The following is a 144,179-nucleotide window of genomic DNA, read 5'->3' as shown; positions in this document are numbered from 1 at the left end:
GATTCATTGGAATTGATTACATCTATTGGGTTAGGGGATAATAATAAGATTGTTGAGATTCATTCGAGAGAGGTTTATACCATGCTTGAATCTTTTCAAGCACCAGAAGTCACAGTAGAGACGAGATATAAAATGGCAGATAAGAAGGTAAAGCCTGTTGCCGGACCATTACCAGAGGATTCTAAAGAACAAATGGGAGAAGCATCAAAAGAAGCAAGTTTAAGAGATCCAATGAGTATTGGACATCAATTTACTGAAGAGACTTTTGAAGAATTGAAGATTGGTTTTGATTGTTCTTTATTACCGAAGGAAATTACTTGCTTCAAAAAGATGTTGGCTAGACAAGGTTGATCGTTTGCCTTCGAATCTCATGAAATTAGGTGTGTGGATCCAAATATTATAACACCTATGGTTATCTTCACTGTACCGCATGTACCTTGGAATGTAAGATCGATTCCAGTATCGAGGGTACATTCACCTAAATTGATGGAACTATTGAAAGAAAAGATAAAGATGAAAATATTAGAACCTTCATTTGCGCTGTATTCTAGTCGATGGTTTACGGTACCTAAGAAGAATGGGTCACTACGGTTTATTCAAGATATGCAGCCGGTGAATGCTGTAACTGTCAGGAATGCAGGAATTGGACCTATTGTGGATGAATTTGCTGAGGCGTTTGCTGGAAGGGCGATCTATTCAATGGGTGATTTGTATTCAGGTTATGATCAATTTCAACTTGCCGAAGGAAGTAGAGATATGACAACGATGAGGACACCGCTTGGATTGGTTAGAATGTGTACTCTTCCTCAAGGCACGACCAACTCAGTTGCGCATATGATGAATGGGATGAATAAGGTATTGAGAGATTTTATTCCGGAAAAGACTATGCCTTTTCTGGATGATGTTCCTATAAAAGGGTGCAGAGAAGGAGACAAGGATGAAACTTTAGATATGAGGGAGTGTCGCAGATATGTTGTTGATCATATACAAGATTGTGAAAAGATTTTAACTCGGCTTGGAGAAGTTCATCTTACATTATCGGGTATGAAGTCCGTATTTGGAGTGCGAGAGGTTGTAATTGTTGGACATTTAGGCGGATCTTACGGAAGAAAACCAGATCCGACTAAAGTTGATGCAATTGGAAGGATGAAAGAGGATTGTGGTTCTTTAACAGAGGTTCGCAGGTTTTTGGGTGCATGTGTATTTTATCGAATCTGGATCCCTCATTTTGCTCACATAGCGGATCCATTATATGAACTGTTACGCAAGGGTTACCGATTTAAATGGGAAGAAAGGCATATTCAGACAATGCAAAGATTGAAGAAATTATTGATGTCACCTCCAATATTGAGGAAGGTTGATTATAAGTGCAATAGACCAGTGATTCTTACTGTGGACACTAGTCCAATTGCCATTGGATGGGCTGTGGGTCAAGATGATTCAAGTGAGAATAGATTTGCAGTTCGATTTGGAGCTAAAGTTTTAAGTATTCGTCAGCGTGCATACTTGCAAGTCAAAAGAGAACTTTGGGGAGTTGTTTCGGCTATGAAAGCTGAAAAGGACTATTTGATTGAGGCAGTAGTAGTAATTGAAACAGATTGCTTGCCATTGCTTGGAATGATTATTAACTGTTCAACGCCAGATATTGCAATGTTGAGATGGATTGCTTATATTAAGTCGCTAAATCCAGAATTTAAGCATATCACTGGAAAGGACAATTTAGTAGCAGACATGCTATCTCGAGCAAGATACGAGAGGGAGGACGAAATGGTTGAAGACATTGATGATGTCGGATTGAAATTCTATTCAATATCAAATCTCAACAGAGAAGACAAGCTATTTCTTGAAGAATCTTATGAAGGAGAATTATTGGATATTGGTCATTATTTGAATACCTTGTCTAAGCAGGGGAATTGGTCTACAGAAAAATTCAAACAAATAACAAAAAAAGCATATGGATTTTTACTTCGAGATGGATTCTTATGGAAGGGACCGAAGAAAGGAATTGGGATGCCACAACGAGTGATAGGAAAAAGGGAAGAAAAACCAAAATTATTAAAGGAGTTTCATGATAGTTTATGGGCAGGGCATAGAGGAATCTGGGCTACTTTTGCTAAACTCAAGGAACGATATTGGTGGAAAAATATGTATCGAGATGTGCTCTCATTTGTAGAGTCATGTGAAATCTGTCAATCGTATTCTAATATCCAACATCGAGATGGTCTTCATCCTACATATCCTCTGGCTATTCATTTTAAATGGGTTGTTGATTTGGTTATTATGTCGGTTGGATTATGGCAGATGAGATATTTGATTTTAGCTCGTGAAGATTTATCAAATCTAGTAGAAGGAAGAGCATTGAGGACAAAATCTACAGAGGAGATTTGTAGGTTTTTGCTTGAAGATGTCATTTGCCGTTATGGGTGCGTAGGAAAAATCACTGCAGATCGTGGAGAATTAAATGCTCAAGAAGCTCGTAAGTTCTTTGAAAAATGTGGAGTTAAACTATCACTGACTACTGCTTATAATCCGGAAGGGAATGCGAAAAGCGAACGCGGTCACCCGCCGATTGTGAAAGCATTAGTTAAAGCTTGTAATGGGAAGGTTAAAGAGTGGCCACGGCTTTTGTCATTTGCATTATGGGCTGATCGAACAACAGATAGTTTGGTGACAGGATATATGCCAGTAGAACTTATGACAGGTCAAAAACTAATTATGCTGATTGAAGAAAAGGTACTTACTTGGAGTATGCTACCATGGGAAGATGGATTGACAAGAGAAGAACTTCTGGCTATTAGGATTCGACAATTGGAACAAAGAACGGAAGATGTCCAGATAGCATTGGAAAGGTTAAAAAGAGCAAGGTTACAAAACAAGGCGCGATTCGATAAGCAACATCGATTGAGACCAAAAGCAATGGAGGAAGGTGACTGGGTACTTGTTTATGACAATAGTCTGGATAATCAACATAGTACTTTGCGGAAATTTTCAAAACGTTGATTTGGACCATATGTTGTAACAACTGTTCATGATAATGCGACTTACTCATTACGGGAGTTAGATGGTACAAAATTGAAAATACCAATTGCAGGGAAGCGAGTAAAAATATTTAAACGAAGACATGCAGAGATGAATATGAAAGACCTTAATGAAGGTATAGAGATTCCGCAGCAAGAAGATGAAAGTGATATGGATAATGAAGGTGATGAAGACGAACTGGACAAAGACGTAGGGGATATATTCTGAATCAAACATCAATTGGATAAATTGGTGCATACCGGAGGATGCACAGGTTCAGAGGGGGTGGATGTCGTATTGTAACACGAGTATACAGTGAAAATAAAAAGAAAGGGGAATTTTATTAATATTCGGTTACCTCGAATATTGGGAGCATCAACCAACTCCAGTACAAATACTGAGTGGTCAGGTTGAGTCACTCCGTTACAGTCAGCCGGGGCATACTGAAATGCTCCATTTGATTCCAATAACAGGAGTCAGCAAGAAGAGAAGGACCAATTCACACGACGGATTCGAGGAGCCAATTGGATCCAATTTCGATAATCCAATCCGGGTCCTCTTATCCAATATGAGACCTGAATTGGCCGGTCAACCCAATGCAGTCTAATTATGGGAAATCCAGGTCTTACTACGGGTCTTAGCTAATCTGACGCAAGGACCAATTTGACCTAATTACGGGAACATCCAAGTTACTATGGGCATCTTTCCCAATATAGGACCTGAATTGGTCGAGCGACTCAATGTGGTCCCGATTACGGGGTTCGATTCTGTTTCAGGCTGTCTTGTTCTCTAAGCCGTTTCAGGGAACGTTGTTTTCGGTAAATGGATTTCTTAAAGGTAAAAATGGAGGAGAAAGCTTGACGGCGAGAGCCAATTTCGGATCCAAGCTTGAGGTGGGAGCCAATTCCGGATCTAAGACGGAAGATTGAAGAAATTCAGAGGATAAGGTTAGGGGGAGATCGGGGGAGGGGGAGTTTTTTTTTTTTTTTTTTTTTTTTCAAGCTTTTGCAAGGTTACCAGTTCGGTTTCATTGGAGGGTTTTGAAGATCAAGGGAATTAGAGAGAGGAGCTTCATGCTTCGGGTCGGGGAAGGAAAGACATAGAATTTGGATTTTTCTTCTTCGTAGAGTTTTGGGAAGACTGAGGCAATCGCTGCCGAAGTCAGTGTTGTAATGGTGAATCGGGATTTTTAAATGAAGTGGGTTTGAATACTCTTGACTGTTTTGTAAAATCGAGTTACGTTTGTGATTGAAGGATTAAAGGGGTGTCTATAGGATTGAGTATGCGGAGTGAATGAAATTTATTGGATTAATCTAACAAGACAGTCAGTGGATACAAGATCGTAAGTACAAAGGGGTATTGAAGATTAATAGTTTGGGTTGTTCGGGGTTCTCTGTAACGTCTAGAGACCTATCAGCTGGGGCAAAAAAAAAAAAAAAAAAAAAAAAAAAAAAAAAAAAAAAAAAAAAAAGACTTCGACAAGCAGTTGAAGAGCATCCGTATAGATTTACGATACATTGTTGCAGTCGTTTATATTCCAGCAGTCAAAAACTGATAGACTGCTTGACTATCGGCGAATCTCCATACTACCTTCTACAGCCAGACGCCCGGCGCGTTCTCGAGCAGGAAAGCACGTAATACGACAACTGGGGAGCTAGCTGAAAATCTTGCCAATGTGCGACAAAAGGTACAAGAGTTTCATCAACAATATCTTCATAAATCTAAGTTGGTTTGATGATAGCTTCCTTCTGAAGCTTGCTCACCCAAGAATATAAGAAAGGAGGAGAGCACCACTAAAATTTATAGTTGATGTAGTTATTTTCTCTAAGATAAAATAGAATTTTTTTAGTAGCCATAGTTTGGTCTTCTGATATGAATAGCTAAGAAATAGATACTATGTCAGTCAGGTTGTCTCAACTGACTAGCTCACGAAGATGACTCCGACATGAAGAACCGCCTACACCACGATGACGACGGAGGATACCGAGTAACCAATCACTGGTGATTGTATTTGAGTCTGAGCCTGCTTACAACGGTCAACCAGAAGGCATGTTTGTAGGACAATTTCACAATGAGGATACGAAAGTTCATGCTTGGTCAAAAGTTGATTGAGTGGGCCACGACCATTGGCTTCAAGGGCCAATGAACGACTTGCCTTGTGAACAACAGTTGGAGTTCATAGCAGACGTTATGTGACAGATCTTCATTTTCTTGCGTTGGTACTGATTAACAGTAACATTGCTTCTTAGAGACCTTGAAGCTAAAAGAGGGGGTGATGTTAGGAACATAATCTTTAGAACCTTCTAGAGACAAGTTTCTAGAACATTCTAGAAACAAGTCTCTGGAACCTTCTAGAAGCTTCTTAGTTGGTAGAAGATGTTAGGGACATAGTCCTTAGAACCTTCTAGAGATAAGTTTCTAGAATCTTCTAGAAGCAAGTCTCTGGAACCTTCTAGAAGCTTTTTAGTTGGTAGAAGTTATTTGAGAAGCTTCCTAAATAGGAGTATATATTGGGATCAAGGCTGAAGAATTCTTCAGTCTCAACAACACATCTCTTGGAGCTCTAACTCACCTCTCTAGTGTTGTTCTCATCTGATTAATCTAGTTCTTGCCAATTCTTCTTGAACTTCTTGTTAGATCTCGAGTCTGTATTTTTGTGTCTGTGATAACCAATTGCACGAACTAGCCAAAATTACTAGCCCTAATTATATTATATAAAATCCAAATAAATACAAATCTTGTCTTTGAACAACAATCGCTAAGTCCTCAAAAACCTTCCAAAAAAAATCCTTATTCCTTTGGAAAGAACTTCAAGCTAGCTCTCAAATCCTATCCTTCGATCTTTGAATAAAATCCCTACTTTTTCCTAGGCCGTCATTTTAGTGGCTAGAGGTCTTATTTTGACCCTGTCTCACAAACGGTCAACCCCAGGGTATCGTTTTAATCTATCCTAAGGATTTTTTAGGCAAACCTTACTCTCAACTTAATCCTAGTACCAATTATATTAATTATTTACGTCTTCTAATTTGATTTTATCTATTTATGGTCTTTCTAAGGTAGTAGAAGAGTCTCTACAATCTAGAAGGTAAAATAACTAACTAACCTTCAACCTGCTAACTATCAAGATAAGAAAATAACCTAAGAGGCTTTTATAAAAGCCATGTTTAGATACTTCAAATTATAATTGAATTAATATAATTAGATATTAATTAGAAATTTAATTTTGATTATAATTTCACTATATAGTCGTATTACATCATGACAATGGACATACAACTGAAGAAGGTTCTAGAAGACTCTAAAAGATTGTGAAAAGATTCTTATAGATCTTTAAGGATTTTAGGAGGTTCTAAGAAGGTTTTTGTAGATCCTAAAAGATTTTGGAAGGTTTCGAAAGATTTTAGAAGGTTCCTAAAGGTTCTAGTAGGTTTTAAGAAGGTTCCAAAAGATTCTAGTAGACTCTAAGAAAGTTCTAGAAAATCATAAAAGATCCTTGAAGGTTCAAAGTGACTTTCGATGATTTAGGAAGTTACTAAAGAAGGATCTTAGACTTGCTTTGTTCCCAAGCCTCATGAAAAACTTCTTAAGAAGCTTTTTAGGACCTAATATATATAAGAGTCAAGACTAAAGGGATCCTTAGTCTCAAGAATTTACTTTTTATGGTTTACTCAAGACCTTCTTGCCTTCTATCCAGTTACTGTTTTAATGTCTAGCTAACTCTATTTCTTGGTCTTGAATCCTTATCTTATATACGGTCTCTAACAAAAAAAATCTATTAACTATCTTCAAAGAAATCAAAGATCAGAATTTGTTGCAAACACAATTTTTCACATCTTAAATTTTTTCATTATATGATGAGCATTCCTTTTTAAACTTGTCCCTAGAAGAAAAGATAATGTAACGGACATGCATATTTATTCTAATAATTACATATATGATTAGGTAGAAGTAGATAAAAATAAATTATTTTTATAATATCTTATAGAAAAGCTTCTTGGAAGCCTTATAGACGTGACTTTGACTTTACATGTATTTGTAAGGTTGAAACTTGGTCAATAAGTCAACCATATATTTCACTTATTGGTAGCTTGTTGAATAAGCTAACTATGTGATATACATATAGAAAACCTGCTTTAGAAGTTAAGACATGTGTCATATAAATTGGACAAATGTCAAAGGTCCTATAAAATATAATCATATATCTCCTAGATAGATAGTATATATAGAGGCAAGAGTGAAGCCTTTTTTACTCTTGTCAATTCTTTTTTTGTTTCTAATCTAATTTTAAGGGTCTTTAGATTTCTTATTTATTGGCAATAGCCATTTCAAATTGTTAATAATATATATTTATATACTTAGTTATTTCTATTTTCTCATCTTTTTTTTGAAAAAATCTCACTTGTCTATTTACACTCATTAAGTTCTTATCCTTCACAAAATTTGATTTGAAAACTTATAACATCAAAGATTTGCAAGATTGAGAAGAAAATAAAATTCATTCCAACTTTATTAATTTAATTTTTATATCTGATATAAAACATTATGTCACAATTAAAACAACAAAGTTAGAATCTCTTTCCTTTTTTACTATAGAAATAGCTTTTCAATGCTCTTTTGAAATCCACACTACTAGTACTAGTATAACTTGTTCTTCTAATGATATGTTATATAAATTATTGTTATTATAATCATGTGAATTACTTTGTAATAAAACAACAACTGCATTTTTGCTTTCACCATATATTGAAATAGTTGACATGACTTCAAGCATTCATACCAATCTTATGCAGAGTGAGGTTCTTTTAAATTCTTTTGTTTTTTCAGAAGTAATAAAGTTTTATTCATTTATTTAATAAAATCTAATCTACTTTGCTGCGGCCACTGCTGTCATTTCAATCGCAAAACACTAGAAACTACGTAGGAAAATAAAATTAAGAGACTGAGTAACGTTACCTTGATCTCGACAACAAACTCATCTGTCGCATTGACCTTGTGCAGGAAAAATTCACCTTAGCACTCAATAGCAGCACCCTAAACTTGGAACACAAGAAGAATGAATTTTAGTTCAAAAATAAACCTCAGTTCAAAAATACAGAATCAGAGTTCAAAACTTTCAATCACAGTTTGAAAACCAGTGTGTGTAGCAAACTAGTGTACGCTGCCTCGAAACTGTGTGTGGCCATGTTCGTAAACTGTGCCTGGCTTCCTCGTGAGCCGCTGCGATTGGTTTCTAAACTTGTCCATTGCCATGTCGCTCTGTGGCACACATGTCCTTCGTGGACCCACACCCTCCCAATGGCACACATGTCCTTCGTGGACCCACACCCTTCCAATGCCCTGCATCGTAGTGATCATCTCATGCTGGTTAGGTCTAAAGCATTTCCATGTTCCGACAGAGGCCAAATTCAATTAGTCTTTGCAGTTTATGAGACTTTACACTAATGCATATGTTAGGAAAATATCGAAACTACAGCATCGATGACCAACAAACCTCTTTTGTTGTTCAAGTTATTGTTATTAAGCTTGCAATAAATAACAAAAATTATTGAGTGTTGCCAACTAAGGGCAGCAGTCCAACTTACTGCTCTGTTTTAACAACCTGTACTCTAGTACAAGCTGTAATATCTTTAACTGCGGGAGCTGCAGATTCCATCCTCAAGGTATATCTATATATATATATATATGTAGACAGTTCAACGAAAAAAGTCCATTCGTAAGTGGTTGGAATGTATGCATCAGAAACAAACCAACCAACCAAATTCTTAGAATGAACATTTTATAGAGTTCCGAAAACACAGTTCTCAATATGATCACATGATTTGCTGAAAAAAAATCATCCAACATAATTCATGCAAGTCTGAACAAGCCAAGTCAATGCAAGACAATCACTCAAGTCGCAGTCTCGTGTCATGAGAAGTTTTACAACCCTGTTATTATTGCGGTAACCAAATAAGCAACCTTGAGAAGTAAAAGATAAGACTTCCCCCTCATTCCTGTGTTGTTTGAACAGTCTCCCTTCGACTACAGAAAGCTCCTGCCTGCTCAGCATCGCCTCATCAAATGAACCTCCCAATATCCAGAGCTGACTTTGTACAACTGCAAATTTGCTCCTATCCTTGATATTGATGGCTGGTCTTGTGATACTGTACGAGTTCAATGCCATTTTTACGAAAGTTTCAATCTGATTCGGCGGAAGAAAAACTTGGCGCAGTGGTTTGGAAGAACTGTCAACCGTAACGACACATCTCTGCTCTTGATTTTATTGTTTCAGCCTTGAGTTGAATCCATTCAAGCCTGCAGTAGTCAAAGGAACAGTTGAATCTTCCCGGGATGAGTCAACAGCAGCTGAATTATTGTGCGTCACACGCTGCTTTGAATCAGATAACACCCTCATCTTCAGCTGGTGCGTAGAATGCCCTTCGACTGAGTGACGAGCCAGCGACGTCCCAGCTTCAGAGTTTTATGCTTTCTATTGCAGTACCTTTTGGTAGGAATGAGGTCTACATTAAATTAAATGGTTGTGGGTGGGCCAAAAACATAGTCATCAACAGATACAAGAAACACGTGGTGTCAAGGGTGACTTGACAGAAATGGAAAGCATCGATGCGTGCAAAAATATTATACATGAATATAGATTGTGAGTTAAAAAAAATAAAATAGATACATTTATCAATCCTAAAGATGCATTAAATATTCTTGTAAAAATGATTCTTCATAGTACATATTTTATAATTAATTATCTCTAAGAAGGTTGTAAACACTCTTTAGATTAAATTCTATTAAATCATTAGTTTACATAATTATTTAAAAAAGTCCTAAATTCCAAAGTCATGATAATAATTCTTCACATCACCTTATTTAGTCTTTCATAATTAAGAAGTTGATAAATTGTCATAGTGAGATAATTTGCTATAAGAAAACACAAGGTTTATAGCTTGAACTAGATATAGTCAAATAATACCTTTCATTCAAATGAACTCCACAACTTTATATTCTTAATAGTATGTGGGAGTTGTCATCCCTTCTTCACTCAACTAGGTTCTATAGCTCCATACTTCATTAGATTTGAGTATGTGATGATTCTTTGAAGAGCTAATCAATCCATACATTTACATACCAAATTTAACTTCTTTAATTTCTCTACAACATATTTTATGAACAAACAAAGCCAATGATCATGTTAACATGAGGCACCTAATTTTGTTTTATCCAAAAATACATTCCATCTTCATACTTATTTCTCTTAGAACAAGTGAGAGGTTTCTAAAAAAACTAACAAAGAGATGAACCACTCCTTAAAATCTCAAAACAAAACACTTAGCACCGTCTTAAAAATATCCCAAAAAAAAACCTTGAAGAAAAATCTTAAAAAGATGCTAGCTCTTTTTTTATTCAAAAATACATTCCAACTTCATACTAACTCTTTTGGAGCTAAGAAGAGCTTTCTAAACAGTTAACAAAGACAAAAAAAACTCCTTAAAATCTTGAAACAAAATACTAAACAAACTATGCAAAAGCTTCCAAAGAAAAAATTTAAAGAAGATCTATGTAGAGCGGCTAATTTTCTTTTTATTTAAAATCACACTCCATCTTCATAATAATTCTTCTTAGAGTGAGTGAGAGTTTTTAAAAAAGCTAACAAAGAAATGAATCACTTTTCAAAATCTCAAAAACAAATATTAAACATTGTCTAAAAAAATTCCAAAGAAAAATCCTATAGAGTAGCTAATTATTTTTTTATTCAAAAATACACTCCATCTTCATATTAACTCTTCTTGGAGAAAATACAAGCTTTCTAAAAAGCTACCAAAGTAAGAAACAACTTTTCAAAATTTCAAAACCAAATAATAAACACCCTCCAAAAAATCCTTGAAAAAAAGCTTGAAGAAAATCATGAAGAGCGGCTAACTCTTTCTTTATTCATAAACATACTCCATCTTTATACTAATTCTTCTTAGAGCAAGTAAAAGCTTTTTTAAAAGTTAACAAAGAGAGGAACAACTTCTCAAAATCTCAAAACAAAATACTCACTATACTATGAAAAAATTCCAAAGAGTAGCTAACTATATTTGAGGAGAAAGAGCCAAAGCAAAGGAAAATAAGAGAGGGGTCCAAAAGTCAACTCAATCTATGTCACTCTACTTTATTTTATGTTTCTTTATCTTAGCACCATATTACTCCATCTCAAACTCATATCAACCTATCTTGATTTAATTTTAGAGATAAACTATCAATATCTATAATTAATTAATTATTATTATTATTTTCTTTTTTCTTTTCTTTTAATAAAACTTCTTGGTCTAAACTATTTAGAAAAAAAACTTATAAATTCAAAGGAATCTTGAAAAAAAAATAATAAAATTAAAGAATAAATTTCAATAAAATTTAAGATAAGAGAAGTAAAAGTTTCATGTATATAGCATTAGACATTAAGTTCATGTCACTTGAACTGGTCTAGTTTTAATTTTCGTTGGACTTGTTAATTGACATGATCTTAGAGTGACTTGGTATTGCTAATGTGAATAGCAAGTAAGAAAATGATCTAGTGAATTGGCCCTTTATTCTTTAAGCTGAGACAAGATGCAATCCACTTAAAATTTGTGGTTGTAATCACAATCATTTTTTTTAATCTTCTTCATCCTTTTTCTTAACTTTTTATTTTATTTTATTCTCTTTTTTTCATTTTTTTATTACAAATCAAATTCTTATAATATTTTATTTTATTTTTACATATTATACCACTATTCAAGATAATATCATGTGGCTAGAATCTTATGCAATTATTTGTAAAAGTCATACCTTTTCTTTAAATCCCTCATCTTACTTTATAATAGATATTTTTTTATGACCAAAAAATTATAAAATCTTTGATTTTTTGAATCCAAGAGCCTTAATTTTTTTTATAGACAAAGATTGTTTCAATAAATAAGAAATTTTCTTAAGAAAAAAAACTAAGATTATACATGTAAAAACCATAGATGGTTGTTTTTTGTCTTTTGGAGATGTTACTTTTAAAACTATTTCTATTGATGTAATCATTCCTTTTGATGTAATAACTAATAGTCATAATAGCTTAATGATATTTAAAATTATCAAGTCTTTGTCTAATCTAATTATTTTAGGTTTATTATGGCTAAAGAAGTATAATTCTTGAATGGAATAGATTTTTCATAGTATAATCCAAATTTTTGTTATCCAAATAAAAAGTCATTAATCTAAATCTTTAGTAGCAAATGCAAGAGCTTTCATATACGTTGGATAAAAAAGACTATTTTATTTTATTTTATGCTACACATATTTTTAATAGTGAAAAGACTTCAAATAGCATTCTAAATCAATATCAAGATAATTAAGATATTTTGGAAAAAAATAATGCAAAAATTCTTCCAAAATATTATATTTATGATTACTCAATTAATCTTAAAGAAGTAGCTCAAATGCTATTTAGATCAATCTACAGCTTATCATAAAACAAATTCGTTGCATTCAAAGAATTCATTGACAAGAATATGGCTAAGATCTTCATACATTATTCAAAATCTCAAATAAGAGCCATTATCTTATTTGCAAAAAAAAATGACATATTACTATGAATGTATGTGAATTATTAAATATTTAATAATATTACCATTAAAAATATGTATTATTTATCTTTGATATTAAGATATTTATATTAATTAAATCGAATAAAAATTTATACAAAAATAGATTAATAAGGAGCATACAATTTAGTATGCATAAAAAAAAGATGAATAAAAAGCTATTATCAATGACAAGAACTTAATGAAAGAAATTAATCAAATGAAGATTTTTTTAAAAAATATGACAAAATAAAAATAGAGAAGTATGTATATTAAAAAAATAAATAAAATGGCTATTGCCAAAAGACAAGGAAATTAGAGATTCTTAAAACTAAATTAAAAACAAAAATGAAGTTGACAAAAGTCAAAAAGGCTTCATTCTTGTCTCTATATATATTATCTACCTAGGATCTATGTGGTGATGTTCTATAAGACCTCCAAATACATATTGATTTTGCATGACACATATCTTCACTTGTAAGGCAAATTTTTTATATGGACACCACATTGTTACCTTGCTCTGCAAGCTATCAATACATGTGGCACGTGGTTAGTTTGTTGACCAATTTTCTAACCTACCAATCAACTACAAATATGTGTAAAGTCAAAACAACATCTTGGTAGCTTCTAAGAAGCTTTTCTAGAAGGTATTATGAAATTAATCTACTTTCATCTAATTCTACCTATTCATTTTACCTAAGTAATAATTACAATAGATATATCTATAATATTGTTCTTTTTTTTAGGAATGAGTTCCACAAGGAGCGGTGATTGCATGTTGACGAAGTCTAAGATGCAGCAAATTATATTTGTCACATATTTTAATCTTTATTTTCTTCAAAGGTAGTTGATAGGTCCTCTCAAATATTGATAATGTTCTATTTCAAGGCAAGAAGACGACCCTAAGATTTGATCATTTTTGAAACCTTTGTAACTTTGTTCAAACAAAACATTTATAATACCATGAGGAGTCATGCATACCTCCAAAAGAATTACCAAAAATTAAGAGTATTTTCTCAGGTAGTGATATCAAATGCATTGTATCTCACCATGTATTTGAAAAAGAATATGCCATTCTTGAAGGTCTTTATTTCTATTATGTCGTCTTGAAGGTTATAATAATCACAATGTTTCCTTTCATAAGTCAACAAATGATGGCTCTTGAGTTGAATCGCCAACAATTGATTCTCTATCTTTTTAATGCCACAATTATATACAAACTACAAATAATTATAGAAGAAAGAATGCAATCTTTCTTAAATTGTGTTTCATTTATAGCAAAAGTTTGCTATCTTTCATCTTGGTTATGGTGGATGTTATTGATGAAAAGCTTTGATCTTCTCTACTACATTTGTAAGATTTTTTATTGGCTCCCATGTATATTTACTAATATTTTATTTGTACCAATGAATAAGATATTCTAACCTATGTTGGTGCCACCTCGAGTCTAAAACTTCTTCTACCTTAAATTCTTGATTATTATCTATTTCTATAGGAGGTGGTATAATATAATAATATAATTATATGGTAAAAAATAAAAGTACGGATGTTATTATACAAGAGCCTAATAGGAAGATGTGGTAGAAAAACAAAGATAAATAATAGAAAAGTAATAAAAGATTGAATCTTAATGCTACTTTTTAGAGAAGAGGCTTCTATTTTCTTTATAAGAGCATAAATACCTCAAATTAAAATAAATGAGATAAGTAATTAATAAAGATATATTTAGAATAGAATTATCAATAGATTCAAGTAAAATTTACCTCAAATTACTAAATATTGATATCCAAAGAGGACCGGTTGTCAATGTGGATCTAAATCCAAATCAAATCTAAGGCACAAAACTAAGTATCTACGACAACTTCGAGGTTCTATGGTAGATTAATGAAAAAGATTTGAGAGCAGACTAGCAAAGAGATTTTTTAGCATTGGTTTTGAGTCAATTAAGTTAATATTCAGTTTTTGGGAGATTTTCAAAATTAGTGATGCTCTTGGTTGGATTAGATTTTGAAAAATAAAATTATGTTTACAAAATTGAAAATTTCTTGAGTTTTGTGGTGTATATACGAGTGAATTTTAGGTAGTATGTTGCTATTTTAGTTGTTGGTATGTGTGAAGATTTTGAGGCCAATGGAATGGTTAGATTGAAGTATACAAAGGATCTTGTAGGTTGAAGTCTCAAAAATTGGAATTTGAGGGTTAGTAAATATTTTTAAGATCTTTAGCAATTTATTGATTGGATTGAAGTGAATTTTTTTATGTAGAGACTAGACTTGATTTTCCATAGTTTAAGTATATTTTAGAGGCAATTCAATAATTCAAGAAGGAGATATTTGAACTAGAAGTTCAACATTTAGATTGGAATAAGAGGTCGGCCTACACTCGAGTGAAATTTAGGATTGATCTTATATTTGATAAGTTCATTCTTTTTCAAATTTTATTTGTTTATTGCAAACTTAGTTGTTGAAAGATGTGTTAAATCTTAAGGTATAAAAATATTATATTTAATAGATATTGAGATTTTAAACTGCACCAAGGTTAGATTAATTTGATTAGGATTTGATTTAGGATTTAAGAATTAGTTAGGATTCAGGATTTGTTTAGGATTTAGTTAGGATTTGGCTTGGAATTTAAATGAGGACTAATAAAATTTTAACTAGGATTAAAATAAGACTTAGTTGGAATTTATTTAAGAAATATTTTAGTTTTTATTTTAATACTTACTTTAAATTTCCTTAGAATTTTGTTGTGCTTCTTTTATAATTTCTTTGATATTTTTTTGGATTAAATGAGCCACAAATTATGCAAAAAAAATTTATTTAGTTAATTTTTGATATTTTGATAAGATATAATATTACTTATTTATTAATTGTGAAAAAATAGAGGTTGTTAGGAAAAATAGAATTAGTTATAGTTGAAATATAATAGAAGATTACTTTGCTCTTGAAGCCACAAGTGATGGTGAAGGAAGAAGATGGAGAGCTATTCTACTCTTCAACCATTACTTCCATGACAACAAATCAAGTTGTTTTGCATAATTTTTGACTAATTAAGTTATTAGGAATTAAAAATCTATGCATTGATTGATATCCATGGTGATTTTTCATCACCTTGTTACAAATGGATTTCAACTATAGGTCCTTTCTATAAAAGGTATTTATTAGAGATCATGGGAGGTGTAGGTTGACTTGTTAATGACAAGTTGTACTATTTGCATGGATTAGCTTGAAGGAAGGCTCTTAAATTAGTTTTTACTTGGAAGTTATTGGCAAAGGTAATTGCCGATAAATAGCTTGAGAGCTTGGGTATATAAGGTCCTTTCAAAGCCTTCTTCTTCCTCTCTCATCTTTGGTTTGAGCCTTAGGTAAGGGTGGCCCATTATAGCACCAAAGAATTGTAGTATTCTTGTTTGTTATAAACTTATGTTATAAGTTGTTTGTTTCATATTCTTTCTGGTCCTCTTAGAGCTCACTATTAGTGGGATTATTTTCTTATTTAGACATGTCTATTGAGTAGAAGAGAGAGAGTTAGAAAGGTTAGATGAAAGAATCATCAAATTTGGAGTTGAAATAAAAAAAGTTCTAAGGGTTTGAAGTTGGGAGGTTTTTGATGAAGTTGCTCCTACTATTGCTCTGCCCTGCAGCACTATTTTCATCCAACTATGCCTATTTTCATCCAACATTGTTATTTCCATCCATCTGTGCATATTTTCATCTAGTGGTGATTTTCTCATCCAAGTACTTATTCTATCCATCTTTTTTTTCATCTGGCTACTTCTATTTGGCTAGTTCTATCTAATTCTTTTCTTTTATTATTTTATTTTTTTATCACTTGTTATAAGTTCAAATAAATGATAACCATTTTTTAGAAGGTATTATTTAGAGAGTTGAATTTATAATCACTTGATTAATTAACCAATTATTAAAATAATCACACAATTAATGCCTACTACCTTTTGAACTTGTGTAGTTATTTTTCCTCTAAAAGTGGATAGAGAGGATTTTTAGCTTATAGATTGGCTAAAGCTTGATTAGCATTGATAAGATTTAATTGAAATTATTTAAGATTCTATTAGAATTAAAGTCTTGTTGTTGCAATATTCCTTCTATCTTCCATAGCCAGATACTCATTGCATTCTCAAGTAAGGCTTTATATAATATGACATAAGTGGTGAATCCAATGTGAAACCTTGAGGTGAGAGGTATTAAAGTTTAATTATTTTTTCTTTGTTTAATAGAGAACTAGACCAAGAATTTTGAAGGAGCTATGGCAGGAGCTTCAAGTCAAGATTTTGGCAGAGTTTCTTCTTAAAGATAAGGTATGTACATGGATCCAAAAATTGCAAGTGTGTTTTTTGCTTTTTCATTATCTATGCAATAATAGCAAAGCAACAATCACAAGAAAGCTTTGGCAACCAAAGCATTACAAGTGATGATCAATACAATTAATTAATTTAATGGAAGGAATATTTTTAAGTATTTAAGATGTTATGTACAAAAAATAGAATTAAATCGAGTTTTTGACAAGAAGATGATTGAGTTATTTGTATTTGCCACAATATTTGAGATAAAAAAAATATGTTACATTAATTATGAAGCATTATGGAAATTCATGGAAGAACTATTTATATACATTAAAAGACAAATATTTTTGTAAAGATATTGATTATGTTATTAAGAAATTATTTTTGGAATAGATCAAGGGGCCTAATAAGAATTTACAAGCAACAAAGCTATTGAGAGAGTTTGAAAGACAATATTTTCAATTATCAAAAGTAGAGAAGTTAACATTGGAGCCAAACAAGACTGAGATGTTTCTTCAAGTCGCTAATAGAGAATTACAAGAAAAACTAGAGTTTCTACTTAAAGACAAAGAATAAATTGAAGGATTGACAACAAAGTGAAAAAATATTGAAGATGTGGATTTACTTGCAAAAAGATAAAGAAAGAAGGACATGGTTAATATTTTGATAGTAGTACAAGCATCTAAAATTCAAGTATATACAACACAACCAACAATGTCTATTATTTAATTTGCAGCATTTACATCCAAAAAAGAAGATATGAGAGTTGAATAAATTATACATGGTATGCAAAAACTTCAAAACAAATTCACAAGACTTAAAATAAGTCTTCTATAATCAATTTGAAAGCTATTTCTAAACAAAGATATATATAAATATGCATTTAATGTGACAGTATTTCTCATATTAGGAATGATTGTAATGAATTGATAATATGATGCAATAAGGAGTTATTTTTTTTGAAAAGATGGAAAAGTAGCATTAAAGAATATAAGAGACTTTTTTGAAACTAATTTTGGTAATAAAAGTATAAAAATACTAATTTAAGACTATCTAATAGCACATGAAGTAGCAGCATAAGAAAATACAAGTTATGGTGCTAGAGTAGATGATGACTTTGATGGAAGTGTAGAGACAAGTGAATTTTGGACTTTGGCTATTTCTACAATGAAAAAAAAAAAAAAAAAAAAAAAAAAAAAAAAACACCTCAAAAAGCATGATTGAAAATTGCAACTACAATATGAAGTGCAACACGTTGAAATGATCCTGTAGAAGCTCTTTTAGTTCTTTCATATATTGCCAAGAATCAACATGAGGCCTTAATGGAAGAAAAGAGAAGAGAAAATTTTGATGATATGAAAGAAGAAAATTCTTCCAAGAAGTAGACTCAAGGAAATAAAGCTTGTGAAGCAACTTCACAAGAATTACCTACAAAAGATATTTCAAAAATATTGAAAGAAAAAGCAAAGAAAACAAAAGATAAAAATAAATTAATAGCTTATAAATTACTCTTTGATATTGGAGCTGCAATAGATTTGAAAAGATATTGAAAGAAAAAGATTTAAATGTTAAGGAGGAGTTCACATTGAAAGAGATTTTAGAAATTATAAAGAAATATTTTCATGATGTTATTATTGATAGTATTAAAAAAAAAAGATAATTAATGGGTGAAGTTGGAATGAATCATGCTATAGATGTAAGAATATATAAGAATGAAGAAGAGGTTGATAATGATTATAAACAATTAACAAATAAAAGAGATGGTTTTAATTAATAAGTATATTTTGAAGATTATAGTGATAAAGAAATAGAAGCTTTAAGCCATTGTACTCAAAAGAATTAGGTAAGAGTTACTACAAAGATATTGGTGAAGGTGGGAGATATAAAAGAACCGATTGTTGCTTTAATTGACCATGGTTTTGAAATAAATCTTATGTCCAAGGATCTTTATAAGAAGTAGAGATGGCCAATTGATATAGATTATGGATGGATAATACAAGCAGCTAATAATACAAAAGATGAATTATATGGAGTTTGGCCAAATATTAAAATCTGTATTGAAGCTGTTGCAACAAAATAATATTTTATTGTTCAAGATATGACATTGTATCAAATGATTTTAGAAAAATCTTATATTATAGCAACACGAATGGAAAAAAAAAGTTTTTAATGATAGTTTATCTTATGTACAAATATATAGCGAAGATAGAAAGAAAGCAGTAGAACTTCTAATCATACTTGCCAATCATGAATAAAATCAAGATTGATTGAGAGAGAAGCCATTGCTAAGAGTTATTGAAGGATTTTAGGATTTCGGACAAATACCATTGTAAAGCAAGATCATGGAGGTACAAAAAAAGAAGTACTCTCACAAGATGTAGATACCTTTGATACAAGTTTTATTGGAATTTTTAAAAATAAAAGTATTATATATAAAAAATTTAAAGATTTAAAAAAATATATTAAAAGTATATATAATATTGAAAAGAAATTATGTACATTAGGAACATTAGAAGATGATGAGAGGATTTTAGGTGTTTATGAAGAAAATAGATTAGAAGATTCTTTAGAATTAATTACATCTATTATATTAGGAGATGATGATAAGATTGATTCATTCAAGAGAGGTTTATACTATACTTGAATCTTTTTAAGGAATAAAAGTAATTATTGAGATAAAATATAAAATAATAAATAAAAAGATAAAACTTATTGCTAATTCTTGACCAAAAGATTCTATAGAACAAATAGAAGAAGTATCAAAGAAAAGAAGTTTAAGAGATCCAAGGAATATTAGACATCAATTTACAAAAGAGACTTTTGAAGAATTGAAGATAAGATGTAATAATTCTTTATTACTAGTAGAAATTGAATATTTTAAATAAATTCGTACAAAATGAAGTAAATCATTTGCCTTTGGACCTCAAAAAATAGGATGTGAAGATCCTAATATTGTTACTTCTATGATTATCTATACAATACCACATGTACTTTAGAACTTAAAGCTAATTTCCATGCCAAGAACACATTTACCTATATTGGTGGATTTATTGAAGAAAAAGATACAAATAAAGATTTTGGAGCCTTTTTTTGTTGTATATGCTAGTTGTTACTTTACAATATCCAAAGAAAATGGATCATTGCATTTTATCCAAGATATGTAGCTAATTAATGTAGTAACTATTAAAAATGTAGATATAGGATCTTTAGTAGATGAGTTTGCAGAAGTATTTGCAAAAAGCGTGATTTATTTAATAGATGATTTAAATTTAGGCTATAATAAATTTCAACTTACATATGGAAGTAGAGATTTAATAATAATGAGAAGGCCGTTTAGACTACTTAAAATATATACTTTTTCTCAAGGTGTTACTAATTCAATTGTACATACGATGAATGGGATGAACAAGGTATTGAAAGACTTCATTCTTGAAAAAACTATGCCTTTTTTAGATGAGTTTTTCATTAAAGGATGTAAAGAAGGAGAAAAAGATGAGTCTTTAGATAAAAAAAGGATGTCGCAATTATGAAGTTGACCATATATAAGATTGTGAAAAAAAATTTAATTTGATTTGAAGAAGTTTATCTTACACTTTTGAAAGTAAAATCTAAATTTGGAGTACAAGAAGTTATTATTGTTGGATATTTATATAGATTTTATAAAAAAAAATCAAATCCAAGTAAAGTTAATGCAATTGAAAGGATGAAGGATACTTGTGATTTGTTAATAGAAGTACATAGGATTTTAGAGGCTTGCGTATTTTATCATATATGGATTCCTCATTATAGTCATATAATACATCTATTCTATGAATTATTAAAAAAATATTATCAATTTAAATAGAAAAGAAAGCATACTGAAGTAATATAAAATCTAAAGATATTATTATTGACACCTCCAATTTTAAGAAGAATTGATTATGAATATAATAGGCAAGTAATACTTATTGTAGATACTAGTCCTATTATTATTAGGTGGATTGTGGATCAAGTTGATTTAAGTAGAAATAGGTTTGCAGTTTGATTTGGAGCTAAAGTTTTGAGTACTTATCAACGTGCATATTTTTAAGTCAAAAAAAAATTATGAGAAGTTGTTTTAGCTATGAAAGCTTAAAAAGATTATTTGATTGGAGTAATGGTAGTAATTGAAATAAATTATTTATCATTGCTTAGAATGATTACTAATTTTTCAACACTAAATATTATAATATTAAGGTAGATTGCTTATATCAAATAATTAAATCTAGAATTTAGGCATGTTACTAAAAAGAATAATTTGGTGGTGGACATGTTGTCTTAAGTAAGATATGAAAAAAAAAACAAGATGGTTGAAGACATTGATGATGTTGGATCAAAATTCTATTCAATATCAAATTTTAATAAAAAAGACAAGTTATTTTTTGAAGAGCTTTATAAAAGAAAATTATTAGATATTAGTTTTTATTTAAAAACCTTGACGAAAGAAAAAAAATTGATCTGTAGAAAAATTTAAATAAATAAAAAAAAATACATATGGATTTTTGTTTCAAAAAGAATTTTTATGGAAGATACCAAAGAAAGAGATTGGAATGCCACAACAAGTGATAGGCAACAAAAAAGAGCAAAAAATATTATTAAATTTTATATGCAAGGCATAGGAAAATTTGGACTACTTTTACTAAATTTAAAGAATGATATTGGTAGAAAAATATGTATTGGGATGTGCTTTTATTTGTAGAATCATGTAAAACTTATCAAACGTATTTTAATATATGACACCGAGATGGTCTCTATCCTACATATCTTTTAGTTATTTATTTTAATTAGGTTATTGATTTTATTATTATCTCAATAGGATTATGGAAAATAAAATATTTAGTCTTAGCTCTTGAAGATTTATCAAATCATGTAAAAGGTAGAATATTAAGAACAAATTCTATAAATGGATTTTATAAATTTTTGCTTGAAGAAGTTATTTGCTACTATCAATGTATGAAAAAAATCATTGCAAATTGTGGAGAATTAAATGTTCAAGAAGCTCATGAATTCTTTGAAAGATGAGGAATTAAACTATCATTGATTACTACTTATAATCTTGAAAGAAATGTAAAAAGTGAATGTGATCATCCATCAATTGTAAAAAGCATTAATTAAAGCTTGTAATAGAAAGATTAGAGAATGTCCACGACTTTTGCCATTTGTATTGTAGGTTGACACAACAACTCATAGTTCAATAATGGAATATATACCTATTGAGCTCATAATAGGTCAAAAACCTATTATGTTATTGAAGAGAAGGCATGTATTTGGAATGTAATGCCATGGAAAGATGAATTAATAAGAGAGGAACTTTTAGCTATTAGAATTCAACAACTGGAGCAAAGACCAAAAGATGTGTAAATAGCATTTAAAAGATTAAAAATGACAGGGTTGCAAAATAAGGCACAATTTGATAAGCAACATCACTTAAGATCTAAAGTAATTGAAGAAGGTGATTTTTAATTGATCTATAATAGTAGCTTGGATAATCAACACAGTTCTTTGAGAAAAAATTTTAAATGATGGTTTGGGCCATATGTGATAATAATTATACATGATAATGTAAGTTATTTATTACAAGAATTAGATGGAAGAAGATTAAAAATATCAGTTGTAGAGAAGCAAATAAAGATATTCAAACAAAGACAAATATATATATATATATATATATATAAAAGACCTTGTTGATGATATAAATCTTCTAAGACTAGAAGATGAATTTGACTTGGATAGCAAAAATGATGAAGAAGATTTGAATGAAGGCATAGAAAATATAATATAAATCAAACAAGATTTGGGCTATTTGATACATATCAGAGAATACATAGGTTCAGAGGAGATGGTCAATAATAACTCAATTCTATATCTTTCAATTTACCAAATATTGATATCTAAAGAGGACAAGTTGTCAACTTAGATTCAAATCAGATCTTGAGGCACAAAATAGTGTATCTACAGCAACTCTAGGATTCTTTGGCAAATCAAAGAGTGGAATTTGAGAGTAGACTAGCAAAGAGATTTTTTAGCATTGGTTTTATATCAATCAAGTTAATATTCAGTTTTTGGAAGGTTTTCAAAATTATTCATGTTTTTAGCTGGATTAGATTTTGAAAAATAAAATTATGTTTACAAAATTGAAAGTTTCTTGACTTTTGTAGTATGTATATGGGTGAATTTTGGGCAATATGTTGGTATTCGAGTTGTTAGTGTGTATGAAGATTTTGAGGCTAATTGAATGGTTAGATTGAAGTGTCTCAAGGTTCTTATGGATTGAAGTCTCAAAAATTAGAATTTGAGAGTCAATGAATATTTTTAAGATCCTTAACAATTTATTGATTGGATTGAAGTAAATTTTTTTTGTATGGAGACTAGACTTGATTTTCCATAGTTTAAGTATATTTTGGAGGCAATTCAATAATTTAAGAAGGAAATATTTGCACTAGAAGTTCAACATTGACATTGGAGTATGAAACCAACCAACACTTGAGTAGAATTTAGTTTTGATCTTTTATTTGGTAAGTTAGATCTTCTTCAAATTTTGTGTACATGTTGCCAACTTAGTTTTTTAAAGGTATGTAAAATCTTAAGCAAGATCAAGTATAACAAGGTATAGATTAGATATTTGTGTATGGATAGATTGTTAGAACCATGGAAGTTTCTAGAATTGGAATTAAGTTAGTAGACCAAGTAGGATCCATTGTGGAACATTTTAAAAGGTTGAGGGTAGTTATTTAGATAGAGCCTATTATAGAACCTTTTAGAAAAGACTTAGGGTAGTTATCTAGGTAGGTTCTACCATAGAACCTTCTAGAAGGAATTTAAGGTGATTATTTATGTGGTATTTATCACCTAAAAATATTCTAGAAAGTCTAAGGTGGTAGAACAAAATATAAATAAGATTAGCCAAGGCCTTTTGAAACATTTGGTCAGGTATGGCTTTAGACCTTTTATCTTAATATAATCAGATTTTTTATCTTCCTATTTTGTATTATTCTGTCTTAATTTCGGTTGCACTATTTTGTCTTCCATATCCTATTTTGTTTAATTCTGTTCAATTTTGTTCTTGTTCAGTTTTTCATATCTTGTGATGAGGTTTTATGTTACTGTGCATTAGAAGGATCTTGGATACTTAAAATATACCAATCCTATTTCATCAATAGTATAATTGATAGATATTGAGATTCTAAATTATCCCAAGGTTAGATTAATATGATTAGGATTTGATTTAGGATTTTTTTATGATTTAATTAAGATTTGATAAGAATTTAAATAAGAAATATTAGAATTTTAATTAGGATTAAAGTAAAACTAGGTTAGAATTTATTTAATATATACTTTGGATTTTTTTAATACTTCTTCTAAATTTCTTTAGGATTTTTCCATACTTCTTTCATAATTTTTTTGAGGTTTCTTTGAATTGATTAAAGCCTAATTAATATAATTAAGATTTGATTAGAATTATTTAATATTCAATTAGAATTCAAATCTTATTATTGCAATACTTCTTTTATCTTCTATAGCCAAATGTTTGGTGCATTCTCAAGCAAGGCTTCACATAATATGACAACAATCGTATTTGTCTTCTTTCCAAAATATTTACTATCATATATGGCTTTAAAAGAAATACATGAAATAAAGGATGGATTTTCATAGACTTTCATAGATGTAATCGATAAGTGATTAAATTGACTTGTTTACAAATAGAAAATGGTATAAGTTTATAATAATCCAACTTATTAAAAAGATGAATAGTTTTAATATTATGATGAAGTAACCATACTTTATCACCAACATTGTCGTATTATGTGAAGTCTTGCTCGAGAATGCATTAGGAACTTTATTGTGGAAGATAGAATAGAAATTATAACAACAAAATCTCAATTCTAACAAAATATTAAATAAATTCTAATTAAACCTTAACAACCCTAAATAAGCTTTAATCAAATTCAAAAAAAACCTTAAAGAAATTACAAAAGAAACAATAAGAAATCTTAAAGGAGTTGAAAGAAAATTCACAATAAAACTTAAAAGAATCCTTAAAAAATCCTAAAAAATATTAAAATAATCACAAATATATCTTAAATAGATCTCAACTAAGTTTTAATTTAATCCTAGTTGAAAATCTTAATGGAATTCAATCAAACCCTAGACAAATATTAAATCCTAAATCAAATCTTAGACAAATCGTAAACCATAAATCAAATCCTAAATCAAACCCTAGACAAACTCTAAATCCTAAATCAAATCCTAGATCAAACTCTAAACCTTAAATCAAACCCTACACAAATCTTAAATCCTAAATCCTAAATCAAATCCTAAATCAAATCATAATACTACTCAATCTAATTCTAATATTGTTTAGAATTTCAATATCTATCAATCGAACTGTTGATCATATTTAAAAATTTACACACCTTTCAACAACTAAGTTGACAATAAGTACACAAAATTTGAAGATAATTGCACATACCAAATGGAAGAGAAATCTTGAAATCTACTTAGGTGTTGGCTGGCCTCCTACTCCAATTTGAATATTAAACTTCTAGCACCAATATATCTTTATTAAACCATTCAATTGTTATCAAATTTCTTATGTATGTAGCAAATTAATTCTATTACTTTCAAATATAAATTTTACTCCAATCCAACTAGTAGGTTGTTAAAGATCTTAGAAATCCTAATTGACTCTCAAAGTCTAATTTTTGAGACCTCAATCTACTTGAAATTCAATAGCCTTCAATTCAACCATTTGATCAAGTTCAAACTTACAATATATATTTAAATAACTATTTTCATGAGCCCTCAAAATTTGAACTATAGATCTACTTTCAAACTCACAAAATTTTTGAAAACATAATAATTTTTTTATTCCACAAATTCCAGAGTCACCTAAAACAACTATGACTTTGCAAAGCTCTTACAAAGTCATTACACACTCAATTCTTCCAAAATTAATGCTTAAAGAAATCTTTTTTAAGTTTTCTCTCAAATTCCACTCTTTGATTTGTCAAAGAATCTCCGAGTTACTATTTTTATTTGGTTTTGTACCTCAAGATCTGATTTTGATCCATGTTGATAGCCGGTCTTCTTTGAATATCAAATTTTATCATTTTCAATTAATTTTTATTCAAATCAACTATTAACTGCTTTTTACATATTTTCATATTCATCTTACATTATGATAATGTCGAAATGAGATTGTTTCAATGATAAACATCCACATTGCTCTTTTGTTGTTCTTGAGCCTCTTTTAGTCGTGCCTTCATTATTATATATAGCTTAGATAAATGATTTGCCAAATTTCTACTACAAGATTATTAACTTTTGAAAAGTTAAAAATATCAAGTTATGGATGATATCCATAATTATCAAATAAAGATATTTGTTGCATAAAAGAATATACTATGTTATTATAAGCAAACTTTGTCAATGGCAAAAGAATTGTCCAATCATCTTATTGGTAGTTGATGGTATACCTCAAATATTGCTCCAAAATTTGATTTATATATTTTGTCTATCCATTAGTTTGTAGATGGAAAGCTAAAGATTATTTTATGTCAACTTTTAGAATCTTGAAAAGTATTCTCAAAAATCTTAATACAAACTAAGTTCTTCTATTCAATATAATATCCTTAGGCAATCCATGATGGCAATAGATATTATTAAGAAAGAGCTTGGCTATTTCTTTATCTATGATAGCTTTTGTATATGATACAAAATTTGCCATCTTAGTGAAATGATCTACTATCACAAATATAGAGTCAAAAGAACAAGAGATAAGAAGATCTATGATAAAATCCATAGAAATAGAAGATTGTAGTTGTTTTAGAATGGATAATGGTTGGAAAAGTCCTTAGGATCGATGACAAGGAATTTTTGACCTTGAACAAATGTCACTTAATAAAAAAAAGTCTTTCACTATCTTCTACATTTATAGCCACCCAATATCTTTAGATATAAGTTCTAAAGTCTTGTTGTATCTAAAATATCCTATGGTTGGAAAGCCATGACATGATTAAAGAATATGTAAATGTACTTCTTTTTTTGGAATGTATAGGCATCTTTTAAAATAGAATAGGTTATTTTTGAACTTAAACTTGGAAGTACCATGAAATTTAGAAGAAAGATTCTTGATATCATGAACAAGAGGATCAAAAGAAATACTTAATTGAATTTGATTAACAATAGTTGAATCAATAGTAAATGTTGATTTTATTAGTTAAAGATGAAAGTGCTTCATCTTTAAGAGAATTTTTCTTTATTAATTAAAAGATGTGTTTTTTTCTTTTGGTATAAGATAAAAATTTCTAAAAATGATGTTTAACAAACCTTATTATTTTTTGGATTGATAAGTGATCTTAAAATCAAATCTTCATAAAGATATGATTTAATAAGCTTGGCAATAATTCAAAATATGTATTGACATAAAATATTCAAGTTTCTTATGGTTGATATAAACAATGGTGGAATTAGAAGCGTCTTTTAGATAATTGCACCATTCTCAAAACAAGTCCACAATTACAAGTTCTTTATTATGAATCTTGTAGTTAATCTCAACTGCTAAAAATTTTTTTGAATAAAAAAGTATTGAATGAAGTTTATCATGTATTTCCATTTGTAATAATACAACATCCAAAGCAAAGTCCAATGTAATTATTTCCATAAAAAAGTTAATGTGATACAAAAATTAGTATAAAAATAAAAGTTATCTTCAAAGCTTCAAATATTGCTTCCGCTTCTTGATCCCATTAAAGTTTGTCTTTATAAGTCAAACATATAAGTAGAGCTGTAATGTGAAAGAAATTCTTAATGAAGATTTGGTAGAACTTGGCAAATTTCAAAAAATATTGGACATCTTGCACCATTTTTGGAAGCTTTTAATTAATAATAGTTTGAATTTTCTTAAAATTCTTTATAAGTAATTATTTTAAATAATATATTTTAAAAGTCAACTTGAGTAGTATAGAATATATACTTTTCTATCTTGGCATAGAGTCTCACATCTCTTAGTTTTTGTAATACATGACAAACATGAAGTTCATATTTTTTTTATGTTCTTAAGATAGATTAGGATGTCGTTTGGGTAACAAATAATAAAATCATCCAAAAACTTTAAAAAAAGATATCATTTATTAGATGTTAGAAAGCTCCTAAAGCATTTGTAAGTCCAAAAGGCATGATGTTGTATTCAAAATATCTATACCTTGTTCAAAATGTAGCCTTCCATTTATCTTCTTTTTTAATGTGTTTCAGATTATATGCTCCTTATAGATCTATTTTTATATAGATCTTACCTTGATTCAAGTGTTCAAAAAGTCTAGATATTAAAGGTAGAAAGTACCTATTTTTTATGGTGATTTTATTAAGTCGTCAATAATCGACACTTATCTGCAATGATCCATCATTTTTCTTTAAAAATAAAATAAGAGCTCTTGTTGGAGATTTGGAATGGAGTATAAAGTTTTTGGCCAAATTTTCTTCAATATAGTCCTTAAATTCAGCTAATTCATTTTGTGATAAACTATAAATTGATCCAAATGTTGTTGTAATACGTGAAGTCTTGCTTGAGAATGCTCCGAGCACCTGGCTGTGGAACAAAGAATGGAATTTGCAACAACAAAATCCTTATTCTAATATAATACTAACAATGCTCTAATAAGACCATAATAATGCTAAGCAAGCTTAATCGAATTAAAAAAAACTCAAAGAAATTTTAAACAAACAATAAGAATTCTTAAAGAAATATTAGAAGAATCACAAATATCACTCAAATACATCTCAATTCAATCTTTATTTAATTCTAGTCAAAATCCTATTGAACTTCATTCAAACTTTAGGCCGAAATTGATTTAGTCTTAAATCTTAAATCCTAAATCAAACCCTAATCAAATCCTAATCAAACCTTAATCAAACCATAAACTTTAAATCAATTCCTAATCCAAACCCTAAATCCTAAACTAAATCCTAAACCAAATCCTAATCAAATCTTAAATAAAATCCTAATCAAACCCTAAACCAAATCCTAAACAAATCCTAACCCTAAACCAATGCCTAACCAAACTTTAGTAATTCCTATAACAGATACAATCCTCAATAACTAATGAATAAACCGTTGATCTTAACTCAAATTTTGTATACTTCTTAAAAACTAAGTTGGAAACGAGCACAAAAAAATTGATAAGGATCGGAGTTACCAAATTGACGATAACCTCAAAAATATGCTCGGGAATTAGCCAACCTCCTTCTCCAATCTTGATGCTAATCTTCTAGAGCCAATATTTCTCCTTTGCACTATTCGATTGATCTCAAAATTCTCATACACATAGAAAAACAAGTCTAATATCCTCTCATATAAGTTTCACTCCAATCCAACTAGTAGATTGCAAGAAATCTTAACAACCCCTACTGGACCTAAAATTCTACTTTCTGAGACCTTGACCTTCTTAAACCTCAATATTCCTCAATTCGACCGTTAGATCAAGCTCAAATTTACGATACATATTAAACACAACTATAACCATAAATCCACAGAATTTCACTTGTAGATCTATTACCAAACTCTTGAAATCATCCAAAACGTAAATCCTATTTTATTTCATAAAATCTAAGTCATCCGAAACAAACCTTGACTTTGCAAAGCTCTTACAAAGTCATATCAACTCCAAATCACTCAAAGTCAATGCTCATAGAAAGCTTATTCAGTTTGCTATCAAATCTCATTCTCCAATCTCCAAAAGAACCCTAGAATCGTCATCGAGACTCGGTTTTGTGCCTCAGGATCTAATGTCGACCCTGGTTCATAACCGGCCCTCTTCGGGTATCAATATCTAGTTTTTCTAAGTAATCTTTTTTCTAGAATTTACTCTTAATTTCCTTCTCAAGATGCCTATATCATTTATTTTTCCAATCTACTTTGATTTGCCTTACTTATGGTGCCCTAAAGTAAGTAGAAGTCACCTTTCTAAAAAGCAGTATGAAAAACCTTTTAATTTTTCTACCCCTTTGACTATTAACTATATTTCTAAGATAATTTTTTCTAATACTTTGAACTAAGATCTCCTAAATTATAATAATCTCCACACTCTTTCACTTATTAATTGTGTTACATTATGACAACATTGATTGAGCTATTTCTTAAAGATCAATTGAACAATCATAGGGACAATGTTCTAGTAGAGTATCTATATTTTTCTTCTCAAATACATCTTAAAAATCTTGATATTGGCTTGAAATGCCACTTGAAGTCTTTCCACTATTAGAAATAGGTACAATATAAATGAAACAAGATAATCCTTCTTTTATAACATACAAGAAAGCTCTTGCAACCACAACTATAGCTTTGTACTAGACTTATGAATTTCTACTTGATCAATTATATTCTTACTTATATTTTCAAAAAAGTCAAGACTACGAGAAATCTAATTTATTTTTGGATTATTTTTTTTAGCTATGATAGATCTAAAATGATTGAATTAGAAAAAAAATTAATTATATTAAATATTACAAAGCTACTATGACTATTAGTTGTTACTTCTATAGGAAGGATTTTATGAATAATATTTCTTGAAAAAAATGGACGACCATCTATGACTTCTATATGAACAGGTTTAGTTTTCTTCACTGAAAGTATGCTATGTCTTTTAGAAAATTCTTTATCTAAAAAACATGTTGAGGCTCTTGAATCTAACAAGGCAGAGGTTTTGTGATGTTTAGGTTTTAAAATAATATTTATTGTAAAACAAGGAGAATATTTTGAAGAAAGAATAAGACCTTCATTAGGTATTGTATAAGATTCCACCTACATGGTTCTTATTGTAGTTGGACATACTATCATCATTGATAGTTATACTCCTTATTTTATAGTTGTGTTACTTTTTTGGATAATATTGAGTAGTATGCTTAAGTTCTCCACAATACAAGCATAATTCTTTCTAATAATGATGAGTCTTTTCTTCTTCAATAAGAAGTTTGAAACATACTACATCAATTTGTATATCCTCTACTTTCAAATGTATGTGTTGAGAAGACATTGGCATTTTCATTGAATAATAGTAGTATTGAGGTGCACTTATGGGACTCTCAAATTGAAATTTCAAAAGTTTATTGTCACACCTCATAGCAAAATTAATTACTTGACTTAATGTTTGAGGATCAGGTAAGTTGGGCATTAATTTTTTTATCTCATATTGTAATCTGTAGAAAAATCGGATAAAAAGTGCACTATCATCCCACTTAATATCAATTACAAGTTGTCAAAATTGTAAAGCACATAATATTATTGGTCGATTGTCTTATTGCAAGATACGGATCTTATTGATTGTAACACGAATTGCATCATGTTCTCCATGCATGGATCAAAATTTTGCCAAAAAAATCTCCAGATTATCTAATATTGGATCTTGTTATTGAAAAAAAGATGAAAACTATGATAATATTAAACTTAAAAGAAATATATCAATGAATCTAACTTATAATCTTGGAATTGGATAGCTTTGGGATTGAAGTTCAATCAGAAGTTGTACTTGATTGATAAATCTTTGAAATTTGGATCTTGTGCCATCAAACTTTTCAAGCAATACAATCCTTGATTCTTTAATACTAGAAGGATGTTCCACTATAGAAAAAGGGATATGATTTGGTATAGATGTTGAAGCAGATGTAATCATTTCTATATCTTTACTCTTTGCTATTCTTCTTGCTCCTTATGGTAGTAAATTGAGTTGATGCATCGCAAGCATTAAATCTCTTAATTGCTCTTGCATTTGTGCCATTGCACTCTTCATTTTGAGATGATTTACCATGATAACAGTTAAAGAAAGAAAGATGTATGATATTACTTAAGACATGTAAAAAAGATTACTTGAAAACAAAGAAAAAAAATGCTAAGTACAATATCAATTTAGAGGAAGAAAATCCACAAATCCTAATACGCTTAAGTCTTATTTTGAGAAAGAGGTAATTTTTTCTTAATAATAAAAAAAAAACAAAGTTTTGATATTATAATTGTACTCTTATCAATCTAATAAGAACAAGAATTCAATGAAAGCAAATAATCAAATGAGGCTCTCTCAAAGAAATATGACAAAATAAAAAAGTATGTATATTAAAAAAAAAACTAGAATGGCTATTGTCAAAAGACAAGGAAACTAGAGATTCTTGAAACTAGACTAGAAACAAAAATAGAATTGATAAGAATGAAGAAGACTTCATTCTTGTCTCTATATATACTATCTACCTAGGATCTATGTGGCGACGTTCTATAGGACCTCCAAAAACGTGTTGCCTTTGCATGACTTGTATCTTAATTTGTAAGGTAAGTTTTCTATATAGGTGCCACATAATTAGCTTGTTTTGTAAGCTACTAATACATATGGCATGTAGTTAGTTTGTTGACTAAGTTTCTAACCTATCAATCAACTACAAACATGTGTAAAGTCAAAACAACATCTTGGTAGCTTCTAAGAAGCTTTTCTAGAAGGTATTATGAAATTAATCTACTTTTATATAATTCTACCTATTCATATTATCTAGGTTATAATTATAGTAGATATATATCAATGACAGCTATATTTTGAATAAAATATGAATATTTTAAATATAATGTCATGCCTTTAGAACTCACAAATATACCACCTACTTTCAACATGTCATGAATGATGTTTTTTAAGAGTTTATAAATGATTTTTTTTACACAATATTTTGATCTATTCTAAGAATAGAAAAGAGCATAAACTTCTTATTTATTGTATATTATAAAAACTTAAAGAGACAAGAATATATGCTAAGATGTAAAAGTATGTATTTCACAAAACTCAAGTTGATTTCTTAGGATATATCATTTCAAAATATAGCCTTATAATTGATTTTAAAAAAATTCAAACTATCATAGATTAGAAGATTCTAAAAATAATAAAAAATATTTTAGAATTTTTAGAATTTTTTAATTATTATTTTTAAAAAAATTTAGCAAAAATTCACTTCTTTATTAATTTAGATTACATAACTTGAAAAGAAGTATTCTCAAATTTTAAGAAGAAAGTCTTATTAATATTAAATATTATCGAAGATAGATTCTTGAAAATTCTAGATCTATCAAATATCAAGAAACAAGGCTACAATGGTAATTTTTTAATGAAAGAAGATCCTTTAGTTAGTAAAATGATTGAAATAAGAATAAATTAATTCTTTTTGTTATATAATATTATTATTTTTATAAAAATATTTGATTGAAATTAATTTAATAATGATACTAAAATTATATTTATTTTAATTTTTATCAATAAATTACTTTGACATAAATTTATATAGTTTTTTATAGATTTGAATAAAAAATTATCTAACTAGTGTATCAGTGATGATAGACCCATCATCCTTGATAAAAAGCTTAGAAATCATTTTTTTATTGATAATATGGATATTAAAATCTATTACATTATAAGAATTTAATCTCCTGATATATTTTTGTAAAAATAAAAATAAAAAATCAATAAGAAAAGATAAAGTAAAATAGCACTTAAACAAATAATAGATAATAAAGTTTTTAATTTATTTTTAAAATATATTTCAATATATCTATTCTTTAAGATTATATATGTATGTATATATATATATATATATATATATATATATATATCTATTATATTAAAATCTTTAAAAAAAATTAACATAAAAATCTTTTAATTATTATATTATTATATATGAAACATGAAAATTACATAATTAACAAAGAATTCATAAAAAGATACATAAATCTAAAAGATATTTTTAAACTAGATTTTTTTATTTTAGAAAATTATGATATTAAAAAATACAAGTCTTTATTATTTATGCAAAAAAATTGTAATTAAAATCCATGCTATTAATATATTTTATCAAATATAATATAATTTTCTATCTAGAATTCTTATGGTTTTATAAAAAAAATTAACATATATGAATATTTCTTTTAATTCAACTAAATATTAGTAAAGTACTAAAACATCTTTTTTAATAACTTTTTTGGACAGTTCTTGTGCATTTGCACTAACATTATATCCATATTAATATGTAAAATATTCTAATTTCTCTTATAAATCTCAAAACTAAAATTTCTCTTATCTCAAAAATTTTATTATTATATATTTTAATGAATAATAGCAATGATTTCATCTTTTCTAAAATATTAATTATTTTTAAGGATTTTTTTTTATAATATTTTAAAATATATTAATTTATTTTAATAATTTAAACTAAAGAAATACATTTATCTACTTTTGACCAATAAAAAATTCAATTTTTTGTATATTAATTTATTCATTACATAAATTAAACTTAATACTATAATAGAACATCTATATCTTATTACCAACATTAAATATATGTAGTTTTTTTGTTAAGATATTTACATTGATATTTGGTTGTTATCAAGCTTCTTTTAGATATATAGCTATTGTTATTTGAAGGTTTATCAATGTAATTACTATAACTTTTGCTCAAAAATCATTAAAAAAAATCAAATTTTTAAAATATATATAGTTTTTTGAACTTGACATTGTCATGTGTTGTTGTAATTATTTTTTTTTAGTAGCCATTTAGTAATCTAAATGTCTTAATATTAATTGGAGATCAAAAAATTTTATTACTTTCATACTTGAATTCATATATTTTTTTTCTTATTGATTTGAAGAAAAAATAAATTAAATCTATTTGAAATATAATTTTAAAATTGAAAGAAATATATTTTATAAATTTAACACAAATATATTTGTTAAAAAATTTTAAAGGCACTAAGTATTAAAAAATTATATATTTTATAATTTATAGTATTTTAAATGTTTTTTTTTAATTGATTTATAGATTGTGATCTTAATAGATGTATTTTAAAAATCCTACTTTAGCTATTTTAAGTATATTTATAAATATATATAAATATTTTGTGGCATATAATCACATATTTTTAGATTTTTATATATATTAAATTTAAATTATAATCTTATTAAAGTAAATATTAGAGCAACCAAAATTTCTAATTTTGTTTTCTATAGATTACCTTAAATGCCTATTAAATAGACCATACATCATACAATACATGCATTGCTTCTACCTCCACCTTTCTTAGAATTTGAACAAAAATAATAAATAATTGCTTAAAAGTCTATTGTAAATCAAATATATTATAGAGATAAAATACAAGACATAACTATTGTAACATTTTTATACTTTATAGTAGTAAATTCTTACTTGTTAATGTGATTTGTAAAGAAATAAAAATTTAAGACCAAATTTAATTAATTTTTAGAGTTTCTATTCATTAATATATATAAACTTACTTAACATTGGTATTCTTATTGAATAGTATAATTGAAGAGTTGTATATATGTTTTTATAAACAACAATATTATAATTTAATGTAATGAATTATAAAACTTTATTTAAAAATAAAATTTTATTAAAGTCAGGATTTTGATGTAAAAAAGTAATTGATACTTGTAAAATGGATCTCAAGAATGTAACACTACTACAAGAAAAATTATATTAAATTCTCAAGATTTTAGAATTATGTTAAAAAAATTTACTACTACAAAATAAAATAAATCTATTTTCTTAAAATAAAATAATTATTTTTTTAATATTATTAGCTAAAAATTTTACATACTATTATGAATTTATTTTTAATAAATTTATAAATTTTTTAACTATTTTATTTCTACTTACAAGGAAGAAATAAAATTTTATATATAGTTACTAGTAAATACCTTCTCTTATAAGTTATTATTTTAAAAATCATGAATTTATATTACAAAAATTAAAAAATATATTTGAAAAGTAAAATTTCTAGATTAAGTTTTTTACTTTTTTATTTTAAGAAATAATAACATTCAGAGATAAAAATAAATTGATTATCAAAAATTAAATTTTTATTTTTTAATTTTATTTATTAAATTTATCCTATATAAAAAATTGAGATTCATGTATTTAGACGTGAATTTTTTTTTTATTAAATAAATTTAAATCTCTATAACATATTTTTTTATTAAAAATATATCTTTATAATTATTCTTATCAAAAGGTTTTTTTTGTATAAATACTAATGTTTTACAATTTGAGGGATTTTTGTGATTAAACTTCTATCATAAAATAATTTTAAAAATGGTGTTATAATTATTTTAAAATTATACATACTATTAAAAAAATTATAGATTCTTGAGACTATATTGTCTAAAATAATTTAAATTAATTTATTTTAAAAGCAATGTAAATCCAATTAATATTTTTTAATTTATGGAATTATTTAAAATAGAGTTTTAAATAATTTAAATCCAAAAATATTAATATTATTGATTTTATTTTATTATTTAAGTATTTAGTAGAATTTAGAAGGGTTTATTAGTTATAGTTGTGTTATTAAATGAAAATTATCAAAATAGAGTCTTAATAAGTCTTGAAGGCAATTGTTTTAGTTGGTTTAATATTTTCTTGTAATGGTGAGAATAAGTGTTTAATTATTGAGACTAATATCTACATTAGACCTCTATCTACATGTATTAATCATTCAAAACTTATAAATGTTAGCTAATAGATGGAAAAAGTATAAAAAAGAATCTCAATAATATATAGTTATTTACATATAAAATAAGATTTTAATTAATTTAAATTGATTCCATTATTATAAAATATCAAAATAATAAAATATAGTATCTTAAAATAAAATATAGTATCTTAAAATAAAATATTATTTATTAAAATAACATAGGAATTTTTAGATTTTATTTAGAATCTTTTAGGGATTTTTAAAGCATATTTTTAAAATTTTGGTAAAATTGATTTTACCACCTTGGGAAGCCATCATAAAGATTTAAAGGCCCTACTAAGCTCCAAGATTAATTGGATGTTTTTAAACACAATGGTGTATTTAAAAATAATAATAATAATAATAATAATAATAATGGTTTTACAAGTAAAAAAAATAGAAGGACCAATAGATAGTATAGTAGTTGTAGAAAAGGAGGTACACATGTCTCATATAGGTTGTAGGACCTTGGACCTATGTATAAGTATAAGAATAACATCTTGTGTTCTCTTCAAGACACCAAAATCTATTAATTGTGACCTTTGTGATGCTCAAAGCCTTAACCTCTTAAGCAAGTTGTTTTTGATGGAGTACATATTCACCTAAATTTTCTATATTTTACTTCTTAATTTTAAACCTTTATAACTTATTCACAGTAACTTAGATTTATATGTTTGTTACATCATTAGAAATACAAGAATATTTAATTAAAAATAAATCTTGATAGATATTGCATGCTATCACCTTATTTTGCATATCCACTTATATATAATATGAGAGAGTCTATCATTTATTTGTAAACCATTAATTTTAAACAATTAGTGTTTTTTTGTAGGATTTTTAAACATATTATAATTAAACAAGTAAGTGATAATTGAAGTCCATTAATAAAACAAAGAAATATGTGTAAGTGGAACATGTAGGTTGGTTTGATAGTAAAAATAGAAGGTTATATTGTTTTCATATTGTTTTGCATACTTGCAATATGGATGTAGTCATGGTTTAGCTTAGCACCTGATAAATGCTTGCCAACTCTTGCATTTCCTTTTTAGTTGATGATTCTTCAACAATTTATCCTGGAATAGTGGAGGTTGATTTGTTTGGTGCAAAGGGTGACCTGATTGCTCTAAATCTCAATAAGAATTTGAAAATCAACTTTTGCTTGGTATCAGACACTCAAACCAACTTTCATAGAATTCTACTCAGAGACAAAGTTGGTGATGTCCATGTTGTCAGAGCAGCTTTGAAACTGCCCAACTTAGAGATGTACACACATACATAAACAATAATTTACAAGGATAAAATACATTTTTCCATCTAGATAATCAACTATTTGTATTTTTATATATATATATATATGTATTTTTAAAAAACATGAGAGGGTTTTTTCCTTGGCTCATAATTATATAAACCCAATTACGAAAAGTGTGTGCCTTTTTTTTAGGGTCTTACAGGTTGTGTAGGTACTTTAAGAGGTGGTGTGTTGTTCTATTTTTACAGGTGTCTCCATCTTAACTTCTTTAATAAGATAGTATAGAAAACCCCAACTATTTTAATTGTACTCCAACTCCAAGCTACTTGAATAGTTGGGCATTTCTAAATTCTATGAAGAATTGTTTTTTTGGGGTGTATAGTGTATAGAAGGAGCATGCATCACTAATAGTGTTGTTTAATTTTTTTCCTGTGTGTATTAACTGTAGTTCTTCTTTGCCAGGCCAACCATATCAAAGTTGCTTCTCTTTTTTGTTCAAGTTTTGTGCTACAATATGGTCCACTTCATTTCCATGGTTGGTTGAAGTACCTGATGCCATCCTTTGATTTGAATTTGAATCATTAAAAGTCTTTGTCTCAATAGTTTTCTATCAATAGTCTTTGCCATGTTGCAACCCCACTTTAGTATACATAATTTGACATTGCCTCCTGGTTATCCATGTTGATTAGTGTTTAGAGTTCATCTATTGTGGTCACTCTCAGGTTTTTATCTTAAGATATAGCCAAACCAGCACATACATTTAGTCATTAGAAGATTATTTTTGTATTCATAAAAAAATTCTTTAAAATGAGAGAATATTAAATGGAGTTCACATGCATTTTGTAGATGAATCAAGAAGTGTCTGTAAAGTGGTTTATAAGGTCAAAACTTCATCCTTTTTATGATCTTATTACAATTAGGACAAGTTCGAAATAGGAAATAAACAATGAAGAATTAAACAAACACACACAAATAAATAAATAAAGGTCCTCCATTTTGGTCAATATCTTCTTTATCTCCAAGGTTCCTTCTTTTCTTGGGGTGAAAGAAATAAAATGGCACCTGGACTTCATTTTCTAACTGTAGTCTTCTTTGTGGCTTTACACACACTCTCTCTCCCTCTTGCCTTCATTGCAGCTGTGTCCTCCTACAAAGGCATGGAAGGGAGTGGAGTATGTGAGGGAGCTTCTCTTATTTAATTTTAACTGGTGAAATTGCCAAACACCATCATTGACTGAAACTTTGATGTGCTTAGATCTCCCCCTTTCCCCCTCTCGGCAATATTTTTGGAGTCGTTTTGCAATATATTTTATTTACTTCATTTCTTTGCATATAAATGTTGCAATAAACAAAGAGTATCCATTACTCAGATTAGGTCTAGCTCTTGGGTTTCAAATCTCTTTGGATAGTTGATTATGTTTGTGTACATCCAACCATCCATGTTGTAGAGAGAGCTTTAGGGTTTAGCATTAGACCTGGGCTCTCATGCCATCTTGCTGGCCAACAAAGTTCTCAGGGGTTTTGATGCACTGAGCCAAAGTTGACTTATATCTATAAGCCACCTCCAATAAGTTTTCAATGCATGGAGCTGGTCTACACTCAATGTATCCAAAGGAATCCAATACAACCAAAATCTTAAATCCAAATCTGGTGACCACTTTTATTTAATCTATTTTTGAAGGTGATTTTAGGACTTTACATTTTAGACAAGGCAAGGATGCTGGGAAGGTATGTTCCATGGGAATGAAGTGGGCTATTATTACCTCAAAAAAGCTGCTATACCAGCCCCCAATGCAGTAGGAGACTTGGAGAGAGGCTCAATTCCAATAAAAGAGAATGATTGGTTTCTCACTGGCAATCAACACAAGGAAGAGCTCTGTCAAGCTCAGACTGATTGCCTGCCATACATTGGCCCTTTACTTCTTTTGCCACATACTTTGGAGGCCAGCTTTATCTCCAAGTTAGGCAGTTCCAAAGCTGCTCTAACAACATGGACATCACCAACTTTTTCAACAAGCAGAGTTCTGTGAAAGTCGGTTTCAGTGTCTGATACCAAGCAAAAGTTGAAACTCAAACCCTTGTTGGGGTTTAGAGAAATCTTCTCTCCCTTGGCACCAAACAAGCCAACCTGCACTAGTTCAGGATAGATTGCTGAAGAGTCATCGATTGAAAAGAAAAAACGCAGGAGTTGGCAAGCATTTATCAGGTGCTAAATTGAACAATGACTACATCCACAATGCAAGTATGCAAAACGATGCTGAAAACCTCCAAAAGCTAAGTTGAGCTTCAAGAGAATCCATTTTGACAACGTGTTGCAACAGCCAACAATGATGGCTGTTAAGTCCACACACACACAGCATCATTGGATTTCTTAAGTAATTCATCCCCTGAGGAGTTCCTCAAATATTTATGACATGGACCAATCAACGAGTGTTCAAAGTCTATGATCTCCAATAAAAGGGGACAAGTTTCGAGTGGTTGGAGATACATCACTATGCGGAGTAGCTTCCAGCCATGGCCACGAGAGGATAATGACAAACAGCGTGTGTGTCTGCATTCGAAGCAGAATTTGGTCGAACCAAGTGATATAACTAAAACCTCTGATGACTAAAGTATGTCAATCCCAATTGTGACCGGGTTTTAGGGAATTCCTATCTGACCGTTAGCAAAAGTTCGATACTTAAAAGATTCAAGCTTTTGTAATATTGAGTGTACGAGAAATGGCATCCATTCTTTATCGTTTTGCAGCTGCAGCAATGTGTTTAGATAGACTCTCTTTAATCTTGTGACATCGAAACAGTCTTAGCGTTCTTTACGTTGCGATTTGGAGGAGGTTTTATATTTTTGTTACGATCACCCTGATACATCACTGAAAAGGATTTTGGAGTCATGGTGATGAGGACAGTATCACCTTCTAGAAGCTTACGTTGTCCATGCAATGATTTTGTACACCACCAAAAAAAACAGAAAAATATAAAGAAAAACAAACAAACAAACAAACAAACAAACAAACCAAAAAAATGCGGTATGCAAACAGCTCAAGACGTAGCTTTTTGCTACTCAAGCAGACTTGATCGAAAATCAGGCTGCACTAGGTGTGTAAATAACGCCAAACAGAAGTTCCAGACCATTTTCCCCAATGAGAGAGATGGATGTGAGTTTGCATCACCGAATACAATCAGATGATGAGCTTTTCTCATAAAATGGCACTAATGTTTTTCTGCTCCCTACCCCATCCGTTCAGGATTGTTCAAAAACACTTTTGAATCCGTCGATTGCAGTTTATGGAAATCACAAATTTGGTTGCAAAATATTGCGAATTGGCAATTCTACTGCAGTGTGATTGCTGACAAAAGATCCAGTGACAGCAAGCAAGAGTAGGAAGAGGAAGAGAGTGGTGAGAACTAACACCGAATCTGCAGGACAGCTGTAATTGATGAGATGACCTTCGGTGAGGCGAGACGAACCTCGTCAGTGTGGGGTGGGGGCCTGGCTATCAGTTGCTCAGTCGAACAAAAGCTGATCCATCACGATCGCCACGGAGTTTGGATCAGACCTCGCCTACATGGTCCTACCCAATGAACTCATCCTATGGTTGGTACTCGCGTTGGCTGGTGTGGCCTCATTATCATTCCCCTTGTCATCCACCGAACTACACCCATACTGCCAAACATTTCATATATGAGGCACGCGGTTGCATCTCAGATACATCACCAGGCTCCAATTTCCAGCTAAATCCAACGTCTTGTACTTAGAAGACAATTGGCAGGTCTGAACCTGAGAGATCGGACTGTGGGATAGGACGGGACAGAGGAAGTGCACGAGCAGAGGGGTAGAGATGGAGCAGGGTGACAAGTTGCTGCTCTGGGGGCTGCTCATCCTGGGGGCATGGTGCGGAGCCGTCTCGATGGTGGAAGCGCAAGGCTACTGGGAAACGGTGGTTAACAACGCCGGAATTGCAACCATGCACGCAGCTGTGACGCATTACGGCAACGTGGTTTTACTGGATCGGACCAATGTTGGCCCCTCCCAGCTGAACTTAGCTCCTGGTGTGTGCCGTGACAACCCCCAGGATCGGGTACATGACACTATCACATCTAAATTCAATTTAGATCATCACATTATTGGTTCAATAATCTTCATCTGGTGACGATGCAGCTAGATTCACTGTCAAGTCCCAAATCAAAAATTGAATGCAAATCGGAAGCTAATGGCGTGCACTCCGGGAAATGACCAAAGTGAGGATGAGAGAGAGGGAGAGAGAGAGAGAGAGAGAGAGAGAGAGAGATAGAAAGTTAGATTTCAGTGAATTTCATTGGTATTCGAAGCTAATTCTTCATGACAATTGCTTTATTTTGATTGTGATTTCAGGCTTCGACCCATGATTGTACCGCTCACTCTGCTCTCTTCACACCGGGCTCCAACGATATTCGGCCATTGTTCGTGTACACTGATACGTGGTGCTCGTCTGGCCAATTCGATGGCAGCGGAAAGCTAGTGCAAACAGGAGGGGATGCTGATGGATTGATGAAGGTAACCCTATCGTCCTGGATCATATCTTAACTATTTAATTTTAGGATTTTATAATCATTTCAGAATTTCAGAATGTGGTACTGCAAACCAATTCACAGAATCACACTACATGGAAAAAGTCGCGAATATGGTTGATAAGTTGGGTTCTGAGCTGGGCTCAGCATTAGCAAGACGGTAATTGGATAAAATCTGACTGATGCGAAATGAATGAGCAGATTCGTAACTTCTCGCCCTGCGGGGGCGGTGGTTGCGACTGGGTGGAGCTCGATGGAGGATTGCAGCAAGGGCGATGGTACGCGTCCAACCAGATTCTTCCTGACGGGACTCAAATCGTCGTGGGAGGTCGAGGTGTCGGCACTGTGGAGTATGTCCCTGCCAATGGCCGAGGTACCTACGACGTTCCACTCCTCTACAAGAGTAACGATGCTCAGATGGACAACCTCTACCCATTCGTGCACTTATTGCCGAACAACCAGCTCTACATCTTTGCAAACCGCGACTCCATCCTCTACGACTGGCAAACCAACAAGGTGGTGCGCGATTATCCCACCATTCCCGGAGAGCCCCGCAACTATCCGTCAGCTGGAAGCTCAGTGTTGCTTCCCTTGTCCGCGAACGCTGACTACGGCAATGTCGAAGTCCTCGTCTGTGGAGGAGCCGCATACGGTGCCTACATGAATCCCGCGGGACAAACCGCATCCCAGACATGCGGCCGCATAGCACCGCTCGCAGCCGGCGCCGGATGGGCCATGGAGAATATGCCCATGCCGAGGCTCATGGGCGACATGATCCTGCTTCCCACTCGGGATGTTCTGATCATTAACGGCGCGGGTGGCGGCGCTCAAGGATGGGGGAACGCCGTGGACCCCGTAAAGACCCCCGTCTTGTACAAGCCTTACAATGCCGCGGGCGCTCGCATGCAGACGTTGACTGGGTCCCCGATTCCACGTGTGTACCACTCCACTGCCAATTTGCTTCCAGATGGGCGCATCTTGGTTGCGGGCAGCAACACGCATCAGTTCTACACGTTGACAGGATATCTTCCCACCGAGCTCAGAATCGAAACGTTCTCCCCACCGTACATGGGGGCTAATCGTCCCACTTACGCCGCCGTCCCTGGAGGTTTGAAGTACGGGGGTGGATTCACCGCCACAGTGAAATCTGCCGGCGCTAAGAACATCGAATTAAACATGGTGAGTGCACCGTTTGTGACACATTCTTACGCTCAAGGACAACGGCTGCTGCAATTGGAAGTCAGCGCCCCTGCTGCAGCCGGGGCGGGCGCCTACGACGTGGCCTCGAAAGCGCCTCCCAACGCAGCAGTTGCACCTGGCGGGTATTACATGCTGTTCCCTGTGGCTGATGGCAACGTCGGGTATGCGTCTTGGGTGAAGATGGGTTGATTGGATTCGCACGGGCCGACTTTCAGATGACATAAACTCTGTTTCTAAGGGGGTCGATCTTTCGAATAGATGGAATAATTGCTTGCAAGCAGAGGTAAAAGTCGAAGAGGATGATTTATCCAGTCATTAAATTACCGAAGAATTTATTGTAGAAGTAATTGAAATGAATGTTCCTGCGTCAAGGCTGTTGATATGAAATTCGGTTTTGAAGCAATAAAAATGCGTGCTCATCGCTTTTTGCGTCCTTGCGTAAAAATTTGAGCGACTGTTCCCGTACATCACAGAAACCTGAATGTCCATTTGGGGATTTCTCTGAAATTTCTATAAGTATGGTAAAGTATGTCAAAATAAAAGTAAAAATAAATAAAAACTCTCACACGATTGGACTCATCCATCCATGACTATTCATCTTCTATCGGCAGTTATGCACCTGCAGTCAGTTTTGCAAGGTAGTTCAAAATGTGGATATACTCAACAATCATCCCGACATGGATTTTTCTCAACCAAAGCAACCACAACCAACCCCCTCTCTGTGTCGAACGCACGTGCAAGTGCTGCAGTGCAACTGAAACTCGTTGTAAATCGAGCACCTCCGCTTCTGGCATTCAGGATCATTTGGGGGCTTAATGCGCTAACATTTGCATTCCACATCAACCAGGCCACTCGCAGCAACACCATGGCTGCTACAGCAATAGCAATACGAACCTTCACAAACGCCGCTGCTCTTAGCAGGGGAGGGACAAACCTCTGGAGCACTTACTCCCGCTCTCTGGCAACGCTCGTTCCAAGCCACATTCGCGGCGTCGCTGCAGTGAGGACACTGCCCACATTCGGATCCCGAGCGGCGACCACCATCGCGGAGGGCAGCAAGCTCCCCGACGCCGAACTCTCGTATTTCGACAAGGAGGGTAACGTAAACATCGTCAAAGTCTCGGACCTCATGCGTGCCAAGAAGGTAGTCCTCTTCGCAGTCCCCGGCGCCTTCACCCCGACGTGCTCCACGCAGCACCTTCCCGGATTCGTGGCCAAGGCGGACAAACTGCGGAAAGCAGGCGCGGATTTGCTGGCGTGCGTGAGCGTGAACGACGCCTTCGTGATGCGAGCGTGGGGGGAGAATCAGAACGTGGGCGAGAGTGTGTTGTTGCTGTCGGACGGGCTGGGGAAGTTCACGCACGCGATGGGCGCGAGCGTGGACCTGAGCGACAAACCCGTGGGGTTGGGGGTGCGGTCGCGGCGGTATGCGATGCTGGTGGACGACGGCGTGGTGAAGACGCTGCATATGGAGGAGGGCGGCGCCTTCACCAGCAGCGGCGCCGACGACATCCTCAAGGCCTTGCTCAAGCGCAAGACCAGCGCCGCCACCGCGCCCGAGTGCGCCAACCAGAACACCACGGTGCGTCACTCTCTCTCCACTTCCTATGCATCCAGGCACAGTTACTTACTTTTATATATATATATATATATGCAAATATTTATACATGTAGAATCAATGAAAATCACTGTTTCATGGTCTGGAGTTTGAAGTTCATTCAAGATTGTTTATTTAAATATACATATGATGCATGCATCAGATGTTGTTTGAGAGTTGTTTGCAGATCCAATCATAGTAGGTATTCTAACATTTGATTTGAGTGATTGTGAACTGTTTCGATTTTGCAGTGATGATGCTGATAATGATTTTATGAGACACGTCCAAGCAAAAGTTTGTAAAACATTGAATTGAAATGGTTTGCAATTTGAAACCATCATTGACTGGTACGATAAGAACATGTGAATTAGAAAAATGAGAACTGAATTTCTCTTCTGTGAGACAAATCATCACAAGTTAAATGCCCAAGTAAGCACATTCATTGAAATTCTAATGAAAGAGTTCATTCTCATCTCAAATATCAATTTTCATTGTTTGTGATGTTTGAGCTGAATCAAAGCTCCCACAGTTCTGTTTCTCACACAGAGCAAAGCAAAAATGATGGTAATTGAAAATTTTACATTATACTGTACTTCTCTCATTTCAGATACACCTAACTTGTTCTGCTAAAGTACATGAACTTGATTTGGCATTAAATTAGTTCATAATTTGATACAACTTGATATCAACTATACACACATATTTAACAAAGTAAATGGGTTCATAAGTTTCATTTACTCTTCACATGATAGTTATATAGCAAACTTAAATTCAATTAGTATTGTTGAATTTTCACTTTATTTTTAAAAATCATATCTCATTCATTTTGTATAATAATTAGTTGGTAAATTGATCAGTTAGTTTTACATTTAAGATTTATGTAGCAAACAACCAATTTTACAAGTTTAAAAAATTTAACATTTTATTGAATGTGGTTTCTCGTAAAAAAAATAAATTATTTTAATAACTACATATATATAAATTTGTTCATTCAGATCAATGTTCATTTAATTTTATATTTATTTTATCTAATCAAACCTCCTCATGTATTGTTATATGTTTTTTGCTCTACAAATACAGTATTCATTTCATAGTTTCTTATATTGGACATTTCAGTTTTTTTATTTTTTAATTATACATTTTATCAAAAAAAAAATGAAAATTCTATGAATTGATCCTCATGGTAATTAAAAATCAATAATCGAAACACAATAATAAAATTTAAAACTTTATATAAGATAGGATTATGAACAAAATATTAATAAATTATATTAGATATATCTACTTGTCTTATAAAAAGAACACAACATTGGATAAAATAAAATACAAATGAACCCAGTTGCATATGATTATATTTGAAAAATATCCTTTTATTTTTGATTTTTAATAATACAGTCTTCTAATAGTCTTTTAAAATATAGGTCGTATTAAAGAGCTAAATAGTAAGTTATGAACTTATGGGAAAAGGTTAAACCGACATTAACCACCATGATTTATTACTTAATTGATACTTACACTCTTATATTTTCCTCCAAGAGCCATGCAATCAAAACCTCAAAATAAACTTTGTTAGAATCAATGGGTGTTTTGCAATTTTCATTAGCAGGATTTGAGGCTCATTCTTGATGCAATGCTCCTACAACCTCAGCTCAAAGAAACTGCTCATGAGTTTGTCTTCAAGTTTGGCACCACAACCATCACAATCATTGTAACCATACCCACACAACACACCAATACATGTGATAGGCTGAAAGGATCCACCCAATGGAGCAGGACTTGTTCTAGATGCAGATTAAAATAAGGAAAGAGTGCATGACCAGGAGGTGCCCAAATAGGCAATGTACACAGAATTCAGCAATTGTGTAAGGGTGGATTTATGAATAGTGAGTTAAATTGTTGATTCTACAATTTGCAACAATTGGACTCAATGTGGGCAATCTCAAAGATATGTTGTACACTTCTCAAGGTCAAAAGATAACTCAAAAGGCTCCAGCTACACACATGCCTCTAATTGATGAATGCACACCCATTATGTCCATGTGCACATCTATAGCCTCTAATTGGTTGCTTTGCTTATGTCTTACAAATAGATTTGGAGATGACTTCCTTCCTTTCTTGTTTTGGCACTGGTCCTAGTCCTAGCGCAAGTCCTAGACCTTCTCCCCCTCTTCCTTATCAATTGTTGGTTAAATTAGTGAACTAGCCAATAAAAGACCTCTATTTTCTTGGGTGTGAGTATAGCAATTTGGAGTGTGTGTAACAACTTGAAGTGTATGTGAAGCCTAAGCCTAACTCATATTAAAGTATGTAAAGCCATTTTTGCAAATAGATAAAAAAAAAGAAAAAGAAAAAAGGATTGTATTACAAAATATATTGCAGATTTTGAGCATAGAGAATTATTTGAATTTGATGAGGTACTTATGGTAGTTTGATGTAAATGAGGTTGATCTTAGAAATACAAGCAATGACTAAGTTTTAACCAAGACCTAACAACCAACTTATTGATAGATTATTGTTGACTTCATATTTAAATATCTCTAAAACCGTGAATGAAATGCATGTTAGAAGTTCAAGAGAAATTACTTGTCCACCTGGTCACTTTCGTGTAGTTCAAGGTGGATGAAGTCAGCAGATTCTGATCCTTGTTGTAAGCATCTCGTCACACTCTGCTAAAGCGGAGGTTTACCATGTCGGTGCCATTTATCGGTATTCTTACAAAATATGAAATATATTCTAGTCATGATCTATTATAAGTCGATATTTCTGTCAACGTTGCTAATTTCGTGGTGGATGGGGGAACTACAGACTCTAAAAATACTATGAAGTGAAACAAGCAAGGGAAAGAGCGGTTGAAATGAATGGTTCGATGGCAGCCTCTAAGATTTTTATCCTCGACGTGGAACAATGCCGTATGAATGTAGATAAATGAAGAATTCACAGAATGTGCTTTTGTATCTGTCAAGTGCAGGTTAATCGCAATGTGTGCTAGCACTCGAGAACGGCTTGCTTGATTCTGATTTAGTGTATTATTCAGTGATTTAGTGATTCCGATTTGAAAGCGTATTTGCTAATAGCATCAGCTATTGTAATTTCGAGCATAATCCCAGTTCAATGATAGTTAATTAGGGCAAGCGACTGGATCCTCAGCATTGTGATAGTTAGGATATTGTGAATTCACGCCAGTGGGACTTTTCTACAACTTCTCTAGTAAAAAACATAGAAGGAAGTCTTCCAGTGTGTAAGTTCTTTCACCAACATATCCCAGCTGAATTATCGACATTTTCTCCAAAAAAGAAAAAAGAAGAAAAGAAACACACACATACACAGAGGGCTTTCCAGCTTGCATCCGCCTGCACTGAGCCCTGGTGATGATCAGGATTTGGAGGTTATGTTTTTGTATTACTCTTTAGGGAGGAGTAAAGTCTGTAGGGGACATATCTTAAGAATTTAAGCATATTCCATCGCAATTGTAGAATTGAAGAGGAATTATTTTTCTTTCTGAGTGCTGTACAGCAACATCATGTAAACTACCAGGTGGAATTTTTTAGGGATGTGATAAACCCCACAACCGGGAATAAAAATCACAATCAGACCGATTCAATCTACCTGTTCCGCAGTAACTTGCGGTGTCAGATGTGTGAAAACGCGGATGCAACCTTAAAGGATCCCATGGCAAAGTGAATAACTTCACGGGATGTTCGAACTAGGATGCTGTGAGATTGATGGCCGGCTTACTCATAGCATTTGATAGAGTAGAGGGAAAGATCTAGTGATGGAACTAGGTCGATCCACCAACCACTGATTTGTCGTCGATTGTAAGTTCGCAAATGTCAGCTAGAGATTCAATCTTGCCGATATTTGCAAATCCAGTGAAAAGCCTCTCCTTCTACTTCTTCTCCGAATTCGTCATCTCACCGCTTCTTCACCCTTCGCCGCAGTCCACCACTCCAGCCACTTCAAGCTCAACATTCTGAAGCCCACATCTCCTGCTTCCCATCGCCTTCGAGCTCGAAATCTTTCTCCCTAGCTCTCGATTTCATCTCCAATGGCGTCAGCAATTGCAAGTAGGGTCTCATCTGTAGGGGTCGTCGCGAGGCGGGAGTTAGCTTCCAGCTTAACTTCTAAGGTGCCGGTCGCATCCCTCGCTGTTGTTGCTAGGAAGGCTTGCCTGGGTACAACCCAGCTGCTCTCGAGCACTTCATGGCTCGCATCCTGCGCAGGGCTGAAACCCGCCGCGAAACTTGCAACCTCGTCGTTGTCCCGCTCAGGGGTGACCCAAGTGATGGCCACGATTTCTGTTGGGGATAAACTTCCAGAGGCCAATCTATCCTATTTCGATACGGAGGGCAATGTGCAGAGCGTGAGCGTGTCAGAGCTCACCAGGGGGAAGAAGGTGGTGCTATTTGCTGTTCCTGGGGCCTTCACCCCCACTTGTTCCTCTAAGCATTTGCCCGGGTTTGTGGCCAACGCTGAGGAGCTTCGCAAGGCGGGCGTGGACACCTTGGCTTGCGTCTCTGTGAACGACGCCTTTGTGATGCAGGCATGGGCGAAGAGCGTCGGTGCCGGCGACAAAGTGCTCATGCTGTCAGACGGTTTGGCCAAGTTTACTCAGGCTTTAGGAACAACTGTGGACTTGACGGACAAGGTAGAGGGACTGGGCATTCGGTCGCGGCGGTATTCCATGCTCGTGGATGACGGCGTGGTGAAGGTTTTGAACTTGGAGGAAGGAGGCGCGTTCACTAGTAGCAGTGCTGAAGAAATTTTGAGCAGCTTGCAGAAGGCCAATGCATAAAGACCTGTACATCTCTTTTTCTCTGGATTTGTGTACAAGCTTTGTAAGTATCTCCCGAAGTTATAATTCAGAAACTCTACGGTTGTTCTGTGTGTACCATTTGTGTGTTTTTAACAATCTTTAAGTGGAGATTGCAACCTCAGAATTTCGGATTACGGAGGAATTGGTCTTTAAACTTGTCTGTTAAGGATCTTTCGGTGCTCGGCAAGGGTTCGTTCGACTCGTGTTCTACCTCGAAGGGTTTTCCTCAACCCTCTTTCTTTGGAGTAAAACAATGAGTGCTTCGAACACCGCTCTATGCCGCACTCGTAGGAGATGATTATCTCAAATGAGCAGACCACTGTCGAGTTCAGTTTCGAAGCCTCTATCCGAGGGGGTGTGAAAAAAAATCCTGTCGATGATATTGAACCTTTTTCTATGTTTGTGTACAATTGTGACAGTGTTGAGTTGGTTGCGGGACGAGCAAAGCAGCGTTTGAGAACTGTGTGTATGTAGGGTTGGACAGGTACTGGCCTGTGCGGTGCGTTGTATAATTTAGTAGGATACAGTGAAGCAGACTGTTGCGAATTGCCCAGGGACGTGAAAATTAAGTCCTTGCTGGAATTTTGTAATATCCTTGAGTGGCATTTGCATTACGTCTATCTATCCCCGTTCTTCAGAACCTGTTTCAGGCTTTAAATCTGAGAGCGCTTGAGCAGTTTCGTTCACTGAATTTTTGCCTTGTGTTCGAATCTTGCTTGCAATCAACTCATGCGTTGTTAAGATTTATAGACTGAGCGAGATTAACACAATTGGTAGTCAGGGTTTGCATTATCATCTATTTCATCGTATTGACTTCGCCTCCGTGTAAGTTAAACAATGAGGATTATAATGTTCAACTCATGTTTGAAGTCCTTCAAGCTCGTGATAACGCTGAACGGATCAATCCTGCGTAAAAGTGCAAAATCCACTGCCCGTATTCGAATGTGATTTTTCTGATATGCATCGCCAAGAAGACAACACTGTATTCACATCTGGCGCTGGAGAATGCAGCTACAGGTACTTTCAAGTTATTTCTTTTCTCAACAGCACACGGAATGTCTCCTGGAAACAGCCTACTTGAGGGGAGAAAAACAGAGTGAGACGCCTGAAACAAGCGATAATACCAATGAGCAATAGTTCTGAGACAGACCGACTGGACTGGACTATTCTACATTTGTCATAAACTACCTGACAAATGGCATACGGTCTCACTCTTCGCATGTGATTTACCTCTTTATCTTAGTACAAACGCTCCCTACGTAGAGATTAATGACACAATTTTCTGGTAGCATACTTTATCACGGCGAATCATGCAGAGTTTTGTTGTGTAGACAATTCGAGTCTATGTCACGCTTGAGTAACACTGTACTGATCAACTAAGCTAGCAAAGCTAAATGGTTCAGTGAAAACTTCGTTCATATTGGGTATCAGAACTTAGTCTGATCTCCAGAATCCCAGTTTATTTACACTCTCTAATATGCTTCTGAAACCCTAATCTTTGGTTAAACTTCGGAATTCTATGTTTGTCTCAACAATTTACTCTACAATATTAACACTTGAATCCACGAAACACGTACGCTTACTGGTGTGAACATTTCGTCGAACTCAAGGTTTGAATCTGTACACATGACCCCATTCAATGAAGATGGCAGAATCGCATTCATTCGCACTTCATGCTTGGCTCTGGATGTACATCCATCCAGTTCCATCTCGGGCAGCGGGCAGACGACGGTTAGACTACCCGAGCCGTGCCCGGTCGCAAGGGTAGCTGGCAACAGGGACGGTCAGCCCCAGAGTGAACAACCCCTTTTCCAACCCTAAAATGCAATACATTATACACAAAAAAACACATTGTATACCCAGTATGAATGTGTGCCTACAAGTACTAATGAATTAAAGTCACACTAAACCGTAGAAAAATAATCTATAGGAAATTTAGAAAATTTTAAATCACAGAAAAATATAAGTTTGGAGTTGTAAGTGCTTGTAGATTATAACATGTTTTACATCTTGACCAAATATTATCTAAAGATGTCTGTTGCTTTTACAAGTTTAGTATTAAAAAAAAAAGTGTGTAATTTGGATTTTTACAATTTCTTGGATTTTTTTAAAATTTTTTAAAAAAAGTTTCAATAGATAGATGATTCTAATAAACTGAACTTTTAGTTTTTGCTTAATTTTTCTCTTATATTGTAGGAAGATATCCAATAATAATTAGTTTTTCTCAACTCTACTTTGTCTTTTTATGCTTAATACCATTATTTTTGTCTTTAATTTTGGCATGGCAACTTCCAAACTAAGCTCCACCAATAAATTTTATCTTTTACATTATTGCATGAGGAACTCAATCCATACAATCTCCTCCATCTTGCCCATTGTTCACCTTGAGATAATAGATTGGAAATAGATAGAATACAAAAATTCGCCTAAATAAATACTATTTTGTTAACTTCAGATTTTAAAAACAATAGATGCTAAGTTTAGTGGTGAGAGCAATCTATTAAAGTTGTAGAATTTTGGTGTTAAGCCTCTGAAATATCACTACAATGCAACTATGCTATTTTTATAACTATTCTCTTTGAAAATTCTACTTAACGTCTTTCACCTTCCCATCGGCTGGACTCATACCCCACCTTTTCTCATACACTACACACAACATTTCCCTTACACTGCAAAACTAACTATGTCAAAAGTCCTTGTTCTTGATGAGGTTAAGCTCAATGGGTCCTCTAATTTTCATTTGTGGAAGTACGTTATAACCCAAATAGTCATGCGGGAAAAGTTATGGAATCTACTCTCTCCACCTCCTCACAGTACCTCCTCAAGGAACAAGAAAGACTCAAGGGAGTCAGACAGCGAGGATTCGGAGGACCGGGCCGAACACTTAATGTTCATACTTACTCTATCAATTAAATTGAGCCTGCTTGCAGTGTTGACTGACTATCACAAACCCAAGCAGCTATGGAAATTTTTCATGAAGTTGTTTGAGAACGCTGGCGACAGCCACAAATACGACCTGAAAAACCGACTTCAGCTCATAGAATTTTCTGAACACCTTGGGACAGAATAGTATTTTGCCCAATTTTGCCGACAAATTGGGCAAGTATGGTCTAAAGCAGGATGTGCATGGTTTGAGAAAATCAACCACTTTCTAGACATCCATAATTTCAGCAGAACCGAAGCTGACTATAGTCTGTACTTCATTCTAGACAGCAACGAAATCACAATCTTAATATTGTACGTGGATGATCTACTGATCACGGGATCAAACACCAGTGGAATCACCTGGATAAAGGAGCAACCCATGAGACGCTTCAAGATGTCTAACCTTGGACATATCAACTTCTACCTAGGTGTAGAATCCATCTGCACCCCCGCTAGAATTCTGCTTTTACAAAAAGCATACACAAGTCAAATACTGAAAGAATTCAGTATGGAGGGCTGCACTCCATCCTCCACACCTATGACGGAAGGATTCAACCTTAACCGGGAGCAAGTCTCATCAGAAGTGGATGCTAAACTCTTTCAGAAACTTGTTGGAATCTTAATTTATTTGGTGAATACAAGACTAGAAATCCCTTTTGCCACGGTAGTACTTAGTAGATTTATGCATGACCCACGAGTTCCACATCGTCAAGCGGCGAATCACGTACTTCAATACACAAAAGGTACAATTGTACTTAGGAACTTCTATGAACGATGGCACAGCACAGCAATCTTGGGGTTCACTGACTCAAACTGGGCAAACTGTAAAATTGACAGGAGATCAATCACAGGTTGGGTATTCAAAGCAGCAGGGAGGCCAATTTCGTCGGCATCTAAGAATCAAAACAACATAGCAATATCATCTACAGACGATGAGACAAGAGCCCTAGCAAAGGGAATTTGTGAAGCCATTTGGCTTCAAACTTTATCATCTAGACTCCATGGAACAGATTGCAAATCCATCTCTATTTTCAAAGTACACTCAAATCTGCCAAAAACCCAATATGTTATGACAAGTCCAAACGTATGGCATGTGGCTACATTATACACACTTACTGGAATAGTTGATCTCTTCTACATATCTACTCATGACCAAATTGCAGACATCTTTACCAAAGCCAATTGCTTTTGAGAAGCTCAGGATTGAGATGTGAGTAAGAAAAGCATTCTTATTATTAGAATCTTAGATACAAGGTACTCTATTAGAATGATGCCACTGTGGCGCGTCCGTTAGCTGTGCATGAAAACAGTCTACAGAGTTTCAGAGTTATCTCAGTCCTGCTCAATCGACAACCGGTTCTACTAGGCTTCTGCCATGCTGTGTTGATTTATTGTGTAGATTAAGCTCGTTCTTAAAGGTACTCGTAATACGATGGTTTTCAAAATGTAATGATTTGTGAACCACGTGGTTCATTGAACGTTCTGGTGCCCATATTTCGTCAGATTTTAGTGGTCTCGTAGAGTATCCGTCTCATCTCTTCCTTACCTGTAATGACTGCAAGTGGACAATGTAGAGACTCCTGAGGTGTGAGAATCTGCAACCTCGCCTCGTATTAGAGCTGTGCTTATTAGCTTGGGAGTCAACCTCGCTTTTGGAACGACAAGCCCATATGCACATTTGAATTTGACTATGAAGTTGGATCTATGGTTCTCATGTCACATCCTCTCGTTGAGGATCTCCATTGCTGCTAACCTGCAGGCTTAGCAGTTTGACAATTCCATTGTTTGATGTGCACAAATTCCACACTGTATGTATTCACGTAGAATGCGCACTTTAAATCATTCCATTTGAATTATGTACAGAGAGATAACAGATGAGGAGCCTTGATTAAGAGGGTGCACAAAATTTTCTTCGTTGTATTCACAACCTTCTTTCTTTAGTTTGATTCCCCGCAAGGCCGAAATGCAAATGAGACGGTTAACCATATTGTACTAGCAGTAGGTGCAGGAACAAAATTGTTCGTCGTCAACCTCTTTCATACTCTTGACGACGGAAACCAGGGTGAATCTCCCACGCCCTCACTTGTATATCTATGGATGCCTTAATTCCAATCATAGTTTTAACATCTTCTTCACAAGTGGTCTCTTCAAATCATACTCGGACCTGCTCATTGTGAGGCATATCAATTATCAACACCACTGACCGACAGCATCATAAAATGATCATGTGACACAGTGAGTCTCCAGTGACACATTGCAGGAGCTAAACAAGAATGCAGGCTGATGAAGAAATCCTTGAGTTTGCACGTTATCACGTCCTCAGGCAACTCAGAAGCAGGCTCTTTCCGACAAGAATTAAGCTCACGAGAAAAACAGGTTTGCCCACATAGATAACCTTAGGCAGGAACAAAAGCTGGCGTCAAGGAAGAAGCGTTGAGGAAGCAGACGGAGGCGCAGAGATGAGGACAAAAATAAAATGAAAAGGTACTGAGGGGAGCTCATGAAACTTGGTGGCCTTCCCGTAGAGGAAAGGGCTGGCCACTCTGTCCCGAGCCTCGCCCTGGGAGGGTCGCCGATGGGACCGTGGGCGTTTTCAGCGAGCTATTGGTGACGAGGGGTGGGTTTTACTTGTTCGATGGTGAGTTCTGTGGATAACGCATTGTTATTCCTCCGTAAATGTCTATTGTTTCTATATTTAATGCACATCGTGGAGCATATTCCCAATAGGTGGACAAATGATGTTTTCGGCAGAGAACTAGTTTAGCGAGGCATCGCTTCCCATGTAAGGGATTCAAGTGGTCAACATGTAACCCCCATTTCATTGTCTTATTCAAGTTGTCGTTTGCGTACGAAGGATACCTCTGTTGGATAAAGACTGCAGTTCAAGTAAAACGCCATGTTTGGTTCCTAAACAATGTAGACAAGAAGGTGTTGGCAAAAGAATTGAATTTTATGTAGCAAATGCGAAGTGCCTATCATCAGTAGTGACTAGAGGCTGAAGCGAAGAGGAAAGCATCTAGACCTTCCAACTATATTTGCCACAGATCCTCATTAAATCAAAGCGAAATTTTATCACATCTGTTGCTATTTATGCTGTAGAGCACATCTTCGATACAGATCTGGAAGAGTTGCAGCTTACATGCCAGAACGTCACACTTAAGGAATATACGTTTCCAAATCGACCTAAAGGTTATCTTCTTGGTCTAGTGACAAGGGGATTCCGCAAGCGCTTGCGGAAGTATGTCTTGAGTATATGAGGTTAAGAGATTCTTCACGCTGTATGTGCTTCGCTTAATTTTGTTCCTTAAAAAGAGTACAGCAACAATCTTTTTCACACACGGAAAAATTCAGGTTCTTTGGTTTCTTTTGAGGTATCAACGCGTGCTGCTTTAGAAAGACTAGGGATTGGATTGAAGGATACGTTACAGTCGAGTGATGGTGTAAAAATCCTCGTCGCAGTCAGAGCGGCTTCTTTGTGAAATTCCAACGATGTACTTTATCAGGAAAACACCGGGTAAAAATGATGTAACTCATTTGCTTAACTTCAATACCTGGATGCGGTACTTACGAGTACTGCAGTACATGTTACTCTGCACGCTCACTGCATTCGACGAATTTCTGTCAAGCAATTGGCAGCCTGCAACAAAGCCTGCAAGCCCTGTCCAAATGCAATCCTGGTGGGAACTCGTGTCAACATGTTGGCCTTCCAGCACATTGTGCATGCACACAATAATAAATTCGAGATACTATGAGTTAGTTACGTCGCATTACGAGACGTACAACTGCTCAGTGCATCCATTTAGAGTACAGACTATCACATTCTTAGTAAGAACTTGTACATATAAGACATTCTCAGAGCAGGAAGCAAGGAATGATAATCAGGTCGACACCATCATCTGCGATTTGATAAAGCACATATTTATTACATTCATCGATGAGAATTCGGAAGGCTCTGGCGGGGTTGAACGATTTCGACTCCGAGCGGCTCGTTCCAGCTAAGAGGACTTCGGTAGAAGTAAGGCCAATCTGGCACGACGATGATCAAACCAATTACAACGCCGAGCACATAGATTCCAACCATTGTTCTGTACGATGACGTGAGGTACACCGACGCCATGGAGAGAATAGCCCACAAAGGAAGGATGAAATGGAGCATCTTCTCTTCAATGTTCAAACTTGACCAATCCATACCGGACGTCTCCTCAACCCTGGTGACCCCACCACTCCGTAAAACCGCTCCTCCTGTACTCCAAACCACCTAGCCAAAAACCACAGCTTGCAGCGACTGATCTACACCTCACGTTCGTTGACAAGATTCCCAGATAATAGCACCCAAGTGACTGATACTACATGATTCGCCTGAACGCAGGGTTCCGAAATTGCAGAGAAAAAAACTGAAGGGACTAATTCATGAGGAGGATCGTCACCATCTACAAAGCCATGTTGTGCGTATTCCCTCACAGAAGTCGTCAAGGGACCACATTCCACAAAGTCGAGAGAGCGCCAACTACATACCGTGCACTTCTCTCCGTGTAAGGAAGACAAAACTTTCCAGGGACATCGGCACTCGCATTAAGATAATTGTGGCTTCTAGTTGGCGACAGGCAGACACTCCAGCTAGTCTGATTCTCGCAGGCTCTGACTCAAATCCAGGTTGACTTCCGCACAAAGGCAGTGAAGCAACTAGCATATGCGAGAGGTAGTGGCCTTGCAGTGTACACACATACACACAGCGAGAGAGAGAGAGAGACTGGGGAGTATTACAGGCAAGTAGTAACAGCAGCCACGAGCTCTCGCCTCTGGGCTCCAGAACCGCAAGTAGTAGCACAGGAGTAGCAGAAGCAGTGATGGGACCGTACAGCTAAGAGAGCCTCCTCTTCTTCTTCTTCTCCCTCCACATGCGTTACTCTTGCGGCTTCAATTGCAGTCTCCGTCGCCATGAGTGAATCTCAGCCGTCACAACTTCCATGGATGCAGCCTGGTAGTGATTATGCCCCCCCCCCCCCCTCAACAACTCCCCAAGTCCAAGTCCTGACAACGGGTGGGTGGGTGGGTGCGATGGTAGTGCCGCTGCGTCGGGTTCATTCGTTCATGCGTGGCTTAGGGCTCTGGAGATTGGATGTCAAGCCCAGCGTTACTTTTGTGCAGGGTGTTGTGCTTTATTGGATTGTCAGTAGGTGGGGGCGTGGTGGATGCCTAATCATAAAACATGAGGCTCATTGAAATGAAGGTGTTATTTTTATGTAATCGATGTACCAGTGCATGTAATGACCCCACTCGCTTTGTTATGAATGAAAGAGATCCTGTGTTCTACAAGAATTAATCTTAGTCTTCTAATGAGAAGATATCAGAGGAAGAGAATAGCATAGAAAAATAGAATGGAAGATATATATATTATTATCATAAAACCAAGAATTAAAGGGCATCAAAATAGAAAGATGGTTGGAGTAACAAATAATCACATGATTTGGACAGAGGAGGAAATAATCTTTTCTTTGGAAAAACTCATATGAAAAGATATTGTTGGACCAAGGTAGTCGTTGTTTCCTTTGTATGTAACATTTCTAGTAATGTTCCATTTCTAACTGTAGTTGAATTATTTAAAAGTGTCAAAGTAGCCTAGATTTAACATGAGGGGATTGGTTAATATGTATTTTCTTTCTTTCTTTCTATTGGTTATCTTGGATTGGTTACCACATCTTATTTCATCACTTTAGATCTTCAATTTTATGACTTTACAAAGAATAAAAAAGATGGCATGAAGAAAAACCCAATATATGAAAAATAAATTAAATTATATAAGTGCTTTGGAAAGAATTCTTTTAGTTTATTTCCTTCCTTTATTACCTTTATTAATATAGCAATTAATAATGGGCATTTAAAAAAGAATAATACATATAAGAATAGAGTATGGAGAATATTGGAAGCACTTCATGTCTAAAAAGCCACTTTAAAAGGCCATGGTTTATAAGCTTTATCAAGATCTCTACTTTGCTAAAGAAAAATTCTCTTTTAAAAGCCATGGCATTTGAATATAATATAAAGTGAGAAGAGGATATAAAATGGACCAAATAGTATTTTTATTACAAATCTAAACATATTAGTTCATATCTTTATTCTAAAGAATATAGAATATATTTAAATTATATAGAATTATAAAGAATATATTTAATTGTTTAAAATATTTTAGACAAAACTTCTTGATTTTTTTAAAACTACTTCTTCTAGATGGACCCAATTAAAATTCTATAAGACAACATTATTTATGCCATATTGAAAAAACTGCATTCTGTCTCATCTTTTCTTTTTGGATACTATGGATTTTTTTCCTTCAAGTATTAAATAAACTCAAGTAGACTTTTCAATTTTAACTAATCTAAACATTTAAAAGTTTTGGCTGCTTATCTTATCTCATAAGCATAAAGTACTCCAACATAAAAAATAAAAAAAAAATCCAATATTTGAAATTGTTTTGAATTTTCTGAAATTTTTTTCTTTTAGAAAAATAAGAAAATATATTATCTGATTTTTAATAATTAATTAAAATTTATTTTTCCACATCACTAAATATTCTTGCTCTATTACCTATATAAATATTATTTTTTAGATCCTTGAATTCAATAATTATTTAGACCATAGAAAAGGTGAGTGGATGTTTAATCTACTAAAAAAATAATTAAGACTTTTATTCTTTTAGAGATTCTTTAACTTATTTTTGTCTTTTGATATCTATTATAAAAAATAACAATACAATCTTCTTTGTTACTATCAAATACTACTACTTTCACATTTTTATTTTTTCTCACTTCTAATTTTTAAAAATATTTTTTTTGTAAAATAAAATATTTAATAAAAATAATTATAATTATTTTATAATACAAATTTATATTTATTGAAAATGAAAAAATATTTATACTTAAAAGATAAATCAAAATAAAATAAAATTTAAATATCTTTTAATTGGTTGAAATATATAATTTTATTATATCAATTTTAGTCACTCAATTTTTTAAAATTTGTTAGCATATTATCTTTTTTCCTAAATATAAAAATCTATGAAATTATAACAATTAGATTGGGATATATTTAAATAAGCCTCAAAAAGTAATAAAAAGATATTATTTATACCACACTTAGTCTAGTATTATACCACACTTTATTTATGTATCCATATTTATTTATTTAAACTACCTAAATATCTCAATTTTATATGTGTTTTTGTATATCTATAAGTCTTACTTATGCAAATAATTTTATTGTGTTATTATCGAAATTTCTAATCAAACTAAAGAACAAAAATATTTCTATATAAATACTGAAAAAATAATAAAAAATATTTTAATAAAATTTAAAATTTAAAATTTATTTTAAGTAAATAGTGTTAAAATATTTTATATCAAACCATGGTATAAATATAAAAGAAACCATTTAAAACACAATTCTCATAAAAGATAGTTTTTTCATACCTTATGTCAAAGACAAGAACTTAAAGAATATAAATAAAAAAGTGAGATATTTCTCAATGAAAGATGACAATATATATATATATATATATATATATATATATAAGAAAGTAGAATGGTTAATGCCAAAAGAAAAAAAAATTAGAGACTCTTGAAATTAGATTAGAAACAAAAAAGAATGACAAGAATGAAAATGCTTCATTTTTGCCTCCATATATGTTATTTAATTAAGAGTTATATTATGATGTTCTATAGGACTTCAAATACATGTCAAACTTGCAAGACACATGTTTAATTTGCAAGATAAGTTTCCTACATGTGCTCTATATGGCCAACCTAAATCAAAAGTTACCAACATGTGTGACATCTAGCTAATTTGTTGGCCAAAATTTTAATCTATTAATTACCTATAGACACATATAAAGGCAAAGCCACATCTATAAAAATTTTCCACAAGATATTATAAAATTTGTTTACTTATATGTATTTCTATTTATTCATAATATATAGGTAGTTATTGAAGTAAATATATATGTTTAAGATATTACCTCCTCTTCTAAGAATAAGTTCCACAAAGAGTGGTGATTACATGTTAAGGAAGTCTAAGATGCAATAAATTATATTTGCCACATATTTCGAACTTTATTCTTTTTGAAGATAGTTGATATTAAATGCATTGTATCTTACCATCTATTTAAGAAAGAATATGTTGTTCTTAAAGGTCTTTATATCTATTATGTTGTTTTTAAAGGTCTTTATATCTATTATGTTATCTTAAAGGTTGTAACAATCACAATGTCTTGTTGAATAATTCAATAAATAATAGTTCTTGAGTTGAATTTGATGGTTGTTGATTCTCTATTTTTTTTAGCACCATAAATATAAATACATTACAATCAAGGATATGTAATAAAATATAAGTTTCACAAAACCTTGTTTTTTTTATAGCAAGAAATTACGTAACTACTTATGTTGATTTTAATGGGTGTTATGAATAAAAAGATTTGACTTTTTTTCTATGTTTACAAAAAAAATTGATGGCTCCTATGTACGTTCACTAATATCATATTTGCATTAATGTACAAGATATTCTAACCTATTTTGACATTGCTTCAAGTGTAAGTTTTTTTTAATTTTAAATTCTTGATTATTGTCCACATGTATAGAAAGAGGTGGTATTTGTCTTCTTCTTAAGATATTCACTCTCTTTTATGGCTCAAGAAGAAACACATGGAATATAAAATGGATATTTATAAACTTTGGTAGATATAATCAATAAGCAACTAAGATTGATTTGTTTACTAATACAAAATAGTTTAAGTTTATAGTGATCCAACTTATCACAAGGGCAACTAGTCTTGATATTACAACAAAATAACTATACCTTATTTTAAATATAGAATTGATGTTGTTCCTTATTTCAGGCATCTGTATTGATCTTTTGTTGTTCTTCAATTCTTTTTAATTGTCCCTTTATTGTTGAATATAGCTCTCTTAAGCAATTTGCTAAATCTTTTTCCTTTTGATTATCAATTTTTGAAAAGTCAAAGTATCAAGTTGTGGATGATAACCATAATTAGTAAAAAAATATGTTTTTTGAATAAAAAAATATACCATACTATTATAAGAAAATTTTATCTATGTGTGGTGTTTTATTGTTATGTTTCAACTTTATGTATTCTCCTAACAATGCCACTCTTCATCATTCTTGCTTTGGAACTTGTGTGCTTTGCTTTGCCAACATGTGGCAATTTTGAAATAGAAAACCCATTTCAAGCATCTAAAACAAAACAGTGGTTAACAAGAAAATACTATCACATAGAAATATGAATAATCTCTTTGTTGGTGAGGGGGTTGAAAAAGGAAGTGGACTGAATTGCATGAAATAAATGGACATGAGTGATCTTTGTGTGGGCATGCAGTCACTTGTTTACACTCATTTCCATCGATCTAAATGGGGACACTCTGTCTATGTGTGGATTTTATGGTTCAGGCTTCTATGTAGGGTGATGGGATGTTTCAAACGTGGAATAAAGAACGTGGAATACATAGAGACTGTGTTGTGTTCCTGTTGGTGGCATGCTGTTGTTGAGGCTCTGATTTGTGAGTTGGGTCTCTGGTCTATAGCCTTTGCTGTTGAGCAACTGAGCTTAAGGTAGCGTTTTCAGTAATCATATCTGTAGGATTTTTTCATTTTTATTTATTTTTTTTATTCATTTTTTGTTTAAATCAATGGGCTCTAGGCACCCAGGTCACAGACTTGATGCTTCTCCATACTCAGTTCAATTAGTTTTGATCTTTCTGAAGACTTCGTTTGGTTTCTGGGGTTCCTTGAAGTTTTTTTCATACTTTTATGTAGTTATGCTCATTTGAATCGTCTAAATTGCGACATGCGTGCGTTAAGACCATTAGAAGCTGAAAAAAGTTAGCCGCCTAGTGCGGCACAAGACATTGGATGCAAATCTCGATTGCCTACGTCTTGAGCTCAGTGATGATTGGGTTTTACCATGTTTACGCTATTCTGAGAGCCATTTCGGACTTGTGCAGTATCAGTCTGAGGGCTCGATGTATCCTGAGCAAGTGCCAGTGTTGGAGAATATTAGATTTTGGTCTTATGCAATCTTGCAGTGTTCGCCGTTAACTGATTTGTCACGTTGCTTACTTCTTCAAAGGCCCACTTCTGTTTTCTGTTGCTTGTAATGGATCTCTTTAGTTTTGGTGGCGGCCATTGCCATTCCTGTAGGCATCAAAAAGAAATCCTTGGCACCTCTTGTACTTTTGGGGTCCAATGGCGCCATGCTGGACATTGTGCAAAGCTTCGCAGATATTGAAAGGGAGTGGCTTGAGGAAGAACAGGCAACGGAACACCTTGCAAAGAAAGACTCCATCGATCTCTCCGCTTCACTCTCTCTAAGATGATTGATCTGGCCTCGACGATGCACGCCTTAGAAGAGTGACGATAATTGCTGAAGAGCCCAAGGAGCGAGAGAGAGCCTTTCCAACTTGGAGGATGTTACTAGTTCACTCGCTTTAAAGTGTTAGAAGGCTGCTTAACGTCCCTCTCTGGTGGCACATCTTTCTTGACACGAGGTCCATCCGTAAAACCAAGTGCATTTCCTTGTTATTATCGTTCCTATTTGTGAGCAGGATTCTTAAGTTTCCTGTACTTCAAATCAGGTGCTCTTACTGACTAATCCTTTTTTTTATCAAGAATCCTAGTCTTAAATTTCGCAATTTCAGTGAGGACACGTCACTACGGAAAACAAAAAATAAAAATTCTTTAATCTTCTGCAATGCAGTCTGCCTACTGAGCCAAATCCGCGCTTTGCATGGTCTACAGAGATGGAGCACACGGTCGGCTAAGCTTGTTCACAGGGAAAATCTCATTCACTTTCTACAGCTATTCATGGACCATAAACTTTCAAACCAAGGAATAATAAAATGACCTTCAAGTTTCAAATAGTCTTGTTGTTGCAAGACTATTTTGTAATGTACAGGCACAACAGGTACTGGTGAATTATCTAACTTCTATGAACACATCTAATTCACTAACTACCTTGCATTGACAGGTTGTCTGTACTTCATGTGAAGTATCACATCGTAACCTCTTTAGACACAACGACATAAGACGCTTGCGTGAAGCTACTAGGGCAGATATATTGTCAACCACGTCAAGCTTCCTGTGCCTAAGCCAAGTTTCTTCACTGTGGAATTCATGCTTGTTGATATGTGTTCAAAAGGTTCTAATACTGAGAATTTCAATTGTTTAACGAAATACATGAAAGCTTATGAAAGGTCGGTCTTGTCTGCAATTAAATTTGGTAATCGCTTCAGTGACAGGTATTATTATCAGTCCACTGATGGAATTTAGTTCCTCATTTGTAATATCGACAAGCAGTTATTGTTGTCAAAAACATTGGTGCACAACCTTGGATTTGAACATTTCTGAACTGTGACGCAAGTGAACGTCCGCGTAAGCTCACACTGGCTGGTAAGTTTAGGATTTTCAAGCAACGAATTGATTAGCAACAAGATCGCTCATTGACGCTCCATTAAATTTACGTTATTAGCACCAATTGAAGGCTTCCGAAGACTAACTTTGTCTTTGTAAACTCTCCGTATATATACATTTGAAGTGGAAAGTTTGTGAGAGCAATTTCAGGTTGAGGCTTTTTCAACCAGCTCTTGAATTTAGCAAAGCACACATGGCTGTTGCCAAAACTACTACCAGAATTGCACACAAAAACACAGTTGCTCAAAATGTGGATCCTGAGTACAGGTTGTATCAACACCCTGTGTGTGAGCGAAATGTTCCTTTTGTTCTCATCATATTGTCAGGCTGGGGAGAAGGAAGAGAGGACGAGTTCAATGCAATCCACAAATCTGATTGTGTAGCCATCAAAACATTGAGGAATATACATCCATACAGGTGGCGAACTCTAAAAGCTCATGGTGAATGGGTTGGATTGCCAAAGAACACAGACATGGGAAATGGGGAAGTGGGAAACAATGCCATGGGATGTGGAAAAATTGTTGCACAAAGGTAATTAGGTACTCTATAGTACCCAACAAAAAACAACATTTCTCTTCTTTAATGAACAAATTCATTTCTATACTATTATAGTGATGAGATGGTTGTGATGAGTTGAACCATTGTAATGATTTTTTCTAAACATTAAAATAGGGTTTTGGGGCTTTCTTGTTTTGGGTTTTGGTTTTTTTGTGATGAATAGGGCAACTCTTGTAGACAAAGCCATTGCAGATGGGAGCATGAGCAAGGGCCAGGGATGGTTGTATGCAAAAGAGGCGTGGGTGTATGGTGGAACCCTCCATCTTCTCGGACTTCTGAGTGATGGTGGGGTTCATTCAAGATACGACCAACTTCGATACATTTTTAAAACAGCTGCTGATCAACAATGCAAGAAAATCCGCTTCCATGTGTTATTGGATGGGAGAGATGTGAACGAAGGCACAAGCATCCACTTTGTAGAGCAATTGGAGAAGGACTTAGATGAACTCCGCAAATGGGGATGTGATGCAAGAATTGCATCTGGAGGAGGCCGCATGTTTGTCACTATGGACCATTGGAATGTATGCCTAAGTGAATTGTATTGTAATTTGGGTTTATGTGGAATTAGATTTGTTAAGATAAACTTCTTCATTAAAATATACATACATACATATGTATATATATATATATATATATAACAACAATTACACAACTTAATGGTTGCTTCCAATCTTATTTTATGTAAATATTCATTTCAATATGAATTATTCATAAAAATGATTGCATCAAATTGAATAATTCAACAATACTAGACTGATTGGCGAATTGTAAGGCGCGGTTGGTATGCTCATGTGCTTGGAGATTCACCCAACAAGTATGAGAGTGCAGTAGAAGCAATTACTGATTTGAAGAAAAAAGATCCACATTGCAATGATCAATATTTACCTCCATTTGTTATCATTAAAAAATCTGATGGGAAGCCCTGGGGTACAATTGAAGAAGGAGATGTTGTGATCAATTTCAATTTCCGTGCGGATCGCATGATTCAAATCAGCCAAGCTTTTGTTGATGAAAATTTTGACAAATTTGACCGCATATATTGGCCAAATGTACGATATGTTGCACTCATGCAATATGATCTTAAAGCCAAGATTCCCATTCACTATTTAGTAAAACCTCCCCAATTTCACAAATTAGCTGGAAAATATTTAAGTGCTAATGGTGTGCGTACATTTGCCATTACGTAAGAATTTCTTCCATGTTATCATATATATCTACACACACACACAATATCACACATACACTCACTTTGATTAATACTTTATATTGATCATGCAACTAATATTGCAAAGATGAGCGATTTTAAAAAAATAAATAACAAAAATTTGTATATAAAAATTCAAGATTTTCTCTTTTTTCTATTGTTATATGTAAATCACATCTAAATATTTGAAATTTATTTTGACATATGTTTTGATTATCTTCATCAGTGAAAGCCAAAAAATGGGTCACATTACTTTCAATTGGAATGGAAATAACTCTGGTAAGACACATGAAGTGAATGACACATGGCATGAAGTACAAAGTGAAAATGTAAGATATGAATATGAGCCAGAAATGCGTGCAGCCACAATTGGAAATGTGGCAAATGATGCATTGCTCTCTGGAAAATATGATTTTGTTCGTGTGATGTTTGCTAATGGAGACTTTGTTGGTCATACAAATGACTTTGAGGCCACAAAAAGGGCATGTGTTGCAGTTGATGAAGGCATTAAGGTTCTACCAAATTGATTTGATTTTATATGCCTAAACTGAATTACCACCAATGTGAAAATGTATGTACTTAATGAAATGCTTAAACATAACTAAAATGGTTACAGACTACTAATCATGTTGAAGATTTTTGATAAAGTAAAAATAAAAATAAACATAACACTTGAAAGGTGACTGTAATATATGGATAGTAATGCACATTGAAATGTCTAATTTGATCTAGAATCTCAATATGCTGATTTTATTATTCAACATGTAATTTTTGAATTCTCATAATTTGAAATATTGATTTTCAACAGCACAACAGACAATTACTCCTTATTTTCTAAATACTCTATTTTCGTTTTATTTTTTTGAAACTTCAATTTGTAACAGTTGCTTGTAACTGTGCTTTGTTTACATTCATAATTTTTTTAAATATTAAACATGATTCTACAGATATTTTTTGTGTACTTATATTCATATATGATTTAAGTCTATATGAAAGCAATAATTTTGAATATTAACTATGAGTTGAATGCAGTTGATATGTAGTGCAGTGGAATTGTGTGGAGGTATATATATGATTGTAGGGGATCATGGCAACTGTGAGGACATGGTGCAACGAGACGTAGAAGGAAATCCTCAATTGGATGGATGTGGAAACCCATTTCGTAAACCTTGCCACTCTCTCCATGAGGTATTAACGACTTATGTCATAAAATACACATCAATACTTTGTGGATTGGTGTTGGAGGCATGTACATTCAATCTTACAGTACCATTTAGAAATCTTTTGAATGATGGAATTACAGATGAAAACTGATTGATTACATCTTTGATTATATTTGAAATCTATTAACAAATTAATTACGTGCCATTTTGTAGTTTTCATGCAATATGAAAAATACCCATTTTAACCTGTACAATAACAATTGAAGTTTGTAGAACAGTTTGTACAACACTCTACTTCACTGATTTTTTAAAATTTCACAGTCAAACTAAATTGGATGTGTGTACACATATGTAAGCATGTTCATATGTATGTTTTATTTTGGTCAAACTAATTTTTGGTGAAATAATATATAAATTTTAAGGTACCATGTGGAATTGGAGGCCCAGGATTACATCCTAATGCAAGATTCCGTGATAATCTACGAAATGCGGGTCTAGCCAATGTTACTGCAACCTACATGAATTTATTAGGGTTTGAAGCACCACATTGCTATGAACCATCTCTTCTTACATTTGATTACAATCCTTGGGCATTCACAGGAGTTCATGAAGATCACAAACCCCACATGGATGATCAAAGGGCTCTAATCAAAAGATAGTTAGCTCTTAATTTAATTTATATTTATCTTTTTTCAAAATAGATGTGAAACATTCAAAGTTAATTGAACAGTAAATTCTTCTCCAGTGAAAAGCAATGCACATGCAACTACAATATCTCAATAACATTTTCAGATAATTACATTCACAATCATGATTTTTAGCAAGTTTCATCAAATGTATTCATAAGTAATTTGCAAGTTTAAATTTGCACTAACTAACAACACATCATCAATCTACACAAAGAAAACTATAGGAACGTAAAATTAGAATGCTAAATGGTAACTCAAGGAATTTGAAAACAATAGCTTTTTAAATTGGTTAATGAATATAAAAATTAAAGATGAAAATGAAATATATATATACATACATTCAATTTAGTATTGTGATGTGTAGTGGAAAAATATTCATTTTAAAATAGATACTTTTTAAACAACCTTACATTGGTATACGTACTTGTTGATGGCTTTCTTTCAATTAAACAATGCAGATGAGTTTTAAAATTATTTATTAAAAAATTCTCATTCAACATAAAAATCAGAATAATTTAATTTATGGGTATATATAAATATACATATATATATATATATATATATATTAATTTTCCAAAATAAATATATGGTGTTTATGTTTGTATATGTATGTATTTTGAACTAGTATTTGTTTAGTGTTGATTGGCATTAAAATTTTGAGAATTCACAGTGATTTAGAATGAATCACATATGCATAATACGTTATTTATTTATTTATTTATTTGTGTGTTGACAAACGTTGTAATTTTCCAAAAGAATGCTGTTTTAGGTCCCACAAGCAATGCACAACTAATTAATTTAATTGCGCAGCTGGCACTTTAAGGGGATGCCCTGCAGAGAGGGCATTACGCGGCACAGAAGACACAAGAGCGGGAACGCAATGGGGAACCCGAGTGCGCGAGAGCAAGGAGCAGCGAACGTTGTGAAGGGAACAAGGGAACCTTACCCAGAAACAAGACTGTGTCCTCCGCAGCCATTCCAGCATCTCGTCCTTCATCAGCAACCTTGTGGTGCTTCTGCGCCCTTCTTTAGCAGATTGATTGCTCTAGTTTGCTGGTGTTTTTGGTCCCTGGCGAGATCTCTCTCTCTCTCTCTCTCTCTGTAATGCAAGGTCCTGTTTGCGTCAGACCCAGTTTCTGTTTCGTAGCTATGGCGACCTCCATCAGCACCTTGGCTGCCTGCCCCGCTACCACCACCTCCTCTTTCCTCTCTGGCTCTACCTGCATTCAGGTATGGACACCCTTTGTTGAATTGCGCTGTTCGAGACTTGCCACTGCTCATGTTTCCTGGTTTTTTGGGTATGTGGGTAGGCTTCATTCCCAATGTAGCGCGTTGTGGTGATTAGTCGCATCTGTGGTTAGGTTTTGGTTGTTCTGTAATCATCTCATGAAGGGTTTTGGTGGAAGTGGCTTGCTCACAGGTGAATCGGGGCGAGTCGAGAGTGACGTGCAAGAGGGCCGAGATTCATCCCCAGTTCTATGAGCAGGCCAAGGTATACTGCAATGGAGAACTTGTTATGACCACCAGCGGGACACAGACTGAGTATGTGGTCGATGTGTGGTCGGGTAATCACCCCTTCTACCAGGGCAACAAGTCTGCTCTTGTTCTCGACGCAGATAGAGTGGAGAAATTTAGGCAACGATTTGGAGGAATCGGCGCAATTCAGGAAATTCCCACTCTAATATCAGGTGAAATTGTCTTTCAAAAGAAGAAGAAAGGACCGATCAAGGGAGGCAAGGGAGGCAAGAAGTAGATGACTAATATATTGGGTGCAATACTCTTTAGGTTTAGTTTGAAACAACAGCATCCAGTTTTGTTTTCTGTAGGTTAGTGTATTTTCACTCGCTCTTCCATTGTTAGAGCTGGAACGTTACCAAATCCTTTATGCACTAAACATGAATGCAGATTTAGTCTTTGTAACATGTGTGCGAATTGCAGTAGGATCTACGAAGTGGGAATGTGCATTCAATGAGCTTACTACCATACAGTGTATATATATATATATATATTCAATGCGCATACTACCATACTAATATATATATATATATATATATATACCATAATATATATATTGATCCTTATTACTTAATAATAAGTAAAAATACTACACCAACTAAAATAATTGCCTCTAAGACTTAGTAAGACTCCATTTCTTTTCCACTCATATTATTCTTCTTCCTTTAATTTCTTCTAAGCACATCTTCACCAAACAATTGTAATTTTTGCATTCTACATGCATTCTTTTGACCTAAAACAACTAATGAGTCAATTTGATGACTTATACATGGCGACTATTTGGGACGGCTTATAAAGGAGAAGAACCTAAAATTGACTTCTCAAAATCGAGTTGAATAAAAAGGGGGTTTTTCTACAAAAGATTTTAACAACTATCTAAGTTAAGAATGAGTAAGTTGCTACTTTGTGAAGGAACTAAAGTAGATTTTATTCTATAGAATTAACTAGAGAAAAAAAGAATAAGATATCGTACTTAACAACTAATGTTTATAGAAAAAAAACATGAGAAGATATTAGTATCAACTTTCTAAGGCTTATATATCTGTCAAGTGTCAAGGTTGGTCTTTTCGTGTACTAATACTAGCTCATAGGGATAGCCCATTTTTTTCCACCTAGATTCAAACTTGGGACACTTACTTAATAACCTCTCACTTGACCAACTCTTCTATATCTTTTGGATGATTTAACAAGATTTAACAATCAATTTTTAATAATTTTTAATAATATATATATATATATATATATATATATTTTCATGAGAGTCTAATCAAGTACTCATGTCCTTTACTTAGAATATCTATAATTATTTAGGTGAAGGAACTAAGTTGAAAAAAAGACAAGACAATTGAATACAATAACGACAAATGCAAGGATAAAATCTTTGATCATGGGTGTGATGAAATCACACTTGATATTTTTTGCACTGATTGCTAGCAATTCTAGTAGAAAAATCTTCTCCGTTAAGAGTTTGTATCCAAACTAAATTATTTAAGAGGACTTCTTTTTTCAAGTAAGGATCCAACTACACTGCATTAAATTTTCTTGGAAAGTCTAATTGCCTAGCATCTTATAAGAGTAGCCTAATTGACTTGGGCCCTAAAACGTGAGGTATTTCTTTAGAAGCCTTACTATTGGCCATTGCATCTTTTGTGGCTTCATTTAAATCCGACAAGTGAGGAGAGTCTTCTAAACTATTCTCACTATCAATTGAATTAGCATGGAGAGGACTAGTATACCTAAACCTTGTCATAACTGTCAAGGCCGACATATTAAGATGTCTTTTATCTTTGCTAGGTGCTCCTTCATGAGAGATGTAATGTGTATAAGAAGACGATGGTTGGTCTCTAAGGATTTGAAAAACTTTGTTCTTCAGTTGGTATTTCCAAATACCTTACATCTTGTGAATTTTACCCTTTATTTTATTAGACATTTTGAGGTTGGTCATTGTTTAATGGAATAAATCCTCTTTGTGTATTTAAACTTGAGAGAAGATGTTGGGTTTGATGATTATTATTATAATCATAAAACAAGTGAGGAGGTTTTAAGATATTATCCGAGTTTGAGGTTTTTTCTTCCTTCAAACGATATTGGACTTGTTGTGGATAATTTTCTTGTGGACTTTTTAAAAGAACTATCTTATGAGGTTGCCTACACACATCTGTAGGATGGTTTCTTCCTTAGTTTCGACATACTACTCCATTCTCTATCCAATAATTACCTAATGTCGTAATACGTGAAATCTTGCTTGAGAATGCTCCGGACACCTGGCTATGGAAGGAAGAATGGAAATTGTAATAACAAAATCCTACTTCTAATAGAATACTAATAATTCTCTAATTAGACAATAATTATGCTAAGCAAGCTTAATCAAATTCAAAAAAATCTCAAGAAATTTCAAACAACTAATAATAATTCTTAAAGAAATATTAGAAGGATCACAAATATCACTCAAATACATCTCAATTTAATCTTAATTTAATTCTAGTTAAAATCCTATAGAACTTCATTTAAACTTTAGGCCAAAACTAATTGAATCTTAAATCCTAATAAAATCCTAAATTCTAAATCAAATCCTAAACAAACCTTAAACTAAACCCTAACTAAATCCAAATCAAACCCTAAACCAAATTTTAAATCCTAAATAAAACCCTAAAATAATCCTAATCCAAATCCTAAATCTTAAACCAAACTCTAATCCAAATCCTAAATAAAATCCTAACCAAACCCTAAACCAAACCCTAAATCAAACCCTAAACAAATCTTAAACCAAACTCCAACCAAATCCTAAATAAAATCCTAATCAAATTCTAAATCCTAAATCAAATCCTAACCAAACCCTAAATCCTAAATCGAATCCTAATCCAAATCCTAAACCCTAAACCAAACTCTAACCAAATCCTAAACCAAATCCTAGTAATTCCTATAATAGATTTAAACCTCAATAACTAATGAATAAACTGTTGATCTTAACTCAAATTTTGCGTACTTCTTAAAAATGAAATTAAAAACAAGCACAAAAATATTGAAAAGAATCTGAATTATCAAATTGACGATAACCTCAAAAATGTGCTCAGATATTCGCCGGCCTACTTCTCCAATCTTGATGCTAATCTTCCAGAGCCAATATCTCTCCTTTGCACTATTCGATTGATCTCAAAATTCTCATACGTATAGAAAATCAAGTCTAATATCCTTTCACATAAGTTGCACTCCAATCCAACTAGTAGATTGTAAGAAATCTTAAAAATTCCTACTAGACCTAAAATTCTATTTTCTGAGACCTTAACCCACTTAAACCTCAATATTCCTCAATTTAACCATTAGATTGAGCTCAAATTCACGATACATATTAAATACAACTATAACCATAAACACACAAAAGTTCACTTGTAGATCTATTACAAAACTCTTGAAATCACCCAAAATGTAAATCCTATTTTATTTCATAAAATCCAAGTCATCCAAAACAAACCTTGACTTTGCAAAGCTTTTACAAAGTCATATCAACTCCAAATAATCCAAAATCAACGCTTATAGAAACCTTATTTAATCTTCTATCAAACCCCATTCTTCGATCTGCCAAAGAGTGCCGAAGTCGTCGTCGAGACTCAGTTTTGTGCCTCAGGGTCTGATTTTAACCTTGGTTCATAACCGGTCTTCTCTGGGTATCAACATCTAGTTTTTTTTTAAGTAATTTTTACTAGAATTTACTCTTAACTTCCTTCTTAAGATGTCTATATCATTTATTTTTCCAATCTACCTTATTTTGCCTTATTTTTGGCCCTACAAAGTAAATAGAAGCTATTTTTTTAAAAGGGCAGCATTACTACTAAAAGTTTTACTACCTTCCTATCTTTTATCCATATTTTTCTATCTTTTCTTTTAACTTGGCCCTTCTATAATAAGATCCATATTATCATCTTTTACCATATAGTCATGTTACAACATGACACCGGTAGGTTGCTTTTCACACAAAGGTGATGCACCTTATGTTGTTGTTGTTGGTTCCTAAGGCCTTTGGTACAATTATTTTGAAGTTGGAATTATAAATTAGAACCAATCATATTTTGGTTCCTATGAAGTAAGACATATGATTGTTGTCTTCCTTGATTTTGTTGGTAATTTTGCTGGATTGAACAAACTTGAACTATATGCCCTAGTTGGCCACATTGAAAGCACCAAAGCCGTGAAATATGCCTACTAGATTCTATGGGAGGTGGAGCTTGATTTGGATTCTAACTCTTAATTAAAAGAGACATTTGTTCTTGCATAGCCTTTATTTATTGTGCAAGTTTATTTTGAAATCCTTGTTGGCTTTGAAGAACTTTATTCTTAAAGTCTTCATTTTATCTATTCCTATCTTCTAGATATGTCAACTCAGGAAGGACAAGAGGTAGTCTAACCTCTTAAGGTATTGGATAGTGATTTATAGAATGAAATTGAGGTTCTACAGTCCCATATGAATATCCTTAAAAGTTTCTTATATTTTAGGCATGTATAAGAATAAAACTGGAGATTCTATGGTCTTCTTTCCACCACATTCGTTCTTACTACTGGTTAATGTTTTCTACTACCGGAGCTAAATTCATAGCTTCTTTTAAATTAACTGGCCTTCTTTTAAAAATCTCTCAAATTATTCCCTCATTATTAAATCTTTGAATAAAGAAATGAATGAAGATATCATCTATGAGAAGAATTCCCACGAATCTGGTTACTATAAGTTCAAATCGCCGAATGTATTTAGTGATTTTTTCTTCCTTTTCTTATCTCAAAGAAGAAAGGGTTGTGAGGGTATTACTTTGCCCTACTTCTAGCCTGAACTTTTCTAAAAATGCTCTCATGAGCATTTTTCAATTCTTAAAGATTTGAGGGAAGTGGTTTCTATACCATTCATAAGCTCCATCTTTTATGATACTTAAAAACCATATGAGATAATAACCTGGTATTATATGGCATGATTTGCTATCTAGGAATACATTGGATATCTAGCTCTAGAGAGTTTAGCTTAAACCTTTATATGAATCTTTTCTTAGCCTCCCAAAACTCCTTTATTTTGCATAAAATTCAAAATATAACAAAATCCCTTCAAAACATATTTTTCCTGTGAAGGATTTTCTTATCTTGAATTTTAGAAATTCATAATTCTTGATCTAACCATTCAATTTGTCTCAAATTTATAGGATAGGTAGAATTCACTCTTAAATTCTACCACAAAATAAATTAACTACAAATTCACTTGCAATTTTTTGATACCTAAGAAACCCTAATAGATACTCTAAACTCTAATTTACAAGCATCTAAGCATTGTTTTCTTAATATCTTAAGAATCCAATTTTTAAATTTTATAAAACTTACGTAAAAAGTTTATTAATATAAAATTAAATATTCCTTGAAATTTTGAGCCAAAACCTTATCAAATTGCTCAAGATATAGCTCAAGACACAACCACTAGTAAATCAGATCACTTACTACCTTAGATTACATGTGTTGACTTCAAAATCTAATAACTTCTTCACTTCAACTTAGAATCCAGTAAGCAATATGCAAAAAATTTAGTTGCAAAAGTATTCCCTTTAGTCGCAGTCACTGATCCTCAATTGCTCTCTGTATGCGTGCGTTATGCCAAAAAGAGTGACAATAGCTCTCAAATCAACACCTTTACTTTGAGCGCCTATATCTCCTTCATATAAACTCCAAATTATACAAAACTTGTACCAAACCATAGCCAAAAACCTAAACTTGCTGACCCTAGCCTTCAAAGCTCGAATGACCCAGAAAAACTTACCCTAATCCCTAAGATGGCCTCAGGCAGCCTCCTCAAAGTCCATTGGTCATGATTTTTGACCAATAGGAATAGAGATTTTTATCATCCATCTCCATTCATCTATATTAGTGCCATAATTACTCTCTTTGCTACCAAAACCCTTCTTCAATCTTTTTTCTTATAAGATTTAGATAATTTATATTCTAAACACCAAATAAAAGAACCAAAATAAGTTTTCAAATGTCACCAATGTCTAACAAAGGTGACTCTAAATATTTAGAAGTTACTATCAACAAAAAACAATCTTAAAACCCACTATCAAAAAGAAAATGAAAGTTATACAAATTCTTTAGTGATCTTTTTAAACAACATCTTCTCGAAGTAATAATCAAATTATATTCTACAACCAACTAAAATCTACTAATATAGCTCTCACTATGTTACTTAATAAATTAAATATTAATTACATAATTATATTATTTTCATATAGTAGCCAAACCACAACATGATATCGGATTTCTTATAAACACGTCATGAGAAGTTCCATGAATCTTTTTATGTGTGCCGATGGATCATCATTTCTAGTCCCTTTAAATATAGGGAGATTGTGGGGCATAGGAGCTGCTTTTAAATCCTTAGGCATTACTATTGGCAAGCTCCTTGGTTGAATCAAGGGATAATGGGTATAGAAGTAGGTGTAGATTCTCTTTCATGTTCTATTGGAGGAGAAGGAGGTATTGACCATTCTCTCTTGATTAACCTTATCACAATAATTAAGAGAGTTAGATTTCAATTCTTCTTCTTCTATTCTTTTGCGTAGATTTAATTCTAATGGATTTATAACAAAAACGTCTTTTAAAGTAGAAAGAAAAGATTGTTTGTCCAATCCTAAGAATTTTACTTGTTTGGACTTTGGTTTTTTTTTCTTGCCAACAAGTTCAGGATTTTCTATGGATGAAGATAGGTTGGATTTCTTAGATCTAGTAGAACAATGCATCTATACAATTATAAACATACCATTCAACTTACCATAATTTTTAATCTACCAAATTTTTTAACAATTTAAATTTTTTGGCTCCTCCACTTGCAACCCACTTAAATATCTTTCGATAGGAAAAAGAAACAAAACAAAAAAAAACTAAAGAATGAATGCTTACTTGAGTATCACCTCAAGCAAGATTGTTCCTAATTTTAATTGCTATACAAAACCACTGTTATGTAGGAGTGACCCTAAGCAAACTTAATTGTGAAAAAGAATTCTATATCGAGATGGCAGGGAGCCTGAGCTTTCCTTTTTTCTTGCCTTTTCATAACAAGATAGTTAGGGAATTACCTACTATAATAGTTAACAACACAATTTGAAGTTACAAAAATTATTCTTTGCAAGACAATTACACTATGTTGAAGAAGGACTCACTTGATTGTATCTCTAGTAAACTTGATACTTGTCAATGAATTTCCAAAATCCAAGACTTTCTTCTATCTGATCTCGAACTAAACATTACAAGTAAGGATCTAAGGTTTAAGGATATAAAATTAAAGGTTTTATTTACTTCTTTCTATCCACATCTGTAAAAGAGATTAGAGACTTATTTCTTTTTTATTTGCCTCCTAGATTCTACCCTCCAACTCCTAGCTTCCATTGTCGTAATACATGAAGTCTTCCTTGAGAATGCTTTGGGCACCTGGCTGTAGAAGGAAGAATGGAAATTGCAATAATAAAATTCTAATTCTAAAAGAATACTAACAATGCTCTAATTAGACCATAATAATGCTAAGCAAGCTTAATCAAATTCAAAAAAATCTCAAAGAAATTTCAAACAAATAATAAGAATTCTTAAAAAAATATTAGAAGGATCACAAATATCACTCAAATACAACTCTATTCAATCTTAATTTAATTCTAGTTAAAATCCTATAGAACTTCATTCAAAATTTAGGCCAAAACTAATTGAATCTTAAATCCTAATAAAATCCTAAATCCTAAATCAAACCCTAAATAAACCTTAAACTAAACCCCAATCAAATCCTAAATCAAATCCTTATCAAACCCTAAATCCTAAATCAAACCCTAATCAAATCCTAATCCAAATCCTAAATCCTAAACCAAACTCTAATCCAAATCCTAAATAAAATCCTAACCAAACCCTAAACCAAATCCTAAATCAAACCCTAAACAAATCTTAAATCAAATCCTAATCTAAACCCTAAATCCTAAACTAAACCATAACCAAATTCTAAATCCTATATAAATCCTAACCAAATCCTAATCCAAATCCTAAATCCTAAATCAAATCCAAACCAAACTCTAAACCCTAAATCAAACCCTAAATCCTAAATCGAATCCTAACCAAATCCTAAACCAAACCCTAGTAATTCCCACAATAGATTTAAACCTCAATAACTAATGAATAAACCGTTGATCTTAACTCAAATTTTGTGTACGTCTAAAAAAATAAGTTAAAAACAAGCACAAAAAAATTGAAAAGGATCGAATTTACCAAATTCACAATAACCTCAAAAATGTGCTCAGATATTGACTGGCCTCCTTCTCCAATCTTGATGCCAATCTTCTAGAGCCAATATCTCTCCTTTGCACTGTTCGATTGATTTCAAAATTCTCATACGTATAGAAAATCAAGTCTAATATCCTTTCATGTAAGTTTCACTCCAATCCAACTAGTAGATTGCAAGAAATCTTTCAAATCCCCACTAGACCTAAAATTCTATTTTTTGAGACCTTGACCCACTTAAACCTCAATATTCCTCAATTTAACCGTTAGATTGAGCTCAAATTCACGACACATATTAAATACAACTATAACCATAAGCCTAAAAAATTTCTCATGTAGATCTATTACAAAACTCTTGAAATCACCCAAAACATAAACCTTGTTTTATTTCATAAAATCCAAGTCATCCGAAACAAACCTTGACTTTGCAAAGCTTTTACAAAGTCATATCAACTCCAAATCACCCAAAATCAACGCCTATAGAAACCTTATCTAATCTGCTATCAAAACCCACTCTCCGATCTGCCAAAGAGTGCCGAAGTCGTCATCGAGACTCAGTTTTGTGCCTCAAGGTCTGATTTCGACCTTGGTTCATAACCGGCCCTCTTTGGATATCAAAATCTAGTTTTTTTAAGTAATTTTTACTAGAATTTACTCTTAACTTCCTTCTTAAGATGTCTATATCATTTATTTTTCCAATCTACCTTATTTTGCCTTATTTTTGGCCCTACAAAGTAAATAGAAGCTATTTTTTTTAAAAGGGCAGCATTACTACTAAAAGTTTTACTACCTTCCTATCTTTTATCCATATTTTTCTACCTTTTCTTTTAACTTATCTCTTCTATAATAAGATCCATATTATCATCTTTTACCATATAGTCATGTTACAACACGACATCCACCTCCTCTGAACTTGTGCATCCTCTGGTATGCACCAAATAATCCAACTTTGTTTGATTCATACAATATTTTCAATGTCCTCATCCAATTCTTCTTCATATTCCCCATTCAAATCAAAATCATCTTGTTGTCTTAAAAGATTTATGTCTTTGACAAAGTCTTCCATATTTATTTATGTTTGCTTTTATTTGAGTATCTTCACTTGCTTCCATTGTCATCATCCTTTAATCCAATATATGCAATTTTTTCCAAGAATCTTCCAATCCATTTTCTTGATAAATACCAAAAATCTTTCATCATCTTCTAATGTTTTCAACTCATATAATTCTTTCTCAATTTTTTTTTTTTTTTTTTTTTTTTTTTTTTTTGCCAATAAAACTTAAATCAAAGGCATCAATATCTTGTAAATGTACCTCCCTTATTATACCTCCATAGTCTTACTTTACAGTGATACCTCTCTCTCTCTCTCTCTCTCTCTCTCTATATATATATATATATATATATATATATATTTTTTTTATAAAACTTAAATCAAAGGCATCTATTTCTTGTAAATGTATCTCCCTTTTCATACCTCCATAGTCTTGCTTTACAATGATACTTCTCCAATATATATATATATATATATATATATATATAGTTCAATGCTAATGTTTCTATTTTCTCTTTATGTGCAAGTAGTTTGCAAATATCTTCGTTTACACATGACCAAACCATTGGCGAGGTACAAAATTTGAAATAAAAAGATTGAGTTAAAATCTCTTCCACATAGCCACATACATCTTGCTTGTATCTTTTTTCTTATTTCTTTGATTCTAAGTCCCATTTAAGATGTCCATGTAATCTTTAAATCCATTTTCTATGTCTTTATATTTAAAGATTTTTAAATTTCTAATCCTTGAATTCCATACTTGATGATGAATCTTATCTTTGTCAAAATCCATTTGTGTTTCCATTATATGTGCATTACTTATATAACTTTGACCTTGGTCCAAAAGAAAAGTACTCACAATTAACTTAATCATAGTCAATGACTTAGCATCCTTATTTTTTATCCCAAAATCTTCATTTGTCACATAATCTTGTATAACATCCTTTATATCTTCTTAAATACATCCTTGTGAAACATCATAATCTTTTGTTCTCTCAAAGCATTGTATAACCTCATAATATTGAAAATTCTCATGCCCTTTTGAAATCTCATGCCCTTGAAAAGTCTCATAACTTTCACAATAATCTTTTGTGGTTTCACAACCACATTTAGTATCATAAGCTTGTACAATTTCATAACCCTCTTCATGTAGAAACTCATAACTTCTTTCACTGAACTCATATGTGGTCTCATAGTCATATGTAATTTGATTTTTATCATCATATCTATACATAATTCTACTACTTCTCTCATCATAATGTTGTGAATTCATACAATCTTTATAATTATAACCTTCAATAGATCTATTATCTATTTTTTGTAAAGGTTCAACCTTAAATTCTTCAACATAATCCAAAGTATTAGGCAAAACATCCTCACCTCCTTCAAATGTAGAAAATATCTTTTTATCACCAAGAGGTTTTTTACCCAAATTGCCATCACCAACTTGTACAAACTTATTGAATATAGAATAGCCATAGCTTCCAATCGCATTGTCATTAGTTTCCAAATCCTTAATCTTCGCATTACCTTCAAATTTTTGGATATCTTGGCCTTCCATAGTAATAGTTTAAAAAAAATCTTTTATCTTTCCTTCACCACCTTTGGTATAAGATCCAATTTCTTTCAACTATAAAGAATTGGCTTCTCCATTAAAATCCCCTACTTGTTCTTTCATTTCTCTTTTTTTAAGATTAGTCCCTTGCATTGATAAAGATGACATAGAAGCCAAAGTAGAAGATTTCTTAGGCCATATTGAAACTTCTTTAGCTTTTGTTTCTTGTTACCTTGCTAAAACAACCACTACTTCCTTCAACTTCTTTTAATTATTAGTATAATCACTCTCCGTAGACTCATCTTTAAGAAGCATGAAAATCTCATCTCCCAAGGTATTATCAAGACCATTTAAAAACAAATCTACTTTTAAAGCACCTAATGATCGTCTCTCCAAGGATGAGAGTTGATAAAATCTCCTATCAAATTCTTCTAAGAATTCATAAAGATCCATATGCTTGCTTGATTATAATTCTACCCAATCCAAAAACTTTTGCTTGGTAATCTTATCCTTATTTCCATCAATAAATTCTTTTTTCAAAAGTTCTTGAAATTTTGATCATGTTTCTACACCCTCTTTAAGAAATTGCTTCACTTATTTATAAAATCTAGATTCAATAGCCAAATGTAAGCTTGAGATCATCTTTGCCTCAGGGATTTGGCATGTCTCCATCTCACATGTATAAACTTGCAAAAACTTAGTGATGTTGCATCCTTCAAACCTCCCAAATTTGTTGATGATTCCATGCAATGCCCTTGTGATATCTCTTTTAATTGCTTTTATTTTTTATTGCTCCTCCATGAATATATAAAAAGCCTTAAAAAATTCACTAATATTTGATCCATCTATAATATTCGACCTATTCAAAAACCTTGATGACACATTTTCCATTTTGTTCTACAATGATCAAAAATGTTCTTTGGAATACTCCAATAAATACCTTATGACACTTCAAAATGCTCTAATATATCTATAAAGCTTTATAATACTCCATGGTAATCCAAATATTGCCATTGTATATTAAGTTAGTCTCCAAAGTTCTAAGAATTCAAAAGCTCTAATTCACATATCACTCAAAGCTCTTCTTCCAACTTTCTTGTATTTCTTCTCCAAAATTCAAATAATCCAAGAAAACTAAATTTCTTCCACCTCAAACATTTCACGTCGGGTTCACCATATATGTCGTAATCCATGAAGTCTTACTTGAGAATGCTCTGGGTACCTAGCTGTGGAAGGTAAAAGAAAATTACAACAAAAGGTCCTAACAATCCAATAAAATTATAGAAAAATTATAATTAAATGTTAAAAACCATAATCCAACATTAAGCAAGCTCAATTGAATTTTATTGAAGTTATAAAAGAAACACAAGGAAATCCTAAAGAAATATAAAAGAATATTAAAGAAAATTTAGTCAAACCCTAACAAAAATCTAAATAAACCTTAAATTCTAACCAAATCTTAATCCTAATCCAACCTTAATCAAATCCTAGAAAAACCCTAAATCCTAAATATACCCTAATCAAATCTTAGACAAATCCTAATCCTAACAAATCCTAATCAATTCCAAACCCTAAACAAATCCTAGTCAAATCCTAAATAAATCCTAATCAAATCCTAGTCAAATCCTAACTCTAAATCCTAACCAAATCCTAATCTTAACCAAACCCTAATCTTAATCAAATCCTAAATCCTAAACCAAATCCTAACCAAACCCTAATCCTAAATCCTAATCACAACCTAATCGAAATCAAACCTTAATTACAGATTTAAAATTTAAATAACTAAAGATTGAACCGTTGATTCTAATTCAAAATTTGTACACTTCTTGGAGTTTAAGTTATCAACTAGCATACAAATTTTGAAGAAAATCGCACTTACAAATTAGTTGATGACCTCAAAATTCCGCTCGGATGTCGGCCAGCCTCTCCTTCTCCAATCTAATGCCAAACTTCTAGTGCTAATATCTCCTTTATCCACCATTCCATTGCTTCCAAATTTTACTTGCATATAGGAAATCAAGTCTTCTACTGATAAAACCAAAAATCTCTCCAATCTAATTGGAAAATTTCTAGATATTTAAGAAAACCTTACTGGTCCTCAAAACCTTAAATCCCAAGACCTTAGCCCACAAAAACCTTTATATGTATCAATCTAGCCATTCGATTGACTTCAAATCTCTTACACACACTTAAAACAAGCATACTAATAAGTCTCTATATTTTCACCCGTAAAAACGCTACCAAAGAGACGAAATCCAAAAATTTGTAAACCGGTTTTATTTCTCAAAGATCTAAATTCACAGAGAACATCACTCACTTTGAAAATCCCTCAAAAATCCAATATTGATCAAAACGACACGAAATCACCTCTCAAAAATCCCTCTATAAGTCTGATCCCTAATTTGGCTCTCTGATCTCCCAAAGAACCCTTGAGTTGCTGTCAGATTGCGGTTTTGTGCCTTGGGGTCTGATTTCGATCCAAGTTCATAACTGGTCCTCTTCGGGTATCAACTTTCGTCTTTTTGAGGTAGTTTTTACTAATTTGTACTCCTAACTCCTCCTTACATATGCTTATATCCTTTATTTTTCTAATCTACCTTATTTTGCCTTATTTATGGCCTTACAAAGTAAGTAGAAGCATAATTTATAAACAGGCAGCATTAGCACCTTTAATTTTTCTACCCTTTGACTAATATCTATTTTTCCAAGATAATTTTCTACAATATTTTTGAAGTGAGATCCTCAAAACATGATATTTTCTTCACTCTTTTACTTGTTATCCATGTTACATCATGACACCGCTCCTTGTATTCAAGCAGTTTGTTAAAATTTTAAGAAAGAAATAATTGAAAGAAGTTCATGGACTTACTTGTTTGCAAGCTATTAGTGCCCTTCTTCTTTCTTCTTGTGCTCCTTTTCTTCAAACCACAATCTGTGTTAGCAAGATAAATTTAAAACTAAATGAATTTTGTTAAAAATATACTCATCTTGGATTATGTTTTGAACTTGTTGATCTTCTTCTTATTTTTTATTTTTTATTTTTAATTTTTTTTCAAATACCTTCTATCTAGTTTTTCTACTTATTTCTTCTTCTTGAATTTTTCTTCTTTTGTTGATGAAGCATTCACTTAAATTCCTCTTAAATTTCTTCTACACTACTCGTGTGGATAAAATGGATATAGCAGTTGGCGAGGGTGATTAAATCCCTCTTCCAATAAAGAATTGCCGCCAACAAGGAATTTACAAATAGATGAAAAGAGAGGATATGAAGGATGGAGAAGGTGATTAAATCCCTCTACTCACTAGAAATGGACCCTCAACTAAAAAAATTGCAAGGGAGGGGAGTGATAAAACCTTGAAGACGAGCTCCACTCTTTATGCTTTTGAAAGTGACAACCAACTTAAAAAACCACCAAGTAATGTGCATACTAATATTAACCTATTCAACTATTACTTAAGGTTAGTAATAACAATATTCATAATACTCAACTAACGAATAAATAGAAAATATATTAAACTTACTTCAATACAAAAATGTATCATGCAAAAAAATAAATAAAAAATATAAAATATAAAAAAAGTCAAAAAAAGTCAAAAATATATTAAAATTACTAATTAATTTTATTTTTTTATTAATTTAATAATTATTTTAATTAAATATTTTTATCATAATTATTATTATTATTTTTATTAATTTATATTTAATTTAATTTAATATATATATATATTTCTTTCTTTTTTTATTTTTAATATAATTTAACATTATTAAGAAATAAAAACTTTAAATACAAAATTTAACGACTAACATAAAATCAAAAATATAAATGATTGGAGAATTAGAAATTACGCACCCCAATTGTATTCCGCTTAAGGCAGCAATCCCTCTCCACTCCAAAAATCGCCACAATTTCAATTTTGTTTCAATAGCACCAAATTTTGCATCACTATACTCTCAGCTCTAAGGTTCTTGTACTCAGAAATTTCCAGCATTAAGTTGTCACCAGGCACTAAGAAATGCCTTTCCGAACATGGGTAACATAAAACTGCCAAGGCAGTGAACCTCTTTCTACTCAAAAACTCACTACATATTCAAATCAACTTCAGTTTAAACATGTGATAGCTTTTAGAAAGCTAACAACAAGATATACGACCTCAAAAAGTTTCAATTTAAAAGATGCAACAAGCAAAAACTGATTGATGAAAACTCGAGAGCAAACTTGGAGTACACAAAATTGCCAAGGCAGTAAAATCCCTTCTATTCAAAAATTCACTTGAAATTCAGTTTTAGTCCAATTTCAACGTGTGATAGCTTTTTAGAAATTTAACACCAAGACGCTTAATCCTAAAAAGTTTCAACTTAAAATAAGCAATGTGTAAAAACTGGTTGATGAAAATCTGAGAGCAATTCAACATTCAACTTAAAAATGAACTCTTGGCTATCTATAAAGTGAGAATTTGAATTGCTTTGTTTACACCAATAAAGAAGAGATGTAGAATACTTACCAAAGATGTATACCTATTGGAATTTCTCACTCCAATAAAACCAAGCAAAATCAATCTTAAGAACCAAACTTCACATTCACACACACCATTAGGAGCACCATCTCCCAGCAAATGCACCAAAATGTGAGTACAAATTTCACCCCTCTACCCAAATTACAAGATGACCTCAATTAAGAGTTGCTTGTAATGGGTAGTGTGAAGTAGAAGATGCAATGAACAAGAAAAAAAGAAAAAAACAACACAAACAAGTAAAAGAAATGTATAGAAGCAAATACACACTCCAAAACTTAGTCACAGTCTGTTCTTTGTATTTTCCCCAGTAAAAAGTAGAAGTAAAAAATAAAAAAATATATTTTTAGATAGATTTTTTTTTTTTTTATCTTTCCAATGGTGTAAAAAATATGTAAATCCGAGTTACTATGAGTAAGTTATGAAGGTTTGAAATAACAAGTAAATAAACAAAAGGTTAAGTGAAAATATTTTACCTCAAGGGTAATTTGTTTATAGATCAAGGGTTCGAGCCTCACCAAGGCTCACATGTAGTATATAAAGGTTGTCTAAGAGAGGCCACGAGGCCTTAGTCTTATCCTCCTAACTACCTTCAAGGTGCTACAACCCATATCGGACTTCTGCACCTCCCTTTCTATAAGAATTACACTAGCTGCTGGTCCTTCTATTTTCTAGACCAACATTTTTGCAATTTTGACCACACCATGGTATTTAAAAACTCCCAATTAGCTTAGAAACCTTGTATGGCCTTCAAATCTTACTCCATTTCTTCATAATGGCTTCCCAAGTGGTAAAAGTCATTTTTACCAAGGTCTTGAAAATTGCTCAAAAAATTCCTAAATTTTTAAAAATAAATTCTAAATAAATTCTAAAAAGTCTTATAATATTTCTATAATTCTAATATCTACTTGAGGCTATAATTTCCTATCTTGATGATTTTTTATAGTAATAAAATCAATTTAAATCCACTATAAATCCTATTTTTTGTATAAATAATTAAAAAGATATGAGGTTTTTTTCTCATATTTTTTTTATTTTCTAAATATTGACTAATATTTATAGTTTTTTTATAATTAATACATATAGAAATAAGATTAATATATATATGTATATATATATATATATATATTGATCTTAGTAACTAATCTTTATTACTTAATAATAAACAAAAATACTAAATTAACTAAAATAATTGCTTCCAAGTCTTACTAAGACTCCATTTCTTTTCCACTAATACTATTCTTTTTCCTTTAACTTCTTCAAAGCACATCTTCATCTAAAAATTGTAATTTTTATACTCTACATGCATTTTTTTGACCTAAAACAACTAGTGAGTCATTTTGATGACTCATACAAAGTATGGGAGGAATATCATTATGACCAATTTTTACATATGGAAGCTACTATGATTCCAGTTCAAGGAAGTTATCTAGTTCTTGTATGGAATAGAATCACAAGTAGTTACCTCATATTGATGGCTATTCGTAATAATTCAAGAGCTGGTATACATAGAATAACCAATGTTACACTGTTGCAAGCCATACGAACATCAGCAACAGTTTTGTATTCTTAATTCCCTCCTTATCAACAACCATTGATGGCTACAACCAATTTGCCTATGGGTTAAGTATCAAAAGATACAAATGAATTTTTTTTGTTGAACTTGACTAAAAAAATAGAAGAATTTGTAATTTATTTGGCTAAAAATAAAAAAATAGTAAAAATTGATCAATACTAAGACCAATGTATGGTGTAGTAATTATAAGGGCCAAGGCCATTTGATGACCAAATATTCTTTGCCACTACAAATGATTGTGCAATATACATTTTACGAAAGAAAATATTCAACTATAAATTATTAGAATTTATAAAAGCAACAATGGTTTGGTATTCAGACCATGATTCAATCAACTGAGTGGGATGTTAATTAAGTCCAAATAGAGAATATATTTGGCTAGAATAGAAATCACTCAAATAAATAAAATCAAACTTTTAGTGATTTTCAAGATTCAAATTATAATGAGGGATATGCATCGAATCTCCAAAGGTATATAAAAGATTAGTAGGGATATCAACAATATCCTCAACTGATTCTAATTTCTTTGGTACTAATAGGAAAACTAGGATCATTCACCAATCCAACTTGGAATAGGCCTAGCCGATACATACTAATAGAAATACCTAATATTCTTGATAGAGTTGGAAAAGACCACTTCGATGTTATCGATGCAGGCAGATAAGATATTATGCTAGTGAATATCTCAATCTAAGAATCAATGATGAATATACTTTAGTATGTGGAAATTATAAGCAATCAAGACATACATATCAACAGTGCAATGCTTCGTTTAATTTTAATAATCGAAACGAGCACATCTAGTTACATAATAAGATGGAGGATAATTATCGAGGCCCACAAGATTCTCTAATAAATTGGGTGGAATGTGTTCATGCAGTACTTATCAATGGCTAGGAAAAAAAGAAAGTTCCAATTCAACAATTGGGTGTACTAATTGCAAAGGACCAATTCAATCCAAAATTGAGAAATGATAATCCAATACTTATTCCAAGAATAGTACCAGTGATGGAACTTGGTCTGTCTGCGTAATTCAATAATATTTGTAATAGTGAGGTATTGGTTCAATCTAAACTAGTACCATTATCTACAAAGTTCCAAGAGCCGTCTTATCCATTAAAAGATCTTTTTATGGATAGACATTTTGGAAAAGTTCATTCAGCTATTTTAATTTGAAATCCCATAAAAAAAGGTATATTACCTCGAGGGATTAAATTGAAAACTATGAAAAAAAAGAGGGCCTTAGGAATCACTACCAATATAGAAACTTATGATATTTTAAAAGATCTAGATCTAATCCAGTCCTCCATTTCAATGAAGCAATTTTTAGGAATAGCATCAAAATATTATTTTATATTAAATTCTTCGTTAATATAACATAGGGCTTGTAATAAAAAAATTTGTGAAGTTAGTTTGAATCTTGACCTAGGCTCACCAACTATTAATGTATCCATTGATGGTATTCTTATTTCTGGAGTTCAAGTCGATGGGGGCTCGAGTGTGAATTTGATGAATGCAGATATGATAGAAGCTTTGGATTTACTAAACTTGTCACCCACCACATTGATATTAAGAATGGCTGATCATAGCCGATGTCATACTATAATTACTTATATTATGTAAAAATTAATTAAGACATATAATATGTTTGTAAGTCTTGATATAGATTAGAATGGTTAATAAATTAATTTAAAAAGAATTAATATAAAAAAATTTATTTGGAGATTTATCTATTTTGATTTTAGTATTCATATTATGTAGGGTTTAGTTATTTAGTATAAAACTTAAGAAAAGGTTGGAATTTAAAGATGAAAGTCTAAACTATTAGGAGGATTATTGGAAGGGATGAAAATAAGGCATGGTTGGATGAATGCAAGGAATGTGGATCTTTATTCCTATTGGTCGAAGGCCATACCCAATGGGCTTCAAGGAGGCTGCCTGAGGCCTTATTAGGAATTATGATTTCTCTTTGGATTTTATTCGAGCTTTGGAGGCTAGGATCAGTAAGTTTAGGATTTTGCATATAATTTGAGTGAAGAATTTGTGTGATTTTGAGTTTTTGTAAAGGAGATATAGGTGTCCAAAGTTAAGGTGTCAAATTTGTACCTACTGTCACTCTTTGAAGCATAACATATGCGTACGGAAAGAAATGAAAGATCGGCGACTAGAATTGGAGAAGACACTTTCTTAGCTATACTTAACATATACTTTTTGATGAATTTTAAATCTAAATGAAGGAGTTATAGACATTTGAAGACAGCACATGTAATTCAAAGGTAGTAAGTGAGCCATTTTGTTGATAGTAATGGTTGGAGCCATATCTTGAGTTTTTAGACAAATTTTTGGTTCAAAATTTCTACAAGTATGAGTTATTAGGTTAAAAAGCTACAAATCAAATTTTTATGGTATTTTGAGTTCTTATTTTGTGAGATATGAAGAAAATAGTACATAGGTATATGTAAGCTAGGGTTTAAAGCTACTATTAGGATTTTGGTGATATCTCAAGATCTGTAATGAATTTACAATTGAATTTTTTTGTGGTAATTTTTGAAAATATATCAGTACTTCATGTAAAATTTTAGATTGTTTAGACAGTCCGATTGTGAGTTATGAGTTGTTGAAGTTTGAGAAACATTTTTCATAAGTATATAAAAGGATTTAAGATACTTTAGCATACATTTGGGTGTTTTTTTGGTACTTCGGCTTATGTTTTGATGTAATTGCCTTAAAAAATTCTATATATATAAACTTGGTACTTTTATATCTTATACTTGATTGAGCATTTAGTGGCAACAAGAAGCCCAACGCTTTCTTTAGGCAAACTCTCTTTACTCCAACAATAGATTAAATCAATGGCAAACTAAGAAGACCAATGGTATATTATGTAAAATTTTAACTAAGACAGTGTTAAGTATGGGCACAAATTGAGATACTAAACTATTTGTAGCTTTGTCGATATATTATATAGCTTATAAAGTTACAACTAATGCCATGCCATTCGAATTGGTGTATGGCCAAGAAGCCAATTTATTGGTCTAATTGGAAGTTCAAAGCTTGCGAATTATATTGGATGAATGTCTTGACGATACATAATCCCTCTAATATCGGTTAGTACAATTGGACAGATTGGATAAAGTTTGGACTATGGCTCTTTTGAATATGGAAGCTACCTAGCATCAAAGAAAGAATTATTATGATAATAAATTACTTTTGAAATCATTTATGCTTAGTAATTTTATTGAAGAAACACAATAAGCAAGATACAAGTAAGTAAAAATTAGCAAGGTTAGACACAAGAGAAGTGTGGAATGAGATACCTCTCACTTCCAACATCCTTTACTTATAGGTAGAGGTTACAACCATTTTTGGCTAATATTCATCTTACTTTCATCCAACTAAATCCTAGATTCCTCTTAATCTAGTTACCACTTTAAATCCTAGCCGCCACCTATAACCCTAGCTACCACTTAAAACCCTAGCCGCCACCTTCATAATTTTTTTTCATCCTTTTGCTGCCCTTTGACCATTAACAACTTATCTAAGATAATATCTTTTACCTTCCAACTTATCTTCCATTTACTTTAATACTCCCACTTTGCTATTGGTCAAAGGCTAATAAACCTAATCCCTTTGTCAATTTGTAATGTCTATCCTTCATCAATATTTTTGTGAGTAAATCAGCAAGCATGTCTTCCGTTGTACAATATTTCATGTCAATTACTCCCATCTCAATCTTCTCTCGTATGAAGTGACGGTAAATGTCAATGTGCTTTGTCTTTGAATGATGCTTTAGATTCTTGATAAAAACAAGGCATCCTTGATTGTCACACTTCATTAGAGTTACTTCCAATTCCACAAGTTCAATGTCTTTTAAAACTTATCTTAGCCATATTACATCCATTTCACCATGACTTAGTGCCATGTATTCCGCGTCCATTATAGACCTTGCAATTGTTGGTTGTCTCTTATAATTCCATGAAATTACTCCTACTCCAACAAAGCATACATATCCCGTTGTTGATCTTCTATTATTTGCATCTCTAGTCCAATCTGCATCACAATATCCATGTAATGTAATACTATCACCTCCTAGATACAATTTGAAGCTCAAAGTACCTTTTAAATACTTCAAGATCCTCTTAATGGTTTCCCAATGAATTAGTCAAGCCTTTGATATGTATTGACTCACAACACTCACCGCATATGCAAGATCCACCCTTGTACCAACCATTGCATACATAAATGAGCCTACTGTTGCCTTGTATGGAACATCTTTCATTTCTTCTTCAACTTCAGCAAATTCCTCATCCGTGAGCTTCATCAACTTCAAATTTGCCTCTAAAGGTATTCCAATGGACTTACACTCCTCCATGTTGAACTATTTCAACACTTCTTCAATGTACTTCTTTTGGCTCAATGTAATGATCTTTTTATCTCGATCTCTCACAAATTCCATCCTAAGTAATAGTGGAGCTCTCCCAAATCACTCATTTCAAATTCTTTTGCTAACTTTGCCTTCAATCAATCCATCTTTTTCAAAGTATTAGTCAAAATGATCAAATCATCAATATAAAGAATAACAATCAGCAAGAAGGCTTTTGATTGCATCACATACATGGAATGATCAGCCTCAGTCCTCACAAATCTTTCATTCATAAAGAAGGTGTCCATATGTTGGTACCATGCCCTTAATGATTGCTTAAGCCCATACAAGGATTTCTTCAACTTACACACAAAGTGTTATTTGTCTTCTTCAATAAATCCTTGAGGTTGATCCATATAGATGTCTTCTTCCAATTCTTCATTCAAAAAAGCCATCTTTACATCCATTTGGTGCATCTCCAAGTCCATTGCTACTCCAATTGCCACAATGGTTCTAATGGTGGTGAATTTTGCCACGGGAGCAAATGTCTCATTGAAATCAATACTAGCAACTTGTGAGTAATCTTTAGCAATCAATCTTACCTTATACCTCATAGTATTGTCCATTGTATCTCTTTTGATTCTAAATACCTACTTACAACCAATTGAAGCTCGATTTGGTGGAAGTTGAGTCAATTCCCATGTTCCATTGTCCATGAGTGATTTGTACTCTTCTTCCATAGCATTCTCCTACTTCATAGCATCCGTGGACTTCATTGCATCACATAAACTCAACGGATCAGCAAGAAGTGCAATATTGGCATGTTCTTTACTTACTTGAAGAAAAATATGGTCCTTCTACCATTCACCACATTATTTTCTATCTCTCAAAGGATATCTCCTTTCATTTGAAGAAGACTCAACTTGTTGCACTCCATGGTCACCTCCAACCTTCTTTTCTTTTAAAGATAGTCTTTTTTCACTCAAAGGTTCATAATCCTCATCACCATCATCATCAACATCTTCATGCTCTTCATTGCTGGTCTTAGCAATTGTAGAGGCTTTCTTATCCACATTCTTTGCCTCTTCATCTTCATTTCCACCTTTACAACCATCATTGTCTTTGTCTTCTTCCATCTTTGCTGAATTTGAAGATGTGTCCACAAACACACCATTACTCCCACTTGGACACATCTCCAAGTGCTCACAAGCACTCTTGTGCTCCAAAAACTCAACATCACGACTTTTGATGATCTTTTTAGTCTCCAAACACATGAGCCTATAAGCCTTTATACCTTCACAATATCCAACAAACATACATTTTGTACCTTTTGCATTAAATTTTGATCTCATACAATCTGGTATCTTTGCATATGCTATGCATTCAAAGGTCTTCATGTGAGAAACACAAGGTTTTCTCCTACTTCAAGCTTCTTCTGGCATCATTGATGTAAGTGCACTTGTAGGACACCTATTTCTTATGTATACTGCATTCACCACTGCTTCCACCCAAAACTCATGTTCAAGGTGTTGTACATGAAGCATTCTCCTTATCATCTCTACAATGGTCCGACTTGCTCTTTCAACAACTCTATTTTGTTGTGGAGTATAAGGAATAGAGGTTTGTCTTGTAATACCATGTAACTTTAAGAAATCATTGAATTGTTTTGACATATACTCACTTCCATTGTCTGTACTTAATATCTTGATTTTACATTCACATTGCTTTCTTCACAAGTGCCTTAAATTCCTTAAACCTTGTGTAACACTCATTCTATGCTTTGAGGATGAAAATCCATACTTTTCTTAAAAATTCATCAATGAATGTGACAAAATATCTTGCACCTACTATTGATGGCATCTTCATAGATCTACAAACATCAAAATAGATAATCTCTAATAACTTGGTTTCACGTGTTGCAACTCCACTTGGAAATGAGGTCCTTTATTGTTTGCCTTGAATACAACCTTCACAAGTAAGTGTCATAGCATTGTAGCTTATATGACCAAGATCTAAGCCACTTACCATGGATTGGAGCTCTTTCATGCTCTTCGTATTCAAATGACCAAGGCATTGATGCCAAATACCAAACTTGTCTTAATCTTGAAGAAATTTAACAAATGCTGCCACTTCAACTCCATTCACTTTCTTATACTTGATGAAGTAGAGGTTGCCATCTTTAAAGCCCTATGCAATATGATCTCTTGTCAATGTCTTCACAAAACATCCATTCTTATCAAATTGTACTTTACAACCATGTGAAATAAGTTTACTCACCGAGAGGAGGTTTTTCTTCATCTTTGGCACATGTAAGACGTCCTTCAATCTGATCCTCTTGGTTTGGTCTTTCACAACAATCTCTATAACAATGGAGCCCATTTCAATAGCTTGTACTATGCCATTGTCTCCTATGAGGATATTTACTGTTGAAATCTCTTCATAAGTGTCAAATGAATACTTGTATGGAGTCATGTGCTTGGTGGCACGAGAATCAATGATCTACTTGGACATGGCAGCCATGGAAGTGCCTTCACTTGCCATGAATGCATAATCATCACCTCCATATTCATCATGACCATTGTTTGTACTTTTTCTATCTTCTTTCTTAGCCTTGTAGCAATTTCAAGCAAAGTGACCTGGTTTTCTATAAATGAAGCAAGTTCTCACATTGCCACATTGGTTGGAATGACTTTCCTTGCCTTGATTTGAAAATAGAGCCGAATCTTTACTTTGGGATTATTTTTTTTTTATTTTTTTTTTATTTTTTTTTCTCTTGGTCACTTCATGGATAAGTCCTTCCTTTCTTTAGCATTAGCATGCATGCTTGGAGGCTCTTTACTTTCATCTACAATGTCTCAAAGGTCCAAAGATGCCAATAAAAGCTCCATTTTGACCTTCCAATGGTAGAAATTGTCACCTCTAAACTTTTCAATCACTCTCAAACCTTCACCTTCACTTGAAGCTATGTCATAGAAGAGGTCTATCAAAAAATATTAAAAAAAAGAGTCTCTATGTGCTTAAAATCACCAAAACATTTTTGTACTAGCAAAATCTCAGAATGCCCTCTTGTGAACAAATGAATGTTTTTTCACTCCAAACACTCCCAAATCAACTTTTAAAGCTTCTAACAAGTATGTGAACTCCAATCAACCTCACCATTTAGTTCTTCCATACATAAAACTCACTTTCTCACCACAAAATCAAAGACACTATTAAGGTCTTTGTATAAGTTCTTAATCATTCAATCATAGGAGTTAAGAACCTTCAAATTGATATAAGAGATCTATAAGGCCCAAATCAAAACCTTCACAAGTCAAAACACCAGATTAGATCATACAATCTCTAACATCAGCAAACACCATAAGATCTATTCCACACAAGAACAACAACCAATAAATGACTTCAACTTACTTGAATAGTAAAATAAAGTATGTGTGGGCCCATAATCTATTGAAAAAAATATAATAAGCAAGATACAAGTAAGTAGAAATCAGCAAGATTAGACACAAGAGAAGTGTGGAATGAGATACCTCTCACTTCCAACACTTTTTACTTATAGGTAGAAGTTACATCTATTTTGGCTAGTATTCATCTTACTTTCATCCAACTAAACCCTAGATTCCTCTTAACCTAGCCGCCACTTTAAACTCTAGCCGCCACCTATAACCCTAGCCACCACTTAAAATCCTAGCCGCCACCTTGGTAACTTTTGCTTTATCTTTTTGCTGTCCTTTGACCATTAGCAACTTATCTAAGATAATATCTTTTACCTTCTAACTTATCCTCCTTTTACTTTAATAGATTTAGTACTCTTTATGATAGCAAATTTCAAAAAAAATTGAATAAATTTCAAATTCATTGGCATAGGCCTTATTGTGTAATTGAAGATTTTTCTAATGGATTAATGCAATTGGAGGAATTTTACGGTATTCAATTTTCTACCCATATTAACGATAACATGTTACAACTTTATTATACTTAAACTTGAGATAGATTTATAATTTTGAAGAAAGAAGGCTTATCTATTAATAATAGGTTATTTTTAATCATAGATGTATGATGGGTAGTAAAGATGGCTGATGATTACTTTTGATGATAATAACAAATAGTAAAAATAATCAGAAGTGAGGTGAGAATAAACTGGATTGATGATTGTTAATTGAGACCCCAAGTAAAAGTTTAGGAGAAGGGTACTCAATAGATGTTTTCTTCAGTATTTAGAGTATTGTTATTTTGATTTGTAGCTATTGGAGTGTAGTATTTACTTTAATAAGTAAGAAAGTAGTGTTATTAGGAGTAAGGCATATCAAGCATTTATAATGCCGATTAAAAGAATCAAGAAAGCTACAAACAAAGAGGATAGGAGCTTAAATGTGGGAGCCAAGAATAATCTGCAGTTGCTATCTGTAATGGTGATTACTTATCTAGAACCAATAAAATTGGATATCTACTAGTCTCCACAATGGTAATGATATTTTTAAAATGCACAGTTATATAAGTTTTTGCGATGGTTAGAAAACTTGTCACCGATTGATATGGAAATGGTGGACAAGTATATAGTAAACTATGACCCTGAAGATGGTTCAAGCGTAGTGAATGGGAGTATTAGTAGGATCAATAAGAATACCTAGCATAAGGTATTGCATCTCTCAATTGGTGAGCTTTTGGTAGGTGTTGAAATATTCAATGATTTTAGACTAAGAAGCTATTTCAAAGGTCAAACATTATCATTCTAAAAGAGTCAAGGTTGACAAACGGTAGAGGCACTTACACTAAAGCTTATTGAGTGAATGTATTTTATTCAAAAGCGGCTAGGTTTGAATCAACACACCACATATATGTCCAAATGGTTACCGTTTGTTGTGATTGGAATGCTTAAAGGTATGGTCTTTAATTGGAGAACTTTTGTAGCAACTAAAATCCATGCAAAAATGGAAGCCAAGCGGAAGGCGAAAAAATTTGCATCCTTGATTTGCTTCAATTATGTGCACTCCGTGATTTTATATACATTGAGTCAACCACTACCAAAAAAAGAGACAAATATATCCTCCCTAGTGCGTCAACAATGTATTCAATGTATACCAACTAGTCTAGGGATACTGGTGTATGAAATTAGGGAATTAAGTAACTCTTTGGAATGAAAGGCTCTATGAGTTGTTATACTAGGATAAATTCTAATACATTTGACAATTGTAGTAGAGACTGAAATTCTAGTCTTAGTGGAAATCAACCAATTAGAGATTCCATAGGGTGATATATTGGAAAGAATAAATCTTCAGGAAGTTTTATTGGTTCAAAATTTTCAATTACAGCTCATAGTAAGTAAATTGAATTGAGAGAGAAATTTGAGGTAGTAATTAGATGCAATCAAGAAAGAATTATTGGAAAAAAGCCATAGAATTATGGAACAGAATCAAATTATTAAAGAAAATACAGAGTCCAAGTTGTTATTGGAGCATAAATTTGAGAAAAAATAGGATGCTTAGAAAAAAGAAAAAAGAAACAAATTCAAAGTATATTAGAAGGTCAAAGGCAAGAATTATTCCAAAATTAAAAAATATGGCATTTGGAATGGAAGAATGTAAAGTCTCAGTTGATATTGGAGCAAAAGAAGGTAGGATTATTAGAACATAAAAAGAGGCCATTAAATGACCAATATAGGACTGAAATAGAAGAATTACGAGCAAAAATTGAAATCTTGTAAGTAGTAGTGATGAGATTGGAAGGTGACTTAGCCAATATTGGTCGGTCAGAGATGTTTGCCCTACCAGTTTCAACAAGTGATGAATTGAAGGGGAAGTTGAAGCAACAGTAGCATCAATTAAAAGAGAAGGATGTGAGGATTCTACAATTAGAGGTTCAAGTTTGTAAATTGGAAGCATACAATGAGGACTTATCAGCCAAATTGTGGAGAGAGCAGGTTGAAGTATTGAAGGAAGATGATAACTTATCATTAGATCTGAAACCAATGGAACCACCTCGGATGAATGCTAGAATTGATCAATCTTTCAAGCTCAATGTGGTAGAAAATTTGTAAGAGTTATTCAAAAATGGTTTTTATTAATTTTGTATTTGTAAGGACATTGCATAATTAGAAGTGGGTTTATATAGAATAGACAAGTTATTTTTGTCTTATAATACATTATATGAAGGATTAAGAATAGCTAGTAAATTGATGAATGGATAGTTTAGAGGGTATAATGGATGATTAAGAAAGAAAAATAGTTAACATAGGTATGTAATGATTGATATGTGGTGGTAAGTATAAATCTATAGAAGAAGAAGTAGAAGGGGCTAGATTGTGAGAGTTGAGAGCTAGGATAAGCTTAGTGCTACCTCTTGTGTGTATATGATTTCTTATAGGATAAAATTATAATTGAGAAATTAGGGATTTTTTTTAGTTTTGAATCTTGTAAAGTAAAAAGATTGTAATAAAATAGATGGAAATTATATATTATTGAGTATAGAAATTGAAATTATGAAGTATAAAAAATTGAGATTGATAATCAATTGATTGAATTATTCATTGAAGGATTATTTTTAGTAATTAGATTATTGAATGATTACATGCCAATTGTTAAAAAAGAAGAGTATTTCATGTTATTGTTTTTAGATTAGAGAGAAGAAGAGATAGTAAAATTGAAGAATTACAAAAGATAGGAGTACCAATGTTGATACTTGAAGAGATTAAAGTATTCTCCGGTATTTTATGCATTTATTAAATTCTATTGATTAGAAATGGTTAATTGTGTGATCTTAGTAAGTATATCTCATGCAAATAATCTTTTTTCATATTTAAATTCTTCTATACATGTTTATTTTGATTAGATTAATTTAGAATAAGTAAAAAAAAAAAACTACAAGGATTCATCCTAGAACATTCTAAAAAGAATTTAGGATGGTTTTCTAAGTAGGATCTATCATGAAACCTTCTAGAAAAGGCTTAGGGCAGTTATTTAGGTGAAACCTACTACTTAAGAATATTCTAGAAAGTTTAGGGTAATAAGATAAGGTATAAATAGGACTAAGTAGGATCTTTTGAAGTATTTGATTAGATATGGCTTTGGATTCTTTTTCTTAGTAAAATTTGGTTTTTTATTATTTTTTTTGATTTTATTCTATTCTATTTTTATTTATTTAATTTTATATTTCATATTCTATTCTATTTATTTTCTTTTAATTTTTTTCTAGTCTATTTTGTCCTATTTTGTGATGAAGTTTTATGTTTTTATTGATTAAAAAGGTCTTGGATTTTTTGAGATAATTTTGTCTTATTTCATTGGTGTGAGAGCAAGTATTAGACTATTTACCTTTGGAAGTGTATCAATAGTCATCATCAAATCTAAGATCAGTTGTTGTGGTGACATTGGATACTATATTGAGGCTACCATGAGCTACTCTTAAAAAGTCAACTGAGAGGTGAGAAGACATTTTAATAGTGGAGTCTAGCAGAGAAATTACAGCACAAAAGATATGGCAGAGCAATCCCAGATAGAGGCTCAAATACAACACCTCTTTGGCTATATAACTACTTTACAAGGGCAAATAAAAGCCCTAAGGACAAGGAAGTTGACATCTGCTACGCTAAAATTATGTAAGCCTAGTATATATTTTGGAACTTCAAGACACAAAAATGTATGTCAATGGCTCTTGAATATGTAACAATACCTCCAACTATTAGAGGCAAATACCATGGAAGAAATGATATATGCAACTAGCTATTTGAAAGATGCGGTAGCCATTTAGTAGTAATATGAAGTTCAAAGCGATGGAGCTCAAGGTAGATTTTGTGATTGAAAGGAGTTTAAAACCGAGTTTAGGAATTAATTTTGATCCATCAATACAGAAGATAACACATGATTAGTTGATAAATCTTATATAATCTAGATCGATGCAAGATTATATTTCTTGATTCAACTCTCTATGTCCCCAAATTGACAATGTTTTGGAGACAAATATAATGGATCAATTTCTATGAGGTTTGAAACCTAGGATTTGGTGAGAGGTGGAAGTAATGGATCCACAAATATTTGAAGAGGTAATTTGGATTGTAAAAAAGATCAATGCTATAGATTTTAGAAATTGTGGAGTATTACCTATAGTAGGAAATTTTTTGTCGCTATCTAATATTATGGCACAACAACCAATACTAATGGAAATTGATGCCCTACAAAGATTATTGAGACCACAAAGATGACAAATATTGGTACAAAAGAGATTATGTTTTTATTGTCGGAAGCTAGGCCATCAAATTGGAGATTGTCCTAAACATCAAAATTCAAGTACTAGTAAGACAAGGCGTGTTTATAGTCTCAAAATTTATTCAGTCAATAATGAGACATAGAAAAAAAATAGGGCTCTCTAGTAAAGGCGCCAAGGGCTAATACTAGAGATAACTATTCTCTCTCAGAGAGAAATGGCATGGCGTTAGAAAACTATATGAAGAGTTGATTGGGACATCTAATGGAACTACTAAGAAAAAAACCATGTCGAATACTTATAGATTGTGGCTCTACTAAAAATCACATCTCAACTAAAATTATCGATTGGCTTAGAATTAAAATCAAGGCAATGAAAGGAGGAAGTATATATCTTGCAGATGACCAAGATAATGTATTGATTGAGACGTGTGAAGAAATCTAAGTGTGAGAGAACAACCAAACAATGCTAATATTAACATTTAACTATTCAAATTCTATTTAGGATTAGATATAATAATAGTACAAAGAAATAAATTAAATAATAAATGAAAAATATATTAATTTGCTTCAATACATAAAACTATCATGCATGTAAAAAAATGATAAAAAAAATTAAAAATAAATTAAAAATAATAATATTAATAAATAAAAATAAGAATAAGAATTAAACAAAGAAATTAAACATAAAAAGATAATGAAAATTCAAAATAAAAGTCAAAGTATAATAAAATAGAAGTAAAAATAAAAAAAAGTTAAAAATTAAAATTAAATTAAAGATAAAAAATAAAAGTAAAATTAAAAGTTAAAAACAAAATAATATTAAATTAAAAATAAGTATGAAATTAAAATTTAAAAGTTAAATTAAATATAAATAGAGTTTTTTTATTATTAAAATAATTTATTTATTTTAATATTATTATTTATTATTTTTATTTTTATTATTTATTTATTTTTATTTTCAATTTAAGTTTAAATTTTTTTTTATAATTTAATATAATTAAGATAAAAAAATTTAAAATACAAAATTCATAAGTATAACATAAAATCATTAATGTAAATAAGTGAAAAGATAGAAATCACTAACCTCAATTATATTCCACTTAAGGCAACAACTCCTCTCTACTCCAAAAATCGCCACAATTTTAATTTTTGATTCAATAGTACCAAATTTTGCACCACTAAAATTTTAACTCCAAGGTTCTTGTATTCAAAATTTTTTAATATAAAATTGTCACCAGGTACTAAGAGATGCCTTTCTAAACATGAGATACATGAAACTACCAAGGCAGTGAACCCCCTTTTAATCAAAAATCCACTAAAAATTCAATTTTAGTCCGATTCAAACATGAAATAGCTTTTTTAAAAAATTCCACATCAAGATACACAACCTCAAAAAGTTTGAAGTTGAAACACACAACAAATATAAACTGATTGATGAAAATCCAAGACTAAATCAATTCAACAATGAAATTATTACTATCTTGTAAAGTAAGAAATAGAAATGCTTTGTTTTCACTAATAAGGAAGAGATGTAGAATACTTACCAATGATGAAGAGCTACTTGAATTTCTCACTCAATAAAACCGAGTACAATCAATTACAACAAGCAAGTTCACATTCACATATACATCGATTAGAAGCACCATCTCCCAGCAAATGCATCAAAATGTGAGTGTAAAATTCACTCTTCAACCTCAATTACAAGATGGCCTCAATTAAGAGTTTCTTTTAATTGGTGGTATGAAGTGAATTATGCAATTGGCAAAAAAACCAAAGAATAACAACCACAATACAAGTGAAAAAAAATGAAATCAAGTGATTACAACATCCAAAATTAAATCGTAGTCTGTTCACTATGTTTTCATCCAATAAAAAGTAAAATTAAAAATTAAAAAGTATATTTTTAGGTAGGTAATTTTATTACCTTTCCAATGGCATAAAAAACATATAAATCCAAATTAATATGAATAAGTTATGAATTTTTAAAAATAGGAAGTAAATAATTAAAAAGTTAAGTGAAAATATTTTACCTCAAGGGTAACTTGCTTATAGATCAAGGATTTGATCCTCACCAAGACTTACATGTAGTGTATAAAGATGTCTAAGAGAAGCTATGAGGCCTTAGTCTTATCCTCCTAACTACCTTCAAGGTGCTATAATCCATATGGGACTTGTGCACCTCCCTTCCTACAAGGACTACACTAGCTACTGGTCCTCCTATTTTCTACTAAAAGAACTGAAATTTTTGCATTTTTGACCTCATTATTGTGTTCAAAAACACCCAATTAGCCTAAGAACCTTGTGTGGCCAAAGAAAAGAGGTAGCACCAAGCTTACCCCGGCTCACAACTATCACAACAATGGCACCTTAATTAACTTCTACAACTCCTATATACTTCCCCTGATTCTCCACATTCTAACCATAATTCTGTAATTATCCACTTTTAAGAACTAAATCACTCATTCGTTCTCCTAAATTTCCTATTATATAGACTATTAATATATTTTACCAATATCTTTCAAAAATGAATTAATATCTATTCTATACATACTATGGATAATATCATATCTTAGTGTTAGTCATCAAATTAATTCACTTATTGTTTTAGGATAAAAATATGCATTTAGAATGCTTTAAATCACAATATATAATAAATAGTATAAAAATCCTTAGATAAATAGAAAATTAAAATATTAGTGGTGGAAATGGAATCTTAATAAGTCTTGGAGGTAATTATCTTTGTTGGTTTAGTATTTTTTATTTATTATTGAATATTAAGGATTATTTATTAAGACCAATATTTATATTGGTCTTCTATCTATATATATTACTTATAGAAAGTATAAATGTTAGTAGTTAGAAGAAGCATAAAAAAGAATCTGATGTTATTTTAGTTATTGATATAAAAAAATAAGTTTTATAGTGGATTCAAATTTCTTGCTTGCGATCTCTCTATTCTTTCCTTTGATTGCTTTATTCTCTTTGCTGTTAAATTCTAATTCTTAATAACCATACTCTTTCATTATTTCTACTGAGTTTACTTCCTAATCTCCTTTATTGCTTCGGCAATTAATTCCTAACACTCAATAATGTTGTCAATCTCCTGCTGCGGCGCCAAAATGTGATTGTTTGTTTTACTTATTCCAAATTAATCTAATGGAAATAAACCCATATAAGGGGATTCGAACATGAAAAATGACTAGTTGCTTAAGCGTTCACGTCAGGGTCACACAATCAATTACCTCCTGAATGTATCATCTCTATTTTCAATATCTGAACACATAAGGAAACTATAATCTCTTCCTTCACCTTATCGGTCTCTTCCTTACAGTAATTCAGTCATACCAATAAGTGCTATTTCCACCAATATATTCACCCTCATAATCTCCAACTGTAATACTATGCCCTCACAGCTTTCAGCACACAATTACCCTCATTCACTTCACAATATTCAAAAAATCTCAATCCTCTTATTCAAAGAAAATAACAAACAAAAGAAAAGAGGTAGCACCAAGCTTATCCCGGCTCAGTACTATAACAGTTTGGCACCTTAATCAACTTCTATAATTCTTATATACTTTCTCTTGATTCTCCACATTATAACTATAATTTTGTAGTTAATTACTTTTAAGAACTAAATCACTCATCCATCCTCCTGAATTTTCTATTATATGGACTATTAATATATTTTATCAATATCTTTCAAAAATGAATTAATATCTATTCTACATAGCCCCACTCCTATCTATGCAGCGTTGTCGTATTACGTGCTTTCTTGCTCAAGAATGCGCCGGGCGTCGGGCTATAGAAGGTAGTATGGAGATTCGCTGATAGTCAAGTAGTCTATCAGTTTTGACTGCTGGAATATAAACGACTGCAACAATGTACCGTAAATCTATACGGATGCTCTTCGACTGCTTGTTGAAGTCCTTTTTGCCTCAGTCGGTAGGTCTCTAGACATTACAGAGAACCCCGAACAACCCAAACTGTTAATCTTCAATACTACTTTGTACTTACAATCTGGTATCCACTGACTGTCTTGTTAGATTAACCCAATAAATTTCATTCACTCTGCATACTCAATCCTATAGACACCCTTTTAATCCTTCAATCACAGACGTAACTCGATTTCACAAAACAGTCAAGAGTATTCAAATCCACTTCATTAAAAATCCCGATTCACCATTACAATACTGACTTCACCAGCGATTGCCTCAGTCTTCCCAAAACTCTACGAAGAAGAAAAATCCAAATTCTATGTCTTTCCTTCCCCGACCCGAAGCATGAAGCTCCTCTTCTCTAATCCCCTTGATCTTCAAAAACCTCCAATGAAAACCGAAGTAGTAACCTTACAAAAGCTTGAAAACTCGCTCCCCCCGATTTCCAGAAAAAAAAAAAACCCCCCTTCAAAACTATATCTCCCTAACCTTATCCTCTGAATTTCTTCAATCTTCCGTCTTAGATCCGAAATTGGCTCCCACCGTCAAGCTTGGATCCAAAATTGGCTCTCACCATCAGAGCTTTCTCTTCCGTTTTTACCTTTAAGAAATCCATTTACCGAAAACAACGTTCCCTGAAACGGCACAGAGAACAGGACAGCCTGAAACAGAATCGAACCCCGTAATCGGGACCACATTGAGTCGCCCGACCAATTCAGGTCTCATATTGGATAAGAGTCCAGTAGTAACCTGGATGTTCCCGTAATTGAGTCAAATTGGTCCTCGCGTCGGATTGGCTAAGACCCGTAGTAAGACCTGGATTTCCCGTAATTGGGTTGACCGGCCAATTCAGGTCTCATATTGGATAAGAGGACCCGGATTGGATTCTCGAAATTGGATCCAATTGGCTCTTCGAACCCGTCGTGTGAATTGGTCCTTCTCTTCTTGCTGACTCCTGTTATTGGAATCGAACGGAGCATTTCAGTATGCCCTGGCTGACTGTAACGGAGTGACTGAACCTGACCACTCAGTATTTGCACTGGAGTTGGTCGATGCTCCTAATATTCGAGGTAACTGAATATTAATAAAATTCTCCTTTCTTTTTATTTTCACTGTATACTCGTGTTACAACACGACATCCACCCCCTCTGAACCTGTGCATCCTCCGGTATGCACCAATTTACCCAATTGCTGTTTGATTCAGAATATATCCTCTACGTCTTTGTCTAGTTTGTCTTTGTCACCTTCATTATCCAAATCACTTTCATCTTCTTGCTGCGGAATCTCTATACCTTCATTAAGGTCTTCCATATTCATCTCTGCGTGTCTTCGTTTAAATATTTTTACTCGCTTCCCTGCAATTGGTATTTTTAATTTTGTACCATCTAACTCCCGTAATGAGTAAGTCGCATTACCATGAACAGTTGTTACCACATATGGTCCAAACCAACGTTTTGAGAATTTCCGCAAAGTACTATGTTGATTATCCAGACTATTGTCATAAACAAGTACCCAGTCACCTTCCTTGATTGCTTTTGGTCTCAATCGATGTTGCTTATCAAATCGCGCCTTGTTTTGTAACCTTGCTCTTTTTAACCTTCCCAATGCTATCTGGACATCTTCCGTTCTTTGCTCCAATTGTCGAATCCTAATAGCCAGAAGTTCTTCTCTTGTCAATCCATCTTCCCATGGTAGCATAGTCCAAGTAAGTACCTTTTCTTCAATCGGCATAATTGATTTTTGACCTGTCATAAGTTCTACTAGCATATATCCTGTCACCGAACTATGTGTTGTTCGATCAGCCCATAATACAAATGACAATAGCCGTGGTCACTCTTTAACTTTCCCATTACAAGCTTTAATCAATGCTTTCACAATCGGCAGGTGACCGCGTTCGCTTTTTACATTCCCTTCTGGATTATAAGCAGTAGTCAGTGATAGTTTAATTCCACATCTTTCAAAGAACTTACGAGCTTCTTGTGCATTTAATTCTCCACGATCTGCAGTGATTTTTCCTACGCACCCCTAATGGCAAATGACATCTTCAAGCAAAAACCTACAAATTTCCTCTGTAGATTTTGTCTTCAATGCTCTTCTTTCTACTTGATTTGATAAATCTTCACGAGCTAAAATCAAATATCTCATCTGCCATAACCCAACCGGCATAATAACTAAATCAACAACCCATTTAAAATGAATAGCCAAAGGATATGTAGGATGAAGACCATCTCGGTGTCGGATATTAGAATACGATTGACAGATTTCACATGACTCTACAAATGAGAGCACATCTCGATACATATTTTTCCACCAATATCGTTCCTTGAGTTTAGCAAAAGTAGTCCAGATTCCTCTATGCCCTGTCCATAAACTATCATGAAACTCCTTTAATAATTTTAGTTTTTCTTCCCTTTTGCCTATCACTCGTTGTGGCATCCCAATTCCTTTCTTTGGTCTCTTCCATAAGAATCCATCTCGAAGTAAAAATCCATATGCTTTTTTTCTTATTTGTTTGAATTTTTCTGTAGGCCAATTCCCCTACTTAGTCAAGGTATTCAAATAATGACCAATATCAAATAATTCTCGTTCATAAGATTCTTCAAGAAATAGCTTGTTTTCTCTGTTGAGATTTGATATTGAATAGAATTTCAATCCGACATCATCAATGTCTTCAACCATTTCGTCCTCTCTCTCGTATCTTGCTCGAGATAACATGTCTGCTACTAAATTGTCCTTCCCAGTGATATGCTTAAATTCTGGATTTAGTGACTTAATATAAGCAATCCATCTCAACATTGTAATATCTGGCGTTGAACAGTTAATAATCATTCCAAGCAATGGCAAGCAATCTGTTTCAATTACTACTATTGCCCCAATCAAATAGTCCTTTTCAGCTTTCATATCCGAAATGACTCTCCAAAGTTCTCTTTTGACTTACGAATATGCACGCTGACTAATACTTAAAACTTTAGCCCCAAATCAAATTGCAAATCTACTCCCATATGAATCATCTTGACCAATAGCCCATCCAATGGCAATTGAACTAGCATCTACAGTAAGAATCACTGGTCTATTGTACTTATAATCAACCTTCCTCAATATTGGAGGTCACATCAATAATTTCTTCAATCTTTGCATTGTCTGAATATGCCTTTCTTTCCATTTAAATCGGTAACCCTTGCGTAACAGTTCATAAAATGGATCCGCTATGTAAGCAAAATGAGGGATCCAGATTCGATAAAATATACATGCACCCAAAAACCTGCAAACCTTTGTTAAAGAATCACAATCCTCTTTCATCCTTCCAATTGCATCAACTTTAGTCGGATCTGGTTTTCTTCCGTAAGATCCACATAAATGTCCAACAATTACAACCTCTCGTACTCCAAATACGGACTTCATATCCGATAATGTAAGATGAACTTCTCCAAGCTGAGTTAAAATCTTTTCACAATCCTGTATATGATCAACAACATATCTGCGACACCCCCTCGTATCTAAAGTTTCATCCTTGTCTCCTTCTCTGCACCCTTTTATAGGAACATCATCCAGAAAAGGCATAGTCTTTTCCGGAATAAAATCTCTCAATACCTTATTCATCCCATTCATCACATGCGCAACTGAGTTGGTTGCGCCTTGAGGAAGAGTGCACATTCTAACCAATCCAAGCGGTGTTCTCATCGTTGTCATATCTCTACTTCCTTCGGCAAGTTGTAATTGATCATAACCTGAATACAAATCACCCATTGAATAGATCGCCCTTCCAGCAAACGCCTCAGCAAATTCATCCACAATAGGTCCAATTCCTGCATTCCTGACAATTACTACATTCACCGGTTGCATATCTTGAATAAACCGTAGTGACCCATTCTTCTTAGGTACCGTAAACCATCGACTAGAATACGGCGCAAATGAAGGTTCTAATATTTTCATCTTTATCTTTTCTTTTAATAGTTCCACCAATTTAGGTAAATGTGCCCTCGGTACTGGAATCGGTCTTAGATTCCAAGGTACATGCGGTACAGTGAAGATAACCATAGGTGTTATAATATTTGGATCCACACACCCAATTTCATGAGATTCGAAGGCAAACGATCTACCTTGTTTAGCCAACATCTTTTTGAAGCAAGTAATTTCCTCCGGCAATAAAGAACCATCAGAACCAATCTTCAATTCTTCAAAAGTCTCTTCAGTAAACTGATGTCCAATACTCATTGGATCTCTTAAACTTGCTTCTTTTGATGCTTCTCCCATTTGTTCTTTAGAATCCTCTGGTAATGGTCCGGCAACAGGCTTTACCTTCTTATCTGCCGTTTTATATCTCGTCTCTACTGTGACTTCTGGTGCTTGAAAAGATTCAAGCATGGTATAAACCTCTCTCGAATGAATCTCAACAATCTTATCATTATCCCCTAACCCAATAGATGTAATCAATTCCAATGAATCTTCCAGTCCATTTTCTTCATAAACACCCAAAATCCTCTCATCATCTTGCAAATCACCTATCTTGCATAATTGTCCTTCAATATTATATAATCTTTTTCTTTCTTTTCTTTTAAAATCATCAACTTTCTTATACATAATATTTCCATTCTCTAATATATCAATAAAACTCGCATCAAAGGCACCTTCATCTCGCGAGAGTACCTCCTCTTTTGTACCTCCATAATCTCGCTTTACAGTGGTACCTCTCCAAAATCCTTAAATCCTTCAACAATCTTTGGCAATGGTTTCTCCCTCAACCTATCTCGATTCCGTTCATGGTTAGGAGGTACTGTTAGAAATTGTACAGCTTTCCTCCCATCTTCGCTCCGTACCCTTGCATAAGCAGAACCATCGTCAAGTACTTTTGTTTCCATCCGTGTTGCCGTGATATAAGGTTGTCCTAAAATCAACGGATAAGACGTTATATCTTGAACAAAGAAATGTTGCTCCGTCGCAACATCCCCAATCCGAATTTTGACATCTGGACAAGCTCCATATAATTCGCCCCGTGTGTTATTAGCTGCTCGTATTGCCCATCCATGTTCCATATCAATTGGCCATTTTTGCTTCTTATAAAGATCTTTAGACATGAGATTTATTTCAGAACCATGGTCGACCAAAGCAACTATTGGTTCATCTATAACTCCTACCTACACCAATACCTCTGTAGTTGCCCTTGCCTAATGCTTTCGAGTATAATGGCTCAAAGTTTCCATTTCCTTGTCACTAGACTCTTCGAAACGTACTCGCTCATTATACTCATTCTTTTCATTTGTTGGTTGCTTGTAACCAATATCAACCTCTTCTTCATCTCTACATATTCTTGCATCAATAGCATGACTCATTCCACTTTTGCCCATTAATTGCCTCTTTCGCTTAATGCTGTCAATGATAACATCATGAAACTCCTTCTTTGCAATTCCCAAGACTTCTTTCAATGTGAATTCCACCTTAGCGTTTAATATACGTTCTTCCAACACCCCTTTCAAATTTGTTGCCGCTTCAATGTCAGAAAGTAGCTTATAAGCAATTGATTTGCCCTTATCTTTTGTCTTCGTTGTTTTTTCTCCCAATGATACTAAGGTATCCTTTACGGGCAATTCTTGTGAAGCTGCCTCCCGAGCCTTGTCTCCTTGAGTTTGCCTCTTAAAAGAATTTCCTTCTCTAGTATCATCAAAATTCCCTCGTCTCTTTTCTTCCATCAAAGCTTCATGTTGGCTCTTAGCAATATATGCATGAACTGAAAGAGACTCAACAGGATCCTCCCAACCTGTTCTACCTCGTATTGTAGCTGTAGTTCTCAATAACGCTTCTCGAGGTAATTTCCCTTCTTGCATTGTAGAAACGGCAGAAGCCCAAAACTCACTAGTTTCCGTACTTCCACCAATTTCATCATCTACTCTAGCACCATAACTTGCACTTTCTCGTGCTACTGTTTCATGCTCTTTTAAGTAATCTTGAACCAATGCTCTCATTCCTCCCTTGCCAAAACTGGTTTGAAGAAGATCCTCTCTATTTTTCAATGCTATCTTTCCATCTTTCCAGCAAATAATTCCCTACCGTATCATATTATTAAATTCATTGCAATCTTTTCTAGTGTGTGAAGCATCATTACACCAAATGCATCTTTGTACATATCCTTGTTTTGAAACATTCTTCAATTGTTTATAGAAGTATTCTCTTCAAGTCTTGCCAATTTGATTTGAAGATCTCGCATTCCTCGTATAATTTCTTCCATACGCATATCTGCTTTCTTTGATAAGGATGTCAAAGGTTGAACTGTAGGCATTGTTGGTGGTGTTGTACGTACTGGAGCTTTGGGTGCTTGTACTGTTTTCGGAATATTGCTCTTATCCATCCTCCTTTCTTTTTTTGTAAGCAACCCCACCGCATCTTCAACGTTCTTCCATTTCGTTGCCAATCCTTCATCTTTTTCTTTGTCTTCAAGAAGGGGTTCTAATTTCTCTTGCAATTCTCCATCAGCAGCTTGAAGAAATAGATCAACTTTGTTCGACTCCAATGTCAATTTTTCTACCTTCGATAATTGAGAGTACTGCCTCTCAAATTTCCTTAGTAGCTCTGTTGCTTACAAATTCTTATTGGGCCGTTCAATCCATCCCAGAAACAGCTTCTTAATAACGCGATCAGCATCTTCCAAGAAATATTCGTCTTTCAATGCATGTGAAAAATCCTCCCAGGAATTCCCATAACGATCCGTAATCGATGTAATGTGGTCCCTTATCTCCGGTATCATGGCAAGTCCAAATAGTGCAACCATTTTCTTCTCAGAAACCTGATTTAATTCCATTTCACAAATATAACATCTTAAATACCTTGAAATATTCCTCCCATCAAATTGATCAATTTTATTGACCACTGCTTGCAATGCTTTGGTTGCCAAAGCTTCCTTTCAATCATTGCTTTGATGTTGCTGCATTGACAATGAGAAGGCTTGAAACAAACTAGCAATAGACGGATCCATGTGCATACCTTGTCCTTTAGAAGACTCCCGACCAGAAACTTCTCCCAAAAATCCTTCAAAATTTTTATTTTCGTTTTCCATAAAAATAAAGATAAAATCAACCGAAATCCAATACCTTCCACCTCAAGCTTTCACGTCGGGTTCACCACTTTTTGTCGTATTACGTGCTTTCCTGCTCAAGAATGTGCGGGCATCTAGCTGTAGAAGGTAGTATGGAGATTTGCGGATAGTCAAGCAGTCTATCAGTTTTGACTGCTGGAATATAATTGACTGCAACAATGTACCATAAATCTATATGGATGCTCGTCGACTGCTTGTCAAAGTCCTTTTTGTCCCAGCCGATAGGTCTCTAGACGTTACAAAGAACCCCGAACAACCCAAACTATTAATCTTCAATACCGCTTTATACTTATGATGTTGTAACCACTGACTGTCTTGTTAGATTAACCCAATAAATTTCATTCACTCTGCATACTCAATCCTATAGACACCCTTTTAATCCTTCAATCACAGACGTAACTCGATTTCACAAAACAGTCAAGAGTATTCAAATCCACTTCATTAAAAATCCCGATTCACCATTACAATACTGACTTCACCAGCGATTGCCTCAGTCTTCCCAAAACTCTATGAAGAAGAAAAATCCAAATTCTATGTCTTTCCTTCCCCGACCCGAAGCATGAAGCTCCTCTTCTCTAATCCCCTTGATCTTCAAAAACCTCCAATGAAAACCGAAGTAGTAACCTTACAAAAGCTTGAGAACTCGCTCCCCCCGATTCCCAGAAAAAAAAAAACCCCCCTTCAAAACTATATCCCCCTAATCTTATCCTCTAAATTTCTTCAATCTTCCGTCTTAGATCCAAAATTGGCTCCCACCGTTGTAGTGTTGTAACAAGAGTATAGAGTAAAAATAAAATGAAAGGGGAATTTAATTAATATTCAGTTACCTCTAATATTGGAAGCATCGACCAACTCCAGTGCAAATACTGAGTGGTCAGGTTCAATCACTCCGTTACAGTCAGCCGGGGCATACTGAAATGCTCCGTTTGATTCCAATAACGAGAGTCAGCAAGAAGAGAAGCATCAATTCACACAACGGGTTCGAAGAGCCAATTGGATCCAATTTCGAGAATCCAATCCAGGTCCTCTTATCTAATATGAGACCTGAATTGGCCGGTCAATCCAATTACGGGAAATCCAGGTCTTACTATGGGTCTTAGCCAATCCGACGCGAGGACCAATTTGACCCAATTACGGGAACATCCAGGTTACTACTGGACTCTTATCCAAATGAGACCTGAATTGGTCGGGCGACTCAATGTGGTCCCGATTACGGGGTTCGATTATGTTTCAGGCTGTCCTGTTCTCTGTGCCGTTTCAGGGAACGTTGTTTTCGGTAAATGGATTTCTTAAAGGTAAAAAACGGAGGAGAAAGCTCTGACGGCGAGAGCCAATTTCGGATCTAAGCTTGACGGTGGGAGCCAATTTCGGATCTAAGACGAAAAATTGAAGAAATTTAGAGGATAAGATAAGGGGGGATATAGTTTTGAAGCGGGGTTTTTTTTTTCTCGGAATCGGGGGGAGCGAGTTCTCAAGCTTTTGCAAGGTTAGTAGTTCGGTTTTCATTGGAGGTTTTTGAAGATCAAAGGGATTAGAGAAGAGGAGCTTCATGCTTCGGGTCGGGGAAGGAAAGACATAGAATTTGGATTTTTCTTCTTCGTAGAGTTTTGAAAAGATTGAGGCAATCGCTGCTGAAGTCAGTATTGTAATGGTGAATCGGGATTTTTAATGAGGTGGATTTGAATACTCTTGACTGTTTTGTGAAATCGAATTACGTCTGTGATTGAAGGATTAAAAGGGTGTCTATAGGATTGAGTATGCAGAGTGAATGAAATTTATTGGGTTAATCTAACAAGACAGTCAGTGGTTACAACATCATAAGTACAAAGCGGTATTGAAGATTAATAGTTTGGGTTGTTCGGGGTTCTCTGTAACGTCTAGAGACCTATCGGCTGGGACAAAAAGGACTTTGACAAGCAGTCGACGAGCATCCATATAGATTTATGGTACATTGTTGTAGTCAATTATATTCCAGCAGTCAAAACTGATAGACTGCTTGACTATCGGCAAATCTCCATACTACCTTCTATAGCTAGACGCCCGCACATTCTCGAGCAGGAAAGCACGTAATATGACAAAAAGTAGTGAACCCGACTTGAAAGCTTGAGGTGGAAGGTATTGGATTTCGGTTGATTTTATCTTTATTTTTATGGAAAACGAAAATAAAAATTTTGAAGGATTTTTGGGAGAAGTTTCTGGTCGGGAGTCTTCTAAAGGACAAGGTATGCACATGGATCCGTCTATTGCTAGTTTGTTTCAAGCCTTCTCATTGTCAATGCAGCAACATCAAAGCAATGATTGAAAGGAAGCTTTGGCAACCAAAGCATTGCAAGCAGTGGTCAATAAAATTGATCAATTTGATGGGAGGAATATTTCAAGGTATTTAAGATGTTATATTTGTGAAATGGAATTAAATCAGGTTTCTGAGAAGAAAATGGTTGCACTATTTGGACTTGCCATGATACCGGAGATAAGGGACCACATTACATCGATTACGGATCGTTATGGGAATTCCTGGGAGGATTTTTCACATGCATTGAAAGACGAATATTTCTTGGAAGATGCTGATCGCGTTATTAAGAAGCTGTTTCTGGGATGGATTGAACGGCCCAATAAGAATTTGTAAGCAACAGAGCTACTAAGGAAATTTGAGAGGCAGTACTCTCAATTATCGAAGGTAGAAAAATTGACATTGGAGTCGAACAAAGTTGATCTATTTCTTCAAGCTGCTGATGGAGAATTGCAAGAGAAATTAGAACCCCTTCTTGAAGACAAAGAAAAAGATGAAGGATTGGCAACGAAATGGAAGAACGTTGAAGATGCGGTGGGGTTGCTTACAAAAAAAGAAAGGAGGATGGATAAGAGCAATATTCCGAAAACAGTACAAGCACCCAAAGCTCCAGTACGTACAACACCACCAACAATGCCTACAGTTCAACCTTTGACATCCTTATCAAAGAAAGCAGATATGCGTATGGAAGAAATTATACGAGGAATGCGAGATCTTCAAATCAAATTGGCAAGACTTGAAGAGAATACTTCTATAAACAATTGAAGAATGTTTCAAAACAAGGATATGTACAAAGATGCATTTGGTGTAATGATGCTTCACACACTAGAAAAGATTGCAATGAATTTAATAATATGATACGGTAGGGAATTATTTGCTGGAAAGATGGAAAGATAGCATTGAAAAATAGAGAGGATCTTCTTCAAACCAGTTTTGGCAAGGGAGGAATGAGAGCATTGGTTCAAGATTACTTAAAAGAGCATGAAACAGTAGCACGAGAAAGTGCAAGTTATGGTGCTAGAGTAGATGATGAAATTGGTGGAAGTACGGAAACTAGTGAGTTTTGGGCTTCTGCCGTTTCTACAATGCAAGAAGGGAAATTACCTCGAGAAGCGTTATTGAGAACTACAGCTACAATACGAGGTAGAACAGGTTGGGAGGATCCTGTTGAGTCTCTTTCAGTTCATGCATATATTGCTAAGAGCCAACATGAAGCTTTGATGGAAGAAAAGAGACGAGGGAATTTTGATGATACTAGAGAAGGAAATTCTTTTAAGAGGCAAACTCAAGGAGACAAGGCTCGGGAGGCAGCTTCACAAGAATTGCCCGTAAAGGATACCTTAGTATCATTGGGAGAAAAAACAACGAAGACAAAAGATAAGGGCAAATCAATTGCTTATAAGCTACTTTCTGACATTGAAGCGGCAACAAATTTGAAAGGGGTGTTGGAAGAACGTATATTAAACGCTAAGGTGGAATTCACATTGAAAGAAGTCTTGGGAATTGCAAAGAAGGAGTTTCATGATGTTATCATTGACAGCATTAAGCGAAAGAGGCAATTAATGGGCAAAAGTGGAATGAGTCATGCTATTGATGCAAGAATATGTAGAGATGAAGAAGAGGTTGATATTGGTTACAAGCAACCAACAAATGAAAAGAATGAGTATAATGAGCGAGTACGTTTCGAAGAGTCTAGTGACAAGGAAATGGAAACTTTGAGCCATTATACTCGAAAGCATTAGGCAAGGGCAACTACAGAGGTATTGGTGTAGGTAGGAGTTATAGATGAACCAATAGTTGCTTTGGTCGACCATGGTTCTGAAATAAATCTCATGTCTAAAGATCTTTATAAGAAGCAAAAATGGCCAATTGATATGGAACATGGATGGGCAATACGAGCAGCTAATAACACACGGGGCGAATTATATGGAGCTTGTCCAGATGTCAAAATTCGGATTGGGGATGTTGCGACGGAGCAACATTTCTTTGTTCAAGATATAACGTCTTATCCGTTGATTTTAGGACAACCTTATATCACGGCAACACGGATGGAAACAAAAGTACTTGACGATGGTTCTGCTTATGCAAGGGTACGGAGCGAAGATGGGAGGAAAGCTGTACAATTTCTAACAGTACCTCCTAACCATGAACGGAATCGAGATAGGTTGAGGGAGAAACCATTGCCAAAGATTGTTGAAGGATTTAAGGATTTTGGAGAGGTACCACTGTAAAGCGAGATTATGGAGGTACAAAAGAGGAGGTACTCTCGCGAGATGAAGGTGCCTTTGATGCGAGTTTTATTGATATATTAGAGAATGGAAATATTATGTATAAGAAAGTTGATGATTTTAAAAGAAAAGAAAGAAAAAGATTATATAATATTGAAGGACAATTATGCAAGATAGGTGATTTGCAAGATGATGAGAGGATTTTGGGTGTTTATGAAGAAAATGGACTGGAAGATTCATTGGAATTGATTACATCTATTGGGTTAGGGGATAATGATAAGATTGTTGAGATTCATTCGAGAGAGGTTTATACCATGCTTGAATCTTTTCAAGCACCAGAAGTCACAGTAGAGACGAGATATAAAACGGCAGATAAGAAGGTAAAGCCTGTTGCCGGACCATTACCAGAGGATTCTAAAGAACAAATGGGAGAAGCATCAAAAGAAGCAAGTTTAAGAGATCCAATGAGTATTGGACATCAGTTTACTGAAGAGACTTTTGAAGAATTGAAGATTGGTTCTGATGGTTCTTTATTGCCGGAGGAAATTACTTGCTTCAAAAAGATGTTGGCTAAACAAGGTAGATCGTTTGCCTTCGAATCTCATGAAATTGGGTGTGTGGATCCAAATATTATAACACCTATGGTTATCTTCACTGTACCGCATGTACCTTGGAATCTAAGACCGATTCCAGTACCGAGGGCACATTTACCTAAATTGGTGGAACTATTAAAAGAAAAGATAAAGATGAAAATATTAGAACCTTCATTTGCGCCGTATTCTAGTCGATGGTTTACGGTACCTAAGAAGAATGGGTCACTACGGTTTATTCAAGATATGCAACCGGTGAATGTAGTAATTGTCAGGAATGCAGGAATTGGACCTATTGTGGATGAATTTGCTGAGGCGTTTGCTGGAAGGGCGATCTATTCAATGGGTGATTTGTATTCAGGTTATGATCAATTACAACTTGCCGAAGGAAGTAGAGATATGACAACGATGAGAACACCGCTTGGATTGGTTAGAATGTGCACTCTTCCTCAAGGCGCAACCAACTCAGTTGCGCATGTGATGAATGGGATGAATAAGGTATTGAGAGATTTTATTCCGGAAAAGACTATGCCTTTTCTGGATGATGTTCCTATAAAAGGGTGCAGAGAAGGAGACAAGGATGAAACTTTAGATATGAGGGGGTGTCGCAGATATGTTGTTGATCATATACAGGATTGTGAAAAGATTTTAACTCGGCTTGGAGAAGTTCATCTTACATTATCGGGTATGAAGTCCGTATTTGGAGTACGAGAGGGAGGACGAAATGGTTGAAGACATTGATTATGTCGGATTGAAATTCTATTCAATATCAAATCTCAACAAAGAAGACAAGCTATTTCTTGAAGAATCTTATGAACGAGAATTATTCGATATTGGTCATTATTTGAATACCTTGATTAAGCAAGAGAATTGGTCTACAGAAAAATTCAAACAAATAAGAAAAAAAACATATGGATTTTTACTTCGAGATGGATTCTTATGGAAGAGACCGAAGAAAGGAATTGGGATGCCACAGCGAGTGATAGGCAAAAAAGAAGAAAGACTAAAATTATTAAAGGGGTTTCATGATAGTTTATGGGCAGGGCATAGAGGAATCTGGGCTACTTTTGCTAAGCTCAAGGAACGATATTGGTGGAAAAATATGTATCGAGATGTGCTCTCATTTGTAGAGTCATGTAAAATCTGTCAATCATATTCTAATATCCGACATCGAGATGGTCTTCATCCTACGTATCCTCTGGCTATTCATTTTAAACGGGTTGTTGATTTAGTTAGTATGCCGGTTGGGTTATGGCAGATGAGATATTTGGTTTTAGCTCATAAGTTCTTTGAAAGATGTGGAATTAAACTATCACTGACTACTGCTTATAATCCAGAAGGGAATGCAAAAAGCGAACGTGGTCACCCACCGATTGTGAAAGCATTGGTTAAAGCTTGTAATGGGAAAGTTAAAGAGTGACCATGGCTATTTTCATTTGTATTATGGGCTGATCGAACAACACATAGTTCGGTGACAGGATATATGCCAGTAGAACTTATGACAGGTCAAAAATCAATTATGCCGATTGAAGAAAAGGTACTTACTTGGACTATGCTACCATGGGAAGATGGATTGACAAGAGAAGAACTTCTGGCTATTAGGATTCGACAATTGGAGCAAAGAACGGAAGATGTCCAGATAGCATTGGGAAGGTTAAAAAGAGCAAGGTTACAAAACAAGGCGCGATTTGATAAGCAACATCGATTGAGACCAAAAGCAATCAAGGAAGGTGACTGGGTACTTGTTTATGACAATAGTCTGGATAATCAACATAGTACTTTGCGGAAATTCTCAAAACGTTGGTTTGGACCATATGTGGTAACAACTGTTCATGGTAATGCGACTTACTCATTATGGGAGTTAGATGGTACAAAATTAAAAATACCAATTGCAGGGAAGCGAGTAAAAATATTTAAACGAAGACACGCAGAGATGAATATGGAAGACCTTAATGAAGGTATAGAGATTCCGCAGCAAGAAGATGAAAGTGATTTGGATAATGAAGGTGACGAAGACAAACTAGACAAAGACGTAGAGGATATATTCTGAATCAAACAGCAATTGGGTAAATTGGTGCATACCGGAGGATGCACAGGTTCAGAGGGGGTGGATGTCGTGTTGTAACACGAGTATACAGTGAAAATAAAAAGAAAGGAGAATTTTATTAATATTCAGTTACCTCGAATATTAGGAGCATCGACCAACTCCAGTGCAAATACTGAGTGGTCAGGTTCAGTCACTCCGTTACAGTCAGCCAGGGCATACTGAAATGCTCCGTTCGATTCCAATAACGGGAGTCAGCAAGAAGAGAAGGACCAATTCACACGACGGGTTCAAAGAGCCAATTGGATCCAATTTCTAGAATCCAATCCGGGTCCTCTTATCCAATATGAGACCTGAATTGGCCGGTCAACCCAATTACGGGAAATCCAGGTCTTACTACGGGTCTTAGCCAATCCGACGCGAGGACCAATTTGACTCAATTACGGGAACATCCAGGTTACTACTGGACTCTTATCCAATATGAGACCTGAATTGGTCGGGCGACTCAATGTGGTCCCGATTACGGGGTTCGATTCTGTTTCAGGCTGTCCTGTTCTCTGTGCCGTTTCAGGGAACGTTGTTTTCGGTAAATGGATTTCTTAAAGGTAAAAATGGAGGAAAAAGCTCTGATGGTGAGAGCTAATTTTGGATCCAAGCTTGACGGTGGGAGTCAATTTCGGATCTAAGATGGAAGATTGAAGAAATTCAGAGGATAAGGTTAGGGAGATATAGTTTTGAAGGGGGGTTTTTTTTTTTTCTGGGAATCGGGGGGAGCGAGTTTTCAAGCTTTTGTAAGGTTACTAGTTTGATTTTCATTGGAGGTTTTTGAAGATCAAGGGGATTAGAGAAGAGGAGCTTCATGCTTCGGGTCGGGGAAGGAAAGACATAGAATTTGGATTTTTCTTCTTCGTAGAGTTTTGGGAAGACTGAGGCAATCGCTGCTGAAGTCAGTATTGTAATGGTGAATCGGGATTTTTAATGAAGTGGATTTGAATACTCTTGACTATTTTGTGAAATCGAGTTACGTCTGTGATTGAAGGATTAAAAGGGTGTCTATAGGATTGAGTATGCAGAGTGAATGAAATTTATTGGGTTAATCTAACAAGACAGTCAGTGTATACCAGATCGTAAGTACAAAGCGGTATTGAAGATTAACAGTTTGGGTTGTTCGGGGTTCTCTGTAACGTCTAGAGACCTACCGACTGAGGCAAAAAGGACTTCGACAAGCAGTCAAAGATCATCCGTATAGATTTACGGTACATTATTGTAGTCGTTTATATTCCAGCAGTCAAAACTGATAGACTGCTTGACTATTGGGGAATCTCCATACTACCTTCTACAGCCTGACGCTCGGTGCATTCTCGAGTAGGAAAGCACATTATACGACACCGTCAAGCTTAGATCGGAAATTGACTCTCGCCGTCAGAGCTTTCTCCTCCATTTTTACCTCTAAGAAATCTATTTACCGAAAACAACGTTCCCTGAAACGGCACAGAGAACAAGACAACGTGAAACAGAATCGAATCCCATAATCGGGACCACATTGAGTCGCTCGACCAATTCAGGTCTCATATTGGATAAGAGTCCAGTAGTAACTTGGATGTTCCCATAATTGGGTCAAATTGGTCCTCGCGTCGGATTGGCTAAGACCCGTAGTAAGACCTGGATTTTCCGTAATTGGGTTGACTGGCCAATTCAGGTCTCATATTGGATAAGAGGATCCGGATTGGATTCTCGAAATTGGATCCAATTGGCTCTTCGAACCCGTCATGTGAATTGGTCCTTCTCTTCCTTCTGACTCCCGTTACTAGAATCGAATGGAGCATTTCAGGTAACCCCGGCTGACTGTAACGGAGTGATTGAACCTGACCACTCAGTATTTGCTCTGGAGTTGGTCGATGCTCCCAATATTCGAGGTAACTGAATATTAATAAAATTCTCTTTTCTTTTTATTTTCACTGTATACTTGTGTTACAACACGACAGCGTCCTCACAAACACTCAATTGAGACCTATCTAAAAATTACCTAATAAAATTCTACAAAAATTGCGATCCCTCTGGCCTATCTAATTAATCAATTACCACAGTATTTGTTATTGGTTCCATCGATTGTGGTTCCAACTGCAAATCTTCGTCCTCTTCCAATCCTTCTATCGGTTCTTGCCTCAACTGAGCTGAAAGGTCTTCATTATACTTGCTCAGTCCATGGACTTGAGCTTTCAATTTCAGGATCTGGGCATCCCGAAGTTCCAATTGTTGCTGCTGCTGACTCATCCATTCTGGAATATCTTCAATCGACACTTGTGACCGACTCTTCACTGTTAACTCTTAATTGGAACTACTACTTTCAAAAATACAAGAAATACAAGAAAATGGTACTTTAACCAACTCAAAACAATACCACAAAATGACTTTAACTGGTGCTCCACTCCTATTCTTTAACTACCTAGTGATAATGACAACAGGTTACCCATACTGTCCGTGAAAGGTAATGGAAAGTAATCTTTCTTGGTGGCCACATTAAGTTTCTAGAAATCGTGACAAATTCGGATTTTTCCATTCTTTTTTGGTACCATCACGATTGGAGAAACTCACTCACTATTTGGTACTGCGTAAATAAAACCAACCGCAAGAAGCTTGTCCAATTCGTCTTTCACCATGAGGGAATATTTAGGATTAAGGCGATGTTGCCTTTGTCGTATCGGTTTAGCATTCTCATCTAAAATGACATGATGCTCACAAACTTCAGCGAGAATACCTTTTAAATCATCATAAGTTCAAGCAAAAGTGGATTTATGATGCAAGAAAAATTTGGTCTAGCAAGTCAACTCTTGTTCCTTAATACCTTTGTAGACCTTAATTGTCCGAGGTTTTGTTGTGGTCGCCATGTTGATAGTTTGACATAAAGGTGCAACAACAATGTTCTGTTTCAATCCCTGAGTCGGTGTAAAGTCAGTCGATAAGTTTGACATGTACGAAGTACTGAATCCTATGTCGAGGGCACTAACATGGTACACATCATATTTGGTCATCCAATCAATACTAACATAATCCGAGTTTTCTGAGTCCGTCGAGTATATCAAATACTCCCCCGGACTTCCACATTGATAGACTCTTGCCTTTGCTATTGAAGTGTTTTGTCCTACCCCAAATTATGATGAACTTATAGCATCGTCATTTACCTCAATTGATTGACTCTCATTGTCCGATGTAAATTTTGAGGCTGGCAATTGAGATTCTCCATGATATTATATTGGATACATCTGTAGAAAAATCTGGTCCCAGCCTTTTTCAATTGTCAATGTGCCTCGACCCCAATCGTTCTTAGCTTTGGCTTGATAAAGCCAAGGTCTGCTTAATAAAATAGAATACGATAATATAGAACTCTGTAAACAGAATACAATATAATCAATTTTGTATGTCAATCTCACGATTAGACTGGTAATATTTTGTAAGATTTCCATTTTTTTTATCCGACTATGATTTGCCATTCGCAAGACCAATATCGTAGATAGCAATTACTTTAGATCCAAGTACTCCATTGTATCCACATTCATTAAATACACACTGCAGCCACCATCGACTTGTACCCTTGGAATTAAAATGCCATTGATTGATACATCAATTGATCGTGCTCTCGGATCTGGGTTTAAGTTAACTTCATGAATTTCTTTAGTACGGGATCTTTATCATATTAACCCTGAATTCAATGTAGATCAACATTCCGGTGCTATAGCCAAAAGTTGCTTCATTGTAATGGAAGGCTGAATAACATCCAAATCCTTCAGAATGTCGTAGGGTTCCATATTAAGAGTAATTTCCAATGCTCTTTTGCATTTCATTGGTTTCGATTTTATTCCATCGGCAGCAATTCCTTCCTGGCGATTGGGATTGCCGCTGGTAATTTTGCCAACTTTTCTACCACTAAAGATTCCTTTAATGCGTAAGATCTTTTATTGGATTGTACAGGTATTGGTACTTGGTCAGTTGAGATCCATCTTAATGGTCCCGGCAAATTGGTACATGGAACCAAATTAGGTTTCTTAATTTTTTGAGGTCTCAATATTGAGATACGTCCCAATACTAATATTAGTTTATTTAGCTCCATAGACGGCGCTACTTGCTCTCTTGTAATTGGTTCATCCAGGTCTTGAATTAGATTCTTGTCTTTTTGTTGGCCTCTAGTAAATACTGCGTTCACCACCTCGACACGATGTACTGGTGAGTCTCATTGAACAGGACCTTTGTCCTCCATTGGTTGGCTTGTTTGTATTTGTTGGTCTCGATTATTATAATTAAAGGGCGTATTGCACTACTGATAAGTCTGATCAGACTGCTTACAATTTCCACATATTAGAGCATAGTCATCACTAGCCCTTGGATTAGAACATTCACTCGCATAATGTCTGATTTATCTGCAACGATAGCAACGAAGTAGTCTTCTGCCAGTTCCTTCAAGGATATAGGGTGTCTCTACTGGTATATAATGACTAGGTCTGTTCCATATCAGATGAGTAAAGGATCCTGATTGATCCATTGTTACTATAGACTTTAGCATTGGCTTCATCATGGATAGATATTGATGGTATCCTGATTGGTTCATCGCCAATCCATGAGTATTGGATACACCTTCTTGGTGAAATTCAGAGTTTAGAAAATTAGAATAGTTCGTGTTTTGTTTATTCACTCGATTTCTATTCGAGCCAAAGCTATTATTCATTTGTACTTGATTGACATCCCACAAAGTTGGTTGATTCATTATCTGGTTACTTAGTTGTTGTTGCTTTCATAAATTCCAACAGTTAGTGGTAATATGCTTGCCCCTACAAAAGGTACATTGTATAGTCATTTGGGGAGGTGAAGGACATTCTGTTACTAAATGACCTTGCCCCTTACAATTGCTGTACCAGACATTGGGATGCATATTGGTTGGTTTATATCTTTTTTCTTTATCCTTGGTCAGATTCACAGCCAATTCATCTATTTTTTTTGTCAATATTAATAGCAATGACTCATTGGGATCCCTTGATATTAATGCATTTGACAATTCCTTTGTAGGTATTGATTTTTGATACGTAAAATAAGGTGCATACGGTTGTGAAGATGATGGTGGTATAGCTTGCAATGGAACGACATTCACTATTCTTTGTAGAATTGTACCATAATCATTCCTTCCCAGATAACTTTCCGATGCGTCATTCCAATTTGTCATTTGATAACCTGCTTGAGATGGAATCATTGTGGCTCCAACTATTAAGTTTTGGTCATAGTCACATTCCTCTCATACTTTTACTCGCTCAAGAGATGATGCAATGGTGGCTGATTGGGCCTCCTTTACAAACATCTTCAATTCTAGTGGGTGTAGTCTATTAACCAATATGGACAACACAAACGATTTTGGCATTTGGTTATTTGGCCATTTTCGAAGTATATCTGCTACACGACCATAATATGATTATATCGCTTCCCCTGGTATTATTCTACTGTTGATTAATTTTTCTCTAAGACGTTCTTCAAAACCAATTAGTCAAAAATGGGCTAAAAATATATTTTTCAATGCCTCCCAATTGATAAATTGTTCCACATATTGGCGGTTATACCATTAAATGCTAAGTCTTTCAATATCGCTGGTAGCCATCTTAATCAAATATCTTCAGTTCTACCATTATTGGCTACATACACTATAAGAAACTGAGACAAATGTTGATCGAGATCCGCACCCGGAAATCCCCGAAAAGTAGATAGTGGCATGACACTAGTCGTTCGATCGTCCACTGCATCCATTTGAACTGTAATTGGAACTGCTGGTCCTCCAGACTTCATTAAAGATGCCGATATTTTACTCAACTCCTTATTAAAATAAAAATTGTCTCCCGCAAAAGTCTTTTTTGGACTTCCAGGCCTTCCTGATTGACTATTATTATTCCCAAATAATTTTACTGGTTGAATATGAGGTAAAAACGACAGTTTTTGATATACTCTGAATTGGTCTTTATTGACAAGTGATTTATGCCAATCTTCAGAATCAGAGAAAAGTATATAGGAGTTGTAGAAGTTAATTAAGGTGCCAGACTGTGATAGTAGTGAGCCGGGGTAAGCTTGGTGCTACCTCTTTTTTTTTGTTTGTTATTTTCTTTGAATAAGAGGATTGAGAGTTTCTGAATATTGTAAAGTGAATTATAAAATGGAAATGTGATTGATATTATTTGAGAAGAAAAAAGATTAAATGCTGAAATCTGATTGTAGTTCAGCAGAGAGAATGAGTCTGTGTTTGTGTGAAACACCGTAATGTGAATGGTAGTTCTGTGTGAAGAATTCCAGTGATTGGAATGAGGGTAATTGTGTGCTAAAAGCTGTAAGGGCGTAGTATTACAGTTGGAGATTATGAAGGTGAATATATTAGTAGAAATAGCAGTTATTGGTATGACTGAATTGCTGTAAGGAAGAGATCGATAAGGTGAAGGAAGAGATTATAGTTTCCTTGTGTGTTCAGATATTAGAAATAGAGATGATACATTCAAGAGGTAATTGATTGTGTGATCCTAATATGAACGCTTAAGCAACTAGTCATTCCCCATATTTGAATCTCCCTATACGAGTTTATTCTCATTAGATTAATTTGGAATAAGTAAAACGAGCAATCACAGTATGCCATGAGTATAGTTAAAAAATAAACAAGTTGATTGGATAGCAAGGACAATCTCTTTTAAAGATGGAGGATGTAAGGTGGCTCTTTGCACCTCTGCATCAATTGAAGAGAAAAGACAATCTGTAATAAAAGACTTAATTGTAGGAACAACCTTTATGAAGAAGCAAATATAACATAAGCAATTGGTATATATGGTAGTTTCAAATCTTACGTTAGTGGTGGAAAAGATAGTCAAAAGGATAGAATAAGCAAAACAACTTATGTAGAAATATCAAGATATCTTCTCAACTAACCTACCTAGTGGCATGCCTCTTAATCAAGATTCCTCTTTTCAAAATGAACTATTACATAGTGATAAATGAAGAAATCAATAAATTTATTGCCTACCACCAAAAGAACTTAAAGAGCTTTGAAAGATATTACATGAATTCTTGGAAAAAGGCCTTATTTGAGAAAGCACATCACCATTGAAAGTACCTATACTCTTCAAATCTAAGAATGATGGTGGACTTTCCCTTTGCATCAACTATCGAGGCTTCAATAAGCAAACTATTAAAAATGTACATCTACTTTTAAGCCTAAATGATCTTCTTGAATAACTTCAAGGTATGACTATCTTTAGTAAATTAGATCTTTGGAGTGGTGTCAATCATCAAATTCACTCACTAATTATTTAAGGTCAAAAAAATACATGTAGAGTGTAAAAATTACAATTATTAGATGAAGATGTGCTTAGAAGAAGTTAAAGGAAGAAGAATAGTATTAGTGGAAAAAAAATGGAGTCTTAGTAAGTCTTGGAGGCAATTATTTTAGTTAGTTTAGTATTTTTATTTATTATTAAGTAATAAATATAATAATAATGTTAGTCGGTAGTTAGAAAAAAAAAAAAAAAAAAAAAAAAAAATATATGAGAAAAAACGTTATGTCCTTTTAGTTATTTATACAAAAAGTAGGATTTATAGTGGATTTAAATTGATTTTATTACTATAAAAAATCATCAAGATAGGAAATTGTAGCCTCAAATAGATATTAGCATTATAGAAATATTATAAGATCTTTTAGAATTTATTTAGAATTTATTTTTAAAAATTTAGGAATTTTTTGAGTAATTTTTAAGACCTTGGTAAAAATAACTTTTTACCACTTGGGTAGCCATTATGAAGAAATGGAATAAAATTTGAAGGCCATACAAGGTTTCTAAGCTAATTGGGAGTTTTTAAATACCATGGTGTGGTCAAAATTGCAAAAATGTTGGTCCTTCTAGTAGAAAATAGAAGGACCAGCAGCTAGTGTAATTCTTATAGAAAGGGAGGTGCAGAAGTCCGATATCGGTTGTAGCACCTTGAAGGTAGTTAGGAGGATAAGACTAAGGCCTCGTGGCCTCTCTTAGACAACCCTTATATACTACATGTGAGCCTTGGTGAGGCTCGAACCCTTGATCTATAAACAAATTATCCTTGAGGTAAAATATTTTCACTTAACCTTTTGTTTATTTACTTGTTATTTCAAACCTTCATAACTTACTCATAGTAATTCGAATTTACATATTTTTTACACCATTGGAAAGATAAAAAAAAAAAAAAAAAAAAAAAAAAAAAAAAATCTATCTAAAAATATATTTTTTATTTTTTACTTCTACTTTTTACTGGATAAAAATATAGTGAAGAGACTGTGACTAAGTTTTGGAGTGTGTATTTGCTTCTATACATTTCTTTTACTTGTTTGTATTGTTTTTTTCTTTTTTTCTTGTTCATTGCATCTTCTACTTCACACTACCTATTACCAGCAACTCTTAATTGAGGCCATCTTGTAATTTGGATAGAGGGGTGAAATTTTTACTCATAAGCGGCTATTGAAAAATACCTATTGCAAGAAAGGATGTGGAAAAGATGGCATTTTATACATACTATAGATATTTTGAATAGCTTATTTTACTTTTTGGCTTCATCAATACTCCAGTCTCTTTCATGGATCAAATGAACAGATTGTTTCGAAACCTTTTGGATAAGTATGTAATTGTCTTCATTGATAATATCCGTGTATATAATAAAATCCTTGAAGAGAATGAGCAATACCTAAAAAAAGTATTGTGCCAACTATAAGATAGTCACTTCTATTGCAAGCAATCAAAATATCAACTTTAAAAGTCAAAAGTCACCTTCTTAGGACATGTCGTGACTTTCAAAGGTATATATAAGAAGCAAGATAAGGTGAAAGTAGTGGAGGATTGACTAACTTCTGAGGATGTTTTTGATGTTTGTTGCTTTTTAGGCCTTGTTGGATACTATTAATATTTTGTTCAATGATTTGCTTATATTGTTACCTCATTAATAAACATATTAGAGAAGGATGCCCTATTTAAATAGAAACTAGAGCATCAAAATGCCTTTGATAAGTTGAAAAGAGTACTTTTTACTATGTTAATACTACAACCATATGATCTTAATCTTCCTTATATGCTTGACATTAATGCTTCCAACTTTGCTTTTGGAGCGGTCCTTCAATAAGACTTTGGTAGAAGCCTTCAACTTGTGGCATATGAATCACGCAAGCTCAAAAGGACAGAGTGTAATTATTCTACATATAATCAATAGTAATTAGTGATTGTATATGCCACAAAGATGTGGCGACACTATCTATTAGAAAAACTAGTAGTTGTTCAGATTGACCATCGATCTTTGCTTTATGATTTGTATCTAAAAAATATGAAATTACGACATTATTATTTAGAAGAATAGTTGAAGCTTTTTGATATCTAGCTTGAATACAAGCAAGGACAACAACATACTGTGCCAAATAGTTTATTGCAAAGATCAGACATGAAGGATGAATTGGAAGATATGGCAGAAATCACTACCATTAATAGTCTCATTTCAAATCTAATAAAAGAGGTAGAATAGAAAAAAGCTATGTATTGAGATGCTTATTTTAAGATGGTTAGTAATCGATTAAAGGTAGGTGATATATAGTATCAAGATTATACTCTTAGAGATGGCTTACTCTATTTCAAGAAGTGGATTTATGTACTTGACAATACTATATTTTGGATGTTTATACTTCAAGAAGGACATGACATCCCAATATCTAGACATTTAGAACAAAAAAAGATTTTAAAATGGATCTTAAGGACATGGTTTTGGATAGATTTGAATTGTGATGTTTGTACCTTTGTACGCTCTTACAAATCATATCAATATAATAAAGCATACAATGTGGCGTCTTCTAAACTATTGCAACCAATTTTGCTACCTATGGCATGTTGAGAATAGATGAATATGGATCTCATTATATATTTGCTACAGACGCCTTATAATCATATCTCACTTGATATCTTTGTGGATCGACTTTCAAAGCAACTTTACTTGGCTGTGGTGCACTTCGATATTGATGGTATAACACTTGCATGAGTCTTCTTTGATATCATCTTTTGTCACTATGAATTACCTTCTAATATTGTTTTAAATTGAGATCCATATTTTAGGAGAAGTTTTTTGTAAACTTTATTCAAACTACTAGATACTCGACTTGTCATATCTACAACCTTTCATTTCCAAATAGATGGAAAAACTAAGTGTGCAAATTGGATCTTAAAGAATATACTGTAGGTATTTGTGGTGGTTCATTATAATGATTGGGATGAATACTTGATGCCTTTAGAGTTTGTTTACAATGATAGTATTCAAATAAATACTGATCATTCACCATTTTTTCTTAATACCGGTCAGCATTCAATCATGCTAGCAATTCTCCATTGTCCCATGAATATCAATAATTTGATAGTAGAAGAATTTATACAATGGCTTACAATGGCCTTACAAGAGGCACGATACCGCTTTTTTATTGCTTAGAATTGACAAAAGTAATATGTAGATAACCATCGGCAACACAAGAATTTTTAGGAGGGTGATCAAGTGTTACTCTTTGATGCCAACTTCCCACTTGTTACATCAAACCAAATTCATAAATTAGCATCTTAGTACCTTTTTATATTTCTGTAGTGATTTTTAATATTGCATATCTCCTTGAGCTTTTGCCATATATTCGAGTCCATCCAGTCTTCCATGTTTTGTAACTAAAAGAATTTCATATCAAACCAAAGTGCTTTTCGGATCGATATCAACCACCACCACCACTAGTTGTAGTTGATGATCAATAAGAATATGAAGTAGATAGCATTTTGGAGCATCGCTACCTCTATTGTGGTAGTAGACATTATCGTACTATAAATGCTTACAGTATGTAAAAATTAGCTAAAACATATTATATGTTGATAAATCTAGATGTGAGTTAGAGTGGCTAGTAGATTAAATTAAAAAGAGTTGGTATAAGAAACTTTACTTTGTTTCTTTACTTCTTTTGATTTTGACATTAAAATATATATATATATATAGGACCTAAATGTTTAGTATGAAGCCTTGGGAGAAGGTGGAAACCTAAGGATGAAAATCTAAACTAGTAGGAGGCTAATTGAAAGGATGAAAGCAAGGCATGGTCGGATGAAGGCAAGGAATGGGAAACTTCATCCCTATTGGTCAAATACTATGCCCAATGGGCTTTGAAGAGGCTGCCCGCGACCTTAAGAAGGGTTTCGGCGACTTCAAAGAGGGCATTCAGAGATTAGAAGCTAAGGTTGTAAATTTTAGGATTTGGGTACAATTTTTGTAAAAAAATTAGAAGATTTGGAGTTAGGGTGAAGAAGTTATAGCCATTTGAAGTTAAGGTGTTTATTTAAGACATACTGTTACTCTTTTGAGAGTATGAGGAGTTTTACAGCAGCTTTTGAAGATCGGAAAGTGCGACTGGAACGGAGATTTCAAGTTCTACATCTTTTATGGGAGAATTATTTCTTTTGGAGTTCATATAAAGGAGTTGTAAGGAGTTGAAGGCGGCACTTCCAAATCAAAGGCAGTAAGTAAGCGGTTTGTTTGTAGTAATGGTTGGAGCCATAACTTGAGTATTCGGATGAATTTTTAGCTCAAACTTTTGGAGCATGTAAATTTTTGTGTTAAGAAGCTATACATATAAATTTCGTGGCATTTGAGCTTATATTTTGTGAGATATGAAGAAAATTGCACGTGGATGTATAAAGACAAGGGTTTGAAGAGACTATTAGGGTTTTCAAGATATCTCAAAATTTGCAACGAATTTGTAGTTGAAATTTTTTGTAGAAGTTAATAAGAATACATCAGTACCTCATATAAAATTTGAATTTGTTTCGATGGTCGGATTAGGAGATATGAGGTGTTGAAGTTCAAAAAAATCTCTATAGAAGAATAAACAAGGTTTTAGAAGATTTTATCATATTTTGGAAGTTGTGGGTTACTTGAGGATTGTGTATTTGGTGTAATTACTCAAAAGGAAAAAATTATATATAAACTTAGGGCTTTCCTTATTTTTAAGCTTGATTGAATAATTAGTGACAGCCAGAAGCCCAGCGTTTTCTTGAGGCAAACTCTCTCTATCCCGATAACGTCTACAACTTTAGTACAAAGTGCTTTGGAAAGATTATTCCATTCACGATACAATGTGAGAACCTATACAAAATTTCACCCATTACCAAGAAATAATTTGGAGATACCATCTAGAGAAAAATGAGGACATTTTATATTAGTGGAAGGAAATTAATTATAACAAGGTATAAATAAGATATTTATATAGAAATAGATAGTTAAAATCATGGAAGTTTCTAGAATTGGAGTTAGAATAGTGGACCAGGTAGGATCTATCATAGAACATTCTAGAAAGAATTTAAGAGAGTTATCTAGGTAGAACCTATCATAAAATCTTCTAAAAAAAAAATTTAAGATAATTATCTAGATGGAGTCTACCACCTAAGAATAATCTAGAAAGTCTAGGATAATAGGATAAGTTATAAATAGGATTAATTAAGGTCTTTTGGGGCATCTAATCAAGTATGGCTTTAGATCCTTTCTCTTAGTAAAATTTGATTTTGTATTTTTTTGTTTAGTTCTGTTCTATTTTGTTTCCATTTTCTCAGTTTTATCTCTCATGTCTTATTTTTTTTAGTTCTGTTTAATTTTTTTTTGGTCTATTTTTTCCTATCTTATGATGAGGCTTTATGATAGCAATAAAAGGTCTTTTATTGCTAGTGGTTATCTGCATACTACTTCTATCAATTCTGAGTGATAAGGAGGTAGTATTGTATTTTTTGTATAGCCATTATAAGTTGTTGTATAAATTCTTTGGTTATCAAATTGTTGGTATCAATGAGATGATAGAGAATTGTTGGCATTATTGTATTGTAGTTGCTTATAGTATATAAAAATTAATTAAAAAATATATTATTTTAGTAAGTCTTGATGTAGATTAGAATGGTTAGTAAGTAAATTTAAAGAGAGTTGATATTAGAAAATTTATTTGGAGGTTTATCTATTTTGATTATAGTATTTATATTATATAAGATTTAGATATTTAATATAAAGCTTAAGAGAAGTTTGCAATCTAAAGATGAAAGTCTAAACTATTAAGAGGCTTATTGAGAAAGATGAAAACAAGGTATGGTTGGATGAAGACAAGGAGTAAAGATCTTTATTCCCATTGGTCGAATGTCATGCCCAATAGGCTTGAAGAAGGCTGCCTAAGGCCTTATTAGGGATTAGGATTTCTCTTTCAAGATCATTCAAGCTTTAGAGGCTAGTATTGGTAAATTTAGGTTTTTAGATACATATTGGATGCAAATTTTGTGTAATTTGAAGTTTTTATGAAGGAGTTATAGGTGCTCAAAGATAAGGTGTCAATTTCATACCTATTATCATTCTTTGGGATATAACATGCACTTATAGAGAGCAACAAAGCACTAGCAACTAGAATTAAAGAAAGATTACTTTTTTGGCTATATTTTTTATATATTTTTTGATGAATCCTAAATTTGAATGAAGAAATTATAAGGTGTTGAAGATAGCACATATAATTCAAAAATAGTAAGTGAGTTGTTATATTGATAGTAATAGTTGGAGCCATATCTTAAATTTTTGACTAATTATTGGCTCAAAATTATCATAAGTATGTATTATTAGGTTAAAAAGTTTTAGATCAAAATCTCATAGTATTTTAATACTTATTTTATAAAATATAAAAAAAATTGCACATGGATGTATATTAGCAAGGATTTGAAGCTACTATTAGGATTTTGGCAATATCTCAAGATTCATAATAAATTTGCAATTGAAATTTGTTTTGGTAGTTTTTGAAAGTATATTAGTAATTTAAATAAAATTTTAGTTTGTTTGGATAATTAGATCGTGAGATATAAAATGTTGAAGTTTAGAAATATTTTTCTATAAGGATATATAAGGTTTTAAGATACTTAATCATATATTGGAGTATTTTTTTTGTACTTAGACTTATATTTTGATGTAATTGCCCTAAAAGAAAAAATATTATATATATAAACTTAGAAATTTAATATCTTAGACTTGATTGAGTATTTAGTGGCAGCTAGAAGTCTAGTGCTTTCTTGAGACAAACTCTTTGTACCTTCTCATTAATACTTCCTTGAATACTATTATTATAAGTAAATTCTCTAAGAGCATCAAATATTCATCTTAGTTATTATGATGAACTATTATGAATGCTTGTAACATATCTTCCAAGGTCTAATTTTTACACTTTATTTGTCCATCTATTTGAAGATGAAAGGTTGTAGATATGACAAGTCATGTGCCTAGTAGCTTAAACAATGTTTGTCAAAAACTTCCCTTAAAGCGTGCATCTTGATTTAAATTGATGATACAATGTCATAATAAGTGTCTACTTTGGATAGATGCAGGATCCCTCTTTGCATTCAAGTTGGATCCAATATGCACAAAACCTTCTTAAATTTCCATTTGAATATTTATAAAACTATGTTTGTAATAAACCAACAAACTTGAAGTTTGAAAATTCATATCTCAAGATCTTGCCATTCAAATAAGCTTAAAATTTAGAAATATAAAACATATAACTTTGATTACTATCACACAAATTTTTAACTACAAGTTTATTACTAATTGTCTAATATCACCAAATCCTTAACAAGTACTTTTGAAAGTGAAAACCAAACTAGAAACTTGAAAATTCATATCCCAAGATCTAATTGTTCAAATAAGTTCAAAATTTGGAACTACAAAACTTACATCTTTGATCATTATTTCACAAATTTTCAGCTATAAATTTGTTACTAATTGTCTGATATCACCAAATCCTTAGTAGTTATTTTTGAAAGTCAAAATTTAAAAAATTTAAAAAATTTAAAATTTAGCCAAAATTTCAAAAACAAAATAAAATAATATATATATATATATATATATATATGTGAAAAATTTTCCAAAACTATAAAAAAAATCAAGTTAGTAAGAAGAAAAAAAAAACTTAATAAAAATTCAAAGAAAAGTAAGTCAAGCAAGGTTTCCATACATGAATGTATTTATTTCATGACAACGAGGTAATCCATGGTGACAAAAGATAATATTGAAGAAGTCCTATGCAACTATTGATGTATCAATATCCGAACATATTACAGCTAAGTGAAGTTATTTTGAGAGTTGATCTACAAAGATGGCAACTGTAGTATGATTTTGAAGTGTTTGTGGCAAACATATAATGGGATCCATAGTCATCTACTTCCAATGTGCCATCAATAGTCGAATTGGATGCAATAGTTTGAGAGACACTATATTGTGTACTTTATTACATTGACATAACGTGCAATAACACATAAATGCTCAAACATCATGATTCAAACCTATCCAAAATTATGTCCTTGAGATCCATTTTAGAGTCTTTTCTTGCCCTAAATGTCCAAAAATTGGGATGTCATGTCTCTCTTGAAGTATGTACGTCTAAAATATAATATTGTTAGGTACATAAATCCACTTCTTGAATTAGAATAAGTAATTAATAAGAATATAATCTTAATATTATATATTATCTAGTTATAATCGATCGCTAACCATCTAAAAATAAGCATTCCAATACATAGCTTTCTTCCATTCTATCTCTTTGGTTAGGTTTTAAATGATACTAATAATGATAATAAATTTTATCTTATCTTCTAATTTGGCCTTCAAGTCTAATCTTTGCAATAAGCTATTTGACATAATATATTGTCACCTTTACTTGTATTCAAGCTAGATATGAAAAAGCTGCAACTATTCTTTTCAATAAAGATATTATGATTTTATATTTTCTAGATGCAAATCATATAGTAAAGATCAATGGTCAGTCCAAACAACCAGTGGCTTCTCTAATAGATAGTGTTGTCATATTTTTCTTGCATATGTAATTACTAATTGAACTTGATTATGTACAAAATAATTATTCTCTCTCTTTCTAAGCTTGCATGATTCATACTCCTTAAGTAGAAGGTTCCTATCATAGTCTTGTTAAAAAACTACTCGAATAGTAAAGTCAAAAGTATCAGTGTCAAGTGTACAAAAAAAGTTGAGATTATACAATTACAATATTGAAGCAATAATAAGTGTCTCCTTCAATCTATCAAAGGTGCTTTGTTGCTGCAATTTCCATTCAAATGGAATCATCTTCTCTAATAGGTTTATCAATGAGGTAGCAATGTGTATAAATTACCAAACAAAATGGTAATAATATCTAGCAAGGCCTAAAAATGAGTGGATTTCAAAAGCATCTTTGAACGTTGGCCAATCATCTAATATATTTCATAGTTCTTTAAGTTCATTTAGTGCTAGGTAATAAATTAGCTAACTTATTGATTTGGCCGCAAGTAATAGTTCTATTTGAAATAGGGTACTTCAATTAGGAGACATTTCATTAAATAGGTTGGTTGTAAAGACATCTTGATACTCTTGTATGAGTTATTCTATCCATTCTATTCTTTTGAATGTCTTTTCTACCACTGATGTGAGATTTGAAACCACCATATATACTAATTGTTTATGCTATATTTGCTTCTTTATAAAGATCACTCCTATGAGTAAGTCTTTAATTACAGATTTTTTTTTTTTTCAATGTAGAGGTATAAAGAGTCACCTTCCGTTTACCATCTTTGAAAGAAATTATCTTTACTATCTAATTAACTTACTTCTTTTTTACTTCTAGCCATGGTATACCAAAGATAACATCATATCTTAGCTTTGTTATCTTAAATCTCTCTCTTAAAACATATATATCCATCAATTTTAATGTTTTTTTTTTCACATATCTCATTCAATACATTCTTTCAATCATTTACAAGATATATACTTCTTCTTTTAATTATCTTAGTTTTAATTCTAAGTCAATAGACATTTTTAATTGAGATGTAATTTTTTGTAGATCCACAATCTATAAGCACTTAATATAGTTGTCCTCTTAGTAGTCTTGTCTAATATATCAATGAAGTCTTTTATAGTTATTTAAGGCTATGTCATTTATCTCTGAGAGATAATAGCTATCCTCAGTATTAGCTCTCAATGCCTTTATTAAGAAGACTCATTTCCCTACTCTATCTCATTATTAACTTGGTGAGTCTTAAAACTGTGAATCCATCTTATTTTGTTAGTATTTAAATTTTAACATTCCGGATTACATCCAATCTGATGGCCTTACTCACAACAATAGAAATACAATCTTTTTTGTACTAGTATTTGACATCTTTCTAGTATCAATGATCCTTGTAGGACATGAATCTTGATTGGCATTAATTGTTATGCCATAGTATTAGATAACATCATAAGACTTCATGCTATAGGTCATGTTTGATGATTTCTAAAATCTATAGCATTGATATTTTTTACAATCCTAATTTCCTCTTCAAATGCTTGTGGATGTCTTAGTTCCACCTCTCATTGAATCCTAAGTTTCTAACCTCATAGGAATTGATCCACCATCTCCGCCTCTAAAATATTGATAATTTAAAAATATATGAACTTGAATTAGAAGACATAATCTTGCACCAACTTAGATTGTATAAGATTTATCAACTAATCACATACTATCTCCTCTGCATAGATGGGTCAAAATTAATTCCTAAACTTGGTCTCAAACTCCTTTCAATTACAAAATCTACCTTAAGCTTCATAGATTTGAACTCAATATTGCCACCAAATGGCTGCTGCATGTCTCAAATATGTGGTTGCATACATAATTCTTTCATTGGTATTTGCTCCAAATAGTTGGAGGTATTGTTATATATTAAAGAGCTATTAATATATATCTTCTTACCTTGAAGTTTCAAAGTATATACTTGGCTTATTCAATTTTAACTTAAAAGATGTTGATTCCTTTGTTCTAAAGGCTCCTATTTGCCCTTGCAAGATAGTTATCTAGTCTAAGAGGTATTATATTTAAGCTTCTATCTAAGATTGCTCTGCCATATCTTGTATGCTATAATTTTCTATTAGATTTCACTATTTTAATGCCTTCTCACCTTTCGATTGACTTTTTAAGAGTAGCTTCTTATAGCTTCAATATAGTATCTAATATAATCACAATAATTGACTTCAAACTAGATAATGATTATTGACATCCTATTAAAGAATAATATTAGACTCGCTCTAATAGCAATAAAACATGATCTATCTATCTCGAGAATTTAAGATCCTTCTAATTTATAACAACATAAATTCCATGGTAGGTCCTATCTAAATAATTATCTTAATTCTTTTTTAGAAGGTTTTATGGTGGATCCTATCTAGATAACCACCCTAAGCTCTTTTTAGAATGTTTCATATTAGAGCATATATAATCCACTAATCTAGTCCCAATTCTAAAAAATTTCATAACTTCTCAAATATGGTTCGAACTATCTATTTCTATATATCAATAATATAAGTAATACATTAAAATTAAGATAAGTAAATTTATAAAAACATATCAAAGTATAGAATTTTTAATCTTAGAAATATAATATCTTTAATTTATTGAAAATAATTGGCTTTAAATAGAAGAATCAAAGACATATAAGAAATTATTAATAGCATATATTTTATGTAAGAATCAAAAATCTTATAAAAAATTATCTAAGAAAGATAAGAAGTTGAAGAATTTGAAAAAAAAAAAAAAATCTTATAGTTGGGTGTGTATTCATACTTATAATTCATTAAAATATACATTAACAATCAAAGGTGGTTGTAAATTTTCATGGATATATATTTACTATAATTATTATCTAAATAATATGAATAGATAGAAGTAGGTAAAAACATATTAATTTCATAATATCTTCTAAAGAAGCTTTTTAGAAGCTTCATAAATGCTGCTTTGACTTTAGATGTGTTTATAATTGATTGATAGGTTAAAAACTTGGTCAACAAGTTAACTATGTGCCACATGTATTGATAGCTTATAAAACAAGCTAATTATGTGGCATCTATATAGAAAACTTGTCTTGCAAGATAAGATATGTATTGTGCAAAGTCAACATGTTTTAGAAGTTTTATAGAACATTGTCATGTAGCTTTTAGATAGATAGATAGTATATATAGAAGCAAGAATGAAGCCTTCTTCACTTTTGTCAATTCCTTTCTTACATTTAGTCTAGTTTCTGTTAGGGACATATTCCTTAGAACTTTCTAGAGAGAAGTTTCTAGAACCTTCTAGAAAACAAGCCTCTGGAACCTTCTAGAAGAGAAGCCTCTGGAACCTTTTAGAGAGAAGTTTCTAGAAGCTTCTAGAAAGGAAGTCTCTGGAACCTTCTAGAAGAGAAGTTTCTAGAAGCTTCTAGAAAGGAATCCCCTGGAACTTTCTAGAAGCTTCCTAGTTAATAGAAGTAGCTCGAGAAGTTTCTAGAACCTTTTAGAAAGGAGGCCTCTGGAACCTTCTAGAAGCTTCCTAGTTAATAGAAGTAGCTCGAGAAGCTTCCTAAGTAGGAGTATATATAGGGATCGAGGCTGAAGAGTTCTTCAGTCTCGACAACACATCTCTTGGAGTTCTAGCTCACCTTTCTGGTGTTGTTCTTGTACTCATCTGTTTAATCTAGTTCTGCCACTTCTTCTTGAACTTCTTGTTAGATTTCAAGTCTGTATTTTGTGTCTGTGACAGTTTGTCGAGACTACACTAACTTGAGATATCAGAGCTAGTTCTTTCTTAGTAGAGTGTGGATTACCCCTCTACTTGAAGGTATACTAGCATTTTTTAGAGGTTGCGGATTACCCTCCTCTAAACTGATACTTCTTCTGTTACAATATTGGAGTCTTATTCTTCTTGGAGAGAGTGGATTACCCCTCTTCTTGAAATTCTTAAGGCGTTTTATAGGTTGTGGATTACCCTCCTATAAACCAATATTGCCTCTTATAGGATCATTTTTGTCCTTCTTTTAGAATGGCCAGAGGTCAAGACATTAGTATGACAGAAAGTTTGGAATCTAAGTTAGATGCTATTATGAATGCCCTCGCTACATTATCACAAAGAACTGCAGAGATTGAAGGAGTGGTGGCAAGGCTTCATAATGATGGAGTATCTGGGATAGCACAATCTAAACTACACCAGCCTCAAATTTTGGCACTTGGAGAAACAACTTTACCTCAGGTTCGACAAGAATCACTAGTTCTACAATATAAGGAGCCTCGAGTTAGCCTTCCAGATAAGTTTGATGGAACACGTTCCAAGTTTCAAGGATTCGTCAATCAAATCAGGTTGATAACAGTTTTACAGCCCGAACGATATCCAACGGAGGAGTCACGTGTTGGGCTTGTTGGAACCTTACTTACAGGACAAGCTCTATCATGGTTTGCTCCTTTGTTTGAGAAACGATCATCCATATTAAACAACTTCGAAACCTTTTTGAAAGCATTTGTGGAAGCATTTGGTGAACATGATAAGGTTCGATGGGCTACAACAAAGATCCGGTCGCTACGACAAGGGATGCGTTCTACATCAATCTATGCTTCAGATTTCAGGCAATTAGTATGCGACATCAATTGGGATGAAGAAGCGTTGATGAGTCAATTCTATTGGAGTTTAAGAGTTGATGTGAAGGATTTGCTGTTAACTCTTCTTGATCCACGAACACTCAATGAAGTCATTAGTCAAGCTGTGAAGTGCGATAATCACTTATTTCAACGTCGCCAAGTCCAATGTTCAAGACAACATACAATTTGCCATGCTCCAATTATGTCGACAAGCGGTGTGAATTTGCATTCAGAGGTGGAAGACATGCAAATTGATGCGGTACGTATCAAATCTCTTACTATAGAAGAAAAAAAGCGACGTATGGAGGAAAATTTATGCTTGTATTGCGGTGGAAAAGGCCACAAAGTTGGAAACTGCCCCAAAAAGAAAAATCGAGGCATAGTCAAGACTAGGGGAGTATTTGTTCAGGAAAACGAGGATGCCCAGCCACAGTAGGAACCGTGCGGCTGGACAATGAAATATCCCAACAACAATCAGGTTCCTTTCTTTCTGCCCAACCTGCACTTTGTTTTACAATCTCTCTGTTTATCGGCCCTCAAAAACTGAGAACCTTAGCACTACTAGACTCAAGAGCATCTGCTTGTTTTTTAGACGAAGAATTTGCAAAGCATCATAAGATCCCTTTAGTACAAAAATCAAAACCTGTTCATGTTGAGGTCATAGATGGGCGACCTTTATTGTGTGGTAGCATCACCCATGAATCAAAACTTATAGAAGTAACGTTTAAAGACCATAGTAGTCATATTATTTTTAATATTATTAGAACCCCATCAAATCCTATTATTCTTGGTCTTTCTTGGTTGGAAAAACATAATCCATTGATAGATTGGAGGTTGCAGAAGATGACTTTTCCCACAAAACCACCCAAGAAAAAACCTAGTAAAAAACCTCGAAAAAAGAAATCCTTATTCATTGGAGCAAGAGCGTTTATAAGATCATCTAAGGAAGGCACTCCATTTGTCATTTATGCGGCTTCAACTACCGAGGAGAAGATCTCAACAGCAAGTATACCGGAGCAATATAAAGATTTTAAAGACATGTTTCAAAAGAAGAACGCCGATATACTACCGGAATACCGACCATATGGTTGTGCCATAGACTTGCAAGAAGGAGCACAACCACCTTTTGGCCCAATCTACAATCTATCGCAAATGGAGTTGGCAGAGTTACGAAAGTACATCGACCAGAATCTAGCCAAGAACTTCATTCGTCATTCAAAATCATCAGCTAGAGCACCCATCTTATTTGTGAAGAAGAAAGATGGATCATTACGGATGTCTGTGGACTATCGAGGCCTCAACAAGATAACAAAAAAAAAAATCGTTACCCATTACCCTTGATTTCTAGTCTCTTAGAACAACTTGGACATGCGAAGATCTTTACAAAAATTGATCTAAGGGGAGCTTATAATCTCATACGAATCAAGGAAGGAGATGAGTGGAAGACAGCATTCCGTACAAGGTATGGTCATTTCGAATATAATATCATGCCTTTTGGTCTTACCAATGCTCCAGCGGTTTTCCAACATATGATGAATGACATCTTTCGAGAACACCTCGATGATTTTGTTGTCATCATCTTGGACGATATTCTAATATTCTCTAAAAATAAGGAAGAGCATGAGGAGCATATTTGTTTGGTCTTGGAGAAACTTCGCAAGCGAGGACTATATGCCAAATTAAAAAAGTGTTTATTTCACCAGATGGAGATGGAATTTTTGGGGTTCATTGCGACTACAGAAGGTTTGAAGATGGACCCCAAGAAAGTAAAAGCAATCATGTCTTAGGAGGTTTCGAAGACAATTAGAGACGTACAATGCTTTCTTGGTTTTGCTAACTTCTATCGGATCTTCATCAAGAATTATTCTCAAGTTGCTACTCCTCTCACTCGATTAACATGCAAGGATAAGTTGGAATGGGGACCTTTGGCGGAGAAGGCGTTTCAAGATTTGAAGACAACATTTACTACAGCTCCAATTTTGGTACATCCAGACTTTACAAAGGCCTTCTATTTAGAAACTGATGCTTCAGATTTTGCTTTGAGAGCTGTGCTTTCACAAATGAGTGAAGATAAGAAGCTCTATCCAGTTGCATTCTATTCTCGGAAGTTCTCTGCTACTGAAATCAATTATGAGATCCACGATAAGGAACTTCTTGCTATAGTGGATTCTTTTGAAGAATGGCATCACTTTCTTGATGGAGCTGCACATCCAGTAACTGTATATACGGATCACAAGAATTTGGAGTATTTCATGACAACTCGAGTTTTAAATCGGCATCAAGCTCGGTGGAATATGTCGCTATCTAGATTCGATTTTATTATTACTTATCGACCTGGAAGGCAGCAAAGACTATCCGATGCTTTATCAAGGAGATCGTATCTTGCACCAAAGGCTGGAGAAGCAGCGTTTGATCAACAATGTACAACGTTATTGAAGCCAGAGAGATTTCAACTTTGTGCTATTATTGTATCATTTGATGCTGACTTCCTAAATCAGGTACGTGCTATGACCATCAAAGATTCAATAGCCATTGATATCAAGCAACGTAGCAATGACGAAAAGTTCAAGGTGGAGGGAGATCTTTTATACTTTGAAGAGCGATTGTACATTCCAAAAGGACTAGCACGACTCCGAGTTCTTCAATCTCGCCATGATTTTCCAGCTGCGGGACATTTTGGATTCAACAAGACCTTGGAGCTTATTTCTTGAGATTTTTGGTGGCCCCAAATGTGAAAGGATGTGAAAGATTTTGTCCTCTCTTGTGACATCTGTTCAAGATCTAAGAATCCTCGACATTGCCCTTATGGACTTCTACAGCCATTGCCAATTCCACGTCGACTATGGTCTTCAATTTCTATGGACTTCATCACGGACTTATCATCATCAAACTCATTTGACAGCATCTTTGTCGTGGTAGATCGGGTTACGAAGATGGCACACTTTGTTCCTTGTAAGAAGACATCGTCCAGTGAAGTCACAGCAAGACTCTTTCTCGATAATGTGTATCGATATCATGGACTACCAGATGATATCATATCAGATCGAGGTACCCAGTTCGTGTCAAAGTTTTGGAGATCTCTCTTTGGGATATTGAAGGTGGATATCAAGCTTTCTTGAGCTTTCCATCCTCAAACTGATGGCCAAACAGAACGGGTGAATCAAGTCTTGGAGCAGTACTTACTATGCAGCATCAACTATCAGCAAGACGATTGGACTGCATATCTACCGCTAGCCGAGTTTGCATATAACAACACCCTCCATGCGTCGACTCAACAAACACCATTCTTTTCCAACTATGGGTATCATCCGAAGCTTGATTTATTGAGTCCGTCAACAAATAACAATCCAGCAGCTGAAGGATTTGCGAAGCAACTATCAAAGCTTCAAACTATGTTGAAGCTTCAATTACAATCTGCTCAAGAATCCTATAAGACGTCTGCAGATAGATTTCGGAATCCAGCACCTACTTTCAAAGTTGGAGACAAAGCCTAGCTTCTTCGACGAAATATCAAGACCAAGCGACCATGTGATAAATTGGACTATCAAAGATTGGGACCATTTATCATCCAGAAGCAAATTAATCCAGTGGCATACTAGTTGGAGTTACCGGCTTCTATAAAGGTACATCCAGTCTTTCATGTTTCTCTGTTGGAACCTTATCGAGAGTCATCTTTTCCTGGAAGAGTGCAATGTCCGCCACCTAGTATTGAAATCGAGAACCATGAAGAATACGAGGTTGAAAAGGTATTGGATCCACGACGAAGGTGGGAAAAGTTAGAATATCTTGTTCATTGGTGCGGCTATGACATTAATGAGCGAACGTGGGAGCCAGCTGAAAATCTTGCGAATGCGCCACAAAAGGTACAGGAGTTTCATCAACGACATCCCGATAAACCTAAATCAATTCGATGATAGCTTCTTTCTGAAGCTTGTTCTCCCAACAATATAAGAAAAGAGGAGAGCACCAGCAAAATTCATAGTTGATGTAGTTATTTTCTCCAAGATAGATCGTAGTTTGGTCTTTTGATATGGATAGCCAAGAGATAGATACTATGCCAGTCAGAGTATCGCAACCGAGTAGCTCACGAAGGCAACCCCGAGATGAAGAACTACATGTACCATGACGACGACGGAGGATACCGAGTAACCGATCACTAGTGATCGTATTTGAGATCAAGCGTGCTTACGATGGTCAACCAGAAGGCGTGTTTGCAGGACAATTTCACAATGAGGACACGGAAGTTCATGCTTGGTCAGAAGTCGAAGGCGTGGGCCACTACCGTTGGCTTCAAGGGTCGATGAACCACTTGCCTCGTGAACAACAGTTGGAGTTCATAGCAGAAGTTATGCGACAGATCTTCATTTTCTTGCGTTGGTACTGATCAACAACATTGCTTCTCAGAGACCTCGAAACTAAAGGAGGGGATGATGTTAGGGACATATTCCTTAGAACTTTCTAGAGAGAAGTTTCTAGAACCTTCTAGAAAACAAGCCTCTGGAACCTTCTAGAAGAGAAGCCTCTGGAACCTTTTAGAGAGAAGTTTCTAGAAGCTTCTAGAAAGGAAGTCTCTGGAACCTTCTAGAAGAGAAGTTTCTAGAAGCTTCTAGAAAGGAATCCCCTGGAACTTTCTAGAAGCTTCCTAGTTAATAGAAGTAGTTCGAGAAGTTTCTAGAACCTTCTAGAAAGAAAGCCTCTGAAACCTTCTAGAAGCTTCCTAGTTAATAGAAGTAGCTCGAGAAGCTTCCTAAGTAGGAGTATATATAGGGATCGAGGCTGAAGAGTTCTTCAGTCTCGACAACACATCTCTTGGAGTTCTAGCTCACCTTTCTGGTGTTGTTCTTGTACTCATCTGTTTAATCTAGTTCTGCCACTTCTTCTTGAACTTCTTGTTAGATTTCAAGTCTGTATTTTGTGTCCGTGACAGTTTCAAGAATCTATACTTTTTTTATCTTTTGGTAATAGCCATTTTAATTTTATTTTAATATACATATTTCTTTGAGAAAATCTCACTTATTTATTTGCTTTCATTGAGTTCTTATTTTTGACAAATTGACAAGAATATACTTATAATATTAAAGTTTTATCTTTTTTTAATTAAAAATAGATTATCTTTTTTTCTTAATAAGATTTAAGTATATTAGAAGTTTCTAATTAATCTCTTATAAATTAATATTATTTTGAGTATTTTTTTTGTTTTCAAGTTCATATTTTTACTTGTATTAAGTAATATTAGACATTTTTTTTCTTCTAAGTATTATTATAGTAAAGCTTTTCAAAATATAGAATATAGTGGCACAAATATAACAATAATTGAGAGAGTTAATGCTTACAATGCATCAACTCAATTTACCACTATAAGGAGGAAAAAGAATAACAAAAAGTAGAGATATAGAGATGATTGGAATTGCTTCAATATTTGCACTAAATCATGTCCCTTTTTTTTTTTCAATAAAATACTATTTAAGTACTAAAAAACCAAGAATTGCCTTACTTAAGAAGTTTGATGGTACAAGATCAAAACTTTGAGGGTTCATCAATCAAGTATAATTGGAAATTGAACTTGAATTCTAAAGCTATTTAACTCTAAGATCACAAGTCAGGTTTATTAAAACACTACTTTTTAATTCTGTATTATCATGATTTTTATCATTTTTTGAACAATATGATCTAATATTAGATAATAAAAAGCTTTCTTAGTGGAATTTTGATCTTTGTATCAAAAACATGATCCAACATGTATTGCAATAAATAAGATCCATATTTTACAATAAGAAAATAAATTTTTAATATTATATATTTCATAATTTTGACAACTTGTAATTGATATCAAATAGATTGATGTTGCATTTATTAGCCAAATATCTTTATAGATTATAATATGAAATAAAGAAATTGATTTTTAATTTATCTTATCCTCAAACATACACTCAAATAATTGATTTTGTTGTAAAGTGTGACAGTTAAATTTTTGAATTTTAATTCAAAAATTATTTAAGTAGGCTTCAACATTATTATAATTCAATAGAAATACCAATTTCTTTTCAATACATACCTTTGAAAGTGAAGGATATACAAATTGATGTAGTATGTTTTAAACTTTTTATTGGACAAAAATAAATTTATTGTCATCAAAAAGAGTTGTATTTAAATTGAAGAGAATCAAAGTACACTGCTTAATATTATCTAAATAAATAATGTAATTATAAAATAAGAAGTACATTTATCAAAAGAAACAATATGTCAAAAAAAAAAGTTTATCTAGCTGTAATATGAACCGTGTGATTGGAACATTATGCAACATCTAATAAAGATCATATTCTCTCCTCAAAATTCTTTCTTTGTTTTATAATAGATGTTAGTTTAAGATCTAAACATCACAAGGCTTTTTTCTAGATTCAAGAGCCTCAGCTTCTTTTTAAGATAAAGAGTTTGTTAAAAGTCATAACATACCTTTAGTAAAGAATATATATATATATATATATATATATATATATATATTTATATAGAAGTCATAGATGGTCATCCATTATCTTCTAGAGATGT

The 144,179-nt window shown here is 33.2% G+C and overlaps 5 protein-coding genes and 1 long non-coding RNA gene across 7 annotated transcripts; 5 read left to right on the top strand and 1 right to left on the bottom strand.

Moving 5' to 3' along the window:
• Positions 1–41,442: 41,442 nt before the first annotated feature.
• LOC112279498 (aldehyde oxidase GLOX) lies at positions 41,443–43,913 on the top strand. The gene is made up of 3 exons (XM_024513994.3): positions 41,443–41,799; positions 42,093–42,254; positions 42,470–43,913. The coding sequence occupies exons 1-3, from the start codon at positions 41,560–41,562 to the stop codon at positions 43,655–43,657; spliced, it is 1,590 nt and encodes a 529-aa protein (XP_024369762.1). The 5' UTR covers positions 41,443–41,559; the 3' UTR covers positions 43,658–43,913.
• Positions 43,914–44,066: 153 nt separating this feature from the next.
• Positions 44,067–45,544, top strand: LOC112279499 (peroxiredoxin-2E-1, chloroplastic). Its single transcript, XM_024513995.2, has 2 exons — positions 44,067–45,050; positions 45,317–45,544. Exons 1-2 carry the CDS (start codon positions 44,082–44,084, stop codon positions 45,317–45,319), a joined length of 972 nt encoding a protein of 323 aa, XP_024369763.2. The 5' UTR covers positions 44,067–44,081; the 3' UTR covers positions 45,320–45,544.
• Positions 45,545–48,980: 3,436 nt separating this feature from the next.
• Positions 48,981–50,569, top strand: LOC112280690 (peroxiredoxin-2C). The gene is made up of 2 exons (XM_024516496.3): positions 48,981–49,900; positions 50,298–50,569. Exon 1 carries the CDS (start codon positions 49,111–49,113, stop codon positions 49,855–49,857), a length of 747 nt encoding a protein of 248 aa, XP_024372264.1. The 5' UTR covers positions 48,981–49,110; the 3' UTR covers positions 49,858–49,900; positions 50,298–50,569.
• Positions 50,570–55,734: 5,165 nt separating this feature from the next.
• On the bottom strand, positions 55,735–57,792 carry LOC149989449 (uncharacterized). Its single transcript, XR_016501947.1, has 2 exons — positions 56,225–57,792; positions 55,735–56,047 (listed from the first exon to the last, which is right to left on the bottom strand). It is a non-coding gene; the product is annotated as an uncharacterized LOC149989449 (long non-coding RNA).
• Positions 57,793–63,859: 6,067 nt separating this feature from the next.
• Positions 63,860–68,038, top strand: LOC112279711 (2,3-bisphosphoglycerate-independent phosphoglycerate mutase). 2 transcript variants are annotated; one of them, XM_090248466.1, is made up of 7 exons: positions 63,863–64,257; positions 64,546–64,809; positions 65,000–65,357; positions 65,589–66,019; positions 66,267–66,552; positions 67,073–67,228; positions 67,626–68,038. In XM_090248466.1, the coding sequence occupies exons 2-7, from the start codon at positions 64,751–64,753 to the stop codon at positions 67,860–67,862; spliced, it is 1,527 nt and encodes a 508-aa protein (XP_090104592.1). In that variant the 5' UTR covers positions 63,863–64,257; positions 64,546–64,750; the 3' UTR covers positions 67,863–68,038. The 2 variants fall into 2 exon arrangements, with proteins under 2 accessions (XP_024370155.1, XP_090104592.1); XM_024514387.3 differs by having other exon boundaries at positions 63,860–64,809.
• Positions 68,039–68,929: 891 nt separating this feature from the next.
• LOC112279563 (large ribosomal subunit protein bL31c) lies at positions 68,930–69,812 on the top strand. The gene is made up of 2 exons (XM_024514149.3): positions 68,930–69,122; positions 69,313–69,812. Exons 1-2 carry the CDS (start codon positions 68,997–68,999, stop codon positions 69,643–69,645), a joined length of 459 nt encoding a protein of 152 aa, XP_024369917.1. The 5' UTR covers positions 68,930–68,996; the 3' UTR covers positions 69,646–69,812.
• Positions 69,813–144,179: the final 74,367 nt, after the last annotated feature.

The sequence above is a fragment of the Physcomitrium patens genome, chromosome 3 (assembly GCF_059467195.1).
Source record: "Physcomitrium patens ecotype Gransden chromosome 3, ASM5946719v1, whole genome shotgun sequence".
Taxonomy (NCBI): Eukaryota; Viridiplantae; Streptophyta; class Bryopsida; order Funariales; family Funariaceae; genus Physcomitrium; species Physcomitrium patens.
The sequence above is the reverse complement of the archived record's forward strand: the minus strand, read 5'-3'. Positions and strand labels throughout refer to the sequence as shown.

Bases quoted from the DNA above. Each gene is read 5' to 3' on its own strand.
- LOC112279498 (XM_024513994.3), top strand. From the start codon at position 41,560: ATGGAGCAGGGTGACAAGTTGCTGCTCTGGGGGCTGCTCATCCTGGGG. The intron at 41,800-42,092 runs GTACATGACACT...TTGTGATTTCAG, and splicing joins GTGACAACCCCCAGGATCGG to GCTTCGACCCATGATTGTAC. The intron at 42,255-42,469 runs GTAACCCTATCG...ATGAATGAGCAG, and splicing joins ATGCTGATGGATTGATGAAG to ATTCGTAACTTCTCGCCCTG.
- LOC112279499 (XM_024513995.2), top strand. From the start codon at position 44,082: ATGCACCTGCAGTCAGTTTTGCAAGGTAGTTCAAAATGTGGATATACT.
- LOC112280690 (XM_024516496.3), top strand. From the start codon at position 49,111: ATGGCGTCAGCAATTGCAAGTAGGGTCTCATCTGTAGGGGTCGTCGCG.
- LOC112279711 (XM_024514387.3), top strand. From the start codon at position 64,472: ATGGCTGTTGCCAAAACTACTACCAGAATTGCACACAAAAACACAGTT. The intron at 64,810-64,999 runs GTAATTAGGTAC...TGTGATGAATAG, and splicing joins GGAAAAATTGTTGCACAAAG to GGCAACTCTTGTAGACAAAG. The intron at 66,020-66,266 runs GTAAGAATTTCT...TATCTTCATCAG, and splicing joins GTGCGTACATTTGCCATTAC to TGAAAGCCAAAAAATGGGTC.
- LOC112279563 (XM_024514149.3), top strand. From the start codon at position 68,997: ATGCAAGGTCCTGTTTGCGTCAGACCCAGTTTCTGTTTCGTAGCTATG. The intron at 69,123-69,312 runs GTATGGACACCC...GCTTGCTCACAG, and splicing joins CTGGCTCTACCTGCATTCAG to GTGAATCGGGGCGAGTCGAG.